Source organism: Hemitrygon akajei, chromosome 9, assembly GCF_048418815.1.
Source record: "Hemitrygon akajei chromosome 9, sHemAka1.3, whole genome shotgun sequence".
In the NCBI taxonomy this organism is placed as follows: Eukaryota; Metazoa; Chordata; class Chondrichthyes; order Myliobatiformes; family Dasyatidae; genus Hemitrygon; species Hemitrygon akajei.
Window position 1 is genome coordinate 50,821,875 of NC_133132.1, and position 144,179 is coordinate 50,966,053.

Sequence of the window (144,179 nt, forward strand, 5' to 3'; positions counted from 1 at the left end):
GGTGTTGAGGGACCAGATGAGATTCTCCACCAGGTGAACACCAAGAAATCAGGTGCTCTTAACAATCTCTACTGAGGAGCCATCGATGTTCAGCAGAAAGTGGTCACTCCATGCCCTCCTGAAGTCAACAGCTGCTGGAAGTCTCACATCTTGGACGCCTGAGCAGAAACGTTGCTGAGGGTACTGTCATTATGGCTCTAATTGGCCACTGAAGTAGGGAAATTGCAACAGAAGGAAAATATATTACCCCCAGTGTAGAATTTGCTCCCATAGAGTCTACAGAGGTTCCACCTGCCCCTCCTGGTGAACAGTGCATTCATTGACACATACTTTCCAAGGCTGGCATTGCTGTGATATGAAATATTTTTCAGGAAGAACTTTGCCATTACACTTGAAAATTTCTACAGATGTACCGCAGAGAGCATTCTAACTGGCTGCATCACCATCCGGTATGATGGGCGGGTGGGATAGCTACAGCTCAGGGTCGAAGTAAGCTGCAGAAAGGAAGTTATAAACTCAGTCAGCCCCATCATGAGCCCCTCCAGAGTATCCAGGACATCTTCAAGGAGCGATGCCTCAAACAGGTGGCGTCCATCATTAAGGAACCCCATCACCCAGATCCTGCCTTGTTCTCATTGCTACCATCGGGAGGTACAGAAGCCTGAAAGCACTCACTCAACAATTCTGACACAGCTTCTTCCCCTCGGCCATCCATTTTCTGAATGGACAGTTAACCCGTGAACACTACAGTCAGTTTTTTTTCCATAGTTATCATGTACTGCCACAAAATCAACAAATTTCCCAACATATGGCAGTGATATTAAACCCGATTCTCATTCTGATTCAGTGTGCTCTCCAGTAACTCCAGCTGAGGACACATACAAGACCCATCTGAATGCAAACATACAAATCCGAGCAGGAATAGACCGCTCATCAGCCTCTGCTGCCCTGCTACTCAATGAGATCCTGGCTGATCTGACTGCCATTTCAGCTCTGCGTTCCCATCCCTCTCCAAAGTCTTTCACCACTTCAGTATCTAGAATCTGACCACCTCCGCCTTCAGTTCCGAGACTCTCACTGAGCACTGGAAAATGCCAAGGTTTCCATTTCCCTCCTTTATCAGCATTGTCTGCTTTTATCTTGGATTTCCAGCATCTGCTGATTTTTGTTCTTGACTTTCATGCACTGGCCAAAACATTAACCCTGCCTCTCCGGCCACAGGTGTTCCTGGCCTTTTGAGTGTTACAGTTTTATGTTGGTGATGGCTATTACTTGCATGAGCTTCTCAGTCCTATCCTCAACGTGCCCAGCTGTTATGACCTGCAGACACAGCCACTTCATTATCTGTCCAGTGCCACACCAGCACTCCATTGTCCAGCCTTTGGGACAGCCACTGCTCCTCTGTGCAAAGGATTACCACCAAATCACTGATGTGGATTTTTTTTTGCCTTGTTCCTACTCCCCAGATACATGACTAGTATTTGACCAGAAACTGCTGGAATAATCTTCAGACTACAGCTGCTCTTGGGACTTCAAACATCTCTAAGTCTGCTATTCGTCTGAGTCATCACCAGCTGGTTTGTGAGTGATATTGGTGAAGGAAGTTACTTACAATGGGAGTTAACACCCTTCTTGCCCATAACACATGGCTTCATCCATGTGGCCCTTCTGGTCAAGATGGCTCCCGCGTACAACACCTCTGGATAGATCATGAAACCATATACTTCACTTCTTTTATCCCTTTTGCATTTGTTTTCTGTCTCGGATGTGATTCTGGGACTGTTGGAGTCTGTGATTTGCAGTTTGGAGATTGTTTGGGTACTTTAGCGCTCCGCAGTCTCTGAGGGGATTCCGGGAGGCAGAGGCAGCGTGTGGGAACCTCATGGCGAGAAGGCCGTGGGACGGGTCATGAGCCGGCATTTGACTCCATTAGAAACCGAATTGGTGTATGTCGTTTCCAGCACCTTTGTCCTGTGCAAAACATACTCCACATTTTACTCCCAGCAGACCAGCAGGTTTCAACGCAACGCACCAGAGGTTCAATTTGGCCAAGTGGTGGTCATCTTCCAAGAGCTTTGAATTCTTTCACAATCATGACATGGCAGTAAAGAAGCACGCATGGACTTACGTCTGATATTTAGGGAAAGAAGGACAATTAGCCCCCCCCCCCCCACCCGCTATACTGAATGCTGCTCTAAAGCTGTTTGAGGGCAATTCCAGAAGGACTAACAAATTAAAGTTATGATAATACACTGTGTTAGTTTTCTTATGTGCTTTTAAATTGCTCAGTGTCCTCAGGTGATCGTCTACTCCGTTAATGAATCACTACACAGTGACGGAGACAAAAATCTAGTAAATGTATGCCTACATACCTGGTCCGTGCCTCACCCATTCTACAGCTCAGTCAAGATTTGTAATAAAACCAGTAATGTAAAGAGGATGGAATTCATAATATGATTAAATTCATACTGAAACTTGAGAGGGAGAAGCATAAGTCCCATGTGTCAGTATCGCATTGGAATAAAGGCATGGGAGAAGAGCTTGCCCGGGTGGATTGGAGGAGGCTTCTGGTAGGGATGACGGCAGAGCAGAGATGGCTGAAGTTTCTGGGAATAGTTCTCAAGGCAGAGGATAGATATATCCTTCAGAAGTTCTCAAATAGCAGGGGTAGGCAACCATGGCTGACAAGGGAAGTTAAGGACTTCATAAAAGCCAAGGAAAGGGTATATAAGATAGCAAGAGTGAGTGGGAAGTCGGATGATTGGGACGGTTTTAAAATCCAACAAAAGGTAACTGAAAAACCTATAAGAAGGGAAAAGATGAAATATGAGGGCAAACTACCCAATAATATAAAACAGGATACTAAAATCTTTTTCAGCTATATAAAGAGTAAAAGGGAGGTGAGAGTTGATATAGAACCACTGGAAAATAATGTTGGTGAGGTAGTAATGGGGGACAAAGAAATGGTAGATGAACTTAATGAGTATTTTGCATCTGTCTTGACTGTGGAAGATACGAGCAGTGTGTACTTGGAGACTAATGGTAAAACAAGTAATTTCAGCATGGTTTCTGTAAAGGAAAATCTTGCCTGACAAACCTGTTAGAGTTCTTCAAGGAAGTAGCAAGCAGGATGGACAAAGGAGAGGCAGTGGGTGTCATTTTCAGAAAGCATTTCATAAGGTGCCACACATGAAGCTGCTTAATAAGAGAAGATCCTATGGCATTACAGGAAGGATACTGGCATGGATAGAGGAATGGCTGACAGCCCAGAGGCGGTGAATGGAAATAAAGGGGGCCTTTTCTTGTAGCCTGCCAGTGACTAGTGGTGTTCCTCAGGGGTCAGTATTGGGACCGCTACTTTTCACATTGTTTGTCAGTGATTTGGATAGTGGAGTTGATGGCTTTGTGGCAAAGGTTGTGATGATACAAAAATAGGTGCAGGGTTGGAGGTGTCGAGGAAGCAATGCGATTGCAGCAGGACTTAGACAAATTGGAAGAATGGGCAAAAAAGTGGCAGGTGGAATACTGTGTTGGTAGTGCGTTTTGGTAAAAGGAACATTAGATCAGACTAGTATCTAAATGGGGAGAAGGTTTAAACATCAGAGATCCAGACAGACTTAAGAGTCCTTGTGTAAGACTCCCAGAAGATTAATTTACAGGTTGAGTTTGTGGTAAAGAAGACAAATGCAATGCTGGCATTTATTTCGAGGGGAATAAAATATAAAAACAAGGAGATAATGCTGAGTCTCTAATAAGGCATAATCAGGCGGCACTTGGAATATTGTCAACAGTTCTGGGCCCCATATCTCAGAAAGGATGTGTTGTCATTGGAAAAGGTCCAGAGGAGGTTCAAGAGGATTATTCTGGAAATGAAGAGGTTAACATCTGAGGAGCGTTTGGCAGCTTTGGGCCTGTACTTACTGGAATTTAGATGAATGCATAAGGATCTAATTGAAACCTACTGAATGTTGAAAGGACTAGATTGGGAGGATGTGGAGAGTATGTTTCCTGTGGTGGGGGTATCCAGAACGAGGGCAAGCCTCAAAATTGAGGGGTGACCTTTTAAAACAGAGGTGAGGATGAATTTTTGTTTTAGTCAGAGTAGAGAAATTCTCTGTGAATCTTACATGTGTTTAAGAATGTTGTTTGAATATAAACATGTATCACTGAAAATCAATTAACTGTGTTTAAACTACTTTGCTAGGTGGAAGTATCTTCTCATTGGTAGGGAGAGGGGCCCCACTGCTCAAATAGTGGGTATTGGCAACTGGCCATGAAGGATAAACAGGGAAATGAACTAACCTTTGAAGATTGGGTAGTTATAGAATAACCTCACTTCAGTGAAGGTACTGGAGCTATTTAAGTCGGATAGGGCTTAAAGTCTTCGTTTGAGTTTAGAACTTCATGGTCATAATGCCATACCATCACACTCTCATCCTTTTTTGCTCCAAAGAGAAAAGCTATAGCTCATTCAACCTTTCCTCATAAGACATGCTCTCCAATACAGCCAGCATTGAGGCAAATCTCTACACCCTCTCTGAACCTTCCCCATCCTTTCATGAAGCAACCAGAATTAACTCAATAGTTCAAGTGTGGTCTAACCAGACTTTTATAGAGCTGCAAAGTAGCCTACAGCTCATTAACTTAATTTCCCCAATCAATGAACAACAACACACCATATGCCTTCCTAACCACCCGATCACCTTCTACAGCAGTTTTGAGTGATGTATGGACTTGAACCCTAGGTTCTTATACTGTACTTTCACAATGCTAAGAATCCTACCATTATCCCTGTACTGTATTCTGCTTTCAAACTCGACCTAAAGTGAATCACTTCAAACTTTTTTGGGTTGAACTCCATTTGCCACTCCTCAACCCAGCTCTGGACCCTATGAATGTCCCGTTGTAATTGATGACAACATTCTACACTATCTACAACACCACCAACCCTTTTGTGATCTGCAAAATACAAACACACTCATCCACTTTCTCACGTAAGCCATTTACAACATCACAAAAACAGGGGTCCCAGATGAGATCCCTGTGAAACACCACTAGTCACAGACTCCAGGCAGAATACATTCCATTTATTACCACCCTCTGCCTTCTGTGGGCAAGCCAATTCTAAATCCAAGCAGTCCAGTTTCCCTGGATCCTATGCCTCCTGATTTTGTGGATGAACCTTGTCAAATGCCTTACAAAAATAGATACACACCTATACATCACATCCACTGCTCTACTTTCAGCAATTTGTTTTGGCATTTCCTCAAAGAAGTCTATGAGGCTCATGAGGTACGAGCTACCCACATAAGGCCATGCTGATTATCCCTAATCAAACTATTCTTCTGCGAATGTTCATAAATCCTGACTCTAAGAAATCCCTCCACTTGTTTACCCACCACTGATGTAAGACTGACTGATCTATTATTTCCCAAGATTAACCGTTACCTTTCTTGAACAAAGCAATCACATGTACTACCCTCCAATCTTCTGACACCACTCCTGTGGCCAATGAAGACACACAGATAATTGCCAAAAGCACAGAAATCTCCTCCCTCGCTTTCCATAGTAATTTGGGCCATATTCCATCTGGACTTGGAGATGTAACTATCCCAATGTTTTTCAAAAGTTCCAGCACACTCTTCTTTTTAACCTTGACGTGTTCCAGTGTATTAGTTTGTTCAACACTGACCTCTGTTACGAACCCCGTAAATGGGTTACTTACCAGCAAAGATAGAGACGTCCGTTGAAGTCTGATGATACTATCTTTAACAGTATTTATTAGCAAAAATACACAAAAATAATATCAATGCAAATATACAGATAATATACGTCATCAATACTAAACCTAAAAGTGCGGATATAATAATAATAATCAGTAAGAAATAAGCTCTATCGTTGTCTAGGGGATAATGAATTGTCCGAGGGAAATATAAAGTTCGCTGCAGTTCACACAAGCTGCCGTCATTTGGTTGTCGCTGTGTTGCAATAGTTGGGGAGAGAGAGAAAGAGAAAAATTTGCCGACTTTCCTTTATGATTTCAATCCGTCAGGTGTCTCGTTGTCGTGGCCGTCCAAGTGTGTCCTCTCCTTTAGCTAAACCGTTCTTCCGTGATGAGCCTGCGTTTCTCCTGGTGCGTCTAAAGGGGTGTTCCCCAGACCCGTCTTTTATCCTCACTCACGGGGTCTCAGATGTCAATTCCGTTGGGATGATGCAATCCCTCAACCAGACCACTCTGGTTGTCCCCTGAGGGGTTTCAATGAATAGTACAGTACTCAATACACAATTCCATCTCCAAGAGACAATAGCAGTACTCAGTGGTTCCGTTCTGCTTTTGTTAGGAGGCATTCCCCCTACCTTGTGTATTCTGCATTGTCTATGGCAACTGCCTTTGCTGTGATCCTGCGTCTCGCTCTCTCTCATTTCCTGGGTCTCAGACCCAAAATGATAGCGATCTTGCGATTCTCAAAAAAGAGGGGGCGACTTTGTACCCTTTGGCCCCTCAAAGTTGCTCCACATTCGTAACATCTCAGATTTGTCAAGTTCTCTCTCACCGGTGAATACCAAAGAAAAGTATTCATTAAGGACCTCCCCTACCTCCTCTGATTTTCTCTTTTATGCTTGCACAGTCCTACCTTCACACTACTCATTCTCCTGTTCTTCACATACATTTAGAGTATTTTGGGTTTTCCTTAATCATACTTGTCAAGATCTTCTTGTGTCCCTTTCTAACCTTCTTTAACTCATTCCTGGCTACCTTATAACTATCAAAACCGTAACCCTGTTTGACCTTTGCTTCCTAAACACTGACTATGCTTTCTTCTATCTCTTCTCTTGTCCACCATGGTCCCTTCACCCTACCATCCTTTCCCTGCCTCAGTAGGAAAAATCTATCCAGAACCCCATGCAAGTGCTCCCTAAACAACCTCCACATCTCTGTCGTACATTTTCCTGAGAACATCAGTTCCCAATTTACTCTCCCAAGTTCCTAATAGCCCTCCCCCAATTAGATACTTTCCCATATAGTCTGCTCCTATCCCTGTCCAAGTCTGTGGTAAAGGTCAGGGAATCGTTAGTGGCTCTGAAATGCTCACTCACTGAGAGATCTGACACCTGACAAAGTTCATTACCTAGTACTAGATCCAACAAGGCCCTTCCTCTAGTCAGTCTGTCCCCATATTGTGTCAGGAATCCTTCCTGGATTTACGTAACAAATTCTTTCCCACCTAACCCTCTCGCACTAAGGAAGTGCCAATTAATATCAGAGAATTTGAAGTCACCCATAGCAACAACCCTGCTATTTTTGCAGCTTTCCAAAATCTGTCTACTGATCTGCTCCTCCATGTCCCTATAACTGGGGGGGGGGGGGGGCTATAGAATGCTCCCAAAAGAGTGAGTGATTGTTCCCTTTCTGTTTCTGACTACTGTTATGTTTTGTAACTCCAGAATTAATCGAAAGAAAAACACGGGGACCTGGGATAATTTGCCTACTTCATTTTATCTTTGCGAGGCGCTCACATATGATAACATACGTCATTCACATACTTCTTACATATAACCCATAATGAATTATGCAAACAACAAAGAATGCTTAATCAAACAATATTACTCAAATATTACTGAAATTGTTAAATACATTACGCACCTTCCTGCTTGGCTATAAACTCCAGCTCAATATAGAATGCATCTCAATTCAAATATAGAACATACTGCTCTCTAGTCATCTTGCAAACACAGTATAATATATTGTACAACATCCACAGCATAGTAGATTTTTAATTGTCCCATTCAGGCCTTCAGGTTTAATTGCTGTGGAGAATTTTTTACTCTTGTGGGATAACATCTTTCCTGAGAAGGGTGGGGTGGGTAACAGGATCTCTCTGCTTGGCAGGTGAGATTTGTGGCTGTGAAACAATCTCAAGTTCTGGAGCCGCTGTTGTAGTGGTTATAGTTGAATCTGGAAATGCAGGAAGTGGTTCTGACTGTTCTGGACACCGTTCTTCTCTAACAATTGACTCTGCTCTCCTCAACTGACTGATGTGGTGTCTCCAGATGACATGAGACGCAGTCTTCACTGTGTAGGAGAGTGTTCCAGTTCTGTCCTAAACTTTCTATGTACTCACTCCTTGCCAGGACTGCTTGCCCAGGAGTGAAACGTCAAACCTCTTTATTTGTCTCAGCTGTTTGTCCTGCATTCTCCTCCTGCAATTGAGTTTGAGGAGGTCCAAGTGTAAGGGCAAGGAACAATCCAGGAACAGTATAACTGGTGAGTTGTCAATTGTGGAGTGCGCTGCACTGCGATTATCAAGGAGGAAATTGGTGAGCTTCTGATTCAGTGTTTGGGTAGTGTGTTCTGCTGACATTGCTTGCCGTGCATTCTTTAGCCTACAGACAAAACCTATCCAGCAAGTTATTGTAGCTGGGTGACACGGTGCTGATGTAGTGCCAGGGGTGATTGATAAGTTTGTGGCCTAAGGTAGAAGGAGTCAATTTTAGAAAACCTAGCACATTTATTTTTCAACATAGTCCCCTCCTACATTTACAGTTAGTCCAGCGGTCGTGGAGCATACGGATCTTGGACCTCCAGAAAGTGTCCACAGATGGGTGATTGATAAGTTTGTAGCCTAAGGTAAAAGGAGATAAGTTATTAACTTCAAACTTTCTGCATAATTACTCAAAGAGTTGAACTGCATGTGCATGTAATGAGAGCTGTATAATTCATCTCCTTCTACCTCAGGCCATGAAGATTAATCCCAACAAGTACAAGATGAGACAATTTGTGTAGCAAAAACCAATACAAGTCACAAGAAGCAGGAGATTTGTAAAAAGCAGAGCTTCTTGGGATTTTTTGCTCAGTTTCAAATGGATCAGGTAATTAGACAATTGACAAGGGCCAATAAAAAGAATTTAGGATTAAGCAGAGTGGCCAATTGCCAGAATGGACAGGGTTAGCGTGGGAAACTGAGGCTTTGGCTCAAGAGGCTTCAGCAAGAAGAGGGGGAGGCTAGGCTGAGGTTTCCATTAATTTTTAAAATTTTTTATTGCATAGGTAGAGCAACAAGAATGGATCCCAGGACAGATTAGTGCGCTCTTCTTCCATGATGTGGGAAGTTTCGGAGTCAATATTTAACCATTTGATTAAAACATTGATATGTTTTAAAAAGTATGATTGAAAAGTATGATTGACACTAACATCAATGTAAAAACCATCTGTAAACACACAACTTTCCATAACATATCAGGAAAACAAACCAAGATCTGTGATCCTTTTATAAATGAATCATGCTTTTTAAGCTCACAAGCTCAGGTAACATCAGATCTGAGATGCTGGTTAGTAATATTGTCCCTGAATAAATAATTGAACCTGGTGGAGGCTCAACATTACTAGTCTCTGGTGATGACATGGTACTTGATGCTATAACAGCTCCCCCACCACCAACCCCCCCCCCCCACCTCACCCTCAAAAACTTGTAATAGATAGATAGGTAGATAGATAGATACTTTATTCATCCCCATGGGGAAATTCAACATTTTTTCCAATGTCCCATACACTTATTGTAGCAAAACTAATTACATACAATACTTAACTCAGTAAAAATATGATATGCATCTAAAATCACTCTCTCAAAAAGCATTAATAATAGCTTTTAAAAAGTTCTTAAGTAGTTTACTTAAATACATTGAGTCCTAACCCCGGCACTTTAACATATCTTACTCCTGGCGGTTGAATTGTAAAGCCGAATGGCATTGGGGAGTATTGATCTCTTCATCCTGTCTGAGGAGCATTGCATCGATAGCAACCTGTCGCTGAAACTGCTTCTCTGTCTCTGGATGGTGCTATGTAGAGGATGTTCAGAGTTTTCCATAATTGACCGTAGCCTACTCAGCGCCCTTCGCTCTGCTACCGATGTTATACTCTCCAGTACTTTGCCCACGACAGAGCCCGCCTTCCTTACCAGCTTATTAAGACGTGAGGCGTCCCTCTTCTTAATGCTGCCTCCCCAACACGCCACCACAAAGAAGAGGGCGCTCTCCACAACTGACCTATAGAACATCTTCAGCATCTCACTACAAACCTTCTAAGGAAGTACAGTCGACTCTGTGCCTTCCTGCTTTGCTTTGCTATCACCAACAAGGCAGCAACCATGGCCCTGAAGAACAAGCGCAGACCTGCACATGGAACTTGCTGGAGTAGTATCAGTGGGAGGAAAGGAACTGTCAATGTATCAGATCTAAATCCCAAAGTACTGATGTGGGCTTTCAACACAAAATGGCAACAATTCTTTCCTCCCATAGAAGCTGCTCAACCCACTGAGTCCCTCAAACAGATTGCTTGTTGCTCCTCCTTCCAGCAGCTGTAGTTCCCTTGAGTTTTCATTTAACCGGGACACTCCTCATCTGACTTTTTCACTTGAAAAACTGGTTTTGCTGTTTAATACCTCGCGCTTCCAAAAATGTCACTACTTTGCATTCATTTACTTGTTCCCTCAGTGACTAAATGTAAAATTAAACTTTAAAAACAAGTCCTTTAAAGCTGAATAGCAAAAAGCCAACTCTAACTGCAGGATCGTAAGAACTATCCACTGGTGCACATGGAAAAACCCAGCTGCACTTAGGCAACTGGTCTGGGCTAATATTGTAGTAGTGCACCACCCTATGCATGGCTACAGTGCTAATGGTTTTTAATAAATGTAACAGAATACTCAAGTGGCAACATGGAGATACGTTTCTACCAAAGGAGGTATAAGGCACTCCTTCCCTCTGCTAGCCCGCAGATCACCCTTGGACAAGGTGTAGGACCTGCTTACCCACACGTCCTCCCCCCACCGCCCCCACCGAATCAGGGTCAAGTGAAGCCATGGGAGTCGGTGGTGAACGGTCGTATGACCAGCTGGTGCCTATCATAAGTCCTGGTTATGTGACCACTGATGCCAGGCAGACAAACTCTGAAGAGTATTGATAATGGCTGGGGTCACTTGTCTTGTAAAGACACTGGCCAGAAGAAGGCAATAGCAAACCACTTCTGTAGAGAAATTTTCTAAAAACAATCCTGCTCTAAAGATCATGATCGCCCAGGGGTCACACAGCACAGGGCATAATGATGATGACAATGATGAATAGAATACTACTTAATATTTTGACTATGAATGTAAGACTGAAAAGACATTGCATAGTTTATTCATGTAAATATTTTTATTATGAGTACAGTTTATTTTAACACAAGGAAGCCAGTCTATATTCCTGTGGTTCTGTCCTTATCCTGCATCTGCGTGTTAATTGCAATGTGAAGTCTTAGACTGACTTGTTCCCAACCTGTTCACACCCAAATATTTACACCACCATAAGCATGCTTGGCAGCCAGGGACCAGTTTGACAGAAACAAGCAAATGATGCTTAACATTCTGGTATGCGATTTCTACATGTACGTGACACTGCACTCTCATTCTGAAGCTTCAAACTGATACCAGATATAACGCTGAGTTAAATTAATCCCTTCTGCCTGTACATGATCCAAGTCCCTCCATTCCTTGTATGTGCATGTGCCTCCTAAACCTACTTCCACCACTCCCTCTGGCAGTCCATTCCAGGCATCTACAATTATCTGTGTTAAAAAAAACTTGCTCTGCATATCTCCTTTAAATTTCTCCTCTCTCACCTTAAATTCAGATCCTTTATACTTGACACTTCTATACTGAGGAAATATGTTCTGACTGTCTAGCCCATCCTGCTAAACCTCTTCTGTGCTCTCCCAAGCCTTCATATCCTTCCTGTAATGGAGCAACCAGAACTGCAGAAAACACTCTAAGTGCATTCTAACCAGTTTCAGGTTGCTGCAACAAGACTTCCTTCCTCTTATACTCAATGAAGACAAGCATGCCATATGCCGTCTTTATCACACTACCTACTTGTGTGGCCACTTTCAGTGAACGATGTACTTGGACCCTGAGAAATCTCTGACCGTCAATGGGCGGCCATTAACTGTACACTTTCCCCTTACATTGGAACTTGCTCACACTTGTTCAGATTAATCTCCATATAGAGGCAGGCTTTAATTAATCGATGTGCCTCCTTCTAAGAATGTACAGTTGGTCATTAAAAGTGCTAGAAGTATAGATGCAGCATCAGTGGAAGTCTCATGTTGACAGGTTTTTTGTGTAACTGGAAAAGCTTGGAGACAAGGATGTGCCAGGAAGAGTTGAAAAAGAAAAGAGAACAAAAGGTTAGGTCTGTGTGAGGGATGGAAGGCAGAGGATTGAATGATAAAAAGGAAGAGTGCAAGGAAAAAGGAAATGTAATGGGATAAGCAAAAAGACTAGAGAAAATACCAATGTCTCTGGCAGCACCAGCTACTCATAAAAAATAGAGCATTTGTTACGATCTGTATGTTGAGTTTAATGGTTAGCCCCAAAGGATATAAACTATCTAATTGGTTAGAGATCTGAAATAAACACAATTGCTGGAAGTAAGCAATGCATTAGGTAGTATCTGGAATAAATTAAACTGTGTGCAGCCTTCTGGCAAATTGTTATTAGTCTGCAGAATGCTGTAGTCAAACCTCACCATGCCTACTGTTCTCTGAGATACAAAAGAAGCAATTGAACAAGGACCAGGGGCTTTAGCACTAGGGGCCTAAGCTATGAGTCAAAAATGAACAGTATATCTCAGACTAGTAAAAGGATGTTATCTGAGAGGCAAAAGTAATAAGATGGAAAAGGCAAAACTAGAATATTAATTAAACTGTGGGTTAGGATAAAAACATATTTAAACTAATGAAAAGTACACGTTTGAGGACTCTTTTTTTACATAATGTGGCTCTACAGATTGAAGAAACTCTCATATAGAGCTATTGAGATGACAAACACTAACAAACTTAGAAAAGAGTTGGAATGAAAAAAGCGAAAACAGAAAAAAGCTGGAAAGCGAGTTGGACAGTATTTGTGAGAAGAAAATCAGAATTACAAATCTAGGTCAAAGAATATCAGACCATGGAAAGAGAGATTAGTTAAGTTTGGCCAGACTTTCTTCAAGATGAGCAGCAGGGAGTTTAGAGTCACAGAGTTGTATGGCATAGAATTAGACCTCTCGATCTATCAAGTCTATAGCAACCACCATGCTTACTGATACTAATCCCATTTACCCACATTAATTCCATACCCTTCATACCTTGGTCATTCAAGTACCTTCTAAGTGGTTATCTATCTATTTATGACACTTATAAGTTTATATACCTATCATGAAACCTCTTCATTCCAGGGAAAACAGGCATGGTCTTATTCAATATCTCTTAATAATTCATGCCTTCCATTTGAGTCTTTACTGCACCCTTTCTAGCTTAATCACATCATTCCTGTAGTGAGGTGACCAAAATGGAACACAATGCTCCAAGTGTTACCTAACCAACATTTTGTACAATACTCCAAATACAGCTTAGTCAATGTTTTGACCCAAGAATTGATATGAAGAATCAAAAATTTGAAAGCAAAAGACATTAAAAATAATTTAAGAATTGGTATGCAAAAAGGAATGGATTGGAAAACCTGGGCCCTTTACAAGCAGTGAAAACTGAAATAATTATGGAGAGTAATGAAAAGATAGATCGAGCTGATGGCAAGTCAGTGGATTCACAGAGAACATATCAACTAGCTGCAGTGTAGAAGTCAATGTGTTCTAGATTTCCATAGTTGCACCTGTCAGGATAGAAGTATGGAAAGTGCTGGAGCCCAGTAGAACACATCCACTGTCCTATTCTGCTCTTCAAGGTATGTTCTGGGATTGGCAGTGATGCTTTACTCCCAGATGAGCTCAATTCCTTTTATGAATATTTTGAAAGGGGGAATAAAACAACACCTGTGCAAATCTTGGCAGCATCTGACAACCTTGGAGGACAACTACAGAACATCCATCAAGAAGATTAACCCTTGCAAGGCTTCAGGCCCTGTAGAGCACTGAAAACCTATGTTGACAAACTGGCTGGAGTGTTCAAGGACATCTTCAACCACCCAAAGCTGCAGTTGAAGATTCTCACCTAATTTAAAAGGGTACCAATAATACAGGTGCCCAAAAAGAGCAGGATGAGCTGCCACAACAACTATCACCTCGTAGCATTCACATCTACGATGATGAAGTGCATTAAGAGTTTGGTCATGGCTACAATTAACTCCTGCCTGGACAAGGACCTAGACTCACTGCAATTTTCCTATCACCACAACATGTCTGCTGAAGATACATCTCACTGGCTTTCCACTCAGCTTTGGGGTACCTAGATAACAGCAAAATATATGTCATACAGCCATTTACCAATTACTGCTCAGTGTTCAACATCATCACCCCCTGACTACTAATCAACAATCTTCAAAATCTGGACATCTGTACCTCCCTTTGCAATTGGGTACTGCAGTCAATGCTAATCAGTAATAAAACTCCCTTTTTGCTGACAACAAACACATTTGCACCTCAAGGATGGGTGCTTAGCCCACTGTACTACTTCTATACTCATGATTTGTGTACCAGACAAAAGAGATAACTGTGGACTTCAGGAAAGCACAGGTAGAGCATTCTTCATTGCATATCAAAGGTTCTGCTGTGTGTGTTATTATGTGTGCATAATAAAGAACTTCACTTCTCAGTGGGCAACGGGGGTGGTTCACCCGGAATTGGAACCGGAACCTTTGAAGGTGAGCTTGTCGCACGTGCCTTGTTGAACAGTGTTCTGTAATAAATGTTCTTAGCGTAAACCCACGCCGTTTGTCTTCACTAGGAACAAACATAACAATGTGTCAGAAGTCGATGTGAGGCCTAAACACAGAGAGTAAATGAATACCATGTTCGACTGAGAAAGAAACACTAGGCTCTGATGGAGAGAAGCTGCCAGCCAGAGGACATATGGTATCCAGAAGTTCACTGGATTCACCAAGAAATTCAGGTGAGAGGCCAAGAATCTCCACCATGGATAAACTCAGTCCTCCCACTCCTATCCAGTTTAGCAGCAATCTAACTGTTAATCGGAAACACTTCAAACAGCAATTCAATACATATTTAGCAGCAGGCAGAGCAGGAGGGACTGATGAAAAATTGAAACCATCTATTTTTCTGTATGTAATTAATGAAGATGCTTTGGACATCTATAACGACTTTCAAATTGATGGAACAGCTAGTAATTTTTATGTCATGCACCGCACTGCTGCTTCGAAATAATGAATTTTGCTGCATATGTCAGTGATAATAAACCTGATTTTGATTCTGTTCTAAGGTCTGCATCTGAAACTTCAGGTTCATGATAGTCATGGCTGATACATTTTGTTTGGCCAATTGGGGAAGGAGAAAAACAGGGTTAATTAGGGGAAGAGAAATAAAATTGTAAATTCAGCTATGGTTTTGTTTACAATAATAGAAAATGAAAGAAACACTCAGCAGGTCAGAGAGCATTTGTGAAAATTTAAACTACTAACATTTTAAGTCTGGGACATAAGCCTTCAAACAAGAGTTATTTTGTTTTCATCCATGTGTACACAGGAGTGGATTGCACCAATATGTGTACAATAAATGGCATTGTATCATTCAGCTTGATGCACACTTCCTACGAGTGCTGTTCCAACAAACACTTGAAGCATAGCTTTCTGTGAGCAATTATCACCACATGAGGCAATACACAAATAACATGATTTTAAAAAATAACCCTATCATCGCAGGGATATTTTGCAAACAAGACACAATAAATCCTCCATGAATTATGGGAAGACTATCATGAGAACTCAATCAGCTATGAACCAAGGTCATTGTGTAGATCTATTTGTGGAGACCATTGTTAGCAAGAAGTAAAGAGTATTATACTAATTCCAGTCACTTGATAAATCGTAAGTCTTCAAAAAAGAGATATGTTTTCATCCAAGTGTGTAGTAATCCCATTGAAACAGAAAATTCTTCCTAAGGAAGATAATTTTCCTGACTGGGAGAGAAGAGATTCAGAGGTTTGTAAATCTTTGGTATTCTCTACTCTTAGATGATCAGAGAGAGAAAATATATATATATATATATATATTTCCAAGGTACTTTAGCGGTCACAAAATATTCCAAGCCATGGTTTTCCTACCACTTCCTCTTGGAAGAGATTGGAAAAGAGTGCATGTTTCCCCAGTCTAGTGTTAGGCTTGTGAATGATGTGGCCTGCCCAGTGTAGTGAATTGAGCACAACTAGTGCCCTAGTGCTGGAAATGTTAGTCTGAGAGAAGATACTGACATTGGTTTGCTTATCCTACACACGCCTCTGCAGAATGTTTGTTGAGATAGCATTAGTGGTATTTTTCCACTGCAAGCCACCTGACTGGGAAATTAGCAACCTGAACTTATCACCAAACCATATAGCAAAATATCAGGGCAGATGATTTAAAGGCATGTCTTGTAACTAGTTGAGGTGGAGAAGCAAGGATGTTAGGACATAGAATTCCAAATGCTAGGGCTTTGAACTGTTGAAACCACTGATGGTGGAGTCATCAAATCCACTAAAGACATGTATACCTGGGAATATCTAGAAAGGTGATGTGGCTTCCAGTTTAAGATGGTGCTGGTGAAGCTGAATACTTACTTGTCAGTACCAATCAAAACAAACAAGTAACTAAATACTTTATTTATCACACTTTTTCAGGTAAACAGTCACTGCAATCAATAGCCTGTAACTTCCCCTTTCAGAGTTGAACTTTTGAAATGCCTATACAACCTGGCATTTTTGCCGTGTGAACTGAAGTCTCGAAGGTGCAGGATGATGGCAGCATGGTGTGTACAGGCTGAATCAAGGCACTGGGGCCTGGATCCGGGAGTGGGGAATGAGTTCATGTTTGGCCGTTGCTAGAGCGAACTTGGAGGTGATTTGATGCAGCAGATTCAAGGAGAGGCAGATTCGAAGCAGTGGGGCCCAGGCACAGGCCTCCAAGCAAGAAATGATCTGAACAATTTAAGTGCTGGGCCAAGTTGAAAATGTCAGGGTTTCAGAGCCAAAGGCAAGTGACAGGCCAGCTCAGCTCGATGCTTTATGAGGTTTACTCATCTCTGCGCTGAACTGAGGGTACAGCCTTGTGGTGAACTAGATATACCTGTCTGACTGCTCCTGTGGCTCCTCCCAAGACCCTGCTGACTGCCCCTGTGGCTCCTCCCACAGACCCCTGTATAAAGGCGACTGTGGCCTGCTGCTCTCCCTCATTTCCCAGGATGTAGTGTTGTTCTTCAGTCAATAAAAGCCGATATCTCACTTCCTAAGTCTCGGCGTGAGTTATTGATGGTGCATCAAGCCTGCAAATAATGAGCTACTGGATCAGCTGCAGTGACGACGGGCTTTGTGGCTGTGGACACATTTTCGTGAATTCCAGTTGTCAGCTCAATTTTATTTTCTGCACATCAGGTGTCTGATGATCTTCTTATATTTAAATGGATTCTATTGGGTTTCTTTGTTTTGTGGTTGCCTGTAAGGAAATGAATCTCAAGGTTGTACAGTGGCATGCAAAAATTTGGGCACCCCTGGTCAAAATTTCTGTTACTGTTAATAGTTAAGTGTGTAGAAGATGAACTGATCTCCGAAAGTCATAAAGTTAAAGATGAAACATTCTTTTCAACATTTTAAGCAAGATTAGTGTATTATTTTTGCTTTGTACAATTTTAGAGTGAAAAAAAGGAAAGGAGCACCATGCAAAAGTTTGGGCACCGCAAGAGATTTGAACTCTCAGATAACTTATACCAAGGTCCCAGACCTTTAATAGCTTGTTAGGGCTATGGCTTGTTCACAATTATCGTTAGTAAAGGCCAGGTGATGCAAATTTCAAAGCTTTATAAATACCCTGACTCCTCAAATCTTGTCATAGCAATCAGCAGCCATGGGCTCCTCTAAGCAGCTGCCAAGCACTCTGAAAACTAAAATAAATGATGCCCACAAAGCAGGAGAAGGCTATAAGATAGCAAAGCGTTTTCAGGTAGCTGTTTCCTCAGTTTGAAATGTAATTTTAAAAAGGCAGTTAACAGGAACGGTGGAGGTCAAGTTGAGGTCTGGAAGACCAAGAAAACTTTTTGAGAGAACTGCTCTTGGATTGCTGGAAAGGCAAATCAAAACCCCCTTTTGACTGCAAAAGCCATTCAGGAAGATTTAGCAGACTCTGGAGTGGTGGTGCACTGTTCTACTGTGCAGTGACACCTGCACAAATATGACCTTTATGGAAGAGTCATCAGAAGAAAACCTTCCCTGCATCCTCACCACAAAACTCAGCGTCAGAAGTTTGCAAAGGAACATATAAACAAGCCTGATGCATTTTGGAAACAAGTCCTGTGGACTGATGAAGTTAAAATAGAATATTTTGGCTGCAATAAGCAAAGGTATGTTTGGAGAAAAAAGGTGCAGAATTTCATGAGAAGTACACCTCTCCAACTGTTAAGCACGGGGGTGGATTGATCATGCTTTGGGCTTGTGTTGCAGCCAGTGGCACGGGGAACATTTCACTGGTAGAGGGAAGAATGAATTCAATTAAATACCAGCAAATTCTGGAAGCAAACATCACACCATCTGTAAAAAAAAAAGCTGAAGATGAAAAGAGGCTGGCTTCTACAACAGGATAATGATCTTAAACACACCTCAAAATCCACAATGGACTACCTCAAGAGGTGCAAGCTGAAGGTTTTGCCATGGCCCTCACAGTCCCCCGACCTAAACATAATTGAAAATCTGTGGATAGACCTCAAAAGAGCAGTGCATGCAAGACGGCCCAAGAATCTCACAGAACTAGAAGCCTTTTGCAAGGAAGAATGGGCAAAAATCCCCCAAACAAGAATTGAAAGACTCTGAGCTGGCTACTGAAAGTGTTTACAAGCTGTCAAACTTGCCAAAGGGGGTGTTACTAAGTACTGACTATGCAGGGTGCCCAAAATTTTGTTTTGGGCCCTTTTCCTTTTTTGTTATTTTGAAACTGTAAAAGATGGAAATAAAAAAGTAATCTTGCTTAAAATATTAAAGAAATGCATCATCTTTAACTTTATGCCTTTTGGGAATCAGGTCATCTTTTACTCGCTTAGCTATTCACAGTAACAGAAATTTTGACCAGGGGTGCCCAAACTTTTGCATGCCACTGTATATAGTATACGTAGTTAATAAATGTACATTGAAATCTTGAACAAGATTACAGATCTAGGAAAGAAATTTCCAAAATAGATTATTTAGATTTCAAGTTGCAGGAACAATTTGAAAGATGGAAGTAAGGTAGAAGACATACAATTTATTTACAAGTCAAGTTACTTGTATCAAATTTAGCTTCAATTTTAGGTAAAATATTGTTTGCAGATGGAATAAGGAAGTCTAGTCAGTAACTCAAATTGTGGTCCATCAAATGAGTGTTACAATTTCCTGTTTTTACTTTTTCTAAAAATGTTGATGAATGGGTGTGTGAAAATCCTTTCATTAAATTTGAACACAACCCTTAAAAAATAACAATAGCTTGCATTTAAGTAGCAATTTTAGCTTTAAAAGAGAACTTAAGGGGAACTTTGTCAACAAACTGGATCTCATAAATTGTAAATTTGATCTTCTGAGAGTTTAGCAGCCAGTGTAGATCAGAAACCTATGCAAACACAACACACTGGCAAAAAACAGAATTTTGGCAGTCTGTGGAAGACAAAAGTAGATCAACCCTAGGGTACACAGGGATCTTGTTCCTCAGCTAGTTCAGATTCTTGTACTTCTAGCTTGGGAAAACATTTTTTAATGTCCTAGTTGACAAAGTATTCAATTAAAAAAATATTCAGTAATGTTATGTTTCATAAGCCCATCACCCCTGCTGGGGCATAGGCAACAAACAGCAGCTCACCAGAGTCCTCTGAGATTGATCGGTCCATTGGTTTCCGCTTTCACCACTCAACTTCATGCATCTTCTAGGCAAAGATCCTTCCTCTCCCAGGAATTAGGTCTTTGGAGCTTCTGTTGGTGTTTCTGTAGCAGTGATTTTATGGGATGGGGCTGCTAGCCCCATGCCAACACCCTCTCCTTTTGCAGCTGGGCTTGGGACTGCCCCTGGTGGAATCAAAGTTACGTTTGCTTGCTGATAATATACAGTATATGGCAAACAAATCAGTCAGCTTAGTTATTGGAGCAAAAATATACCATTCTGTATATTAACCACAGGTGAGTGATTTAATCTCATTTCAGCTTGGAATTCCTTTTGAATGGAATGGTTATTTCTTTTGTGAGAGAATACAGAACTAGGGATTAATTTTAAAATAAGGGATTCCCCATTTGAGACAAGGATGAGGCATTTGGTTTCCCCAGAGGTTATGAGTATTTGGAACTTTCTCAAAGAGTCAACATCAACCATCAAACACACATTTACACTAATCCTCCACTATTTCCACTTTATTTCCAATACATCACCTCCCCTCAGATTTTACCATTCACCTGCACATTTAGAGCTAATTTACAGTGTCCAATAAACCTATAACCTCCAAGTTTTTGGATTGCGAGAGGAAACCAGAGCATCCAGAAGAAATCCCCACAATCATGGAGAATATGTTCAACATCACAGAGGTGGCTTTAGGGATGAGGACTGAACCCAAGTATAAAGCAACAACTCCACGATTTGCACCACCGTGCCACTCAGAATTGATAGGGAGTACCTGGTCCCTCCATAGAAGGGTCAATAAACAAAGAGCATGGATTTCAGAAGACTAGGGTTAGAATTTCTTGAAGAATATGTTTATGAGCTGAAATGAACTTGAGAGGGCGATGGAAGCAGATTCAACAATAATTTTCTTAAGGGATTTGAATTCATAATGGCAGACAAATAAAAACTACAGGCCTGTGGGGAAGATGAAGAAAAATTGAACCACGAGTAGGTCAAGTGCTCTCTCCAGCCTGATTCACCATTCAGTAAGCTCCCATGACTGATCTGCTTGGTGGCCAAGACATTACTGATCCCACAACCACTCAAAATATCATATTAATATATCCTTACAACAGTAAAGGAGGCATTTTAGCCCATCAAGTCTATGCCAGATCTCAGAATGGTCCCATCAATCTAGTTCCCTAAATTATTTCCCAATAATCTATTCTCTCTCACTTGCCCATCAACTCCCTCCTATTTCTTTTACCACCCACCTACACTAAGGGTAATTTACAATGGATAATTAACTGACTAGTGAGCATCTCTTTGAGATATAGGAGGAAATCACAGTACTGGGTGATGGGAGGGATTAGGACAGTGGATGAATTGTGTGCAATCTTTACGCAAGGAACACCAGAGGTCAGGATCAAACCAGGATGATGGGGCTAAAATAGCAGTACTACATGCTACCTGTAATTCTTATATCTATTTATCTCAGCTTTGAACAAGATAGTGAGATTAATTGGGATTAATTTCTGTATGAGAAATTTATTTAGCTGAAAACTCTATATGAAGGAACCAGCACAAGACTTGTAGCTAAAAAAGTATTCCTATGCTAAAAGATTCTACATCAAAATCCTCATTTGATATTATAAATCTGGGGAGTAAATATTCAAAAGTATAAATGAATTAACATTACACTCAAATGAGCAAGAATCTAGAGCACCCTTATTGTGTCTGTGATTGTGAGTTAAATTTAGTTTAAGCAACAAATCTGAGTTTGTTTCAAGATCTAAGAAACCTCCAGCAACAAATGTCTCTGTTTAATCCAGCTGTATAGAGGAACAACATTTAGATTCACTAAGGCTTCTATTACTAGGAAGATCTATATGTGGTAAAAGCACAGAAGATCCCATTCAGTTTGTATCAGCTTTCTGAGAGAGCAATGTAGCAACCCCAGTCTCTGGAAAGCCTGAAGATGTTATTTTCTTTCTGTCACTTCCTCGTGACAGAATCTGCTACCTGTGTTCTGGATGCTAAGCAGTTGCTTCATATTTCAAGAGGGGCAAAACAAGGTCAAGTCAATAAAAGATTGCAATAAAATGTTCCATCATGATCTAAGAAAACAAAAAAAATCATCTGAATAATGACTCAGAATGGAATTATAAATACACAAGTTCCTTCCTTCTTGACATTGCCTCCTTGCTGTAGCACTTTCACACTTTTGATATCTCATCTAAGCTAGGGCAATAAATGTGGCTCCAGTGTGTGTGGGACACAAAGTATTTTCAAGTGTTGGGGTTACAATGGTGCTAATAACTGAATAGATCAGCTGAACAAGTATAACAGAACAGAAAACTGAAGATAAAACATTGTGTCCCAGAGAATGGATGGGATAATCTCAGCATTTTTATGCTTAAATTAGGCAGAGAAATGTTAAATAAAATTGATTCTTTAAAGTTTCTGAGCCAATATAAATGCTGCTTTTTCTTGGGGATGCAAAGAATAGTCTTCAGTGTGTGAAAATTCTTTCCTAACTTTTTCAAAATGTGTCCCCGCCTATATCACCAGAAGAAATATCTTTTGCAATTTCTGCACTGTCCTCAGGGAAATCTCCTGGACCTGATGGGTTCCCTGTGGAATTTTATAAATCATTCTCCTCACTTCTTTCTCCTCAGTTACTTTCAGTATTATCTGACTCGTTTAATTACGACAAATTGCCATCCTCTTTCAATGAGGCATTTATTATTCTTCTTTTAAAAAAGGGCAAAGACCCAACAGAGTGTTCCTCGTACAGGCCGATCTCTCTGCTCAATGTTGATGTAAAGATCTTAGCTAAAGTGTTGGCTCATAGATTAGAAACCGTTATTCCCTCCATTACCTCTGATGACCAAACAGGCTTTATTAAAAACCGTCTCCCTTTTTTTAACATTTGGCGTCTATTTAATATTTTATACTCAGTTCCAACTGGGACTCCTGAATGTGTTATTTCCCTCGATGCGGAGAAAGCATTTGATCGTATAGAGTGGAACTACCTTTTTGCAGTCTTAGAAAAATTTGACCTCGGCCAAAGTTTCATCTCTTGGATCCAATTGCTGTACCTGTGTCCTACTGCTTCTGTTCTAACTAATTTTCAGAAATCCCAAGTATTTAATCTCAAACGTGGCACCCGTCAGGGATGCCCCTTAAGTCCCTTTCTCTTTGATTTGGCTATAGAACCTCTGGCGATAGCACTTCGAAATTGTCCTGAATTGACCGGGATTTGGAGAGGGGGTGTTGAGCATAAAGTTTCTCTCTATGCTGATGACTTATTACTCTTTCTCTCAAATCCGTCTACATCCTTACCTCTAATGTTTTCACTTCTTGAACAGTTTAGCCAGATCTCTGGCTATAAACTCAACTTACATAAGAGTGAACTTTTCCCAATTAATAAAGAAGCACAAGAACTAATATTTCGTGATCTCCCTTTTAAAGTAGTCCATAATCAATTTACTTATCTTGGAATTACAGTCACAAGGAAGTTTAAAGATCTCTTTCGTGAAAACTTTGTCAATCTTTCATATGCTATAAAACAGAGTCTGGTACAGTGGTCACCTCTATCTATGTCCTTGGTAGGTCGTATTAATGTTGTTAAAATGTATGTTCTCCCCAAATTTTTATACTTATTTCAATCTATCCCAATTTTTATTCCTAAATCTTTTTTTGATTCCTTAGACTCTATTATTTTGTCATATCTGTGGCAGAATAAGCACTCTAGAATTAATAAAATCCACCTCCAAAAATCTAAAAAAGAGGGTGGCATGGCTTTACCTAACTTTCGCTTATATTACTGGGCAGCTAATATACATTGTGCTGCCTTCTGGTCTTTCTTCCACGGTCAACCCGAGTGCCCTAACTGGGTGGCAATGGAGTTGAGCTCCACTAAAGAATTATCTATATCTGCACTTCTTGGCTCTGCACTCCCTAGCAGTCTGCCCAGATCAATAGCTAACCCTCTGGTTAGACACACTTTGCATATATGGGCTCAGTTCAGGAAATGCTATGGTTTCCAGGGGTTTTCCATTTCTAGCCCTGTCACACACAATCACCTTTTTTTACCTACTACGTACAATTCAGCATTCCATGTTTGGTACAGGAAGGGCATTAGACATTTTGAAGATCGCTTCATTGATAATCGCTTCACTTCTTTTCAGCAGCTCTCTGTTAAGTTCAACCTGCCTAACGCTCACTTTTTCAGATATCTCCAAATCCGACACTTTACTGCTCCTTTAATTCCTATCTTTCCTGAAATGCCTGCGAAAAATGCTATGGACCTATTTTTTTCCATTAATCCACTAGGTAAAGGTTTAATTTCAATTATCCAAGATAAACTAGCAGCCTTATGACGGGCCCCTGTGGATAAAATTAAAATGGCCTGGGAGCAGGATTTAAATATCTCCTTATCCGAGGAGAGCTGGGACTCAGTTCTCAAATCGGTTAACTCAACCTCCCTTTGTGCTCGCCATTGCCTCTTACAGTTTAAGATTGTTCATAGAGCCCATATGTCTAAATCTAAACTATCTCAATTCTACCCTGGCATTAGTCCGCTCTGTGATAAATGCAAGAGGGGCGTGGCCTCTCTCATCCATATGTACTGGTTCTGTCCTAGCTTGGAGAAATTCTGGAAAGATGTCTTCACTACATTATCGGGTATTCTGAATCAGCAACTAGAACCTAACCCCTTAATTGCTCTGTTCGGTTTTTGGGTCGAGACAGATTTATGTCTGGGTCCGACCAAATGCCGAATACTATCCTTTGCCTCTCTCCTGGCAAGACGCTTGATCCTCCTTAGATGGAGAGATGTTGCCCCGCCCACTCATGCGCAATGGCTTAACGACATTATGGCCTGCTTGGACCTCAAAAAAATTCATTATTCAGTTCTTAATTCGGATCTAAAGTTCCATAAGGTCTGGGGACCTTTTATCGAGTACTTTCATAACCTTCCTCTTGACTAGGGTTTTTTTTTTCTTTTTTTTTCTCTTCTTTTCAGTCCCTTGCTTTCAGCTCCCTTTTTTTTCTGTTAGTAGGCATTATTGTCCTCTGTTGCTAAGTGTATTCACAGTCTGGGAGTTTGACTGTCCGGACTTATACTCTTTATACTGTGTGGTGGTTGGTCTGGAGTTGTTGTTGTTTTTTTTCTTGTGTTGTGGGGATTGGGGAGGACACTAAGCTCACTTGTCTTTAATTTAGGTGCTTTTTTGTTAAATTCTCTTCCTTTGTAGCATATTGTTATTGTATGCTTAATCTTGCACTGTATTAATGCTCCTCATTGGGATTTGGGGTTTTTAATTTTGTAGAATGTTTTGAAAAACTACGGTAATAAAAAAATTTTAAAAATAAAAATAAAAAAAATGTGTCCCGCAAACAGTTCCATGTCATATAAATAGTCTCAATTTTTTCTATATATAGTTATTACTTGACAACAGCCCCTAAGGCATCAGTGGTGCCTGCACTAGCTAGTTTCTTTCAATAGCTCTTTCATAAAGATCAGCAGCAATAAAATAACACAGGTGGCTTGTTTTTCTTGTATCACTGAGTTTGAGTTCAACAACCAAATTTAAACCTGTTGAGATTACTTTAACTATGCAAGACATTCCAAACAGCTCACTATAGCTTGACACTCCCACACGTAAACATCATCTCACCTGCCCACTGTACTGCATCTTCAACATTCATCTGTTGTGGAGGAGTAGAGAGAGAGAGAAAAAAGGAGGGAGACAGAGACAAACATGTGGAATGTGCTGAATTCATTTAAAATATTTCCCTACCATATGTGCTTTCTCACTTGCACAATTCTCATCATTGATCATTCTGATAGTCCTGACATAAATTTTCATTTTCTTTCCCATGCCCTACTAGAAGTAACTTATCTTAATGCATCTTAATGTACTTATCATGCCCTTTGATGTTCTACAGATATTGCTAAACCAATAGGAAATTTTGAGTTTGCTTTCGAGAAAATTTGACATGGTGTTAACTGTGAACCAGCAGTTAGCACTCAAGCTTCTGAATAGCAAATCTCTGGACTCAAGCCTTTCAGCTTGTGCTCAAAATCTAGGCTGACACTTCAGTATAGTACTGAAGCTCAATCTCACCAGTATGGCCATTGCCTCGAGCATATCATTGCCATCACATTGCCTATAACTTTCCCCTCAGAACACTTGCTCTCTGAAGCAGAATTTCTTAATGTAATAGGCTTAGAAGGCTGCTGGGTATGCGGATGCAAGGCTGGGGGTGAGTAATCCTGCCTAACAACATGCATGAAATGTCTAGAAGTATTAAGAAGATCAGCACTAACATTGTGCTTGGATTTGTGGAAAGCCTGAAACAGATCTCTTGCAGCATAGAAACAGCAGCAAATTTTGTTTCAGCATTTGCAGACCCAACCATGATGCAATAATTAATCATGGTGAGCTTCCAATGAAGTAATATCAGTTAATATGGGTCTGCTTTCTGGAAAGCAAATCCACCTTTCTTCAATCTAAGCCCAGTGTTGAAAGAGGCATTGAGGAATCAGGGCATTTCAGCAATCCATCCTCCAAGGTTGCAGAGGTGCCACTCTCCAGACCAGTGACAGTGGCTCCACAGGGCCAAGTCCATCTAAGGATGACAGCATGCCTGATCTCAGCACTACCATTACACTGGTGCATTATTCAACCAGCTCAAGATGGAGGAGCAACACTTTATATTCTACCTGGGTAGCGTCCAACCTGATGACATGAACATCAATATCTCCAATTTTGCCCTCCCCACTTCACCATTCCCCCATTCCCGTTTCTCCCTCTCACCTTATCTCCTTACTTGCCCATCAACTACCTCTGGTGCTCCTCCCTTTCCCTTTCTTCCTTGGTCTTTTACCCTCTCCTGTCAGATTCCTCCTTCTCCACCCCTTTATCTCTTTCAGCAATCAATTTCCAGTTCTTTACTTCACCCCTCCCCCTCTCCCAGACCTACCTAACACTACTACCACCTTGTACTTCTTCCTCCCCTATACCCACCTTCTTACTCGACTTTTCCTCTTTCCTTCCAGTCCTGATGAAGGGCCTCAGCATGAAACATCTCTTTTCCATAGATGCTGCCTTGTCTGCTGTTCTTCCAGCATTTCATGGTTGTAACACAGACTTCTATTATTTGTGGTGATATGAAGATGGCTTAAAGTCATTCCGTCTGGATATAGGCCTCCTTAAGGCTGCCCTTCTGAATCATTTGCAATCTTTTCCATGGCAAGCATGCAGCTGGTGCTCTCCTACCCAATTCTCCTTCAGTTTGCCTGGAGTCACTGCTGGGAAGCTGAGAGGCAGCAGATCTGGTAAATATGAGCAGCAGACCGATAAAAGAGTGATACACAAGAATGTATTTTCAATTATTTGGTTTCATAGTTTGATTAGATGTATTATGTAATTTGGAATCATAACATTCAGATTTGGCATTTAAATGGACACTGTAATGTCGAGGAAAGATTCTGTAATGAAGAATATTTGCATTTTATTCACTCACAGAACACAGACATAATTGGTAAAGCCCAATTCCAAATTCTCCTTGAGAAGGTAATAACAAGCCATCTGCTTTTAGGAAATGAGGTTGCAAGAGGTTTTATTCCACTGCACTGTTCTTCCAAGTGGTGAATGCCAAAAACCTGGCAGGTGCTACTGGAAAAGTTTCACTGAGTCTCTGCACTGCATTTTAAAGATGGCGCATGCAGCAGGTTGAGATTGTATGGTGGTGGGAGGAAAGGTTCAGGGTGCTAGTTGAGCTGCCAATGGATTGTGCTTCTTTATCCTGAATGATGTTGAACTTCTTGAGCATTGTTAGTGGTGAGCTTATTCAGGCAAGTGGAGAATATTCTATCACACTATAGATAAGATCAAGATGATGAAAAAGCTCTGTGGAGTCAGAATTTGTCCCTCACTATAAACAATACCTCTAAAGTGTTTCAGCACAAAACATCAACTCTTTGTTTTCCTCTGATGCCGCTGCTTGACCTCTAACCTTTTGTGTGTGTTGCTCAAATTTTCCAGCATCTGCAGAATCTCTTGTTTATGATTTGGTACTCTGCTTCTTTATCTGACCAATGCTAGGGGTCAGATAAAACAAGGACAAAGTTTGCTCCAACATGTCAACTGTAATATCCTGGGTTGAGCTGCTGCAAATTTGAGGAGATTACCGTAGATTCCGGACTACAGAGCGCACCTGATTAAAAGCCGCTGGCTCTAATTTTAGAAATAAAATCAATTTTTTACTTGTACAGGCTGCACCGGATTTTAGGCCGCACCGGATTTTCGGCCGCAGGTGTCCCACGTTGTAATATGAGATATTTACACAGAAAGATATTACACGTGAGGATTTTTTAACTTTTAATTAAATCCATATGGTAACATAAACAAATACATATTGCAAATGCTTTTTTTCGAACCGTGCCTGTAACGCGGCTACTTTTAAATATACGTTGCGTATACTTCTTTACTGAACAACATTCCAATATCTCCTAACGACTGGTAAAAAATATATATACTGCAGCCTACCAGGAAAAGTTATTGATCGCCTTTAACTTAAAAGCAGCGTTTTCGCTCCGCCGCTCGACCCCCTCCTTCCCGTTTATCGCAAACCGGTATCCCACAAGACGCGGCGAAACCGGGTGTGACGTCATAGCATCCCACGATGTAGTACAGAAAACAAATATAGTTAAAACAGTTCTAACTTTAACTAACAAATGAATTACTAAGCGAAAATATTATAAACTAAATAACTGCCATAAAGGCAGCACAATGCTTTTCTTCGAGTGTTTTCCATGTTGATGAGGGTGAGTACAAATGACTGATTTACAATAATTTAATTGTGAAAGTGCGCTTGATTTATCGTACAATTTCATTGGACCTCTGTGAACTACTCATCAATTTTATTGGTCTACTGTTACGAGGCAAAATGTTTTCGGCGGCATGAAAAAAAATAATACATTAGCCACTCCGTATTAAAGGCCGCAGAGTTCAAAGCTGTTCAAAATGTGGGAAAAAAGTAGCGGCTTAAAATCCGGAATCTACGGTATATGCAAATTCTGAATCCCTGTGTTGACCAAGTTCTTCCAGTCGGTGACTTGTTTGCACATGATGAGCACAGAATGATCAAAACTTCTTGATGCTCTGGTATTGGTCCATGGTGTTTGTGGAGACCTTTGTGAGGTGGGTGCTATACATCAGCAATGCCCTGTATACTACTTGCTCCCTTCAACCAAGGAGATGAATTTCGCTTATTTAGATGAACATTGCAGGGTGGAAGGCTTCATTTTTTATTTTATTTTCATCTCTTTCACATGTTGCCCTAGATACCCATCCCTTATCTCCTTGTCTTACTTGATGCCTGGTAAATTACTCCAAATCCTGCAGCAAAAATAACTGTCGAGCTCCAAGGGCAGCACACGTATTTGCTTTCACCTGCAGCTTGATATCTACTCAAATCAGTTAGGGATGTCAATAAATGCTGACTACTCTATGCATGAATGAACAAAGCTCATATATTGTATATGCCACACCCTATACACATGCCCCACACTCCAGGTTAAATGCCTCTAAGTAGGCATTTCCTTCAGAATGCCACAGTTTAAGTTAGAGGATTGGTGCATCCAGACAGACTCATGTTTACTTTGTTAAAACTGACTCGCATAGGTTTAAAATCTTTAATTTCTGGATAGAGTAAAGCAAAAGAAAGCATCCAGTATATAATAGGGAACTCCTTTTAAAAAATGGAACAAAATATATCCCATTATCTTGCTCATATATCCAATGTGTAGTTTGAGTGTCTTACATATCTTGGGCTGAAGTCTGCTATCTTATTTTAATTATCATGGTAATGAGAAAACTGAGGACACGAAAAGCTGGTTTCAGATAGAATGTGTCCAGCAGAAATTGCATGGTGGAACATGTGACAGCTTTGCTGTAATTGAATTGCCTTTGTGTGTCATTATCCCAACACAATTAAGCAAATAAGGCACACTACAGAAGATTTCACTGGTTCACTCATTGGGTTAATTTCGCTCAATGAATCTAAATTTCTTTAGTTTTGGTGTTTCCAAAACTGAGCGCCTTTTTCATCGAGCTCAAAAATTAAATCACAGATATTAATAAGGTACAGAAATTGGAATACTGCACATAATGCTCCACAAAAAATAAAATAAAGTTTGAACAAAATGATGAAAAGATTAGACATCAGACTGTATTATTTTGCTGAGAGACTGGAGTGAAAAACTGGAAAAGGATTAGTTAATTGCACTGATAAAATACAACTTGCAGATTCATAGACAAATAATAGTCCACTTTCCACTTCGGGTTTCCAAGCTAAAAAATGTTCTTCCTAGCTATGCAGTACTATGTCACTATACACTATATTAACTCACGTCATTACACAGTTCCTTTGTTTTAAGGATACAAATCATATTTTCTGCCAAATAAGTTAACTTTAATTATAATAATTTTATAACAATCCTTAAAAGACCAGCCCTCACTGATCTAAGTATAGAAAATATCTTCATAATATGGTTAAAAAAGTCAACTGTACAAATATACACTTTTAAGATGAAGTGACTGAAATAATAACTACCATAATTTTTGCACACTCAGTCAATGTAAACTATGGCAGCAAAATTATCTTTTGTGTAAATATAAACACAAGAGTTCTAAAGGAAAGGCCTCTCTAAACCAAGAAGTATTATCTGATTTTTGTAATATGATTTCTCCATAAGATACTGCTCAGTCATACAACATACCTGTATTATTGTGTGCGGCTACAAACCTAAGTCCACGTACAGCAGTAGACTGGCTCCAGTTTTACACAAGCAATCCAATGGCAGTGTAGTTAAATATGCAAAAAAAACTGCTGTTTTGCCTACATCTACTACAATAGAACTTCACTGCCCACTTCACCCCGATCAAAACAGTGGCATCTCATTGACTATGTCACTGTCTGATCTAGAGACCGCCATGACGTGAATACACGGACCACAATTGGCACACAGATGACTGCTGGATGGATCATTGCCTGAGGAGGGTTCATAAGAAACAGACCAAGCCAAGGCTAAAACACAAGACACTGCTTGATACAGCCACCCAACAGCACCTTCAGGCCTTGTTTGGTGAAATCCTCCAACAAGAATATCCAGAGGATATCAAAGAATATCAGGGTGAGCTTAAATCCACAACCCTCGATAGTTGCAAAAACATTATTGGGTCCAGAAAGTATCAGGATTGGTTTAATCATAACATGGAAACAGAACAACTTATCTCCAAGAAAAGCCTTTTGTGCCCGCCAGAATGACATCAGCAGCAAGGCCAAAAGAAAAGCTTACTCCAGAGCCAAGGCAAATGTCCAGCTGAAGGTGAGGGAGCTAACGATTTCTTGGTGGACTGAAAAAGCCCTGGAAATCCAGTGACTGGCAAACTCTGGTAACCCCGGAGACTTCTTCAGTACCACCAAACTGTCTATGGTCTAAGTTACTTCGGATTAAGCCCACTGTGCTCAGAAGATGGGAAGAACTGCTAAAAGATCAGAAGGATATCAATAATCAATGGAAAAAGCTTCAAGACCTTCTTAACAGCAACAGCACTGCTAACCAGGGGTTACTAACCAAATCCCCTAGAGGCCTGTGAGAGAAGACCTGGGGGGGGGGGGGGGGCGGGGGGAACCTCCCTGTATGAATTATGTCCATGATTCCATTAGCAGCCTGAAAAGCCACAAAGCCACTGGTCCTGATGAGATCCCAGCAGAGATCCTTATGAAAGGTGGACCACCGCTCCTGCACCACCTACATGCTTTGCTCCTGAAGATCTGGGAAAATGAACAACTGTCCTCAGAGCTCAGGGATTCTATAACAGTGACCATATCCAATCATGGTATTTACAGAGGCATCTCCTTCCTTCAATAACAGGCAAAATGCTTGCATGTATCCTTGTCAACCAACTCCTTCAGCTATTTGGTTTCTGAATCACAATTAGTTTCTCCCCATCTAGAGATACCACAGGTATGATCTTCATAACACACCAATTAGAGGGAAAATGCTGAGCACAAAGGCAACCCTTGTACTTGACTTTCATATATATGGCAAAGCCATAGACTGCCAAGTGCTCTGGTGTATACTAACAAGACATGGCTGACCTGACAAGTACTTACAAATACTGAGGCTACAGCAGGATGACATGTCAGCCACAACTCTCAGCAAATGTGGTGCTGAATCGAAACCCTTCACTGTCAAAACAGTAGTCAGTCAGGGCTGTATCACTGCATCCACCTTACTTGGCATCATTATTGCTGACATCCCTCACCTCAATGGCCAAGACCTACCACAGTGAAAAGTTTTGGGAAGGTTTATGGCCAAATATCCTGCTAACAATGAACACTGAGCAGCAATGGAAGGTCAGAGAGATCATTCAAAACATAAATCAATAGAATTCTGGATATTACAGAAATCAATGAATATCGGAACAGTGCAGAAAATGGTATTGAAGTAGATCAGGTATGATTTTGATGAATAGCAAAATAGGTTTTAAGAGCAAATTGTCTAATCCTGCCCATTTCTTATATGAAATGTTCCACTAATAGCTATTGCAGCAGAAGCTTCAAGATAATTTAAAATGAAATGAATCAGGATTTGAAAGAGTACAAAAGGATACAGGAAAAATGACCATCATACAGTACCTGCTGAAATACCAACACAGATCTGAGAGGGGGAAAAACTCTACAAAACCTTGACAACTTACAATCATGCATTAAGGCACTATCAGTAAGCTTACAAGAATAATCTAACAGAACAATCTTTGGTTATTTTCAGTCCCTTTCTCCCAAACAATTATTGAATGTTTTTATGACCACCTTTAAATAATACTATTCTCATTTTATAGTTGGCCTCATGGCTCTGTCGATGAAGTAGATTTTTGAGTCACTCCCAAGAAATCATAGCTTACTTCTGAAATATCAAAAACATGATAGGTATGCTCTGGAGAAAGTAGACTGTAGAGTGAGCCATTTTTCTCTTGGGTTTGCTGTAAAAAGTTAGCAATGTCCTTCCACCGGCTAACTTCAACTTCCTCATCAGCCCATTTGTTTGCTGGGAGAGTTGAAGAACGAAGAAGAGGGTATACACTGTCATGATACACTTGGACAAATAAATTCCTCATAAATTCTTCATCTCTCTGTAAAGAACAGAAATAAAGAGTGAGCTACTTTGGCTATGATAAGGAATTTTTAACATTCATTTAAACAACAATTTTTTCTGCAACTTAGTTGTCAAAATATGTAAAGTATTAAAAGCATTTTAAAATCCTATCCCAATTTTACCACATCCTGTAGCAAGTGTGACTTTGTTCAAAACAAACCTTTAACTGCTTTATCTTGTTAATACAAAATAAACAAATTGTTAGCATCTAATACTGATGAGTTTGGGGAAAATATGAAAACAATCTAAGTAAACAGTAAGATTATCCTTTCCTGTCTGCACACTTTTCTAGTTCTTAGCACCACATTGGCGGCAGTGCTACACTAGTGATACGTCAACGGAGTTTATATCTTTTCTTTAAAGCTAAAAAATGTACTTGTGGGGGAAATAGATTCACAGCAGCAGACAAGTTTAAACAGGATAGCATATTTTAATACTAAAATGGATTTTGTGCACTTAAACATCTATGGAATGTACTGTAGCACCGATGTTATCATATCAAAAAATGAGAAACAATAGTTAGATAAGTGATTTAGAGGTTGCCTCCCTGTTAACAATTTGCACATTGTGGAGCCAAACCAGTTTTAGAAACGTATTGTAATTGTAAACAGCATATCCTTTTATGATAAATGTCTCTTAATTCTTACCAAAGAAGTAAATTACAAAACATACAAAAAGTCGTCAGAACGATGTGCTCAAAGCTTCTTTATTGAAGTACAACAACCTCACTGTCTGCTTGAGATCTCTGACCAGTGACCACTCAAAATGGGGAAGCAATATTCAGGCTGTTATTGAGAACTTTGGGGACATGCATTCTGAATATTATGAAGCTCTACTTAAGTGAGAGAAGGAACATGCCATCTTACAAACTACACATCCACTTGTCCATTGGCCACTGCCCACATGATAGTGAAAGATTCTGCAGATCCTACAATGGCCTTATCAGCCACTTCAGAACCCCCTAAAGTGGAGCAAAAGGAAATTATCCTTTACTCAAGGGAGTGTCTAGGAAGAACCTATGTAGTACTATTTTAGTATAGCATAGAGTTGAGGTGACTGAACCAAAGAGAGCTGAGAAAAATATTTATTTCAAGTCTGGTTGACAAAAAAAGTGTAATTGTATTTAGAATTAGTATTTACTATGTTGGTGGGCTTTCCTATAAGGCTGTGGTCAGTGTCCTGCACAGTGGAAGTTGTCACTATGCCTTCAATCCGGAGCAATTTGGTTTGTATTGTATAATTGTTTAATCAATAATAAATACGGTTTGCGAAGAACATGGCTTATGGCATAATCTAGGCACACAAACCCAAAATGTAATAATCACTATTTTGTCACTGGAAATGCATTGGGAGATTATTGGCAGGCTTTGCTCCAACTAACAGAAAAATCATAATAAAACTCCAGTTGCTGGAACACTGAAATAAGATCAATCAGCAGATCAAATAGCATCTGTAGAGAGACACAGAGTTAACATTTCAGGTCAATGTCTCTTCAACAATTCTGCAGTGATTACATCTTGAGAAATTCTACATGCAGCATTCTATCCAGTATGGACCAACCCTGATATCCTATTTGAATCAATCAATAGAAGTGCCGCATTGTAGTACGGCAAAATGACTTCTAGCACCCATAGACCAAATGCCAGTTTTTCAGACACCTCTTCAAATCTCTCTCTCTGGATTCCGATCCCTTGGTAAAATGTCTTTAGCCACATTCCTAAGTTGAGCTTGCAGCCTAATTGGCTATTGTATATTAAGTTTGAAGATTGAGAAAGATGTGGAAAGATACTGAGCATCGACTTAGAAGTTACTAGGAAAAAGGACTCATCTAATTGCTGAGCAAGCTGACATAGAATCAATAGGCTGAATGACCTACCTCTCAGTTGTAAGGAAAATATGTAAAAAATGAAAATACGGTCCCACCACTGAATGTCATGCCGTTGTACCCCAGTCATTGATTTCATAGCCTTTCAGTCACTGATCCTCCATCCACAGCCTTCTGCTTCATAGCCCCTTAACCATGTAACACCAGCTTCCACTTCCTCAGCAAAACCCACAGTTGGAACTGTCCAGGTATACCCACTGCTTCAACTTGCTCTTCCCCCACTGACTCCAATTCTTGTTGCACGTCACCATTATTTTGCTCCTGGGACAGCCTTTTGTACTTAATTCCAAACATCTCTGTTGGACTTCTTGGGCCTCAACCAGCTCACCTTCACCTCTGGCATGCAATTTCTCAACAGGTCCACTTCACAGATGGATAGTCAGAGAGTCCCAACTATTTCCACTCCATCAACTATCAGGCTGAAACTGTTCTTACATGGAGTATCAACTCTACTCAACTTGTTCCAGATCAAAGGAATGGAAACTTGGATGAGTATACGTTGAATCTGTAGCTTCATTGGATATATGGAGCTTTCTTGGTTTTCAGTCCAACTCAGCCCTTCTCCCTCAACTCCTTTTCTTATATATTTATGATTGTATTGGGGCTGCTTCCTCTGCTCATAAACAACTGAAAAATTATTACCTTCACTGCAAATTTTTAGACTGCTCTTACTTTCAAAGGGTCCCTTTTTTCTGTATTTTTCTGTCTCCATCTCAGAGGACAAGTTCATGACCATTATCCATTAGAAGCACAAAGATTCCCACTATTAACTTGATTATAATTCTTCTCACCCTACATCCTACAGGGATTCCTTCCCATTCTGCCTCTTCTGGATATTTACACATTCTCACTTTGGTTGAAGGTTTCAGTCACTGCTCCGACTTAAATTTCACAGCTTGCATATCCCCTTTTGTTTGTTTTCCCTGCTTTATTAACCTACTAACCAGCAAATATTGAGATTAGCTGGGAAATATAGGCTTCACTCTACAGATGTTCCATTTATCCTATTGATTGTCTTTACAACAGTGAAAACTAATTTGATTTCCTCAGCAGGGAACTGATTTTGGACCAGCAGATCCAAAACAATGGTTAGAGAAAAATAACCATTTTGTGTTTTCAAAAGTACCGTTCTTTCAGAATCTACAGACAAATTTGTTTTATTGTCTTTTCAGTTATTTTGGTACGTCTTCCTTTTGAATGCTATTATTGAATAATTTAATACAAAACAATCCAACAGGAACTAGCAATCTTTCAAAAGCCTGTTATTCTCTTTAAATTAACAGTACCTTTCAATATCATTAACTTACAAGCAAATCAGACTAAAATAAATAAAACTAAACATAAAACTTACCTTCTCAGATCGTTTCACAGTTAATTCCTTCTCAGACCACACACTCTGTCAAATGGAAAACATCAGTATCAGTGAGAGAGATTTCTATTCCCAGTTACACAGATAATACCTCAATTTAAAATACAAGTTAGAGTCAAGATGTTTGAGGCAGCGTGATAGAGTAGAAGTTTGCACAACCAGTGACCCGGGTTCAATTCCCACCACTGCCTGCAAGGAGTTTGTACATTCTCCTTGTGATCATGTGTGTTTCCTCAGAGTGCTGTAGTTTCCTCCCACAGTCCAAAGGCGTACTGGTTGGAAGATTAATTGGTCATTATAATTTTTCCCATGATCAGGTTAGGCCTGGGGAATGCAGGGCAGTGCAGCTCGAAGGAGTGAAAGGGCCTATTCCGCACTGCACGTCAATCAATCAATAAATGATGTTCAAATTTTGAAACATAGCTTGGAATATATATAATTATTTTGACTCATCTCTTAATCTGCATAGTTCCACTGAGTTACTTCAGGTGTTTCTCAAGCTGAGCTTCTAGCTAAAATGAATCAGAATCTACAGTGCACATAGCTTGATAAAGACAAGCAATCAGTGCTGGCAACATGACTCACAGGTCAAAGTTACAACAAAGGATGCCAAGGCAGTTTAGAAGACAGCAAACAAATAGATAGGTTCTAAGCCAATGACATCTTAGACTCTTCATATTTGAACAATGCCCAAATAAAATCCAAACAAAACTGAGCCTTTGATCTGAAGGCACTCACACCATTAATACATCACAACACTGACACAACCCTATATAAGTCAAATACACCTGCATTTCTGTAATATCTTTCACCTCCTTTGCAGGATGTCCCAAACTAGTTTTCAGTCAATGAAGTAGTTCGAAGGAGAATCACTAGTGCAATTTAGCAAGCAAGGCAAATTTTTTAAAAATACAGTTTCTTTAATCCTTGATGTACAGCATACATGTTCAGGTCTGAATAGTTCCTTTGGCCTCAACACAGTCTGCTACTGTTTTACCTGGTTGCTCACTAAAATGCCCCGGCCGTAAGTTTGCCAACAATTCCAGGATACACCAGATCAGTCCCAACTCTTAAAAGCATACCAAAAGTGCTACCTGGCACAGGCAAGTGGTAGGCAGCGCATCATCTCATTCAATCATCTCACCCCAAAGGCTGTGATACGAATGAGCAAGTGTGTTACTATACTGTAAGCTCTTAACTTTCATGGGGCACACATTCAAGAATAGAATATGAATCCCGTACAGTCAAGTTAATATGGTTTACATTATCTACATGTATAAAGTTAAATGACAATAATGTAAATAGAAACTGAGACAACGTTTCTTCGAACCAGGATGTAAAGCACATTAGTACACGTAATACACGATAACTTATGAAGATAAGGGTAAAATTTACAGATGAATCACACATATATAACAAAGTAAAGTGCATAAACATTAAATATCACAGGTTACAGAACAGAGTAACCAGTGACATTTCAAATACAATGGGGCCAGGAGTTCAGAAGCCTAATGGCCTGGGAGAAGAAACTGCTTTCTCATTCAAACTGTTCTTGTTTTTAATGTATCGTAGTCTCCTGCCTGACTGTATAAAGTCAAAGAGGATGTTGGATGGATGGGTGGGATCCTTAATAATACTAAGGGCCCCACATATGCATCACTTCTGATGAATGTTCCCAATGGATGGTAGGGAGACCCCTATGATCCTCTCAGCTGCTCTCACAGTCCTTGTAAGAACTTCTGGTCCGATGCTTGGCTGCTCCCGTACCAGATGGAGATGCAACTTGTCAGGACACTCTCAACGGTGCTCCTGTAAAGCACAGTTAAGATTGGGGGGGGGGGGGGGTGGTGGGACAGCCTTGCATGCCTCATTCTTCTTAGGAATTGGAGGCATTGCTGTGCCTTCTTGTTCAGGGAAGTGATCTTAAGGGACTAGGTGTGGTCATCTGTGATATAAACTCCCAGGAACTTGGTGCACTTAACTCTCTCTATGGAGCCATGTATTTACAGATGGGGATGGTTCATCTGCACCTTCCTGAAGTCCATAATGATCTCCTTTGTCTTCTCCACATTCAGGTTTAGGTTGTTCTTCTCACACCAATCCACCAGCCGCTCCACTTCCTCTCTATACTCTGTCTCATCATCGTTCCTGATAAGGCCAATCACTATTCTGTCATCCACAAACTTTATGACACAGTCTGAGCTGGATCCTGCGACACAGTCATACGTCATTAGTGTAAAAAGCATCAGGCTGAGCACACAGCCTTAGGGAACACCAGTGCTCAGCATAATTGGACGAGAAACATTGCTGCTCACACGGACTGACTGTGGCCTTACTGTTAAGACCAGTATCCAATTGCAGAGGGAGTTATTGAGACCCAGCAAGGACAGTTTCCCCCATCAGTTTCTGAGATAAGATGGGGTTGAATGGCGAACAAGTCTATTAACAACAGTCTGGCATCTAAGACACCATTTTCCAGGTGGGACAGAAGAGAGTGGTGGGCAGAGGCTACTGCATTGTCAGTGATCGACTTAAGTAGTAAGCGAACTGGGAAATGTCCAATGTAGCCGGAAGAAAGGCTTTAATGTGCTCCATGACCAGCCACTCAAGGTATTTCATGATGGTTAATGTTAATGCCACCAGACAATAGTCATTTAGGCAGCTTACTGTTGCCTTCTTTGGATCCATAAGGACTCCTTGAAACATTATGTTGGTAATCTAACCAGGAAAAGGGCCACATTAGACCTTGTATTGTGAAATGAGCCTGGCTAGGTGATCAGAGATTCAATAGGAAAGCATTTGGAGAACAGTAACGGTAACTCCTTAATTTTTCAAATGGTTATGGATAAGGATAAGCCTGGAGCTTGGGGGAGAGTGCTAAATTGCAGAAAGGCTAATCACAGCAGTATTAGGCAGGAGCTGGGGTGAATAGGTTGGGAGCAGCTATTACTAGATAAGACCATATCTGACTGGTCGGAGTGTTTTAAAGGCCACTTTGGTCAGAAATTAAGACTAACGTGTTCCCATGAGGAAATCAGACAAGGATGGCAAGGTTCAGGATGATGACAGATTTTGTAAATTTAATCAACAAGTAAACTGAAGCATATGCAAGGTCTAGGAAGCCCTTGAGGATTATAAAGGAATCAGGGGGAAAAAACTTAAATAGAGAATTAGGGGACTAAAATAGGCCATGAAATAAATGCTCTTGCCAAGTAGCATTATGACGAATCCCAAAGAATTTCATACATACATTAAAAACAAGAGGGTAACTAAAGAGAGAGTAACTAGGGGAGCATAAAATCAATTTTAAAGCGAAATAGGGAATTTATGCCTGGAGCCAGAGGAAGCAGACAGGTTACTAAATGAAAAAATCAATATTCACCAAGGAGAAGAACATGAGGGATAGTGAGATCAGAGAGGGGTATGTTGGTGTCCTAGGGATGTTGATATCAAGGAGGAGATAATTCTACTATCATAAAGAACATTAAAGGTGGTTAAGCTCTTAGTGCTTGATGAAGTCTATTCTAGGTTCTTAAAGGGGCAAGAGAGGAGATTTCTGGGGTCTTGACAAAGATTCTTGTATCCCTCTTTGGATACAGTCAAACTCCCAGAGGACTGAAGATTAGCCAATGATGTTCCTATGATAAAAGAGATAAAATAGGTCAGAGAATTATATCAGTAGTGGGTAAATCATTAGAGAAAATTCTTAGGGATCGACTTCACACACATCTGGAAAAGCATGGATTTGTACAGAGCAGGTATCTTTTGAATTTTTTTTATGGAGGTGATGAAGAAGTTTGTGGAAGGTAGGTCAGTTGAAATTGTCCATATGAACTTTAATAAAGCATTTTACAAGGCCCCTCATGGTAGGCTGAACTAGAAGATTAAGGCACACAGAATTCATGGAGCCTTAATAGATTAGCTTGGCCATTGAAGGCAGGGGCTAGCAATGGAAGACTGTTACTCTGACTGAAGGTCTGTGTAGAATTATGAATAATGAGGAAAGTTGTCAAAGGATATACCAAGATACAGATCCGTTAGAAACATAGACAGAGAATTGGTAGATGAAGTTTAATTCAAACAAGTGTGAAGTATTGCACCTTTGGAGTTCAAACATAAGTGAAAAGTTTACAGTAAATGGCAAGAGCCTTCAGAACATTGATATACAATGGGATTTTGTGGTTCAAGTTTATAGCTCCCTGAAAGTTGTTACCAATGTAGACAACATGTTAAAGCAGTCATATAGTATTCTTGCCTTTAATGGTTGGGCCATTAAGTATAAATGTTGGGAAGTCATATTACAGCTGTGTAAAACCTTGGTTGGGCCACATGTGGAACATTAAATGCAGTTTGGGTCACCACATTACAGGAAGGATGTGAAGACTTTGGAAAATGTGCAGAAGAGATTCATCAGGGTGTTGTTTGGGATAGAGATTATTAATTATACGGAAAGATTGGACCACCTTGGTCTGTTTTCTCCAGAGTTTCAGAGGCTGAGGGGTGACCGGATAGAAGTATACAATTTATGAGAGGCACAGACAGGGTAGAGTCAGGGAAATTTTCCCAGGATGGATATGTCAATTACTATATTTTTAAGGGAGGGGGAGGAAGAGTTTAAATGAGATTTACGAGACAAGTTTTTTTTTCCCATGAGTGCAGAAGGTGCCAGGAAAGTTGATGGAAAGATACAATAGCAACCTGTAAGAGACACGTAGACAGGTATGTAATTAAGATGAACAGGCAGAGAATGGACGGAGGTGGACTATTTGCAGGCAAATAGAATTGGTTTAAATTGGCATGATCAGCACAGATGTTGCTGGAGAGTGTGTTCTTGTGCTGTATTATTCTAGTAGTCTAATAATTACTATGTCAGTTTGCCTCAGTTCGATGTGAATTTCCAAGTATTAGTGGGTAGGGTCACATTTGTAGTACCGTGTGCTCTTCTGGTCACCACATGACAAAAAAGACGTGGAGGCTTTGGAGAGGATGCAAAAAGATTCACATAGTTTTCTCTGAAACTTTGGAGGCTGAGGGGTAACCTGATAGAAATAATATTAAGTTATGAGAAACATAGATTGGGTAGATAAGCAGAGAACATCCTTGGACTGTGTTGGTAGTTGATGCAAATAACACATTTCACTGGATACTTCAATGTACGTATAAAATAAATTGAATTTTATCTCTTACTGTATCTCATGCGCAGGCAGATGGGATTAGTTTAAGTTGGCATCATGATCAGCACAAATGAAGAGCCTGTTCCATTTGTATTCTAGTATGTCCAATGTTTGTGTTGCATTTGCTTCCTAAATGTTGTTTGCTGCTTCAGTGGTAGTCACTTAGCTATCAGCTGTCAAATGCCATTTATAGATTTGCTGATGACACAGCATTGTTGACAGAATTTGAGATGGTGACGAGAAGGTGTATAAGAGCGAGATAGATCAGCAGATTGAGTGATGTCATAGCAACAACCTTGCACTCAACATCAGCAAGACCAAAGAACAGATTGTGGATTTCAGAAAGGGTAAGGCGAGGGAACGTACATCAGTCCTCATAAAGAAATAAGAAGTGGAAAGAGTGAGCAATTACAAGTTCTTGGGTGTCAACATCTCTGAGGATCTATCCAGGGCCCAACATATTGACAGAATTACAAAGAAGGCATGACCACGGCTATATTTCATTTGGAGTCTGAGGAGATTTGGTATGTCACCAAAGACAATTGCACATTTCTACAGGTATACTGTGGAGAGCATTCTAACTGGCTGCATCACCATATTGTACGGGCAGGCTACCGCGCAGGATTGAAAGAACCTGCAGAAAACTGTGAATTCAGTCAGCTTCAGCATGGGCACTAGCATCCATAGCATCCACGACATCTTCAAGAAGCGATGCCTCAAATGGGAAGCATCCATTATTAAGGACCCCCATCAAGCAGGATATGCCCTTTTTTCATTGCTACCATCAGAAAGGAGGCACAGGAATCCTATCTAAATGTACATTGTGCAATTTATATATTTGAGATTAGACGCCCGAAGACACACACTCAATGATTTAGGAACAGCTTCTTCTTCTCTGCCATCAGATATTTGAATGGCGATTGAACCCATGCACACTACCTCACTACTTTTCTAATTTAACTAAATATATATTTACTGTAATTCACAGTTGTGATTATGTATTGCATTGTACTGCTGCCACAAAAACAACACATTTCATAACATATGCTAGTGATATTAAACCTGACTTGGATTCTTCTGATTCTGGTAAGAAACAGCAGAAACCAGTCAAACTCTTCCCTGTTAGGATGCAGTAAATCAAAAGCATACTCTGTTTGCTTTGATATAGTGAACTTTACAAGTCATTCATTGAACTGCCATTATTGATAGAAATGCCAGGTGAAAGATCATTTAGGGTGGAGTAACTACATAACATTCCAGAAAATGACGGATCATTAATTAATCTGAGATTAATTTAAGAGATTGCTCTAAATGAAATTTTCTGATTACATGCATTTGTCTCTCAAAGGCATCTGGCCGATTTATTTTGCCTAATTGCAAGAGTACGCTGTAGATATCCCTTTTTAAAATAGCCTGTTTATTTAATCTTAAGAAGAAAGAGAACCACAGGTAAACAACATAGATTAGTTAAAGTGCATGGCTTTCATTTTCTGCATCAGGCCCTTCAGCTCATCTAGTCCATGCTCAAACCATTTAAACTGCTACTCCAATTGACCTCAACTGGAACCATAGCTCTCCATATCCCTACTATCCATGTACCTATCCAAACTCCTCTTAAAAGTTTGAAATGAGCTCGCATGGACCACTTGTGCTGGCAGCTCATTCCACAATCTCACGAGCCTCTGAGTGAAGAAGTTTTCCCTCATATTCCCTTGAAACTTCTCAGCCTTCATCCTTAACCCATGACTCTTTGGTTGTAGTCCCACCCAACCTCAGTGGAAAAAGCCTGCCTGCATTTATCCTATCTATAACCCTCATCATTTTGTATACATCTATCAACTCTCCTCTCAGTCTTCTACATTCTAAAGAATTACAGTCCTAACCTATTCTATCTTCCCTTATAGCTCAGCTCCTCCAGACCCAGCAAGATCCTTGTAAACACTCTCTGCACTCTTTCAACCTTGTTTACATCTTTCTTGTAGATAGGTGATCAAAACTGCACACAATTAAACCTCACCAACATCTTACACAACTTCAACATAACATTCCACCTCCTGTACACAATACATTGATTTATGAAGAACAACGTGCTAAGTTTTCTTTATGACCCGATCTACCTGTGATGCCACTTACAACAAATTATGGACCTGTATACCCAGATCCCTCTGTTCTACTACACCCCTCAGTGCCCTACCACTTACTGTATAAGTGATGATAAAGGTGTCAAGTTAAGAGGAACAGGCAGGAAATTCTGTGGATGCGAAAGAGACACAAAAAGGCTAAGTTGCCTCCCAGGTGTCAGGGTCAGGGACACCTCGGATCAGGTCCAAAGCATTCTAAAAGGGGAGGTGAGCAGCCAGAAATTGTGGTACATATTGATACCAACAACATAGGGAGGTAAACGGCTGAAGTCCTGAAAGAATACAGTGAGCTAGGTAGAAAGCTAAAAAGCAGAAATCTCAGGAAAATGCACACAGAAAAGTGAAGGTTGTTCAGGGAGCACTTCCTGGGGTTTCTGGATAGGGTTGTTCCATTGAGGCAAGGAAAAGATGGAGAGTGAAGAAACCATGGTTTACTAGAGATGTGGTACACCTAGTCAAGAGGAAGGAAGAAACTTATTTAGGGTTTGGGAAGCAAGGATCAGACAGGGTTCTAGAGGTACAGAGTAGCCAGGAAGCAGTGCTAGAAGGGAGCAATGGAAGACTATGGCGAGTAGAATTAAGGAAAACCCCAAGCTGTTCTACACATATTTGAAGGGCAGGAGGATGGCCAGAGTGAGGGTAGGACCTACCAGGGTTAGTAGCCATATCCCTAGAGTCAGTGCAGGTAGGGGAAATCCTTCATGAATACTTCACTTCAGTATTACCAGTGAGAAGACCTTGATGATTGTGAGGGCAGTGTAAAATAAGCTGCTGTGCTGAAACATTGTTGTTAGGAACGTTTGAAAAATATTAAGATAGATAAGTCCCTGGGGCTGGACAGGATGTACCCAGGTTCCTATGAGAAGTGAAGGATGAGAGTACTTAGCCCTAGGTGATGATCTTTGCATCCTCACTGGCCATAGGGAGTAATACCAGATGATTACAGGGTGGCAAATTACATTCCTTTTTTAAGAAAAGGGAATAGCAATAACCCAAGGAATTCTAAACCAACAAGTGTTACATCAGCAGTGGGCAAATTATTGGAGAGGATTCTCAGAGGCAGGATTTGTGAGTATTTGGTTAAATATAGTCTGATTAGTGATAGTCAGCATGGCTTTGTGACAGGCAGGTCATGCCTCACGAACCTGACTGAATTCTTTGAGGATGTGACAAAGCACATTGATAAAGGTAAAGAACTGGATGTAGCGTAAATAGATTTAGTAATAGATTTGATAAGGCTCACTATGGTAGGCTTATTCAGAAAGTCAAGAAGCGTAGGATCCAAGGAAACCTGGATACAGAATTGATTCCTCTACAGAAGGCAGAGGGTGGTAGTAGATGAAGTATATTCTGCCTGGAGGTCAGTGTACCAATGGTGCTCCGCATGGATCTGTATTGGCCCATATGGTCCTGACGAAGGGTCTCGGCCCAAAACGTCGACAGCGCTTCTCCCTATAGATGCTGCCTAGCCTGCTGTGTTCTACCAGCATTTTGTGTGTGTTGGTGCTACCCCTGTTCTTTGTGATTATTATGAATGGCTTGCATAAGGAAGTGGAAGAGTGGGTTAGTAGGTTTACAGATGACACAAAGCTTGATGGATTTGTGGATAGTGTGGAGGGTTGTTGTAGTTGCAATGGGAATTGACAGGGTGCAGAGCCAGCCTGGGAAGTGGCAAATGGAGTTCAACCTGGAAAAGAGTGAGGTGATTCATTGTAGAAGGTCAAATTTGAAGGCATGATACAGGGTTAATGCAAAGATTGTCAGCATTGTGGAGTAATAGAGGGATCTTGAGGCCCAAATTCATAGATCTCTCAAAGATGCCGCACAAGTTGATAGGTGTGTTGGCCTTTATTAGTTGGGGACTGAGTTTAAGAGCCTCAAGATAACTTTACAGTTCTATAAAGCCTTGGACACACTTGGAATATGGTGTTCAATTCTGATTGCCTTATTATAGGAAGGATTTGGAAGCTTTGGAGAGGGTGTAGTGGAGATTTACCAGGATGCTGCTGAACGAGAAAGCAGAAAGGTATGAGACGTGAATTAGCTAAGATAGACTGGCAAATGATACTTAAAGGGTTGACGGTGGATATGCAATGGCAAGCATTTAAAGATCGCATGGATGAACTACAACAATTGTTCATCCCAGCTTGGCAAAAGAATAAACCAGGGAAGGTAGTGCAACCGTGGCTGACAAGAGAAATTAGGGATAGTATCAAGTCCAAAGAAGAAACATATAAATTAGCCAGAAAAAGCGGCACACCTGAGGTCTGGGAGAAATTCAGAGTCCAGCAGAGGAGGACAAAGGGCTTAATTAGGAAAGGGAAAAAAGATTATGAGAGAAAGCTGGCAGGAAACATAAAAACTAACTGTAAAAGCTTTTATAGATATGTGAAAAGAAAAAGATTGGTCAAGACAAATGTAGGTCCCTTACAGTCAGAAACAGGTGAATTGATCATAGGGAACAAGACATGGCAGACCAATTGAATAACTACTTTGGTTCTGTCTTCACTAAGGAGGACATAAATAATCTTTCAGAAATAGTAGGGGACCGAGGGTCTAGTGAGATGGAGGAACTGAGGGAAATACATGTTAGTAGGGAAGTGGTGTTAGGTAAAGTGAAGGGATTAAAGGCAGATAAATCTCCAGGGCCAGATGGTCTGCATCCCAGAGTGCTTAAGGAAGTAGCCCAAGAAATAGTGGATGCATTAGTGATAATTTTTCAAAACTCCTTAGATTCTGGATTAGTTCCTGAGGATTGGAGGGTGGCTAACGTAATCCCACTTTTTAAAAAAGGAGGGAGAGAAAAACTGGGGAATTATAGACCGGTTAGTCTGACATCAGTGGTGGGGAAAATGCTAGAGTCGGTTATCAAAGGTGTGATAACAGCACATTTGGAAAGCGGTGAAATCATCGGACAAAGTCAGCATGGATTTGTGAAAGGAAAATCATGTCTGACGAATCTTATAGAATTATAGAATCTTATAGAATTTTTTGAACTAGTAGAGTGGATAGGGGAGAGCCAGTGGATGTGGTATATTTAGATTTTCAAAAGGCTTTTGACAAGGTCCCACACAGGAGATTAGTGTGCAAACTTAAAGCACACGGTATTGGGGGTATGGTATTGATGTGGATAGAGAATTGGTTGGCAGACAGGAAGCAAAGAGTGGGAGTAAACAGGACCTTTTCAGAATGGCAGGTAGTGACAAGTGGGGTACCGCAAGGCTCAGTGTTGGGACCCCAGTTGTTTACAATATATATTAATGAATTAGATGAGGGAATTAAATGCAGCATCTCCAAGTTTGCGGATGACACGAAGCTGGGCGGCAGTGTTAACTGTGAGGAGGATGCTAAGAGGATGCAGGGTGACTTGGATAGGTTAGGTGAGTGGGCAAATTCATGGCAGATGCAATTTAATGTGGATAAATGTGAGGTTATCCACTTTGGTTGCAAGAACAGGAAAACAGATTATTATCTGAATGGTGGCCGATTAGGAAAAGGGGAGGTGCAATGAGACCTGGGTGTCATTGTACACCAGTCATTGAAGGTGGGCATGCAGGTACAGCAGGCGGTGAAAAAGGCAAATGGTATGTTGGCATTTTTAGCAAAAGGATTTGAGTACAGGAGTAGGGAGGTTCTACTGCAGTTGTACAAGGCCTTGGTGAGACCGCACCTAGAGTATTGTGTGCAGTTTTGGTCCCCTAATCTGAGGAAAGACATTCTTGCCATAGAGGGAGTACAAAGAAGGTTCACCAGATTGATTCCTGGGATGGCAGGACTTTCATATGAAGAAAAACTGGATCGACTAGGCTTATACTCACTGGAATTTAGAAGATTGAGGGGGGATCTTATTGAAACGTATAAAATTCTAAAGGGATTGGGCAGGCTAGATGCAGGAAGATTGTTTCCGATGTTGGGGAAGTCCAGAATGAGGGGTCACAGTTTAAGGATAAAGGGGAAGCCTTTTAGGACCGAGATGAGGAAGAACTTCTTCACACAGAGAGTGGTGAATCTGTGGAATTCTGTGCCACAGGAAACAGTTGAGGCCGGTGCATTAGCTATATTTAAGAGGAAGCTAGATATGGCCCTTGTGGCTAAAGGGATCAGGGGGTATGGAGAGAAAGCAGGTACAGGGTTCTGAGTTGGATGATCAGCCATGATTATACTGAATGGTGGTGAAGGCTCAAAGGGCCGAATGGCCTACTCCTGCACCTGTTTTCTATGTTTCTATCTTACAAAGATAGGATGAGCGGGGGGGGACATCACGTGATGACGTAGGATCGAGACGCAGGGACCCAGCTCTCCCGTAAAAAGTTAATAAATTAATGTTTAAATGAAGAAAAGTTAGTCAATACTTTCAAAAAGTTACTTATAAACGACTCCCGACTGTGTCAAGCTATGCCTCAAGGAAGGAAGATGAAGAAAACTAATACCGGGAAGACTACTTAAGTTGGAACAAGAACAAGGCCCACGTCTACCGAGGAACCGCGGTCTCAGGTACATTATATCACCGGCGATACGGAACAGAAGACTGTGGCAACACTGGCCACTTCCAAAGGAAAAAACCATCGTGAACTGCGCAAACGTGAAGGATGGAGCATGCGCAAACGGGAGCAACCAGAACTACAAAGCCCAGCTACCACTGCAACTGAAAGTGATAGCGAATCGGAGGGAGAGTCAAATCTCTCGGAAGGATCAGATGAAGAAAGAGGTAAGAGTCCTTCTAGAAATATAGAAAAGACTTTGAGGCAAATAATGCGTAAATTAGACACATTAAAAGTAATTAAAAATAATCAAAAAATACTCGAAAAAAAAATGACCAAAATGGAGATTATGCTTGATAAAATGACAAAGAGACAGGAAAAAATGGAAAAAAGAATTACGGACTTGGAAACTACAACGGAAGACATGGTTGAAAGAATGGACAAAATGGAAAAGGAAAATACTGCTTGGACATCAGAAAGAAAACAATTTATGGAAAAAATTGATAAGCTTGAAAATCTCAGTAGACGAAATAATATTAAAATTGTTGGACTTAAAGAAGATATAGAAGGAGAAGATCCAATAAATTTTTTTCAAAAATGGATTCCTGAAAAATTGGAAATGGAAAGAGAAACTCCAATTGAGATTGAAAGGGTGCATAGATCTTTAAGGTCAAGACCTCGAGCTGAACAAAACCCACGATCAATTTTGATAAAATGCTTACGATACCAAGACAAAGAAAAGATCCTGAAGGACGCTGCCCAAAGTGCCAAAAATAGAAACGGGCCACTGATGATAGCAGGGAAACCAATTCTTTTTTATCCTGATATAAGTTACAACCTGTTGAAGAGAAAGAAGGAATTTAACCCAGCGAAAAAAGCCTTATGGGAAAAGGGTTATAAATTTACAATGCGTCATCCAGCAACACTGATAATTTTTTTGGAGGAGGAAAAAATTTTTTTTTCCGATTATCGAAAAGCGGAGGAGTTTGTACAAGAACTTCCATCTATTTGCTAATTACACATAGAGGCTTCCAAACGTAATGGATTAAAGATGAAGATAGACCCAAGTAACAGAAGTGATGGACATTTATGGATATTATAGAAGAGAAAAGCAAAATTTTAGAAATACTAAATGAGAATAGTATTTTTTTTCTCTTATACATATACTTTTTTATGTTGCGGGGGGGCTGGGAGGCTGTGGATCGGTTACTGCGGGATTCACGTGTGTAATCATGGCGGTTGCCATGACCCGTACAGCAGAGGGGGGTAATGTTGTGTCTTTTTTCCACAACATTAGTAGGGGGGTATTTTTTTTTTCCTTTATATTTTAATTTTTTTCAATCTTTTTGCCTGGATGATTGGTGGGGACACACATAGCAACATGGAGATTTTTATAAAGATTTCCCAGGATACCACGAAAGTGGAAAGATTAGGTATTATTATAGATTGGAGTAATATAATAAAAAAAATAATGACTAATCTACTAAATTTTTAAAGTTTTAATGTTAATGGGCTTAATGGGCCAGTAAAAAGAAAAAGAATTTTAACATATATTTAAAAAAATGAGAACTCCGTGGAGCATGTGGGGATCTTCCAACATCCAGGCATTCCCTTTTTTTTCCTTTCTTATTTTTTTAATAGGGATGTTGGGGGGAGGGGTTAAGGGGAGGGGGCTGAGTAACACTTTTTTTTCATGCACATTTATTCTGTATCTATTTGAAAACAATAAAAAAAGTTTAAAAAAAAAGATAGGATGAGCGAGCTAAGGCTTTCTCTTTGGAGAGAAGGAGAATAAAAAGTGACAATAGAAGTGTACAAAATGATGAGGCATAAATCGAATGGCTAGCTAGAGACTTTTTCCCCAGAGTGGAAATGGCTAAAACAAGGGGGATAATTTTAATTTGAATGGAAACATATAAGAGGACATCAGAGGTCATTCTTTACACAGAAAGTGGTGGGTGCTTGAATGCCTTGCCAGGGGCTGTGGTAGAGGTAGATACATTAGGGGCATTTAAGAAATTCTTACATAGACACAGGGTTAATTAAAAAAAAATGGAGGGTTATATAGGACAGAAGGATTACCTATATCTTAGCAAACATGAGGAAATCTGCAGATGCTGGAAATTCAAACAACGCACACAAAATGCTGGTGGAATACAGCAGACCAGGCAGCATCTATAAGTCAACATATGGGCCAAAAGGCCTGAACTGTGCTGTAATATTCTATTATCTATGAAAAGGGTTGTGGGCACTTCCCTTGGGATAGAAGTTCGAATACAAAGAGGAGAAACGCAGTATGATATTGCATCTCTAGAGTCAGCAGCAAACCAGAAACCTATAGATGCAAAATTATTCTGTGCCTGGGAGATATCTGTGGCTAGCATAAAGCAATGGATTACCAGAATAAGCAACATCAATTCATTGGTGATTGGTAGGAACTGGAGAGGGAAATTCTCCAACAGCTGAGTGACCAGATTAGAGTTGTCCAAAAGGACGGGGTTTGCTCTCAGGTAGAGAGGACCACAGGTGTATAATTAACTAATGATTTCTGGGTCTGAAGGAGGAGCCAGTGGAAGCACTGGACCCTGTGTTCAGGATAAGGTGGCAACTTTGTGAGCAAAAGTTGGGTTTCAAATTTCAGAGCAGCCATGCTGGATGTCAGATTATGTGTGTGAATTTTATTGATTGAGATGTACTCAGCATATTTAACAGAAATACAAAGGAGTTTAAATTTCTCAATGTCAATGTGAACAGTCTGTTCTGATCAGACTACTAAATTATGAATCAACTGAGTGGGAGAAAGCAAAGTAAAGAAATGGGCATAATACATACAGCTGTATATTCATTCCTTTTACAAAGCAGCAGCGAGAAAGCATATCTAGTAGAGATTAATGAATTGAGAAAAGGAAGTATTTGCTGAATTCATGGTATGACTTCAGGCACTATGCAAAGTTCACAAGAGATCAATTGACATTGAAGTGAACTCCATCAAATGTTCAAGTAAATAAATACAATGTCTCCATTGAATGTCTCAAAGGGAATGCTTGATAATTCCCCAGTAAAAATGCACTTCCTAAATAAAAAAGAGTACCACTACTATATTTAACACATTCCCAAGCACTAGAGAAATGTATCATCAGGAAAAGATTCACAAAGTATTAGATGGAAACAAGCATCAGGAGTGGCTTCCCACAGTTGTAAATATTCATGACAAAAGCAAACTGAATTCTTAAACAGATGTGAGTAAAAGATAAAATTTTTGTCAAATTCCTTCTATGACAGGAAACCAGTGAAGTAGGGAATGAAGTAGTGCTGATTACTTGAAGTATTTATTCCCTTGAAATAAAAAGCATGTTTTTAATTCCAGCCCCCATCACCCCATTATCAATGGGATTTTTTTTAAATGAGCAATTCAAAGGAGAGAAATAAATATAGCTGGACTTTTGTTTAGACTCAAAGTAAACAGAACTAGAACCTCAGAATCTTAATCAGGTTTATTGTCACTGACATACGTTGTGAATTTTTTTTGTTTTCTGGCATTAGTACGGTGCAAACATAATAAATTACTAAAAGTTAATTTTTAAAATTAACAAATAAATAGTGCAAAAGAGAAATAGAGAAGTAGTGTTCATGAACCTTTCAGAAATCTAATAGCATAGGAGAAGAAACTGATGCTAAAATATTGAACGAGAGTCTTCAGGCTTCTGTACTTTATCCCTGTGGTAGAGGGCATGTCCCAGATGGTGAAGGTTCTCAATGATGAATGCCACCTCCTTTTGAAGATGTCCTCAATGGTGGGGAGGCTGTGACCGTGATGGAGCTGGCTTTCAGTACCCTGGCAGATACATCATCAGAACTTGACACCTTGCCAGGTTCACCCTTGAATGATGTTCTGACATCAGCCTCTGAAACATTGATCAGAGTCATCACATACTGTGGATATTCACACAAAAGTTGTTTTATTCTCCCTTTCAAAGCATGCTTAAAAGGCGTTCAGCAAAGTTGCATTTTTACTCTCACAATAGTCCTCTGTAGATTCTACACAGACTTCTTGTCGGGTTCTGGATCACCAATCTTAAATTTCACAGATCTAGCCCTCACCAGAATGTGAATCTCCTAATTTATCCATGGCTTCTGGTTCGGATACATTCAGTATGTTCTCGAAGGCACACACTCATCCACGCAGATCACAATGAAATCGGTGGCAACAGTGGCATTTTCATTCAGATCTGAAGATGAATCACTGAATATGGTGCAGTCTACCAATTCAAAGTAGTCTTGTAGGCGCTCTTCTGCCTTCTGTGACCATACATATCATCATCAGTGGCGCTGCAATCCTCAATCTTAGCCTATATGCTGGGAGCAGAAGTACAGCCAGGTGACTGGACTCGCCAAAATGTAGGTATGGGATGGCATGGTAAGCATTCTTGATGGTAATGTAAAAGTGATCAAGTAAGGTGGCTCCTCTGGTATCAATGATGTGGTAGTTGAAGTCCTCCACGATGATCAAGAAGGCATTAGGGTGTGCTGTATTTTGACTGCTGATCACGGTACTCAGCTCCTCCAGTACCTCTCTGATATTGGCGAGAGCTGGAATGTACACTATAACCAAGATGATGGTGGAGCACTCCCTTGGCAGATAGAACGGACTACACTTGCCAGATATTCCAGGTTGGGGAAGAAGGACTGAGACAGGACTGCCAAATCTGTGCATCATGATGATTTAATCACGAAGCAAACACTTCCACCACTGCCTTTATCTGACACCGTCGTCCAATCCATGCAGTAGAAGGTGAAACCCTTGGCATGTCCTTAATCTGCAATGATGATCTATTTTGTTTTGGCAACAACTTTAGAAAGGGTCAAGATAACTACTAATGATCAAAAGGGTCTTCGACCTGAAATGTTAGTTGCTTCTCCCCCACTCCCCTCCAACAGATGAAACCTGAGCATTTTACAGCATTTTCATTTGTGCACTAAGTGGAAGTCCCTGGGGTCATCAAAATGCAAAACACCACTGGTCTGTTTCTATCCTAATTCTCAAGAGCCTATATAAAAAGGGATGCACTTGAATTTAAAAATTAGTTCAAATATAACTTAATACCTTGCATTTCCAATGCACTACTAATGTATTTAACACATTCCCAAGCATAGGGAAATGGATCACCAGGCTACAGTAAAGCTATGATAGACCAGTACCATTACAGCCTTGGTATTGCTGGACTGGTAGGATTGCCAGACTATTGGATATTAGTCTGACTAATACACCAACACACTTTTAATTCTCTTTTTGAGGAAACAATTTGTACATGGTTAACTTTGCTCTAAACAATGGAAAGACCTCCTGAACAGAGACACTGCAGGTAGGAATAGTTGAATGCATTGAAACCCTAACAGAAGCCCAGAAGAATTTGCTGACAGAAGAACTATGAACTCTGTAATGGTGAAAATAAACTCCTTGGAAGTCGATGAGGACAAGGATAATGCTAGAACATAGTTTAGGGAACCTACCGTATGTAAACTGGAGCATGCAACAATAGGGAATAAGCTGGACTTGAAGTAACAAAAGAATGAATAAATATTCAACTGGTAGCTTGGTAATTTTTTGGCAATAAAAATAGTGCAAAATCTCAACAGAAGACTTACCCTTAAAGCATCTACAATATCAGTTTGCTCCACAAGTTCTGAAAACGTTGCCAACACTGGGTTACAGATGAGGTCTATAATGCAAATAAACAATAAAAATCAATGTCAATATGTGCATTTTATTCTAACATTTCTTTAAATTACACTTTAATCTTAATTTTTAAAAAAACCATTTAACACCTTTTCATTCCACATTCTTAGGCAAAACATTAAGTAGCCCTAGCTTACATTTTTAAACTGATAGCACCTATGGCATTCGTAACCAGCCTGGGGTGGTATGCTACCACAATAATTGAGGGGTTTTCTCAGCCAACCAGGCTCCTCCCTTTCCAGTTGCAGAAAAACCCTGTACTTTGGTAACATCTCACATCTCCTTGTGCAATGCAAATTTAGACAAAGATTAGACAAACTGTCCAGAAATTAGACAAGCTGTCTCAAAATCAGACTTTTGATCTACTGATGAAAGTCACATCATTGTTGCAGTTACTGAGGTAATCAAAACAAATTTATAAAAAAAGCAGTTGGGAGCTATTATTGTGAAGGGAGTATGCATTACATAAAAACTTACTGGGATAATATTGGGTTACGCTACTACTAACTCTAGTACAGCAGAGAAAGCCTGTACAGTTAATATTATGAACAGCTTCAGTACAGTAAATAAAACATTCCTGTGGTTAGCAATTCATGATGGGAGCTGAATGAAGTGGGTTCATTCATGTAAAATTGTTAGCAAGAGAGTGAGCAATATGGTCAAAAGGGAGCATAGTAGTGTACTGGTTAACACAACATTATTACAGTTCGGGGAATTCCAGAGTTGAGAGTTCAATTCTGGCACCATTCCTTAAGGAGAATCAGTAGGTCCTTCTCATGGAATTACAACAATGTTTAAAACAAACTAATATACTGTCATAGAACTGTAATGGTGTCAATGGATTATTATTATTGTTCTACAAGCTTTTTTTGTAGATCTTTGTAACAGAATCAAGGATCAACTTGTGTGCCATACACACTCAATGGCCACTTTGCTAGGTACACCATGTGGCAGCAACTCAAGGCATAAAACATGCCAGCATGGTTAAGAGATTCAGTTATTGCTCAGCCCAAACATCACAATGGGGAAGGAATGTGTTTGATGGTATTTTATTTAGAGATACAGTGTAGAAAAGGCCCTTCCAGCCCTTTGAGTTGTGCTGCCAGCAACCTACCTATTTTAACCCTAGCATATTAGTTTGTTTTAAACATTGTTGTAACTTTGCCACAGATTCTATCCATTGATAAGCTGTGTTTCACCCTAGCATGTCAAATTTCTGAAATAACAGTATGTGGCAGAACTAGTTCTCCCTCAGTAAATTATACTGCAAACAGTGATAAAATACCAACCTAGTGATCAATAGTGTTAAGAAAACTTCCTGATCATGAACACCAACTACGTCTTCTGTATTATCTCTTACTACCACCCACCCCTTCCTCTCAATTGCTCAGGTGCCAGCTTTCTTCCATTAGTTTACTAAATAACTATGATTTAGAAGTTTACATCAGGGATGAATGAGGGCAAGATTAAGCACAACTATCCTTTGTTTACAGAGACATATTTCAGGTGAAGGAGCACTGGGAAATAACCAACAGCAGGGAATCAGGACAATTCTCCATGACCCTAATGCACAGCCACTTGAGCCCATTGTCACACTCATAGTTCTCTATGGGTGAGATTAGCTAACAGCACCAACCAGTGGTTTATCCTAGCATGATACCATTTCAGCCACTCACTCACTGCATAAATTCAATCAGCATCACTGAATCTAACATAAAGTGCTTTTAGAAATACATTTAAGTCCGAGCAATTCCTAGTCTACTAACACAGTAACTTTCAGAATTGGATATAATGGAGGCCTTTGCCTTAGCATTCTCACCAGCACTTTGCATATTAATTCTGTCTTTAAGAAGTGCTTCTGCAAGTAATTGTCGATAAAAGGCCAATAAATGGACGTAGCACTTGGGACCAACCAGTGTTTCTGGAAGCAAGCTGCAAATAAAGGAAGCAATTATTTAATTGGAGCCAGCCACCAAGAACAGAATTTTAATTGTCATGCCATAGCTGTAGGCTAAAGACCTTTACAGCTGCACAATTCAAACAGAAAATCCTAGGAGAGGTGATAGAAGCAAATACAATAGCAATGTTTAAGTAGCATTCAGACAGGCACATGAAGAGGCAGGGAATTGATGGAAAAGTATCTCATACTAGCAGACATGTAGTTTAAAACTGGTATCTTGGTCAGCACAAACATTATGCTAAAGGCTAGGAGATGTGATGTTATGTTGAAGTTGTATAAGACGTTGGTGAGGTCTAATTTGGAGTATTGTCTGCAGTTTTGGTCACCTACCCTCAGGGAAGATGTAAATAAGGTTGAAAGAGTGCAGAGAAAATTTACAAGGATCTTGCCAGGTCTGATAGATCTGAGTTATAAGAAAAAATGAAATAGGTTAGGACTTTATTTCTTGGAACATAGAAGACTGAGAGGACATTTGATAGAGATATACAAAATTATTTGAGGTATAGATAAGGTAAACGCAAGCAGACTTTTTCCATTGAGGTTGGGTGAGACTACAACCAGAGGTCTTGGGTAAGGGTGTAATGTGAGAAGTTTAAGGAGAACTTGAAAGGAAACTTCTTCACTCAGAGGATCATGAAATTGTGGAATGAACTGCCAGGACAAGTAGTACATGCAAGCTCGATTTCAATGTTTCAAAGAAGCTTGGATAGTAGGGGTATGGTGGGCTATAGTCCCAGTGCAGGTCGATTGGAGTAGGCAGCTTAAATGGTTTGGCACAGACTAGATGGGCCAAAGGGCCTGTTTCTGTGCTGTACTGTTCTATGACTCTATGAGGGCCTGTTCTTGTGCCATTCTGTTCCATGTTCTAAACTGCTAGAAACGCTCAGTAGCTCAGGCATCATCTGTGGAAAGACAAACAAACTTAACATTTCAAGTTGAATTGTTTACATGACATTTCTGTTCCGAAAGGTTTTCAGCCTGAAAATGTTAACCCTGTATATTCTTTTGTCATGTCTGGATCTTCCCAGCTCTGGATTAAATCCTATTTGCCATTTTTGTGACAACTGACTAAAAGAGCTAGATTATCCTAAAATATATAGCTTTCCTCCTCAATATCAATCAGAAAAACAGACAGACATACTTTCTTGATCCCGAGGGAAATTGGGTTTCGTTACAGTCGCACCAACCAAGAATAGTGTAGAAATATAGCAATATAAAACCAGAAATAATTAAATAATAAAAAATAAATTATGCCAAGTGGAATTAAGTCCAGGACCAACCTACTGGCTCAGGGTGTCTGACACTCCAAGGGAGTTGTTGTAAAGTTTGATGGCCACAGGCAGGAATGACTTCCTATGACGCTCAGTATTGCATCTCGGTGGAATGAGTCTCTGGTTGAATGTACTCCTGTGCCTAACCAGTACATTATGGAGTGGATGGGAGACATTGTCCAAGATGGCATGCAACTTGGACAGCATCCTCTTTTCAGACACCACTGTCAGAGAGTCCAGTTCCACCCCCACAACATCACTGGCCTTACGAATGAGTTTGTTGATTCTGTTGGTGACTGCTACCCTCAGCCTGCTGCCCCAGCACACAACAAAATCAAGCAGCTGATTTTTACTTCACCTACATACTTCTTTATTATTGTCTCTAAGTCTCAATCACTTAATATATACAAGAGGCAAGGAACCAATTCTGGGGACTTGGAGAATCATATTGCTGACACCTTTCCTGTCACAAAATACTCTGTGAATGATTACCCTTTGACCCCTACTACTAGATTAATTTTTACCATACCTTTTTTGGGCTCATAATTTTTTGATCAGCTTGGTATGTGGGGCCTAATCAAAACCCATGCTGAAATCTATGCAGACTGCATCAAACATGCTGCTCTCATCAATCCTCCTCGTTACTGATTATTTTTAGGATGCAGCCTTCCCTTAACAAATCCATATGGATTGCCCTGACGAATGAACCTTTAAAAATTAAGATTTTTAGGTCCCTTAGAAGTGATTACAATAACTTTCACACAAACAACATTATGCTAACTTGCCAGTAATTTCATCCTTGTCATTGAATATAGACCCAATCTTCATAATGCAACCATTTCATCCCAGGAATCAACCAAGAGATGCTTCCCTTTAACTGCCTCAAATGCAAATACTGAATATCTTCCTTTTACTAAAGAAACAAACTATATGCAACATTCCACAGATAGTTACATCATGTTGTCAGTTGCAGCAAATCTATTTCCCTCTTGTATTCCATTCCTTGCAACTTTCCATTTGCCTTCTTAATTACTAGCTGTATTTCATTACTCCTGTGAATCACGTATGAGGACATCCAGAACACCCATACCACAGTATTTTCTGTTTTACTACACTTCCTACTAGAATGGATAAAGTCAAGTAATGTTTCATCTACTAAATTTTTGTGTACTCTGTTTATTTACATTCCTACGTAAACTATTTGTGTCCTCCCGCAACACTTCATTTCTTCATGCTTACATTCACGAAGGTTGTAGATAGTTGAGGTCCTAACACTAATCACTGTTGCAGATCTGTTAAGGATCTATTCATCCCAACTCAGTATTTTCTGTTAGAAAACCATTCTTTATCCATTCCAAGATATCACCCACCACCTGATGAGCATTTACCATGTGCCATAACGTTTTATATTTCATTTAATGAAAATCCCTTTTAAATACTCAAATACACTAGATCTACTGATTCCACTTCATTTATCCTGCTGACTATATTTTCAAACAACAGCAAGAGGTTTAAGTGGAAATATAAGAGACTGCAGATGCTGTAATGTAGCCTGGCTGGGACCAAAGACAAGACCACAATACTAAACTAGAAGCCTTGCATTTTTATACAAGTTTGTTAAGCATAAATCCCTGACAGAAAACTATTCTGATTTTGTAAATTACAAAGACAGCAGAGAAACAGGGTCTTTTGCTCACCAAGACAACCTAAACCATCAAGCATTCATTTACTCTAATCCTACATTAATCTCATTTTATTTATTTACCCCACATTCTTATCAACTCCCTAGATTCTACCACTCACCTCCAAACTAGGGTCAATTTACAGTGGCCAGTTAACCAACCAACTTGCAAATCTTTGGGATACGGGAGAAAACTAAAATAGAAATCCATGCAATCACAGGGAGAACATGCAAACTCCACAGACAGCAATGAGGTCAGGAACATGCCGGTGTCGACAGTGGATTCCAACTCCTTCCCCAGTAATGAATGTTGGGCTAAGTAGTTCATAGATTTCCTGTCTTCTTCCTTGAATAGAGCTGATACATTTGTAGGCTTCCAATCTGCATTGGAACTTCCTATAATCTAGGAAGCTTTACAAGATCACAATGTATACAGTATTGTAAAGTACTGGAAGTTTTTGCAGCTACTTCTTTTAGTTACCTAGAATGCAGGGGTTGAAGAACTTGACAGTCTTCATTCTAATTAGACTCGTAACTTAGCAATGTTAATAATTGTTCTAAGCTCCTCTCTTTTGTGCCTTTATTTCCAAATATTATTGGGATACTTTTTAGTATCTTCTACTATGAAGACAGATCAAAGCCTGTATCCTGATCATTAATTCCCCAGTCTCACCTTCTACTGTTGCCTTGGTTCCTCACTTCCTTTTTTTAAAAAACACTTTCAGTACTTCTTAAAATTCTGACCTTTGTACTCAATTAAAATAGAGCTAATTATTCACAGCAAATAGCATTGCTCATTAGTGCGCCTTGCTCTGGCCATGTACATCTGGTGTAGTAAATATACTTACTATGCCTGGCCAGATAAGGATGTCTTATGTAGGGATTACGGGTTACGGGTAAAAGGCAGAAGAATGGGGTTAAAATAAATCAGCCACAATTGAAAGGCAAAACAGACCTGATGGCATAATTATGCTCCCATAGCTTATGGTTTCATGAAACATGAAATGTCAGAGTTTAGAAATACCTACTTCAGGCTATGTCTCATTTGACCAGATGGTGCCTTCAGCTTCACTAGGAGTTTAGGTTGCTTCCTGGATGCAATAATCTGTTCGAAAAAGTTAGCTAAAATATCAAGTAAAACAAGATTAGGACATAGGTGAAGGAATCATAAATATCTGTGTATAAATAGATATACCCTACCTCTTCTAGAGAGCATTGGATCCACTTCCAAGCCTTTTTCATAAGGTGTTCCACCACTTAATACAATTTCATAGGTCCTATATTTCATTTTTTAAAAATGGAACAATACATATATAAATATTTTGGGGACACAAAAAAATACAATTCTAGCTATTAAACTTGTGAAAATATTATTTACCAGAACACAAGATATTCATACACCGTATCTAATAAACCAAGATACTCTGTGGTAAAACAGATAAGAATTGAACAAAAAAAAGCAGAAATGATTAACTTTTTGGCTTTGGTGTTGCTTTTGGTTTATTATTGTCACATGTAGTGAAAAGCATGCCTTACATATTGTTCAAATCATTGAACAATGCAATGAGATAGAACAGATCAATCAACAATGGAAACTAAATCATCAAAGATACAGAGAAAGTGCAAGTAAACAAAGTGCATGATCATAATGAGGTAGATAGTGAGGTCAAAAGTCAATCTTATCATACAACAGATCCATTTGAGAGACTGATAACAGTGGAATAGACGCTGCCCTTGAGCCTGGTGGTGCATGCTTTCAGGCTTTTGTATCTTCTGCCTGATGGAAGTGGGGAGAAAAAGAGAACGTCAGGGTGGATGGAGTCTCAGATGATGATAGCTATTTACTGAGTCACTGAGATTATTGCAGGAGATTATTGAGGGACTAGTAGGAAAGTGAATAACTCACATTCAAGTCTGCTCCATCATTCCATCATGTCTTTGTCACCCTGACTAACCAAGAACCTATCAACCTCTGCTTTAATATATATGTAATGACTTGGCCTCCACAGCCACCTGTGGCAATAAATTCCAGATTCACCACCCTCCGGCTAAAGAAATTCCTTCTCATCTCTGTTCTAAATGGACATCCCTCTATTCTGAGGATGTAGGAAACACCCTCTCAACATCCATTCTGTCTAGGCCTTTCAATATTCATAGGTTTCAATAAGATTCTGCACCCCACCCCCACCATTCTTCTAAACTCTAGCGAGCACAAGCCCAGAGCCATCAACTGTTCCTCATAACCCTTTTCATTCCCAGAATCATTCTCATGAACATCCTCTGGACCCTCTCCAATGCCAGCACATATTTTCTCAGATAAAAGGCCCATTACTGCTCACAATACTCCAAGTGTGGTCTGACCAATGCCTTATAAAGCCTCAGCATCATATCCTTGCTCTTATATTCTAGTCCTCTTGAAATGAACACTAACAATGCATTTGTCTTACCATTGACTCAACCTGCAAGTTAATCTTTAGGGAATCCTGCAGCAGAGGGACTCCCAAGATCCTTTGCATCTCAGTTTTTTGTATTTTCTCCCCATTTAGAAAATAGTCTACTCCTTTATTCCTCCTATCAAATTGCATGACATACACTTCCCTATATTCTATCTGCCACTTCTTTGCACATTCTCCAAATATGTCCAAGTCCTTCTGCAGACCTCTTGCTTTCTCAACACTACCTACCTCTCCACCTTTTTGTATCATCAGCAAATTTGGCCGCAAAGCCACCAATTCTGTCATCCAAATCATTGACATATAATGTAAAATGAAGCGATCTCAGTACCAACCCCTGTGTAACACTACTAGTCACTGGCAGCCAACCAGAATAGACTCCCTTTATTTCGACTCTTTGCCTCCTGCCAATCTTCTATCCATACTAGGATCTTTCCTGTAATTCTATGGGTTCTTAGCTTGTTAAGGAGCCCTATGTGTGGCACCTTGCCAAAAGCCTTCTGAAAATCGAAGTTAGCAAAATCCACTAACTCTCTTTTGTCTATCCTGCCTGTTATTTCCTCAATGCAGTCCAATGGATTTGTCAGGCAAGATTTCTCCTTCAGGAAACCATGTTAACCTTGGCCTACTTTATCATGTGCTTCCAAGTACCCTGAAACCTCATCCTTAATAATGGACTCTATCTTTCCAACCACTGAAGTCAGGCCAACTAGCCTATCATTTTCTTTCTTCTGCCTCACTTCCTTCTTAAAGAGTGGAGTGGCATTTGCAATTTTCCACTCTTCCAGAACCAATCCAGAATCTGGTGATTACAGCTTCCCAAGCAGCTTCTTCTTGGTAATAGCAACTACACTCACTTCTGCTCCCTAATACTCTTGAATTTCTGGCATATTGCTCGTGTCTTCCACAGTGAAGACTGTCGAAAAATACGTATGAAGTTTGTCTGCATTTCTTTGCCCCCTATTACTACCTCTCCAGCAACATTTTCTAGCGGTCCAATATCCAACTCTTTTATTCATTATATATCTGAACAAATTTTTGGTATCTTCTTAGATACTTCTATCTTTTCATCTTTTCTCTCATTATAACTATTTTAAAGATTCCCAATCTTCTAACTTCACACTAATATTTCCTATATTATATGCCCTCTCTTTTGCTCTTACACTGTCTGTTACTTCCCTTGTCACCCACAGTTGCCCTATCCTCCCTTTAGAATATTTTTTCATCCTTGGGATCTATCAATCCTGTTTCTTTTTAAAAATTTTTTTTTTTATTGAATTTTCAAATAGGTTACAGAAAGAAAAAAAAATTATCGACCCTTCCCCCCAACATATCCCTATAGAAAAAAAAGAAAAAAGAAAGAAGGAAAGAATGCCTGGATATCGGAAGATCCCCACAAGCTCCATGGAGTTCATAATAGCTTTAATAGGTATATTTCTTTCTTTCCCCAGATAACCAATAATTTTATCTTCGGAGCACCTATATATTTAATCCTATTTTTTGTAAATAAGGGCGCCAAATTTTCAGAAATATTTCATATTTATCTCTTAAATTGTAAGTAATTTTTTCAAGTGGAATGCAGCTAAAAATTTCATTCTTCCAACAATCTATACTTAAGTATGAATCCGATTTCCAAGTAACTGCAATAGCCTTTTTGGCTACTGCCAATGCAATTTTTATGAATTCTTTCTGATATTTATTCAATTTGGATTTTGATTTTATCCCTTCAATATCGCCTAGTAAAAATAATATTGGATTATGTGGAAGTTGTATTCCAATAATTTGTTCCAGTAAAACTCTTAAATCTGTCCAAAAAGGTTGAATTTTAGAACAAGACTAAGTAGAGTGTAAAAAAAGTACCAATTTCTTGATTACATCGAAAACATTGATCAGATAAATTTGAGTTTAATCTATTTATTTTTTTATGGAGTAATATATATTTGATGTAAAAAGTTATATTGTACTAATCTTAGTCGAACATTTATTGTATTTGTCATACTGTCAAGACATAATCTTGACCAACTTGTTTCATCAATTTTAATATTCAAATCAGTTTCCCATTTTTGTCTTGACTTATGAATTCCTTGTTTAATTGCCTGTTTTGAATCAAATTATACATACCAGAAATAAATTTTTTAATTTTTCCTTTATGAATTAAAGTTTCTATTTCATTAGGTTTCGGCAATAACATTGTTGATCTCTTAAATAAGCCCTTAATTGGAAATAACAGAAAAGAGTGTTATTTGATATTTTATATTTATTCTTTAATTGGTCAAATGACATTAATATACCTCCTTCTAAACAGTCTCCTATATATCTAATCCCTTTGTGAAACCAGTTATATAAAAGTTGATTATCCATTGTAAAAGGGATAAGTTTATTTTGAATTAAAGGTCTCTTTGCTAATAAAGATTTCTTTATCTCATCATCAACATTTATCTTATTCCATAAATCAATCAAATGTTTTAGTATAGGAGATTCTTTCTTTTCCCGTATCCATTTAGATTCCCATTTATATATAAAATCTTCTGGTATATTTTCTCCTATTTTGTCTAATTCTATTCTAATCCATGCCGGTTTATCTTCATCAAAAAAAATGCAATAAATCTAAGTTGATTTGCTTTGTAATAATTCTTAAAATTTGGCAATTGTAACCCTCGTAGGTCAAATTTCCATGTCAATTTTTCCAACGATATTCTTGACATCTTACCTTTCCAAAGGAATTTCCTCACACATTTATTTAACTCTTGAAAAAATTTCTGCGGTAATTGTATTGGTAATGTTTGGAATAAATATTGTAATCTAGGGAATATATTCATTTTTACAGCATTGACTCTACCTATTAATGTTATTGGTAACATTATCCATTTATCAAGATCCTCTTAATTTTTTTTCAATAATGCCAAATAATTTAATTTATATAAATTCTTTATATCATTATCAACTCTTATACCTAAATACTTTATACCATTTATCAGCCATCTAAATTGAGTTATTAATCGACATTGACTATAATCTCCTTTAGTAAGGGGTAGAATTTCACTTTTATCCCAATTTATTTTGTACCCTGATATTTTCCCATATTCTTCCAATCTAGAAGATAATTTACACAATAAATGTAATGGGTTAGTTAGATAAATCAGAACATCATCAGCAAATAAGTTAATCTTATATTCCTCCTGATTAACTCTGAAACCCATAATATCTGAGTCAGTTCTAATTAATTCAGCTAATGGTTCTAGCGCCAACACAAATAAAGCAGGTGATAATGGACAACCTTGTCTAGTTGACCTTGTTAACTGAAATGATGTTGAAATTTGGCCATTTGTCACCACTTTAGCTTTGGGGTTAGTATTTAAGGTTTTAATCCATTTTATAAAAGATACTCCTAATCCATATTTTTTCCATACCTTAAATAAAAAATCCCATTCCAATCTATCAAATGCTTTTTCTGCATCCAAAGCAACTGCCACACTCATTTCTTCCCTCTTTTGTGCCAAATGAATTATGCTAAGTAACCGAGTTACATTATCTGCCGATTGTCTATTTTTAATAAATCCTGTTTGGTCCATGTGTATTAATTTTGGTAAGTATTTAGATAATCTGTTAGATAAAATCTTTGTTATTATTTTATAGTCTGTGTTCAACAAAGAAATAGGTCTATATGATGCTGGCTTTAAAAGATCTCTGTCTTTTTTTGGCAATACTATTAAAATAGCTGTTGAAAAAGATTCTGGAAGTTTATGCGTTCTTTCTGCTTGGTGTATTAGCTCCATAAAAGGAGGAATTAATAAATCTTTAAACTTTTTGTAAAATTCAGGCGGAAAACCATCTTTTCCTGGAGATTTATTACTCTGAAGTGATCCTAGAGCTTCTTCGACTTCTTTTAATGTAAAAGGCACATCTAATCCCTTCTGTTCTTCCGAATTCAATTTTGGGAAAGTTATTTGTGATAAAAACCTTTCTATCTCAACAATATTGTTTTGTGATTCTGATTGATACAATTCAGAATAAAAAATTTTAAAAGCTTCATTGATTTCTAAAGGTTTATAAGTAATTTTATTTACACTTGTTCTAATTGCATTTATCGTTTTGGAAGCCTGGTCTGTTTTTAACTGCCAAGCAAGAATCTTGTGTGATCTTTCACCTAGTTCATAATATCTCTGTTTAGTTCTCATAATTGCTTTTTCTGTTCAGTATGTCTGAAGTGTATTATATTGTAGCTTCTTATTAACAAGTTGTCTTTGTTTTTCTTCTGTCATATATCTTTGAGATTCTTTATCTAATTTTGTAATCTCTTTTTCCAATTGATCTATTTCTACCATATATTCCTTCTTAATTTTAGAAGTATAACTTATTATCTGGCCTCTCAAATATGCCTTCATCGCTTCCCATAATATAAATTTATCATCAACTGAATGTGAGTTTGTATCTAAAAAAAACTGAATCTGTTTTTTCATAAAATCACAAAAATCTTGACATTTTAATAATATTGAATTAAATCTCCATCTGTAAATCGATTCCTCCTTATTCATCATTGTCATTATCAAGGGGGAATGATCTGACAATATTCTTGCTTTATATTCCATATTTTTCACTCTGTCTTGAATATTCGCTGATAGTAAGAAAAAATCTATCCTTGAATAAGTTTTATGTCTATTTGAATAAAATGAATAATCTCTTTCTCTTGGGTTAATTCTTCTACATATATCAATCAAATTTAAATCTTTCATCAATGATAAAGTTAATTTTGCTACTTTTGGTTTTGTAACAACCTTTGTTAATCTATCTAAAACTGGGTCTAGACAAAAGTTAAAGTCTCCACCTATTAATATTTTATCATGTGCGTCAGCCAAATTCAAAAAAGCCTTCTGTATAAATTTTACATCGTTTTCATTTGGTGCATAAATATTCATGAGTCCAAGGTTCTGAAAAGATTTGACAATGTATAATTACATATCTTCCCGCAGAATCGATTAATACATTTTGTATTTTAATTGGTAAAGTTTTGTTGACCAAAATTACAACTCCCCTCGCTTTTGAATTAAATGAAGCTGCTATAACATTTCCGACCCAATCTCTCTTTAATTTCTGATGTTCTATCTCTGTTATATGTGTTTCTTGTATAAAAGCTATATCTATTTTCATTTTCTTAATGTATGTTAAAATTCTTTTTCTTTTCACCGGTCCATTAAGCCCATTAACATTAAAACTTTAAAAATTCAGTAAATTAGTCATTATTTTTAACGGGGTTACTCCAGTCTATAATAACACATAATATTTCAACTCTCGTAGTTCCTTGGGGGATTATTTTAAAATTCTCCATGTTGCTATGTGTTTCCCCTCCGATCATTCAGGCAAAGAAAGAAAGATAAAAGAAAAATAGATTATAAAGAGAAAAAAAAACAAAAAACCCCCCTGCTAATGTTGTGAATGAAAAAAAACACAACATTACCCCTCTCCATTGTGCGGATCAAGGCAAACGCCATGATCACACACGTAAATCCCGTAGCAATCGATCCGAAGTTCCCCCAGCTCCCCCGTAACATGAAAAAAGTATATATATGATAAGAAAAAATAATATCACTACTCTCGATTAATATTTCTCAAATTTTTACTTTTCACCCCTGTATCATATAATTAAAAGTATATTTAAATATTCTTCTGTCCTTAATGTCCATCAACTCACTTCAGTGTCCCCGTCTTCATCTTTAATCTGTTTCACTTTTAAATCTTTACTGTGTCTAGTGAATATTTGGGAGTTCTTGTGCAAACTCCTCTGCATCCCGATGATCAGTAAAAAATCTTCTTTTTCCGTCATCCAAAAAAATTATCAGTGTTGCCGGGTGGTGCAATATAAATTTATAACCCTTTTCCCATTAAACCTTTTTCGCTGGGTTAAATTCCCTCTTGCTCTTCAAAAATTCATAACTTATATCAGGATAGAAAAGAACTGCTTTCCCTTCCATCATCAATGGCTCATTTTACTTTCTGGCACGTTGGGCAGCCACCTTCAGGATCTTTTCTTTATCTTGATATCTTAAGCATTTTATCAAGATTGGTTGTGGGTTTTGATCAGGTTGGGGTTTTGATCTTAAGGCTCTGTGGACCCTTTCGATTTCAATCAACTGGGTTCCCTCTTCCATTTCCAAATTTTCCGGGATCCATTTTTGAAAATTTTTTATTGGATCCTCTCCCTCTATCCCTTCTTTAAGACCAACAATTTTAATATTATTTCATCTACTAAAATTTTCAAGCACGTCTATTTTTTCCAACAGTTGTTTTCTTTCTGATGTCCAGGCAAGAATATTATCTTCCATTTTATTCACTCTCTCAATAGTGTCTCCCGTTATTTCTTCCAACTTTTTAACTTTCTTGTCCATTTTCTCCTGTTTTTTCACCATTTTATCAAACATAGCCTTCATATTTTTAATATCTTTTTGTATTATTTTTAATGTTTTTAATTCTTTTAATTCATGCATTATTTGCGCCAAAGCTTCTCTTATGTCTCCAGAATATCTTCCACCTCCAACCTCTTCCTGGTTTTCTTCTTTTACCTCCTCATCTTCATCTGTATGTTCCAGAGAATCCGAATCCACCTCGGGTTCATTTTCACTTCCACTTCCAATCGTAGCTGGGATTTGTAGTTCAAATTGCTCATGTTTGCGCATGCCCCTTCCTGCGCGCACGCGCAGTTCCTGTTGTTCCTTCTTGGAGACTGTTGATGTTGCCGCCGATTTCTGTTCTGCATCGCCGGAGGTAAGATGCACTTGAGTCCGAGGCTTCTTCATAGTGACCGGCTCAGCTTGTACTATCTTCAAAGTAGAAGTTTTCTTCTTTGTCTGTTTAGGAGGCATATCTAAGGAAAATCCTGAGTAGTTTTGATGTAGTTTTTAGAAAATATTTACTAACTTTTCTTCACTTAAACATTAATTTATTAGTTTTTTTACGGGAGAGCTGGATTTCCACGTCTCGATCCTACGTCATCACGTGACGTCCCCCCATCAATCCTGTTTCTGAATTGCTCCCAGGAAATCCAGCCAATGGCTGTTCTACCATCACCCTGCTAGTGTCCCCTTATCAACTTTTGCCCAACTTTCCAATCAACTCTCATACCCCTGTTGTGTAATTCACTTTACTCCACGGTACTATTGATACATCTGACTTTATCTTCTCTCTCTCAAACTGCAGGGGGAATCATATCATAATTACTGCCTCCCAAGAATGCTAGCATATTATGATCAATGCTTCCCATTGTCAAGACAAATAACCAACAGTGAATGGACAGAAAATGGATAAACAGTGGAAAAAATAAATATATACTGTACAATACAAACAAGAGAATATCTGCAGACACAGGAAACCAACTTTCCAGCTCTTTACTTCATCCCTCTCCCTCCAGGTTTCACCTATCACCTGATGGTTCTCTCTCCCCTCCCTCCACCTTTTAAATCTATTCCTCAGCTTTTTTTCTCCAGTCTGACCAAAGGGTTTCAGTCCAAAACGTCGACTGTACTTTTTTTCCATAGATGCTGCCTGGACTGCTGAGTTTCTCCAGCATTTTGTGTGTTGCTTATATACAGTACAGTTGTGATGGTTGTGTTGTTACATTTGCACACACTACTACAAACTGAGTTAAAATATTTCCATACTTACGATAACTTAAACTAAATATACAAATGAGATTCTGATGGGAAACTAAAAAAAATGTTCTTATGGCATTTTGCTTCATGAGCTCCAAATGCAAATTATTGATTTGCATCAGACAGATTTAATCTATTTTCTATAATATATTGTAAAGAGACGAAAAAGTGAAGTTTCATATTTGATAATTATAAAATAAGGATCAAATTACTCAGAGAAAATAGTGATAGATTTAGCAGATTTATCCACTGAATAGCAAGATAATCTAAATTTCATTTTTAGGTTTATTAATGTTAAATAATTTTTCACATTCTAATTGAAGATAGCAAATTTAAGGAGATTACTCAAAATAAGAATGCATTTCCAAGAACAATTCTGAAAGAGCATTGTTAATTACATCAGTCTGAAGGAAGCTGCTTTAATTTCATCCATTGCAATTTACTGCGCAGTCTTCAGGGATGCAGAACAGGTGCCAGAGAATTCTCTGCATTTGATGAGGCACACTCACTATTCTGGTACAAAATCCAGAATGCAAGCAACACATCCTTCCCATGGAAGGATCCAGAGAGTGGCCAAATGGTTCTTACATTCTTTGTCTTTGAATTCAGGAGCACAATCGCTGCTTCAGTTTTTGTTTGAAAACTAGATAGCAAGTAGCTATTGCACATCACAAGTGTGATGCAGTCAATCTCTTCAAGAGCTTTGATAAGCTAAAACAGTGATTCTCAAAAGTAGCCTTTAAGTTTTAACGTTTGCATTTACAATATTCCAAATATCATAATGTGGTTATTGCTGGCCACAAATGACCATCCCCAATCCACCAACTTCCATAATTTGTTCAATGGTCTCAGCTGGCGTTAATATAACTACTGACTTTCACCTTTGCACCCAGCACAGGCTCCCTATGCATTTGATGATTCTAGACTCAATTACATCACATCCTTAACAAACATGAGCAGATAAAACTCTCCATTAAGTAGCCTAACTCACACCAAGATCGGTTCATTAATTTGATCTACAGTCACTCGCTGGCAATGTCATAAATATGTTCATCCATGATTTACGATCACATATTGACCAAGTTCATCTCCCATTCTATAGCCTCCCCTGAGCATACACTGCCTGGAGATCTTTGCACTTTCCCATTCTGACACTTTGTATAATCCTGATATATTTGGCCCATCACTAGTTGCCATGCCTTCAGCTGCCTAAGCTCTAAATTCTGGAAGTCTCTCCCAAAATCTTTGTCTTCCTTATTCCATCCATAACATTGTTTGAAATCTAAAATCTTGACCAAGTTGTTCTAATACCTCTTAAGGTAATTTGCTATCAGACTTTGTTTCATAATAGTCCCATGATGTTCCTTTGTGTAGTTCACTGCATCACAGACACTAAATATACACAAACTGCTTTAGTTGTTATTTAAGCCTACATATCTTTCTGCCTCCTGGATCAGCACAACCTCTATGCCACATCTCAACTCAAAGAGGATAGAAATCTCTTTATTCCTCCTAAATCCTTACCCTAGCACTCCATGCCAAGATAGTTTAACTCTCCAAAACAGCACTAGTTAACTTGACAGTGAGGTCATTGCTCCCGGTCCTGTTCAAGAACAACCTGCCTGACTTTGATAGGTTCTACCTTCCCGAGAACTGGTCCCATTGCTGCAAGAACCTTTCCAATCACACATCTTCTACCTTCCTATTTTTGTATTCAATAGCAATATACCATTAACAATAATCTGCAATAGTTTTGATGTCCTCCTCCTTCATCTGTTTCCCAATGCCATATATAATCTCTTAGGACCTCAAATCTTTCTCCATCAGTTGGTGTGCAGCTGAGCCAGTATTTCATTGCCCATTCCTAGTTTCCCTTGAGAAGGTGATGATGAGATGCCTCCTTGAATTATTGAAGTCCTTAAGGTGTGGCTATGCTGTCAGAGAAAATTAACACCTCTGCCTGTTCACCACCCTCACCCCCAGAACATCCTGGACCCTTTCACAAGGGACAGAACATAGCATTATGGAATCATGCTTGAGACCACAGACTATCTGCTCACCTAACCACAGAATTCACTAATGCTATCCTCTCTCCTCCTTCCCTAACACTAATTGTTTCATGCCCTCTAGTGTGCTGAAGTCCCCACAGAAATCTTTTTCCACACTCGTATTGAGAACAGAACACTTGATCGAGTAAGATGTCCTTTGGGGTCTCCTGAACTATCTGCAAGCTCTTTTGTGTCTGTCAGATGGTCACTTGGTGCCAGTTTTACCATTTAGTAAAACATTTTATCCATTAAGCCTTCAGTTTGGGAGATGAAAGTAAGTGTTATCAGTAGTTGCTCCAAATCCAAAATCATGAATTTCAGATCCTAGAGTTCTTGCAATCAGACAGAACAGAAACAGGCCCTCATTCCCAAGTCTACTCATTACCAGGCTGAGGGTAGCAGACACCAACAGAATCAACAAACTCATTCGTAAGGCCAGTGATGTTGTGGGGGTGGAACTGGACTCTCTGACGGTGGTGTCTGAAAAGAGGATGCTGCCCATGTTGCATGCCATCTTGGACAATGACTCCCATCCACTCCATAATGTACTGGTTAGGCACAGGAGTACATTCAGCCAGAGACTCATTCCACTGAGATGCAACACTGAGCGTCCTAGGAAGTCATTCCTGCCTGTGACCATCAAACTTTATAACTCCTCCCTCAGAGTGTCAGACACCCTGACCCAATAGGCTGGTCCTGGACTTATTTCCACTAGGCATGATTAACTTATTATTAATTATCTATGGCTTTATATTGCTATATTTCTTCACTATTCTTGGTTGGTGCGGCTGTAACGAAACCCAATTTCCCTCGGGATTAATAAAGCATGTCTGTCTGTCTGTCTATGCCAAGCTTTATGTATTCACTTACACTAATCCAACACCAATTCCACTTGCATTCTTTCCAACACAAGATACTACCACTCACCTACACACTAGAGGAAAGTTCACCAGGGCCAAATGAACAACCAATCCCACAACTTTGGGAGGAATCCAGAGAACCTAAAGAAAGCCCATAAAGTCATAGGGCAAATGTGCAGTCTCCACACTGACACACCAGAGGTCAGTACTGAACTATGATCACTGGATCTGTGAAGCAATGGCTCTACTAACAGTATTACTTCCCCCATTGGTGGTTATTCAACAGCTTCCACGTGCCATAGGTTATGTTTTTCACAGGTTTGTGGTGTCCTACTATTACTACAGCTATTAAGTTATCTCACTTAGCAGAAATAAACTGTTTAAATACAAAAACACTCAGCTGCCACTCAGAGACCAGGCAGGCAACAACTTGCCTTCCAGTTTGATAAATTTTTAGCTTTTTCTTAAATATTGATGTTAATCATGCTCTCTTATTCCAGCTCTTCATTCTTGTGGTTTTCTCTTTTGTCTCAAGCTAATTCTTACTGTTCAAATCCCTTACTGTACTAAATTCCCTGTTCACCAGCCTCCCTAATTTGGTAATCTGCAATTTATGTAGTAACTGTACTTGGAGAATTGGACTTTATTTGACTGTGCAGCTTTGTAACAGTGAAATGTAGTAGCAGTGTTCATTGGCAGTGTGTTGAATTAGGAGGAAATAAGACATCTTTCATTTCTTGGAAGCATGGGGCTCATGTATGTGAAATGTTGTTAAGGAACAGCAGAATATTGTTAAGGAACCAAAACTGTAACAATTACACACAAGATTGCTACTTGCTTTCAGTTTTCTGAGTTGATACTTAACAAAACTTCTTTTACCTGTGGGGAACAGCAGTGCCATCAGCCGTAAAGAGTGGCAAAAAAGCCCAGCCACAGCTTAATTCTCCTTGATGACCAGTTGACTAGAAATGTAAAAAGATTTCATAAGAATGAGAGAAATTTTCATGTTAATTTAGCTTATGTATTCAGGTGTGATCATAGTAAGTAATTGTTACACTGTACTTTATCAACCCAAAGAAATGAAAGGAAGTAGAGGCCCAGTGAATCCAAAAGGGAAACAAGTAACTCCTGTTATTTCAACTGAGAGGAAGGACAGGCATACTGTAAGTATGGATAGACAGTTGGGGACCAGCTGTGCCCAAGGGGGCATGAGCAGAGCTTAGTGAGTAGGATTAAGGAAACCCCAAGGTGAAGAACAGAAGGATGACTAGAGTGAAGGTAAGACTCATCAAGGATCGAAGAGGAAATGTGCTGGAAGTGAGAGGAGGTAGGGAAGGTCCCTTATAAATACTTTGCCTCAGTATTTATCAGAGATACCTTGACATTTGTGGGGACAGCATAAAGCTGGCTGATATGCCAGAACGTATCAATTTTGAGAAAGAGGATGTGCTGGAACTTCTGAAAACATTAAGATAGTTAAGACCCCAGGGCTGGATGGGATACATCTTATGTTACTACCGGAAGTGAGGGAAAATATTGCTGCACCTTTGGAGATGACTCTTGCCTCCTCACTGGATACATATAGTGTGTTGACCTTCATTAGTCTAGAGATTGAGTTCAAGAGCTGTGAAATAATGTTGCAGCTCTATAAATCCCTGATTTAAATATTGTTAAAATATTTAAGCTTTAGAGAGGGCGCAGAGCAAATTTACCAGGATGCTGCCTGGAATAGAGAGCAAGTCTTACAAGGATAGACTGAGCAAGCTGGTGTTTTTCTCTTTGGAGTGAAGGAGGATGAGAAGTGACTTGATAGCGGTATACAAGATTACTTAGTGGACAGCCAGTGACCTTTCCCCATGGCAGAATTTTATGGTGACTGAAGGAAAACACAGGGATGTCAGAAATAAGTTTTTTTTTAATTCAGAGAGAGGTAGATGCAGGGGTGGTGGTAGAGGTGGTACATTAGGAACACTATTAGATAGGTAGGTGGGTGAAAATAAAATGGAGGGCTATATGGGAGGGTAGGGTTAGATTGATCTTAGATAGGGTATAAGGTTGGCACAACAGCTTGGGCCAAAGGGCCTGTACGGTTCCATTTATCTGATGTAATGTTCCATTTATCTAGATCACTTATTTAGCAGATATCTACTGCATTTTATAATACATATTTAAATGATTAAATATTTATTTTTACTTTGTAAAGTAATTGCTTTGGAGTTGCAATTATTTGTAAATTGTAATTAGACAACTTACAATATAAATATAGGAAATGCCCACTTCAAATAGAATACCAATATCAGGAGACTGTGAATTTGACCTCACAAAACATTCACCATCCAACAGGCTGGGAAGTATACCTGTAACCTGTAACATCACAGAAAAAAAATATCCATTAAACTCTTCTGGTGCAATGAGTATGAATCAAAAATACCTGTGGAAGAACAAAAGATACCAAATGTAGCGACCTGCTTTTACAGTCAGCTTTAAACAAGATAGGCTTTATAGTCCAAAGATAAGACTTTATAATCAGAGACAAGCATGGTTGTCTGCTATCACTGCACTTGCTTTGGAAATATAACCAAGTTTTAACTTCATAGTGAATATAGCACAAGAAAAAAATCTGAATATGTTTAATGCATTTCATATTCAAAAGCCTGCAGGGAGAACCACAGGCAAAATGTTAAAAACAGGTGACATAACTCGAAAAGAAGGCTTGAAACACAGACTGTAATTTTATGTGAGATTATTACTTCTTATCATCAATAATACAATGTAATATTCTAATTATTCCCATGAAAAACATCAAAGAACATGGCCCTTGTGAAAATTTTGCATAAGGGAACGTTTACAAATGCTGTATAATTTTTTTCATCCTTCAGGACATGGATATCTACATATTATTCACAAATTATGCAGAATTTGCATTCAAGAATGCAAGTTGCATATTCATCAATTACAATGAACATCCCAACGTCAGTTGTGAATACTTTTATCCCTGTTCTGCAGCACATTCGTGAAGGTGACAGAAAACATACAGTAAACCTAATGGTTTCTATAAACACCACTGAGATCTATACTGAAAGGTATTGCAAATATCAAATATTGACTGAGTTTTCATCTTAGAACAATGACAAAAGAAACAATTTCTGGGTTTTGTTTCTTGATTTGAAGTACTGAGTTGGCTTCAGTGAAAAGCAGCAACTGGTACTTCACATCATCACCATAATTCATTTCCACTATTTGCACTCTATTATTAAAAGTATTTCTTTGTAATATCAAATAACCACATAACACTAAAGCTAAACAAGTGGGATAACCACACATACCAGATCACCAATCTCCATCAGGAAAAATTGTGTCAGAAGTTTTGTTTTTAATTATCAGAAGCTAAATCACTATTTGAGACAACTGGTGTACCTAGGTTTTTGGTGGCGAAGTTAGGTAATGAAATGCAATCACATTCACAAATTCAGTTGGTGATTTGTCTGTGATATTCTACAGGTAACTTGAAAGACATATTTAAGAGACAAATAGAAATTGTGGGAATGGTGAACATGCATGGGATATTGTGAATCAGAACATAGTGGATCATGTGGCTGACTGTACTTGGGGAGGAAAAACAAGCTTCTGATATATGAAAGATTTTAGTAATTTACAGGCAATTTCCTTCCCACATGTTTTTTCACACTTTTCCATAAGACAGTCAAAACATTTCTTTGAACAAGTTTTGGTCACATTTTAAGATCACCTTCCCTGATTCAGGATTCAATTTTTATCTGATCATATTCTAGTGTAATGCCTTGGAACAGCAACCTTAAGATGCTGGCAATACTTTACTTAGAAGCTCTTTTCTAAATTAAGCCAATAAAGAAAAATCAGTAAATAATGAATAACCTTGCATAACTTCTGGGAACATTACCCAATTATACTTATTCTGTTATCCATTGCAATAATTGATTTAAATGATTTACATGATAGCTTTTAGAAATTAGGCTCCATGCTGCAACGCTGTTAACAGTTGAGAAATCAAGCTGAGCGAAAATTTATTCAATACAAAATATCTGTTACTGGATCTGAATATTTGAAAAGTAAGAATTCTCAATTATGCAGCATATCAAAAATTTAAACCATATCACACAATGAAACATTTCAAGAAAGTACTGACAGCTGAAAATGCTGATCTTTTGGCACTACTTAATGCCAACAAACTTTGCCCCCAAATACCTTGAGCATCCACAACATGAGAAATATCAGCCTGAAGATGCACTTCAAAATACACAAACACAAAGCAGATGCTGAACCAAACCCAGAAAACATTGGAAATACTCCATTAAGTAGTTCCTGTGCATATCATTAGAACCTGGAAGATTCACCCTGTTATCCTCTCCACAGTAACTGCCTACGACAGCATCTTCACCACTTCCTCTTTTTATTAACATCATTTAGTATAGCTGTTGTGCAGAACAGCTCCTAATCTTCATTATGCCACAAATGATGGAATTTTCACAAGCTAAACAGCAAAAATTATTTCAGAAAGAAAGTTCAGAAAGTAAATGATTCCTTAGCGAGCTATTTCCTCATATTTGCTGAAACCAATTTTACAGAGAAACAATACATAAATATGTCATTTCATCCACATACTAGTGTTTGTCCTCTACATATTGTAATCCTAACATCTTATGTTTAACTTTATCTGTTTATTATTTATTTATTTGTTTAGAGGTACAGCGTGGAATAGACTCATTCTGCCCTTCGAGCTGCGCTACCAGCAACTCATGATGTGACCCTGGCCCAATCATGGGAAAAGTTACAATGACCAATTAACCTACTAACCAGTACTTCTTTGGACCATGGGAGGAAACCAAAGCATCTGGAGCAAACACACATGTTCACAGTGAGGATGTACTCCTTACAGAGAACACTAGAATTAAACTCCAAACTCTGATGCCCTGAGCTATAACAGCATCACGCTAGCCACTACCATGGTGCCTAGTTGTTTGTCATTCTTTGTTTATTTATAATTCTCATAAATTCTATTGCAATTCCTTATTTTCCTGTAAATGCCTGCACAAAAATGAATCTCAAGATAGTATATGGTGACACAAATGGTTGCAAGAAAAAGTTTGTAAATTCTTTACAATTACCTAGTGTTCTGCATTAATTACTCATAAAATTTGGTCTAATCTTCATCTAACTCACAATAATTGAAAAACTCAATCTGCAAACAAGTAACAAACAATTGTACTTTTTATGTCTTTATTGAATAAATAGTTTAATCATTCACAATCCAGGCTGGAAAAATTATGTGAACTCTTGTATTTAATAACTGGTAGAACCTCCTTTAGCAGCAATAACCTCCACCAAATGGTTCTTGTAGCTGCTGATCAGACTTGCACAACGGCGAGGAGAATTTCAGACCATTCTTCCATACAAAACTGCTTTGGTTCCTCAAATTTCTGGGGTACCTTGCACGAACGGCCCTCTTCAGGTCATGCCACAGCATCTCAAATGGGTTAAGGTCTGGACTCTGACTTGACCACTCCAAAACACAAATTTTCTTCATTTTAAACCATTCTGTTGTTGATTTACTCTTGTCTTTTGGATCATTATCTTGTTGCATTATCCAACATCTATTGAGCATCAGTTGACAGACAGCTACCCTGACATTCTCTTGTAAAATACAATTTTGAACGCATTGTTGCCTCAATGATTGCAAGCTGTCCTGGTCCTGAAGCAGCAAAGCAGCCCCAAATCATGATTCTCCTTCCACCATGCTTCACAGTTGAGATGAGGTTTTGGTGTTGGTGTGCAATAACCTTTCTCCTCCAAACAGCAAAGTGTATTTCTGCCAGAAAGTTCAGTATTTGTCTCTTCTGTCCACAGAGCATTGTCCCAGAAGCATTGTGCAACATCCAGGTGGTCTTTTGCAAACCTGAGTCGTGCAGCAATGCTTTTTTTTTTGGAGAGCAATGGTTTGCTCTGTGGTGTCCATCCATGAACACCATTCTTGTTCAGTGTTTTTCTTATGGTCGATACATGAACAGAGACTCTAGCAAGTTCTAAAGATTTCAGCAGGTCTTTTGCTGTTCCCCTGGAGTTCTTTTTGACCTCCTTCAGCATTGCATGTTGTATTCTTGGTGTGATCTTTGCAGGGCGCACACTCCTAGGGAGAGTAGCAACACTACTGAATTTCCTCCATTTGTAGACAACTTCTCTTACTGTGAACACTCAAGTCCTTAGAAATGCTTTTGTAGCCTTTTCCAACTTCATGCATCTAATTTTTCTCCTAAGGTCCTCTGAAAGTTGTTTCGATTGAGGCATGGCGCACATAAACAGATCTTTCTTAAGAAGAATAGGCCTTGTCAGTAACCTGACTTTGTGTACCTTTTTTATAGGGTACGACACCTCTACAACCCCCACTTCCAATCTCATCTCATTGTTGGAACACCTAATTTCAAATAGCTTTAATAGAAGGCATTATCCCAAAGGTTCACATACTTTTTGAACCTAGACTGATTGTTTAAATGGTGTACTCAATATTGACAAAAAGTACAATTGTTTGTGTGTGTGTTATTAGTTTGAGAAGATTGTGTTTGTCTATTATTGTGACTTAGGTCAGACCACATTTTATGAGTAATTAATTTGAAAATCCAAGTAATTGCAAAGGGTTCACAAACCTTTTCTTGCAACGGTACATACTTTGATAATAATTTGTCCCCATATACTTTTAATCTGCTTTTCTTTTAAAAGTAAATCCAACCCATTCTTTAATTGATTGCCTCTGCTTTATCATTAACTCGTACTGTATTTCACAGCATCACACCCCAGTTAAAAACAAGTCAGGAAAGGTAAACCTACTCTTGGAGAAAAGGTCCATGTTTTGGGACTCTTTGGTTGCCAAGTTGCTCTGATGGTATGTATATTACTGACAACCTGAAATACAGACACAATGTAGTTAAATAAGGACTAATTATGGACCATACACTTAAAAAAAGCTTTACTTTCCTCATTGAGCATGATAAGCTATGCACATGCTTGCCACTAAGTTGTGCAAATCCCCTGCTATTACTATACACAGCTGTAAAGAACTTGTCAATGAAGCCCTTCTGGTCCAGATCACTGAGGCCCTGCATGGCACAACAGACTTGCACAATAAAAGCAAATGAAGTGAATTGGCAACACAATGCTCCATCCACAATTCAGAGGGAGCAACACCATACAGTGGTTTTTGCCAAACTTAGAAGCTTTTTTAAAGCTTTCATTTTCCCCTTTTATTTATAAGCATAGAATAACTGTGACAATGTAACTGTAGAAAACGGATCTCTCAGCATTGGACAACTGAATATTATTCAATTTTGATGTTAATCCAGAATAAACATAATCAAGGTCAGAAAAAGTGTGCCATTTATAAAATTTACATAAGCATGCCTGAGATTTGCTTGGTTTCACACCCGCATCCAATGTCATCACTATTCACATAACCTACATTTTTGATTGTGCCAATATAAATGGAGCTCAAAGCTCAATTGCTTAATGGTATTAGCCCAAGGCATATAAAAGGCTAGGAACCCCTGGTCTAAAACTTTCCTATCTATATACCTATCCAAGTGTCTTTCAAATGTTGTTAATGTACCTACCCTTTTGATTCTAAACTCTAACCAAACTGAAGTACTTGTCAGTACGTGACTTACCTTTAAACCATCAAAGAGACAGCAGCGAACATGTCTGCTTAGCACCTGGACACCCGACACTGGCGATGGAATCATTTTACAGCTCCATAGTGTAAAAAATAGTTCTATGTGTGTCTTCTTTGGGCGAACCTGTCAAGGTTGAATGAAATGAGAATCTTGTACAGACATTTAATGTTAATGCTCATTTATCTACCCAACACTAAAGCAGATGCCAGAAATTTAAAACAAGAACAGTTAGGACTATACTCAGCAGTTCTGGTAGGATTTGTGAAGAGAGGAATATATCCTTTACAGTCTTGACTTGTTCTCATGAAATGCGGATGAAGAATGAAATATTAATACTAGATTACCAAACTTCAACAAAGTATATGATATCCTTGTGACATTGCATCAGAGTTGAGCATAATTCCAGCTGAATGCAGGGTAAAAATATCTTAAGGGCTTCAGCTAATCCCAGTTTATTGAACATCCACAGACACTTTAATAAAAAGAACACCACCAATCAGAGGACACATGAAACAAATCCCTAAGATTTGTCTAATTGCAACTACACCTTCCATTAGTACTCTGTATTGGACAAATAATTCTGCAACGCATGGAGAATTTTTATGAAGAATGATTACATACTGCAACTGTATACTGAATGTATTTAAATAAACAGAACTAAAACTATTGGAGCTCAAAACTAAATTGGATATGTGTTTAAAATTATATGGGAAGAGGGTAGGTACTTGTAAGACTACCATTTATTTGTCAATAACCAAATAATCTTTCCCGGCATTGTAACTTGAATGTCAAGTCAGGTCCTACGAATGAATGATAAATATACTTACACCACCATGTGAATGGTCCCAATGAAGGTCTTTAAAGTACAATTTGGATTGTGTCAATGTAGGCTGCAGGAAGTAACTCATGTGGAATTTGTTTCCTATAGGATAAAATACATAATGAGGCTATTTGTATACTAATACTCCCGCTATTCCCCAAGAAGTTTCTCACAATAATTCTAAACCTTCTCAAAAATACCGTCCATATCTCATTGCAAAGTTGGAGTTACTACTGCACTCTCATCACAAAACCATGAGTTCGCATTAGAATTCATTTAAAAGCAAACATTAAGTAGCTTGAAGTTAATGAATTAGTTAATATTTAAGTAATATGAATAATTAGTTAATTTCAAACAAGATTACCTTCTGTTAGCAGCTGTGAAAGAGTAGATGCTCTGAAACCTTCTGGAATGGCTCCCTTTTCCACTAACATATCAACAGCAGTAATCTGAATAAGTAAAAGTTTTGAAGTTAAATCTAACAATACAAGCTATAATGAACGATTGAATGGGGTGACAGGAGTGACTGGTTTTTTCAAGAGTTATTGTTCCAGTAAGCAGGAACTGAGTTTAATATCTATTCCTAAAGCTGTGTCATATTTAATAATACAAGACCCTAAGTACTACTGCAACATGTAACATTTGTATGGCACCAAAGAAATGGGAAACAATGCCAATTGGTTAGGGTTAGGGTTAGGGTGCGAGTATGCAGGCAGTGGGCAAAATAACCCTCTAGTGTTTGTGGATCTCGTACTGGAGATGCCTATCACTTCACCCTGCCACTTTGTTTTTTGGCCCACATTGTCATCATCTAGGTCCCCAACTTGCCTTTATTGAGATCTTCCTCCTTGTTAACCTCCATTCTGGAGTCTAAGTTAAATTGGTGGAGTTATTATTTATGGATAGTGCTTTGGATTTGGGGGTTTTTTTAGTGACTGGGTGCTGTGATCTGGGGGTTGTGCAGCAGCTCATTGAAGGGTGTTTTATGCGGAAGTTGACCAGCCGGGGTATAGAGTTACGTAATGGGGGTTGAGGATTCCCGGCAAAGGGAGGTGGGGCAGGGTGGCAAATGGCATTGCTGGGGGGGGGGGGGGGGGGGAAGGAGTACTGGACTGGGAGCCTAACTGCTGGTGAACTTGGGTGAATCTGGCTCCTTGGTGGCATGGGTTTATGGGGGTGTGTAGCATGGTTGGAGATGTTAGGTTTAGGGATAGGGTAAAGGACTGTTAAGTAAGCCTTTTTGTATGGTGTGGATTGGGTTATTTGGGGTGCTGTCAGGTTTAGTTAGGGTTAGGGTTAGGTTGAGAGTATGCGGGCAGTGGGCGAATCAGCCCTCTTGTGCTTTTTGATCTCGTCACTTGATATTCAGTTTCACGCAACCCTGCCACTTTGATCTGGCCCACGCCTCCACTGACCAGGTCCAACACTTGCCTTTGTTGAATCTTGCCCCTCCTAACATAGGACATCGGGTTTGTGGGTGTTTAGCAAGGGTTAATCAGGGTGTGCTTAGGGTTTGTGGGGCTGAAGCCAAGGTTAATCGGGAAGTGCCTAGACCTTATTTAACCTGTCTCAGTGCAGTGGACATTATGACCTGGCGGCTGAGCTCTAAATCTGCAGTGTGTCTGTTCACAAAAATAATCACGATCACGATTGAAAATAAAGTGGAAATAATAAAGCGATTGGAAATAGGTGAACTGCCATCGGTCATTGTATAAGCGTTAGGCTACGTTGGTCAACAATCGGAACAATTTTAAAGGATAAATTGAGAAAGACCCTGCCCCTATGAAAGCTACAATTATTACTAAGCAACGCAGTGGTTTAATTATTGGGTTTTGGGGTTTTGAGTTTTTGATCTTCCACATCAACCTGGCCGGATGGAGAGCGCGCTCGAAAGCGGTCTGTCACTGGATCGAACTCGGGAACTTCCGCTCCTGAGCCCGGCGCTGAAACATACGTTCTCAAGTGTTTTAAATGCACAGTAAGGTAAAATATATACTATGCACCAAGACAAACATTTGACTAACTGACACTAAATAATACCGGATATACCTATTCCGACTTACTTAGTAAGAGAACTCCCGATTTCTTTCAATCTCGATCCACGATAACTCACGCACATCCTCCCGTATATTTTAAATCATCTCTAGATTACTTATAATACCTAATACAATGTAAATGCTATATAAAATAGTTGTTACACTGTATTGTTTAGGGAATAATGACAAAAAAAAAGGTCTGTATATGCTCGAACAACAAGTGCTGGAAGAGCACTTCCGGGTTTTCTCGATTCACGGTTGGTTGAATTCGCGCATGCGGAACTCGCGGATGAGGGCCGACTGTATTAGTTTCTCAATAAATTAGTGACTAACATACTGTTAGAAAATTTGTATTATATTTAGACCAAAAAGCACAATTACACAGATCTTTGCACCAAAATCAGGTTGAAATTCTTCTAAATAACAGCATTAAGAAAAAATCGTATTCATATGAGTGCTAACTTCTTTGCCTGTCCCACTAAATCATAATTAATAAACATTTACATGGTAGCAAGTTGCACTATTGTGGTAGGAAATGTCCCAAGTCTAATATTGTCAACTGTGACTCAGCATTCTAGCGTGTGATCAAGTTTGAGTTCCAGCCCAACTTGAGACTTTTGCAGAAACTCTGTGGCAAGGGACTACTGATCAGTTGAAAGCACCTTCTTTCAGCTGAGGCATTAAACTGAGAGCTTCAGCACTTTCATGTGGATGCACAGCATACCCCACAAAACCTTATCAAAACAGAGCAAACACTGCCCAGAATTTGCTTAAGATTGTTTAGCATCATTTCCAGTACACAAGTGAAAAGGAGAATGAAATAACTGTTACTCCGCATCCAATAAAAAACACAAGCTAAAGAACACAATAATACAACAAAAACAAGAAATAGAAATTCATAAGATAGCTTATATACATAGATTTATTGTATGTCCATAAAGTGATGCTAGACACAGGAGTGTATACATAAGGTAACTGACAGGAAATGGTAAATTAATGTGGTGGGGGGTGTAAAGTGGTGGGTTATTAAGTGGAGGTGTTGATCAGCCCTACTGCTTGAGGAAAGTAACTGGTTTTTGAGTCTGGTGGCCCTGGCATGGATGCTATGTGGCCTCCTCCCTGATGGGAGTGGGACAAACAGTCCATGAGCATTGTGGGTGGGATCATTCACATATTACAAAATATATTTATATTAAAAGTATATATTCATATATTTAAAATTATAAATTGCACATTACCAGATTGTTCCTAGTGGCAGCTCACTGTGTGCAAATTGGCGGCAACATTTTCTGCAGTAAACACAGGGGACACAACTGCTATACAAGGATAGGTACATGGAGCTTAGAAAAATACAGAGCTATGGGTAACCCTATTAATTTCTAAGGTAGGGACATGTTCAGCACAACTTTGTGGGTTGAAGGGTCTGTATTGTGCTGAAGATTTTCTATGTTTCTATAAATACAACTCTTTAAAATATATATCTAATATCCAGCCAGAACACAAGATTAGAAATGTAGGAATAAATTTCTAAAAAGTGTCCTTAATTTAACTGTGGTGAATCAACTTAATTTCCTTTCTTATCATGTTATTCTCTCTTGAGTGAGCTACCCATTCAGTTGCTCACTCAAACTGATTAAGGCATTTAAAGTGCATTTCTAGTTCTAGTGCACCATTCGCTCCCCCTGCTGGAAACACTAGCCATAACAGCAATTAAACCAACATATAGCCCATCAAACCCCATTGAGTATCAGAGCTTAAACACAAAGGTCACTTGGAAAAGAAATTGGAAAATTCACCAGGTCACTATAGAGAAAAAGAGTAGGGACAGCAAACAAAATTTGTGGGTGCACCAAGGTCTGGAGGAACATTGCTTCATTTGGTTGTATATATGTTTAGTCAGATGACAATAAACTTGAATTTCACATCTTTCCTGCAGGGAGGTGACCAAAACTGTGCACAATACTCCAAATTAGGCCTCACTAATGTATTATACAACTCAACATAACATCCCAACTTCTGCAGTAAATACTTTGATTTATGAAGGTGAATGTGACAAAAGCTTTCTTTACAACCCTGTCCACCTGTGACACCACTTTCAGGTATTATTAATCTATATTCCTAGATCCCACTGTTCTTCAGCACTCCTCAGTGCCCTACCACTCATCACACAAGACTTAGAACATAGAACAGTACAGCACATTACAGGCCCTTCGGCCCACAATGTTGTGCTGACCCTCAAACCCTGCCTCCCATATAACCACCCCACCTTAAATTCCTCCATATACCTGCCTAGTAGTCTCTTACCCTGGTTTGTCCTCCCAAATTGCAACACCTTACACTTGTCTGCATTAAATTCCATCTGCCATTTTCAGCCATTTTTCTAGATGATCCAGATCCAAATGTAAGTTTTAATAGCCTTCCTCGCTGTCCAGTACACCCTCAATCTTAGGTAACCCACAGATTTGCTGATCCAGTTTACCATATTATCATCCAAATCATTGATACAAAATAACAAGCAACAATCAGCCTAGCACTGATCACTGTAGTACATCAGTAATCACAGGCTTTCAGTCAGAGAAACAACTATATACTACCAACCTCTGGCTTCTCCCAAAAGCCAATATCATACCCAATTTACATCCTCATCCCAAATGCCAAGCGACTGAATCTTCTTGACCAGTCCCTGTGTGGGACATTGTCAAAGCCTTGCTAAAATCCATGTAGACCCATGGTCTTTCCTTCATCAACTTTCCTGGAAACTTCCTCCAAAGCTCTGTAAGATTTCTTAGACATGACTTACCATGCACCAAGCGAGGTTGGTTAACTTTACAACAGCAGTACAATGAAATACATGATAAATTTAAAAAATTTTAAAACACTGAATTACATGAAGTCTATATATGTCTATTAAATAGTTAAGTTAAAATAAGTAGTGAAAAAAAATTCCGCTAAGCAATCCAATATTTCCTTGGGAACTGCGAAGCACTTAAATTACCTTCAGCAAATCTTCTCATGTCAGCTTTGTGAATTAAGCCAAGTACCAACTAGGCAGTGATTATCAGAATGCCTTTGACAAGGAGCTGCACATGAAGCTACTAAACAAGCTAAGAGCGCATGGAATTACAGGAAAGAAACTAGCATAGACAGAAAACTGGCAGGAGGCAAAGAGCAGAAATAAAGAGGCCCTTTTCTGATCGTGACTCGTAGTATTCTGCAGGAGTCGATGTTGGGACCGCTTCTTTTAATGTTATATGTTAATGATCTTGATGGCTTTGATGGCACAAGTTTGTGGATGATACAAAGATTGGTGGGGGGGGGGGACAAGCAGTGTTGAGGAAGCAGGAAGTCTACAGAAGGACTTGGACAGTCTAGGAGAATGGGCAAGGAAGAGCAGATGGAACTACAGTGCAGAAAAGAGCATTTTGGTAAAAGGAATAAAGACAAACTATTTTCCAAATGGGGAGCAAATTCAGAAATCAGAGGTGCAAAGGGACTCGAGAATCCTTGTGCAGGACTCTCTAAAGATTAAGTTGCAGATTGTGCCAGTGCAAGGAAAGCAAAGGCAATGTTAGCATTCATTTCAGGAAGACTAGAATATCAGAGCAAGCAAGAATGCTGAAGCTTTGAAAAGCGTTGGTCAGACCACACTTGGAGTACTGTGAGCACTTTTGGGCCTCTTACCTAAGAAATTTAATGGCTCTGGATCTGTGCTCTTTTTTTAAAAACAGAGATATAGCACAGAATAAGCCTCTCCAGCCTCTCCAGCCGTGCCACGCAGCAATCCCTCAATTTAATCCTAGCCTAGCCTTATTTATAATGTCCAACTAACCAATATATTTTTGGACTGTGAGAGGAAACCCATGCAGTCACAAGGAGAACGTACAAACTCCTTACAGGCAGCGGCGGAAATTAAACACAGCTTACTGGTACTGTAAAGAGTCATACTAACCACTACACTACTGTGCTACCCTATTTTGAAGTTAGAAGAATGAGGGGGAATCTCACTGAAAGGCTTAGACAGAGTGGAGGAGGAGAGGATGTTTCCATTAGTGGAGGAGTATAGGGCCGACAGACAGCCTCAGAAAAGAAGCATGCTCCTGTATAACGCAGGAGTTCCTTTAGCCAGAGAGTGGTGAATCTGTGTAATTCACTGCCACAGAGAGCTTTGAAGGCCAAGTCAGTAAGTATATTTAAAGTGGAGGTTGATAAGTTCTTAATTAGTATCAGCGTCAAAGATTATGAAGAGAAGGTAGGAATATGGGGTTGAGAAGAATAAAAAATCAGCCATGATTAAATGTTGGAGCAAACTTAATGAACCAATTGGCCTAATTCTGCTCCTATGTCTTATGAAGTCCTGCATAGAACCAACATCTTCAAACTATGAATAGCATCACGTAGGGGTACCAGAACAAGTTCCACCCACAGAAATACAACGGGAGATTGATAAGTTCGTGGCCCAAGGTAGGCGTCAATTTTAGAAAACCTAGCACATTTATTTTTCAACATAGTCCCCTCTTACATTTACACACTCAGTCCAGCGGTCGTGGAGCATACGGATCTTGGACCTCCAGAAAGTGGCCTCAAATGAGTGATTGATAAGTTTGTGGCCTAAGGTAGAAGGAGATGAGTTATACAGTTCAACTCTTTGAGTGTTTATGCAGAAAGTTTGAAGTTAACAACTCATCTCCTTCTACCTCCGGCCACGAACTTATCAATCACCCCTGCTGTGGACACTTTCTGGAGGTCCAAGATCCGTATGCTCCACGACCGCTGGACTGAGTGTGTAAATGTAAGAGGGGACTATGTTGAAAAATAAATGTGCTAGGTTTTCTAAAATTGACTCCTTCTACCTTAGGTCACAAACTTATCAATCACCCGTCGTACATACCTAGCCAGTGAAGCAACAGTTCAGGCTTAATCTAGTACCTGGTAAACCTTACACCTGTTCTCTAAATTAAGGGAGTTCATCTGCAAGAAATGAAAGAACCAATGAGAAGAAGAAAAGCCTGATCACTTCACCTTCCTAATCTATCCATTGCTATTGTATCTATTTTACTGACCAATGTACAACCCTTGTGAAGACTCAGGACACTCAGCATTCAAACAAAATTGTATTGTACAGCACCACTACTCGATTAATAGTAAAGATGCACAGAGTTCCACAATTAACAACTTAACCATCAGTTCACTCATTCTCAGTTTAGAATCTGGTGGAATGGCTCAATGACAGATCTGAACACAGCTTTGATCCAGACAAAGACAAAAGACCTGAATCCCAGTGTAGACATCAAGGCAGCATTTTACAACCAGAAGCCCAAAGGAATTTCAGTAAGACAGGTCAACACAAATCACTGGACAAATTGTTCACCGGTAGAATCACACCCAGCACAGTCGCAGTTGTTTATCTGAGCAGCGACTCAAGGGAAATAACTTCAGCTACCTCAATCCAATCTTCCTTCCTTCAGGTTAGAAGCAGTGATAATATCTGACAATTGCAAATATTTAGATTCTTTAGAACTTAGCAGATGCATTGTGATAAATTGCAAGACAAATGCTTGCAACGGACAGGTGACAACTTTCCACTCTCAACTGTTTTGTCTGGTTAAGTGTTTGTCCAAAAGTATAAAGATGTCTGCTATGTAAAACTAAATTTGCTCATGTACAAACCACCAATGCAGAAGTTTGCCTACACACCAGAAAAGGATAAATAATTATAAAATCTGCTTACCTCTGAAACAGCTTTTTTGGCAGCTAACTTGTGTGATCGTGATTCTTCACTATAAAAATAACAATGCTGTTAATATCTTTAGCAACATAATTTATAAATACATGTAAACTTACTTATACATACAGCAAAATATACTGAGGATGATCAAAACATTGTAATTGTTGACTGATTATGGTACTTGAAAATTCCAGTGTTGCACAATCAAGGGAATAATCAAAATCTGTAGCCTGTACAAGCATACACTAAAGTGGCACAACACGTAATACTGTGAATTTATCCCAGGACAAGCAGAGTACAATTTTTGCACTATTCATGATATACTGTCCCGCTTGGTGGCGCAATAATATCAGTGCCGGACTCCGGAGCGAAGGTTCCCGAGTTCGAATCTAAGTTGGGTTGAGTGTCAAGCTAGCAACTCGGCCTCAAAAAAAAAACAAGAATAGCTTGCTACGGAAACACCGTCAAAAGATGGTGCCCCGATAACTCCACTGCCAAGTTAAGGGCTATTCTTCTTCTTCTTCATGATATACAGTATGCACTCAAGAAATCCCTATTTTCCTATTAAGAGGCCTGCACACAAGCTGAAACTAACTTAAACTAATTAATGCCATTTCTTCATCTCTGATGAGAAGCCATTACAGGATCCAGCCACCAATGGAAGTAATATTGGGAAACTGCTTAAAGAAATGACAACATAGACACAGGACAACATAAACTTGCTTTTGGGTTAAGAGATGCTCTGAATGACTGGCAAATTTGCAGTTGAATCTATGAGCATTAGGCTTTAACAGACATATTATTAAGATCAAGTCTTGTGAAGGGAAAGAAAGTTTGACTAGTTCCTACTGTCTATTCCAGTGACCATATTATACCAATGCTGGACTGCAATGCAAGTTTGGTGATTGCAATCTTACATTCCAAATAAAGATTAGCTTTATGTGTCATATGTATATTGAAACATCGAAACGCACACTGAAGTGTGTCATTTGTGTCAACAACCAACATAATCCAAGGCTGTGCTGGAGGTAGTCCCCAAGTGTCGCAATAATTCCAGCCTGGCATACCCACAATTTACCAACCCTGACCCATATGTCTTTTTGGATCATGGAAGGAAACCAGAGCACCCAGAGGAAACCCATGCAGTCACAGGGAGAACGTACAAACTCCTTATAGAAAACAACAAGAATTGAACCACAATCTTACAGCTGGTGCTGTAAAGCATTATGCTTACGACTATGCTACCATGTCACCTTCAACGTCAGCGTCTTTGTAGCTGCATTCATATATTACCCTTTGGAGCTGTAAAAAGCTTCTTTTGAATCAAGACACCTCCCATGTCTGAAGAAACAGCTTTGTGAACTAATATATATCACAGGAGTATGTGCATACAGTGAGATGCCTAGAGATCATTGTTGTTTAATTGTTGGTTCAAGTGTTTTTTTATTTTTTTTAAAACACAGTATGGGTTTTATTGACTGAGCTAGCATTGAGTGTTCAGTCACACCTGCTTGAATTGCTGCAGTTCATCTGGTACAGATCAATAGACACAGAATTCCAGGATTTCCATTCAACTACAATCAAAGAGTTATTACATGCGTTGATAATCCCAGGCACACGTTACCCACGTCTGTCTTAGTGCTAGAGGTCATAGATTTGAGAGATACAGATTATCCAACTGTATCCTGCTGCAATAACAACCCAATACCACAAAATCTGAGCAAGTGGCATCTGGTCCTTAAGTGAGGATTCTGGGATACAAGGCATGTACTGAAAGCAGAGAGTGTTTCCCTTCTTTCTCTTCCTGCTTGATTTTGCTTTATATACCAGACAGTGCAGAATGCAGAAGACTACAAAGTGCATCATCCTGACTGGATAGTAATGTAGGAACCCAATAAGTAGTTTGGACAATAATTTGAATACTGAGGATCCAGAGAGTAAATTCCAGTTCACGTCCTGTGGCCCCAAAAGGTTGTGATTCTACTCTCTTACACAACCACACAATCAGACAGGAATGATGAGCTAAGAATAGAGAACACCACCTTTATTTGGTATGGTGATTGAAATCCATCATTTCAGCAATTAATGAATCACATGACTTTCTAAGCACAGAAAGTCAAAGGACAGACATTACCTACAGGGAGCAATACCCAACATACTTGATGAGTAGTTGACATGTTGAACTTTGATACTTCCGTTGATCGGGGCCGACCATGGATATTTCATACTAGCTGTCGTACACAAGCCAGGGCAGTACAATAGAGAGAGGAAGCTGCTGCCCAACAGGCTGCTCCCCTCCACAGAGCTGATGAATCCAAAGGATCTGCAGAGACTGATACAGATTGGTACCAGCAGCATCGCAGGAGTTGCCAGTCAATGTTAACAAAACGTAGGGACTCTAGCTCCCTATTTTTCCTTGGGGTTCACTACCGAAGCCTTCCCTATGAGTGGGTGTAGCCACAAGGCAGCGGAAGTTTGAGATCAGAGTTTTCCTTCTCCTAGATGTGCTGCCAACCACGGCTGACAAGCCCCATCTGCCTGAAGTGACTGGTTTTAAAGTGCCAGTAACCAGCCTTTGCCCCTTCTCCTGTCAGAAGAACCAGTTCCACTGGACTTAGTAGCTAAGCCACATGTGGAAGCCAGACGTTGAACTTGGTTGTCAGAGGCTATTTGAGATGCACACCATTGGGAGCATTTAATAGGTATGGAGCTTATCCCTACTATTCCCCCCTCCCCCCCCCCAGGGTTCCCAAACTATTTTACACCATAGACACTTACCATTAACCGAGGGGTTTGTGGGCCCCAGGTTAGAAACTTTCCCTTCTCATCTATTTCTCTTCATTTCCCATAGATACCTTTTGGTTTATTATAGCAGTCCAAACCCAAAATATCATACGTTTAAAAGAAGGAAGTGAACAATCTAGCACGGTATTATGTATGATACCTCTGCACTTCATGTACTTTTCTTTTCATGTATTGTCCTTTAGCTTCGTCTTCCTCCTCATCTTCATCTTCTTCCTCCTCATCTTCATCTTCTTCCTCCTCATCATCTTCTTCCTCCTCATCATCTTCACCTTCCTCATCACCTTCAATATTATCCAGTGCTCCCTGACTCTGTTTGCTATATACCTATAATGCAGTTTGTGTATGTACAAATTAAAATAAAACTATATTTGATCAAGTGCAATTTGAATCTGAACATAGCAATTGAAACAATGAAATAATGTAAAAAAATGTCTATGTACTGGTCAGAAATGCACCAAATGAAATTAATAGGTAAAGTGCTGGAAAGATGCCTGCCAAGTTACAAGAATGGATGCTACTCATGAAGCCTGTGCTATTTTTATGGGAGACTACACCAGCTATAGTGGAACTATAACCTTGCACAAAAACTGCAGCATGGAACAGGCCTTGTCCTCTTTATATGAACAAAGAACATTTTTTACTACAGCCATTGCTACAAAGGAAATCAGCTCAATAGCATCTTGAGGTTGGACAAAGGTGGTGTGGAAAAAAGGAGCAATGTGAGGTAGTAAGGATCAGACAGTGAGGCAGTGGTGGGAAGAGAGGAAAACTATTAACAGATTGGGGAAGGAAAATAGGAATTATGGGATGGCGAAAGATGGTCAGGACATGCACTAAATCTTGCTTCTATTACTATGCATACACATGGAAAAACCGGATCAAAAAATCTACGCAGGTACATTATGTGCTCAAAGCAGCTGATGGTATTTAGCAACTAATTATATGTTAGGTGAAATTAATTTATTTTGAATCATAATCTTTGTATCATGTAACACAATATCTAACCCAAATAATGCACTCATTTATCTTTATACGAACAAAGAACATTTTTACTACAGCCATTGCTACAAAGGAAATCGGCTCAATAGCATCTTGAGGTTGGACAAAGGTGGTGTGGAAAAAAGGAGCAATGTGAGGTAGTAAGGATCAGACAGTGAGGCAGTGGTGGGAAGAGAGGAAAACTATTAACAGATTGGGGAAGGAAAATAGGAATTATGGGATGGCGAAAGATGGTCAGGACATGCACTAAATCTTGCTTCTATTACTATGCATAGTAATGGAAAAACCAGATAAACCAGATAAAAAAATCTACGCAGGTACATTATGTGCTCAAAGCAGCTGATGGTATTTAGCAATTAATTATATGTTAGGTGAAATTAATTTATTTTGAATCATAATCTTTGTATCATGTAACACAATATCTAACCCAAATAATGCACTCATTTATCCATTTCCCACATGCTGTGTTATTTGTTTCACAGTTTGTGCATGGTACAAGCTTGATTGCTGATCCTACGCACTATATAGAATCCATTCTGATCCAAAATTTAGAGAAGATATGAATGTGATTTTTCCTGCTCTAATCAGTGCTAAAAATGCTATGACCAAACTCACAGAATAGCACGATAATAATCACCCATCTGTAGATATCAAAGAGTCGCATCTTTTGCATTAATGGCGCAGAATGGCTATCACATTGCTTTAAGTAAGTGTCACTGCATTCTGAAATGTTAATGCTAATATGTGAAACTCTTTGCAGCTTATTGTCAACTGTATTATTACTACAAGAAGTTCTTGTCCATTGGATAGTATAAAAAAGTTTCTTTTGAGTGTTAGAACTCTAGAAATGGTAGCTACTGTACAAAATTAGCTATAAAAAAACCTGACCTGTAAATAAGTTTTGGGAACTACGCCTTCCTTTCCTTGAGCATTAACTCCAAGCCACCATCCATCAGGATTCTGATTAAGGATCCTTATAACATCGCCTTTCTGCAGCATTAGAACAAATCAATAATATAATTAAACCAAACATCAAGCAAATACCTTAAATAGCTTAAGAATAATTTTCAGTCAATATAAGTTTCTTCAGGGATATGCAAAAAAATTATATCTCCTTAGGGACTTGAAAACTGCATTGGCTCTGCAGTAGAAATAAAGTGCATGAGGAAAAGGTGACCCAGTAAAAGGCAATGAAACATGCACCAAAAAGGATCTAGCACTTTCCAGCATATATGACAGATAAGCTCTTCGGAGCATCTAGCTGGGTACAGGTATCAATTTTAACCAACTTTTCAATGACAAACTCTGCCATCTTCATCAGGGATGATGCCTAGACACATCTAGTCCGGAGCTATATATGCCCCCATCATCCATCCATCCTGATTGGTTGAGGTTTAACCAATCAGGTTACCACTGTGCCACTTTGTTTACAATCAAATTCCAGTCCTTACTTAGAGCAAGACCTTCGTCTTTGTTAAAATTCTTTTCCTCTAGTATTACTACAATGGCTTCTTTCACCAGGTGGTCCCAAAAGCCACTGGTATGGCACAGTAGTATTGTGTCCTCGAAGTCAATTGCAAATGCAATGCTCTGATACACCTCCTATGTTCCATGATGCAGGTTTCCACTGTGCGCCTTATCTGGCTGATATACGCTGCTCCACACTTACAGGAAATCCTGTAAACGCCAGCCACCCTGAGTCCCATGGTTTCTGGAAGGATCACCAGGATCCTGAAAAAAATTGCAGATTAACACCATACACAAGCATAAGGAAGCTCAAATCCCAACTTATGCAGGTCAAAGATGACCTGGGACTCAGGTCGGCTAGTGTTTACAGGATTCCCTATGAATGCCAAGAAGCTTTTAATGGCACACCGTGAAAACCCGTATCAAGGAGCATGGGAGGTGCATTTGTTTGGGTAATCCAGAGAAATTGGCAGCAGCAGAACACCCTATGCACAATGGCCATAAGATTGAGTTCAGCAACACCAAACTACTGTGCTGTGCCAATGGCTTTTGGGACCATCTGGTGAAGGAAGCCATTGAAATAAAACTAGAGGAAAAGAATTTTTTTTTAAAAACACAAAGGTCTCGCTTTAAGAAAGAACTGGAATTTGATTGTAAAAATGTGGGACAACAGAAACCTGATTATGTGAGGTCTAACCATTCAGGAGGGACGGACAACAGGGGTAGATATACCACTGGACTAGACATGCCCAGGCATCATCCCTGATGAAGATGTCAGAGTTTGTCATCGAAACATCAGTTAAAATCGATAACTATACCCAGCTGGAATTATTGAGGAAAGTTTATTCAACATGTACCAAGTCCATTTAGCTATCGAGGCATATAGAAGTGTAGTCATCTTTTGAGATTCACAATCATAGTAAGCTCATGAAACAGAAGACACACATCATGTCCATATCTTTGTCCATAGCACTGTAAGTCATAGCTCTTCAAGCTCACATTCACTTACTTTGCATTCTAACATGCTTTGGGCATACCGGCAGTGTTGAACTGTGAAGTATATTTGATACATATTTTACTCAAAATATTGGAATATTTTCCTCTTTTGTTATAATCAATACACAAAAAAATACCTTAAAAGACAGATCATGTTCTTCCTGAGCTTGAAAGTCACTGATGGTAATAAATAGATCACCGGCATATTGATTATCATCAGATTCCACGTGTTCATCATTATCACTTTCATCTTCTTCTGCATCTTCATCCTCTTCATCACTCTTATTTCTCTGCTTTGCTGCAGTGGCCCTACCCTTTGTGTTCCTACCAAAAGTGAATTAGTTATGTTATTTCCACAGGATCAGAACTGCAAATTAAGCTCCAGATACCATGTTGCCTTCACTTTATTAAGGCTGGAAAAAAAAAAGCAAATCAAAAATGGGCAAAAAATTCACATTTGATTTATGGTCTCTAGAAAACTTCCCCTTACAAATATTTCTTGGTTGACCCAAAGAGCTTTTTAAATACTTGCATCATAATTCACTTCTTATCTTGAACTCTGCTATAATCAGAATTGATCTCCAGCAAACAGCACAGGATCCAACAATGCAATATTACACATCCATTTTAAGCTAAAGAATTAACCTACTTCACATCATCTATGCCTCAATAATTTCAATTCCCAGGATGAAAACTCCAAGTCTTTACAGATTTTCCTTATAGTTTAAACTTCTGACTCCACTGGCTCCATCAGTCTTCACTTAAAACATTCTGACACAAAATATCTAGACTGTTCGATATCAACTTCTGACACTATCTGGCACAAAAACTGGCAAAATAAAGCATAATACAGTACAGGTGAGTGAATATGGAACTGAATTTTATAGCTTTCATTCTAAAATTTATCCATTTTCAATCATTTTAGGTTTTTGAACAGCTTGCTCCTTATAAAATACAGCCCAGGGATTTATATCCCATTTTCAATTTATCTTCCAAGGAAACATTTGTCATCTGCCACAGCGAGCCATCAAAATAAGTCTATCATTAACTTCTTAAACATTATTCATGCCCATTGAGGTTCAGTTATCTCATCAGGTAAAAACCCTTGCTTTTCTGGTGGTAAATATGCAAGTCAAAATGGAATAACAAAATAACATCACAATCACTAAAGAAAAACAACATCAGTTTTGGAACAAACACGAGGAAATCTGCAGATGCTGGAAATTCAAACAACAACACACACAAAATGCTGGTGGAACACAGCAGGCCAGGCAACATCTATAAGGAGAAGCACTGTCAACGTTTTGGGCCGAGACCCTTCGTCAGGGCTAACCGACAGGAAAGGTAGTAAGAGATTTGAAAGTAGTGGGGGGAGGGTGAAATGCGAAATGATAGGAAAAGACCGGAGGGGGTGGGATGAAGCTAAGAGCTGGAAAGGTGATTGGCGAAAGTGATACAGAGCTGGAGAAGGGAAAGGATCATGGGACGAGAGGCCTCGGGAGAAAGAAAGGGGGGGGAAGCACCAGAGGGAGATGGAGAACAGGCAGGGTGATGGGCAGAGAGAGAGAGAAAAAAAAACAAATAAATATGTCAGGGATGGGGTAAGAAGGGGAGGAGGGGCATTAACGGAAGTTAGAGAAGTCAATGTTCATGCCATCAGGTTGGAGGCTACCCAGCCGGTATATAAGGTGTTGTTCCTCAGTTTTGGAAACCCATCATCCAATTTACATTTCCTCCATCTTGCCTCCCCACTGGTAATTTAATCTATGTATATCAACTTTGTGCTGGGATTGAGAAAGGAAATGTTACCAGGGAGGAAGTGGGAATTTGGTAGGAAGTCACAAATAAAAAACACAGAAGGAGCAAACCATAATAAAATGAGATACGGCCAGACCCTTATGAATTAACATGTATAGATTAAATGGTATGTGTTGATTTAATTGTACATCCTGGTCAACCCAGATCAATTGCTTTGGGTAGGAAAAGATTCAGCTATCCAAAAGTTTACTTCAATACAACCCTACTCTTATAAATCTACTCCTCAGCTTTTTTTCTCCAGTCCTGCCGAAGGGTCTCGGCCCAGAACTTCAACTGTACTCTTTTCCATAGATGCTGTTTGGCCTGGAGAGTTCCTCCAGCATTTTGTGTGTGTTGCTTAGATTTCCAGCATCTGCAGATTTTTTCTTGTTCTCTGTACAACCCACACACTTCTATTAAAATGCATCAGGTAATCTCAATCTTAAGAAAATTACTGAACCCTCAACATTCCTGAGAATATTTATACATCTTCCAGGTATTAATCATCTATTGAATGAAAATTCATTTATGTTGATCCAGAGCCACCTTTTACCATTCAGTCACTTTATACTTCAGTCACAGTTACCTCACCCATTCCAATAAAAATACTACATATAGTAATACGAAGATCTCCCTCATACATTGCCTGCCCAACAGAATTAGAAGTTTTAACATTCATCTGAAGTTAAAAGTCTTTTCAATTCAGTTTAGCAGTCCCTTACTTTGCAGCTTCATCCATTTTCTGCTTAAGACACTCCTTTTCTAGTCTCCGAGCAAGTTCTCGAAGCAATTCTGACATGCCTGCCAGTCGCCTCTCCTCAGCTCGTTTCCGCTGATCATAATTATTTACATGAGTTAGTTCATTTGCCTGAAGAAAAAGACACAGTCCTTGTGAGAACACATCTAGAGAGCACAAGAAGGTTTGTAGTTTTGTATTGAAGTGTGGGAGCTAAGTATGAGTTTTAGCTTAGTAATAGTACTTCAGACTAAATTTACTCCGTTCACCCTCGCAGGTGTGCAACAAAGATAAATGCTCAATTTGAACATAACAAGGAAGTTTACCCCATTTATCCTCAAATATTGCTGCAACAGCTTAGCTCATTATTAATTACTTTATATAAATTGCAAACCAATTACACTTTGAAAGGTTATTTTCATTATATCAAAGATTCAAGATTCTTACATTTAATATGAAAGAATATATAAATTATACAACCTTGAGATTTGTCTGCTTACAGGCAGCCAAAAAGCAAGTAATCTGAAAGGACCAACACCCAATGTGCAAAGAAAGAGGGAAAGAAACACAAATCATGCAGACAAAAAAGTGACTAACAACATTACAAACCAAATTGAGTCCTTAGATCCGAATTCCCGGAGGAACGCCAAAACCTTGGTCATATTGGCGGGACAAATCACTGCAAAGCTCACAGATGTGAAGCGCAGCAGCCAGGAAGTCTCACAGCATCAGTGTGAAATCGACCCAACCCTCACCTCCAGTTTCGACACCCTGCCCTTCCAGTTATCTGGGCTGGCATTTAACTATCCAAACAGCAGATCATGCCTAACATTAGGAACGAGGTCCCACCACAGCGACAAACTCTGGGCCTAGATTATGCCGCCAGTGATTCCTTCTGGGTCTAGACAACACCGCCCACCCCAGAGCCATTCTCGACCTCTCCGAATTAGCTGGGCGCTTAGTGATTCAACCTTGCACTTGGTTTAGCTGGACAAGCAACGAAACTCCTCTGTTTCGACTCCTCCTCTCACTCCAATTCCATTTGTGTCGATTTTGCAATGCACCAGCACACTCATCCTTCAAAATTGCATTGTCTTCGCTTGCCTCTTCATTGCTTGCAGAGATAGTTTACCACAATTTACTTCAGAAAATATGCTATTACTAATGTTTTAGTTGAATCTCTTGCCTTTCGAACTATCAGTAAGCTGTTGCTTGCCTTTAGTAGCACCATCTTAAACCTAAGAGTCTCTCTACATTTATAAACTATATACATTGAGTTTACACAGTACAGCTCAGCTATTTTTAATCTTTGGAAGTTATTATATAAATCCTTTGCTTCTATAGTATATTTTTTATTCTGCTTTCCTATCCTTCAGGATCAAGAATAGTCATAGAATCACGTGACACAGAAACAGGCACTTCGGCCCACAATGCCTATGCTGACCATCAAGTACCCGTCGGTACTAATCGCATTAACTAGCACTCGATTTGCAGCCTTTTATAGCTTATGATTCAGGTAATGGTCTAGATACTTCATTATTGTGAGAGTACCTGCCACTATCATTAACTCAAGACAGTGCCTCCCAGTTTCCAACCAACTTCATCACATCTCCATCTGGTTGTAACTTACCCTACACCTACACCTCTTTGTTTAGACACCTTAGCTTTGGGGTAAATGTCCCTCCTATCTACGGCTCTTATATTTTCATATACCTCTATCAGCCCCAACCCTTTAGCCTCCTCCACTACAAAGAAAACAAAACCAGTCTTTCCAGTCTAATAACTGAAATGCTTCATCCCAGGAATTGCACCTTCACCTTTTCCAATGCAATCACATCTTTCCTATAGTGTGGCATCCTGAACTGTACGCAGTAACCAGCCACTGTACAGTGTACTCCAACTGTAGTTAAACCATACAAGAAGAATAAACTGATTTTGTTCTCCATTCTCACCATCTTTTGTCTGGCTGCATCACAGCCTAGTGGAAACACCAATGCCCTTTTACAGAAAATTCTACATAATGTAGTGGATATGGCCCATCATGGGTAAGGACCTCCCAACCACTAAGCAAATCTACATGAAACACTATTGCAGGAAAGAATCAACATGGACCACCACCAACCAGAACATGCTCTCCTTTTGCTGCTGCCATCAGAAAGAGGTACAAGAGCCTCAGGACTCACACCACCAGGTTTAGGAACTGTTACTATCCCTTAACCATCAGGCTCTTGAACTAAAGGGGATAACTTCACTTGCTCCAGTGAAATGTTCCCACAGCCCATGGATGCACTTTCAAGGTTTCATCATCTCATGTTCTCAATATTTATTGGTTATTTATTTATAATTATTTCTTCTTTTTGTATTTGCACAGTTTGTTGTCTTCTGCAATCTGGTTGAATGCCCTAGTTAAGCAGTAATTCATTAATTCTGATAAATAGTTATTCTTCTATAGATTTATCTTGAGTATATCTGCAAGAATATAAATCTCAGGGTTGTATATGAGGACATGTATGTATTTTGATAATAAAATTTACTTCAAACTTTTCTATGCTGCTTAAGTTCAGTCTCTAGAACGTGTACCTTTACAAACTTCACTCATAAAAGTAAGTAAAACCAGGGGACGTCACGTGATGACGTAGGATTGAGACGTGGAAATCCAGCTCTCCCGTAAAAACCAGTAAAATAATGTTTAAGTGAAGAAAAGTTAGTAAATATTCTTTTAAAATTACCTATAAACTACTCAGGATTGTCTTAAGATATGTCTCCTAAACAGAAGCAGAAGAAAACTACTACTTTGAAGTCAACACAAGTTGGAAAAGAATCAAGGCCGGCCTCCATCAAAGAGCCTCGGGCTCAAGTGCATTTTACCTCCGGCGATACAGAACAGGAAATTGCAGCAACATCAACCGTCTCCAAAAAAAAGTCTTGTTTTAAAATTCAACCTTTTTGGACAAATTTAAGAGTTTTATTGGAACAAATTATTGGAACACAACTTCCACATAATCCAACATTATTTTTACTAGGCGATATTGAAGGGATAAAACCGAAATCCAAACTGAATAAATATCAGAAAGAATTCATAAAAATTGCATTGGCAGTAGCCAAAAAGGCTATTGCAGTTACTTGGAAATCGGATTCATATTTAAGTATAGATAGTTGGAAGAATGAAATTTTCAGCTGCATTCCACTTGAAAAAATTACTTATAATTTAAGAGATAACTGTGAAATATTTCTGAAAATTTGGCGCCCTTATTTACAAAAGATAGGATTAAATATATAGGTGCTCTGAAGATAAAATTATTGGTTATTTGGGGAAATAAATAAATATATATACTAAAGTTATTACAAACTCCATGGAGCATGTGGGGATCTTCCGATATCCAGGCACTCTTTCTTTCTTTCTTTTTTCTTCTCTCTTTTTTTTCTCTTTCTACAGGGATATGTTAGGGGGGAGGGGTTAAGGGGAGGGGGGAAGGGTTGATAATTTTTTTTTCCTTTTGTAACTATTTGAAAATTCAATAAAAAAATTTATTAAAAAAAAGTAAAACCAAGAGGCTCTACAAAATACTTAAAACCAAGCAGTAAGGTACAACATAACTTAGTTGCTCCAGCAAGTAATAAAGCAATATTAGCTCATCACCACCATGCTCCAATCCCAACTGCATGCTCCTAAGAAACGCCATTTCAAAAAAGAGAAGAAAATTTACTGCGAAAAGAAATGTAATTGTGCGCAATAAGTATCATCTAGAGTTACGCAGAGAAACCTGAGAAACAGAAGGGTGAGAAAATTGTTCTTGAAAAAAAATATTTATATATATATATATATATCAATTGAGACGCTAATTCCACTGTTACTGTGTTTTATATATTGAAAATACATTCCTCTTTCAAGACATTTAATTCAAATTAATTATCCAAATTTGGGAGTGATTTGCCCAGAAATTGTGAAATGTGCTATAAAATTAGTAATATTATATATTAAATTAATTGAGAAAGAAATTAGCTTAATTGAAATGCAGGATTTTCACTGGAAATGTTGTTTTCCTTGGAGTGAAGGAGGCTGGTAGAGGGGAGAGCTAATGGATATTTGCAACAATTATGAGGGATATGGACAAGGCAGATAGCAAAAAAAACTCCTTCCTCATTGCAGAAGTGTCTAAACAAAATCTGAAAACTGGAAAATAAATGACAACAAGTGAAAGAAATGATTGTCAACAACTTAAATTTAAATTTACCTTCTTTAACTTGTGCAGAGTGTCCAAAGTTTCATCAACAGATTGCTTTAATTGAAGACAACTATGTAAAAGTCAAAATGTCTGTTAAAATCAATTAATATGTACAAAAACATGAAAACTCATTAAGATGACAACGTTAAGCACACATAAACATATTTGTATGATGTTTATCACAGTTTCACCAAAAAGTTGAACCTGGCATGCTTTGTAATAACCTTACAATGTACATCACCAAAATGAATGAATAGAGGGGAGCTGGAGTGCAACAAGAGATCACTAAGAATAAATGGTTTTACTTTATAGAAATAAACAGTTATTGAATTAAACTGTCTTTAAATTCTGGCTTTTTTCTCTCAATGGTGCTGGAAAATAAATTAAAGTGTATATTACTAAATAAAAACCCAAGATGGATAGACAAATTAGAAATAAATGTGCAAACTTTTGTAATAGTGGATTTTCATCTCAACAGGTACGTGTAAAATAGTGCTGCAGCAGTAAAGGGATTGTTATGAAATATAAGCAGTCCCAAAATTACATAAGGATTCTGTTCCTGAGGCAAGCTGATTTCTCCATAAGTCAGATTCATCCATTTCCTCTAGCTACCCATGGTGTATGGCCTTACATACGCTTGCTGTAATTCTTTCATTTCAGTTAGCATTCACCCTAACACCACTCATAATTAAACTAATGGAATATTTACTGTATAACATAAAATATTTTATTATTACTATCTGGTAAAATACTATAACAATGCTGTATATGGGACTTAATTTCCATAAGTCAGATCATCTGCAACCTGGGGAGCACATGCATGCAGTAATTTTAAAAAACAGTAAGCTGTGGCCCAGCAAAGGAATAAAGGAAAATAATAAGATGGTGTGAAAAGACATGAGGCCTGTTATCCCCACTTGACAATTCATTTGACCATCATAGTTTTCCATCCAGTAGCAAGTATTAAGAAATGGAATAAACCCATGCAATGATTTTATTTACAAAGACCATTTGCCTCCTTAATAAACTAGATGGCATGAAGAAACTTGGGAAAGTACTATGAAAGACAGCTTAATGGAATAGTGAAAAACTTTAAATGTACAAGTCTATTTAAAGGTTCTTTGAGGCTGTTTTAGCCAGGGGTGGTAGTGGGGATAAGTGCCCAGTACTTATTAACCAAATCCAGCTCCTGGCTTTCATGTGGGGCTTAACTACTAAGCCCGGCACAACCAGTTCTACTGACAGTCGCTTCAGGCAGATGGGCCTCGTCAGCTGTGGTTGTCAGATCATCAAGGAGAAGGAAAACTCTGATCTCAAACCTCCGCTGCCTTTCAGCTATACATAATCATGGGAAAGGCTATGAGGGTAAACCCCCAGGAAAAATGCTGGAGTCCCTAAGGTAGTCATACATTGAGCTCAACGCTGACTAGCAACGGTTGCAATGCCGCTGGTGCCAAATTGTATCGGCTTCTGCCTTTACTTTGAACTCATCAGCTGCGTGGAGAGAGGGAGACTACCTCATGGGAAACAGTTATGTTCTATGAAATTTAGCACAACTGGAAGGAAAGCTGCAGTCAACAGAACTTAACAGGAGGAAGGGAAACTTGCACAGCAATCACTCAAGGCGTGAGATTACAAGGTGGAGAGGATCAGATTCTGATTGTCATTTACTGAGGCAAACACATTAACTGTTGCTTTTTTCTACTGGAGCTCACTTACTAAGGAAATATGTTGTGCGATATAAAAGTAAATGGCTTAAATTATGCAAAGCAAATTACAAATTAGCAAAACTTACACTATTTTCACAGATCTTCAACAATTCTGACATATATTCAATAGAAAGGGTGCAAGATGGAAGATAGACAGTTGATAGAGAAGGGACATGCTCAGACTGATGGCTTGAGATGTATCTATTTTGATGAAAGGAGAATTACGAACAAAGCGGATGAACTTACAGCAAGGATCAGTACTTGGAGCTATGATGTTGTGGCCATTACAGAGACTTGGATGGCTCAGGAGCTGGAATGGTTGCTTCGAGTGCCAGGCTTTAGATGTTTTAGAAAGGACAGGGAGGGAGGAAAAAGAGGTGGGGACATGGCACATTTCAAGGATAGTATCAAGGAGGAAGACATGGAGGGATTGTCTACGGGGTCTCTGTAGGTGGAAGTTAGGAACAGGATGGGGTCAATAACTCTACTGGGTGTTTTTTATAGACTACCCAATAGTAACATGGACATCGAGGAGCAGATAGGGAGACAGATTCTGAAAAGGTGTGATAATAACAGGGTTGTTGTGGTGGGAGATTTTAATTTCCCAAATATTGATTGGCATGTCCCTAGAGTGAGGAGTTTAGATGGGGTGCAGTTTGTTAGGCGGGTTCAGGAAGGTTTGACACAATAAGTAGATAAGCCTACAAGAGGGGAGGCTGTACTTGATCTGGTATTAGGAAATGAAGCTGGTCAGGTATCAGATCTCTCAGAGGGAGAGCATTTTGAAGAGTGATCACAAAGCTATATCCTTTACCATACCATTGGAGAGGGATAGGAACAGACAAGTTAGGAAAGCATTGGAGTAAGGGGAAACATGAGGCTATCAGGCAGGAACTTGGATACATAAATTTGGAACAGATGTTCTTAGGGAAACATACGGAAGAAATGTGGCAAATGTTCAGGGGAAATTTGCGTGGGGTTCTGCGTAGGTACGTTCCAATGAGACAGGAAAGGATGGTAGGGTACAGGAATCATGGTGTACAAAGGCTGTTGTAAATGTAGTCAAAAAGAAGAGCTTATGAAAGGTTCAAAAAACTAGGTAATGATAGAGATCTAGAAAATTATAAGGCTAGCAGGAAGGAACTTAAGAAAGAAATTAGGAGAGCCAGAAGAGGCCATGAGAAGGCCTTGGAGGACAGAATTAAGGAAAACCCCAAGGCACTCTACAAATATGACCAATCAAGTGTGACAGTGGAAAAGTGTGCATGGAACTGGATGAGATAGCAGAGGTACTTAATGAGTACTTTGCTTCAGTATTCACTACGGAAAAGGATCTTGGCAATTGTACGGATGACTTACAGCAGACTGAAAAGCTTGAGCATGTAGATATTAAGAAAGAGGATATGCTGGAGCTTTTGGAAAGCATCAAGTTGGATAAGTCACCAGAAACGGACAAGATGTACCCCAGGCTACTGTGGGAGGCGAGGGAGGAGATTGCTGAGCCTTTGACGATGACCTTTGCATCATCAATGGGGTCGGGAGAGGTTCTGAAGGATTGAAGGGTTGCGGATGTTGTTCCTTTATTCAAAACAGGGAGTAGGGATAACTCAGGAAATTACTTGAGTCTTACTTCAGTGGTTGGTAAATTGATGAAGATCCTGAGAAGCAGGATTTATGAACATTTGGAGAGGCATAATATGATTAGGAATAGTCAGCATGGCTTTGTGAAAGGCAGGTCGTGCCCTACGAGCCTGACTGAATTTTTTGACGATGTGACTAAACACATTGATAAAGGTAGAGCAGTAGATGTAGTGTATATGGCTATCAGCAAGGTACCCCATGCAAGGCTTAATGAGAAAGTAAGGAGGCATGGGTTCCAAGGGGACATTGCTTTGTGGATCCAGAACTGGCTTGCCCACAGAAGGCAAAGAGTGGTTGTAGACGGGTCATATTCTGCATGGAGGTCTGCCAGTGGTGTGCCTCAGGGATCTGTTCTGGGACCCCTACTCTTCGTGATTTTTATAAATGACCTGGATGAGGAAGTAGAGGGATGGGTTAGTAAATTTGCTGATGACAGAAAGGTTGGGGGTGTTGTGATAATGTGGAGGGCTATCAGAGGTTACAGCAGGACACTGATAGGATGCAAAACTGAGCTAAGAAATGGCAGATGGAGTTCAACCCAGGTAAGTGTGAGGTGGTTTATTTCGGTAGGTCAAATATGATGGCAGAATATAGTACTAATGGTAAGACTCTTGGCAGTGTGGAGGATCAGAGGGACCTTGGGGTCCGAGTCCATAGGACACTCAAAGCTGCTGCGCAGGTTGACTCTGTGGTTAAGAAAGCATATGGTGCATTGGACTTCATCAATCATGGGATTGAGTTAAGGAGCAGAAAGGTAATGTTGCAGCTATATGGGACACTGGTCAGACCCCACTTGGAGTACAAATCAACACGTACAAACAAGCTGGAGGAACTGAGCAGGTCGGGCAGCATCCGTGGAAACGAGCAGTCAACGTTTCAGGCCGAGACCCTTCATCAGGACTCGGTCTCAGCCCGAAACGTTGATTGCTCATTTCCACGGATGCTGCCTGACCTGCTGAGTTCCTCCAGCTTGCTTGTACATGTTGATTTGACCACAGCATCTGCAGTGCACTTTGTGCTCCCACTTGGAGTATTGTGCTCAGTTCTGGTCACCTCACTACAGGAAGGATGTGGAAACCATAGAAAGGGTGCAGAGGAGATTTACAAGGATGTTGCCTGGATTAGGGAGCATGCCTTATCAAAATAGGTTGAGTGAACTCGGCCTTTTTTTCCTTGGAGTGACAGAGGATGAGAGGTGACCTGATAGAGGTGTATAAGATGATGAGTGGCATTGATCATGTGGATAGTCAGAGGCTTTTTCCCAGGGTTGAAATGACTAACACGGGAGGGCACAGTTTTAAGGTGCTTGGAAGTAGGTACAGAGGAGATGTCAGGGGTAAGTTTTTTTACACAGAGAGTGGTGAGTGCGTGAATGGGCTGCTGGCGATGGTGGTGGAGGTGGATACGACAGGGTCTTTTAAGAGATTCCTGGACAGGTACATGGAGCTCAGAAAAATAGAGGGCTATGGGTAACCCTAGGTAATTTCTAAGGCAAGGACATGTTCGGCACAGCTTTGTGGGCCGAAAGGCCTGTATTGTGCTGTAGGTTTTCTATGTTAGAAAGCAGTGAGATTTTAAGATAATTTCTTATTTAATTGCTTATTTACTGAAACTGTTAAGAAAGAAGCAAACAGCAATATCCTGGTTGTGGGAACATGACAATGGAGCAGTAGATAAATAATGAACAAGGGGACAACAAAACTGTGCGGACATACAGATAAATGAAGAAAGTTATCATCAACAGCACAATTAACCACATTTTGTACAGCAAACTTTTATGACAGTAGGTAATTTTGAATGCTTTCTGCCTTGTAATATAAAAATACATCAGGAACTGTACTTCACTACTTCAACGCATATAGAATAATTTTTTTTCCACAATGGCACAGTGCTTAAAGTTGACATTCAAATTTTGTTATAAAAGCAAATACTAAAACAACCAAAGAACTTACCTCTGATAAGCTTCCTCTCTTTGTTCAGGACGTTTAATGTTCTTTAGTAAGGCATCAACCTTAATGGAATATGGAAATATAATTTGTATGTGTACACCTTAGAATGACAGTATTATAGCACAGGTGGAGGCATTTGAGTATGTAGTCTGACTCTTTAAGGACCAATCCATCCCTTTGTTCTTTCCCCATGGTCCAACTGCCACAAGTCAACAGCAGCCTGGCTCATCATTCTGCTCTGGACTACCTATAAGACAGCAACTCTTAGGTCAGACTGCTGTTAATCAAATACAGCTTGATGTTCAACTCAATCATCCCATCCAAACTTATTATCAAGTTTCAAGACCTGGGCCTCCGTAACCCCCTCTGGAACTGGATACTCAGCTTTCTCAAGGGCCAACCTCAATCAGTGAGGACTAATGACATCTCCTCTTCTCTGACGATCAGCATAGGTGCACCTCAAGACTGCATGTTTACCCTCCTTCTCTACTCTCTACACATACCTGTCTAAGCATAGCTTCAATGCCATCATCAAATTCACAGATGATACTACTATTGTTGGATGAATCATTGATGGTAAAGAGTCCACTTAGCAGAGCGAGGTAAGTCACCTGGCTTGCTCAACATTAACAAAACTACAGAGCTGATTGTTGACTTTAGGAAGGGGAGGAGGGCAAACATGTGCCAGTTTACATTGGGGGATTGGCGGTGGAAAGATTCAGCAGCTTTAAATCGTTGGGTGTTATCGTATCAGATGACCTGTCCAACTATTCTAATATATCTTATATTCACTCTCTCGAGGACCTTCATATATTTCCTCTGACTGGTGTTTAGTAAAGATTCAGCAGAATTTCCCTACTTTTGTATTCTTTCCCTCTATTTAGAAAGTCCAGGATGCCATGCTTCAATAGCCATTTCCTTAATAAAGTCCACTGCTCTCAAACACATACTTCCTCCATCATGACAATACTTAACTGCACTATTTTGCTTGCATTGTTCCTCTGAAACCTTTCTTCAAAATTATGAGACTACACACCTTTCTCTGCCACTATTTTTCCACCGAGTAAGCAATATGAATTCTTTTGCAATTTATTACAATCTTCTTCAGTATTTTGAAATACAGTGGATTTCAGTTAATTGGGCCATAGGTTAATCAGAGCAGCCTCTTATTTATGACAAGTCTTAAAAAACAAAAACTAATCAAGAAAATAGCTGGGATTCCCTTTGTTTATTTGGGACAGGAGACTGTTGCTGAACAGATTCTAACTAGCGTCAGTCGTGTGTAGTTGTATGACCATTAGATACGACACCATGCTTAGAGCAAACAGTTGCATGTGTTTGTGTTCAAAAAGCAAGTTAGGAACTAAGAAGAAGGTGAAGGTGAAGGGATTTAACAATGAAAATGAAGATTTGGAGGATGCAATCATTGAAAGCATTGTATGAAGGCAGCCCATTATCTACACTTGGTATCTGCGCCAATTTTGTTCATTTACAGTCTTATGCCTTGATGATAATAAGGAATACAGGGGCATCTTCTACATGCTGCCTTAGCTGAGGCTCGAACCAGTGACCTTCAGATCACTAGACCAATGCCTTATCCACTAGGCCATGCACCAACATGGACATGGAGGACTCCATGGATATGTGGAGAAAAGGCCGTGAGTAATGCCTGGCCAGCGTAGACTCCTTTCCCGGATAATACCTTTTCATTTCATTGACTGTTCATGGAGGGTGAGATCCAGTAGAGTGCACACAAGTAGTTAGTTTGTGAACCCACGTGCTTTTTAGTTGAGACAATAACAGTTACTTGTCGGTAAATATAAATTATCTGTGCCTCGCGGATCATTATTACAAGGGGTGATTCTTATAACAATACACTAGGTGAATTCCTCTGCTAATAACTACTAGGAACTAATACAGTTTTATAGTACTGTAGTAGTATTGGTGTTCTAAATTATTCTGTATTTCATTAAATACATAATTGTTACTCAGTTAAATGGTACTTTGTCTTTTTTTTAATATCTTTTAAACTATTCCTCTGAAAATTTGGCTAATAGAGGGAGCCACTTAATTGGGCCAAAATGTACTAGTCCCAATATGTTTGAATTCACCAGAATCCACCGTATTATGCATGTTTTGTGAATGATATGGATAATCATGAAAGGTGACAACAATGGAACTAATTAACACAAAAAGGATAGTGATGAATTTTCTAAAATATTTACACAGGTTTATTTGCTGTTTATTGTTCCTCAGTATGCAGCATCACTAATCATTGGAGAAGGCAGTGCAAACAACTGCTGTTACCAACATTCAGTTGCACATTTAGCTGTTTAGCCATTACTACACTGATAGAAAGGAAAAGCACATTCACATAGAGCTCTTTTATCTGTACCACTAATTCCTGCCTTATGCAACAACAACAAAAATTCCTGGAGGAACACAGTGGGTCAGGTAGCAGCATCTGTATATAGATTTTTATCCTTTATGTATGTTAGATGCTGATCACCAATGCTATTCCTTTTTAAAGAAAATTACCTTCAGACAACTTTTGGGGTGGCACAATAACATAGGGGTTAGCACAACACTTTACAATACCAGTGACCCGGGTTCCTGCCACTGCATGTTGTATGTTCTCCCTGTGACCATGTGGGTTTCCTCCGGGTGCTCTGGTTTCCTTTCACAGTCCAAAGACATACCAGTTGATAGGCTAATTGGTCATTGTCAACTGTCTCATGACGAGTCTAGGATTAAATGGGGGCTGCTGGTAGCGTGGCTCAAAGGGCCAAAAAGGCCTTCTCTGCACCATAGCTCAATAAATAAATAATAAAAGACATTTTCTTAGACTTTTCTAAAGGTCTAGGTAATTCCTTTGTTTGCCCTGTATTTTGTTTTTGCAATAGAAGTGGTGCAAAAATACAAGTTATTGTTGCTATTTGAAACACAGAAATTACTGAAGAGAGAAAAAACACAAGATTACACAACATAATGGAAGGATTGATGCTAGGATCCTTGCTGGTTGTTATATATATTAATAAACTAGATATAAAACACAGGAGATATGATTAGTAAGTTTGCACAAAACACAAAAAGTACCAGAATGAGAGTGGTAGATGAAGAAATAGCAAATAGAATTTAATCCTGAAAAAGGAGTAATGCGTTTCGGGAAGGCTAATAAGAAAAGGATAAACAATTGAATGTTAGGACCCTATTGAGTACTGGAGTTAGGATGTTATGTTGAAGTTGTGAGGACCCTATTGAGTACTGGAGTTAGGATGTTATGTTGAAGTTGTGAGGCCTAATTTGGAGTATTGTGTGCACTTTTGGTCACCCACCTACAGATAAGATATAAATAAGACTGAGAGTCCAGATAAAATTTACAAGAATGCTGCCAGGTCTGGAGGATGTGAGTTATAAGGAAAGATTGAATAGGTTAGAAGTTTATTCCCTTGAAATTAGAAGACTGAGGGGAAATTTAACAGAGGTTTGGAAAATTATGAGGGATATAGCAAGGGTAAATGCAAGCAGGCTTTTTCCACTGAGGTTGAGTGAGGCTACAACTAAAGGTCATGGGTTAAGGGTGAAACTTCTTCACTCAGAGGGAGGCGAGAGGGTGGAATGAGATGCCAGTGCAAGTGATGGATGCAATTTTGATTTCAACTTTCAAAAGAAACTTGGATAGGTACATAGATGGGAGGACTATGGTTTGGGTGTAAGTCAATTGGACTAGGCCGTTTCAATGGTTTGGTGCAGACTGGATGGATGAGCTGAAGGACCTGTTTCTGTGACTATATCAAGTACTGAAGAACATGGGGACATGTCCAAAGATTTCTGACAGCAGCATCATAAATAAAGTGGTTAAATCAGCATAAGGGATACTCACTTCCATTTGCTTTGTTCGAGTAGAAAGATTATCATACAACATTAAGTAACATTAGCAACACAAACAAAATGCTGGAGGAACTCAGCAGGTTAGACAGCATCAATGGAAATGAATAAACAGTCAACTCATCAGACTGAGACTCTTCTTCAGGACAGTGCTTCTCTCTCTCGTATTTTGAATATAAATATTAAGTAGGCCACAGGCAAATATGATTATACTGATAAAGGTGCAGAGGAGATGTCACCTGGGATTGATCATTTCAGCTACAACGAGATAGTACAAAAGTTGGCTTTGTTTTCCATGGAGCAGAGGTGGGGGGGGGGAGGGGGGAACCTGAGTGAAGAATACAATATAAAATATGCTTAGGCAGAACCAGAGACTCTTACAACACTTACTAAGTGTCTGGATGAACACTTGAAACGCCATCCTATAAAAGGGAATGCGTCAATGCTGGAAAATTAGATTGGTGTAAGTGACCAGTGTCAGTGGACAGCACCTTGGAGTAAACCGAAGCCATAGTAGCTCATTTCTGGCACTCTTCAAGACAGCCAGCAAGGAAGGAGTCGAGAACAGGCAACCACCACCATCACCCCTACCTTTTTACTCAGGTCCACTCGCTCATTCAGTTTTAATGAAGTTCTATTTAAGAAGGTCACGAAACAAATTGAAGCGGGTGATGTTTCACAAAGGGGACACATCTGAATCAGGGACAAGATTCGCTGCTGCAGCTTGCCCCTGTCGGACAGACGGTGACCACGGCGCCCAGCCCCTATCATGGTGGGGGCAGCGTTCCCCACCCCACCCCACCCCTTACCCTCCTGCCCAGGCTCACGGAAGCCGGTACCTGGCCCTGCAGGTTGTTGGCGGTCACCTGCACCAGCCGCAACGACCCTTTCCGCAGGGAAGCCATCACACATCAATCCCGATTCCGAGGCCTCCGCCGCCGTGTACCGGGTAAGTCGCCTCACGGCGTCACCATGGCAGCTGCGTCCAGCCAATGACGTAACCACGTACGGGCCAACATGTCGGAGCAAATCTCAGGTGGAGGAGTACTTGGGGCTTATTTAGTAAACTTTTATTGAGGAATAAAATTAAAGACATTTCATTTAAAATTATACATGGATATTACCCAACCAATGTTTATTTGACAAGGTTTAATTCTGAAATTGAAACTAACTGTTCTTTTTGTGGTTTATATCCAGAGGATTTATTTCATCTGTTTCGGGATTGTGAATGCGTTTAAACATTTTGGGTTGATGTTTGTCCATTTATATATCAATAGATTAATGTGGATTTTACTTTTTGTTTTGAAAATATTTTACTTGGGTTTACAAATAATACCAAATCTCATAGGGATCATTTCTTTATTAAAAATCTTTTGTTAATTTACAGCAAATTTCATATCCATTAATTCAAATATAGCAATAAGAAACCTTCATTTATATTTTTACGTCAAACTTCAAACTATATATTAATACTCTGAAAACTTCCCATAGCCAGTAAACTGTAAAGACTACAAATTTGTCAACGTTTCGGGTTATCTCTCTAAATGTTTTTATTTTGTGACTCCTTTTAGATATACAGTAGTTCTTTCTGTCCAATAGTATTTAGAGTGGATTTTCTTTTTTATTTGTATATTTAAAGTTAATAGTTATAGATTTGTTGCTGCTATGTGTGATTCCCTGGCTTTGTTAGCATATGTTCAATGTTTTTGTTTGTGTTCAATAAAAATTTAATTTTTTTTTATAAGTACAAGGCACGCAGTGTACTTGCAGATTTGGGATGATCCACGGTTTAGCTGTTATCTGTCGTTCCCCTTTCCCACTGACTGCAGGCAAATCGTCGTCATCTTTAATTGCAACGCGATAATTTCGTTAAGTGTACTTCTTCAGCCCTTTGGAAGGGTCTCGACTGTCCATTTCCCTCCAGAGATGCTGCCTAAATTCCTCCAGCGTTTTATGTAATGCATCTGAGTTTTCATATTGCTGGCCATTTTAATTCTCCATCCCACTCTTACCGATCTATCTGTGGTCTCCAGCACTGTTATAAACAAGGCCTAAATCAAACTCGAGGAACAGCACCTCATCTTTCATCTTAACACATTGCAGCCTTCTTGACCATGTGCAATTGCCCGACTTCAGTTAACTCACTTTCGATGAGTATCATAACTTTTTTAAGTCATCCATCTGTAATGTTGGCTCAGCTTTTATTGTTCCATTAGTGCAGCGACTTCCCCAGTACAGGGTGGCAGAGGCCTTGGTATTTCAAATTTTACACTCTTTTTGTCTTCATTTTCACTCTCCAAGCACAACTAATGCCCAGCCCACAGCAACCCTGGCATCACCCCCATCACAGACATTATCTTCCACCTATGCATCTTTAGCTACCTTCTCTTCAAATTAAAACAAATTCTATTTCTATTCTTCCTGGTTCTGACCAAGCGTCTTCAGAATCAGATTTAATATAACCGGCATATGTCGTGAAATTTGTTAACTTTAAGGCAGTGGTATAATGAAATACATGATATGTGCGGTTGGGAGACTGTAGGTCTGACACGGTGGTCAGCAGCACAGGAGCGCCGCAGGGAACCGTACTCTCTCCGGTCCTGTTCACCCTGTACACATCAGACTTCCAATATAACTCGGAGTCCTGCCATGTGCAGAAGTTCGCTGATGACACGGCCATAGTGGGGTGTGTCAGGAATGGACAGGAGGAGGAGTATAGGAAACTGATACAGGACTTTGTGATATGGTGCAACTCAAACTACCTGCGTCTCAATATCACCAAGACCAAGGAGATGGTGGTGGACTTTAGGAGATCTAGGCCTCATATGGAGCCAGTGATCATTAATGGAGAATGTGTGGAGCAGGTTAAGACCTACAAGTATCTGGGAGTACAGTTGGACGAGAAGCTAGACTGGACTGCCAACACAGATGCCTTGTGCAGGAAGGCACAGAGTCGACTGTACTTCCTAAGAAGGTTGGCGTCATTCAATGTCTGTAGTGAGATGCTGAAGATGTTCTATAGGTCAGTTGTGGAGAGCGCCCTCTTCTTTGTGGTGGCGTGTTGGGGAGGCAGCATTAAGAAGAGGGACGCCTCACGTCTTAATAAGCTGGTAAGGAAGGCGGGCTCTGTCGTGGGCAAAGTACTGGAGAGTTTAACATCGGTAGCTGAGCGAAGGGCGCTGAGCAGGCTACGGTCAATTATGGAAAACTCTGAACATCCTCTACATAGCACCATCCAGAGACAGAGAAGCAGTTTCAGCGACAGGTTAATATCGATGCAATGCTCCTCAGACAGGATGAAGAGGTCAATACTCCCCAATGCCATTAGGCTTTACAATTCTACCGCCAGGACTTAAGAACTTTTTAAAAGCTATTATTAATGCTTTTTGAGATAGTGATTTAGATGCATATCATATTTTTTTACTGAGTTAAGTATTGTATGTAATTAGTTTTGCTACAACAAGTGTATGGGACATTGGAAAAAAGTTGAATTTCCCCATGGGGATGAATAAAGTATCTATCTATCTATCTATCTATCTATCATATAGAGGAGCTACGTGTCTATTAAAAAGTTAAAATAAGTAGTGCAAAAAAAAACAAATAGTAGTAAGGTGGTGTTCATGGGTTCAATGTCCATTCAGAAATTGGATGGCAGAAGCTGTTCCTGTGTGCCTTCAGGCTTCTGTACCTCCTTCCCAAAAGTAACAGTGTGAAGAGAGCATGTCCTGGGTGGTCCTGAATGATGGAAACCTGGAATCTTAGCTCTACTTTTTCTACAGGTGCTCCCTGACCTGCTGAGTTTTCTCCCTACAATTTCATTCTTGGTTTGCCAAAATCCAAAAGTAGGTCACGAAAGCAAATAGAAACAAAACTTGGCATGATAAAATCTGAGAATAGTAGTAAGACTTCAGGCAGACACAGACAGGTTGAGAGAATGGACATATATGTGGCAGATGAAATTTAGCTGTGAGGGAATGCTAAGTTACATTATTGAAAAAAAGAATGAGAAGACTAAATGAATGGACAGAATTCTAAAAGGAGTATAAAATATCTGGGGTGTTCCTGTGTAGCTTGTTGAAAGTGCCAGGGAAAATTAAGAAAGGGGTTAAGGAGGCATAAATCGTAAAGAGGTCACCAGGATCCATCTAGAAAACTGTGTCCAGTTCCATGTGCCAAACTTAAAGAAGCAAGCGAAAGCATTGAAGACATTTACTGAAATAATGCCTGGGATGAGAGTGGACAGGTGGCAGGGATGGCAACCTAAAATGAAACAGAAAACCTATAGCACAATACAGGCCCTTCAGCCCACAATGCTGTGCCAAACATGTACTTCCCTTAGAAATTACCTAGGGTTACCCATAGCCCTCTATTTTTCTAAACTCGCTGGCAGCCAATTCCACACACTTACCCCTGACATCTCCTCAGTACCTACTTACAAAATGGTGCCGTATAATTACTGTATTTTCCAATTAAAAAATACCTTACCAATGAACATTGGAACTAAGGTTATTACAAGATGTATTCACCAGAAATCATTGAAAATTATTTATTTGGAAGGAATTATAAATATTAGGTTAAGTGAGAACCATATTTAATGGTTTAATTTTTTTTTGGAAGTTCAATCAAGCACTCCTAAATACACACTCCCAGCTGTATACTAAATATGAAATATTAAGTGAGATATCAGGGGCTATAGTTGGTGTTCTTAAGGTACAAGAAACAAGTTAACGAGGTAACCCCAATGAATACCAATCTACGTTAGAAGCATCACTGATACCATTTGCCAGAGCGACAACCAGATCCCATAACACCACCCTCCCCCACGTGAAGACAAGGTCTTCTTTCCACCAGAATCAGCAAATATGCCATCGGAAATATTGTCGAGGTCACTACTGATTAAAGGCCAAAGGAGTTTCATGGAACTCAGAAAGCCATTCTATGTGCCTGTACTTTCCACTCGAATGAGACAAATTAGATTGACAGTCCTTCTACATACTGTATGGGGCACTAGAGATCTGTCATCTGATGAACCTGCTTCTAACCACCCTTTCAGACAAATATTCAAGATTCTAAATGGTAGTTAGTTTCTTTTTTTTTTGGCACCCTCAAAATCCTTCTGACATTTTAAACGGCGCAACATTCAGAAGATTAAGAAAAGCATCTGAGGAGAAATATCACTGCTTTTCTTAGTTTCCACAGGTAATTGAAATTCATGCCTACTATTCACCTCCCCCCCTCCACCGGACTTTGCTTTGAGCAGATTGACAATATCATTGGATGACTATCCCACTCTAACATGCAGCAAGTGTAGTGCAAGTAGGAGTTGCAATAACTACAACCAAATACACAGTCAGACATTATATAGAATAGCAAAAGTTCAGATGCTGATCAAAAAATCACAAGAAGTATTGGAGAAATTAATATAGAAAGAATAGTTAAACTAACGTCAAGTGCAAGTCCTTTCTTAAAAGAAGCTTCGAAGCTGTGTATTCAAAATGCTTTTTCTTTCATGTGCAGATTAATCTGATGCACATAATACAAATACCTGTAGGCAAACAACAAGTGCACAGTCCACGACAACAAAATCCAACGCTTTATTAGCACAGTTCTTGTACTGATGGAACGGTATGCTTGAAGTCAGTTGCTGAAAGGCATTTCCTAGTCATCCACACAGCACGTTTGTGCAATGAAAGTCCTGAGGTTTTGAAACAGAATGCACAGCTGAGAGAAAAAAAATAAATCACTTGGTGCATTTGCAATGATAAATGAAAAACATACTCATCACTGTAACTGAATACGATTCAAATAGTAACAATCAGCAGGAAAAAGACAAAAATATTTTATAGTTCATAATTCCAAGTCTTAACGTGGCTGGAGTTTTGTTCGCAGTACCTCCACAAATAGATTTGTGACATCATACATCACATCTCCCCAGTGCTGCTATTTGCCCCTTGATGGAGCTATCCAGTTCAATCTTATTTTCCATTCTCCCTGCCCCATGTTTTGTATTTTTCATTGGTTAATCTAATTCTCTTAAATACTGTGACGGATTCATCTTTCAGTGAAACTACTCAGCTGGCGCTCTTGACCAACTCCTAATCACACTGTGTTGCCTTTAAGGCATTTGTTTAGTTTATTATATTTTCGCTTTAGTAATTCATTTGTAATTGTTTTCTAGTCAAAGTTAAAGTTGTTGAAAGTAAATTCGTTGTCTGTGATATATCGCGGCTGTGATGACGTCACATCCAGTTTCGCCGCGTCCTGTGGGAAAATACCGGTTTGGAGAAATGGGAAGGAGGGGGCTTATGTGTGTGCAGGATCAGCGCAAGAAAAGTTTTCTTTCTACGCACTAGAAACATCAGAGAAGCAATGCCGTAAGTTCATAAGATAATCGATATGTTGAATTAAAAATGTTAATGCTGATTCTGTTAAAAGTAATGACGGTTGATAAGTTTATGTTTTTTGTTATTTAAAGAGTTGCGGATAGTTTGTGTTGATGTATTTCAAGCCAGTCGCTGGCGTAGGTAGATTCTGACTGTATGTTGCACTTTAATGTAATATAGTTGTTGTAGTTTTACTTTTGCAAGTATTTATGATGTAAATGTGATGTCAAGAAGGAAACAAATACTGTATATATTTTGTATTGTTTTATCAACAGTTTTCGCCATACATTAATGTGGAAGAGTGAACAGTAAACGGTTAATCTTACTGGGACCGCCTCATTGACTGGTTTATGCTTGGTGTTTAGTTCAGAGTTCTTTTACACCTGTGCGAGAACACTACAGTGAAAAGGCAGCATTACCAGGTGTTTCAAGTGCTACGATGGCATCACGATCCAGCATCAAGTCGTTGCCATCCAGTGCCAGGAGCATTAGGGCATCAACAAGTAAGGCTGCCCACACAAGAGCTAAAGCAGAAGCTGCCAAGGTGCAAGCGTTGTACGCCGAACAGGAAGCAAAATTGAAAATGGAAAAGGCTGCCAGAGAAGCCGCAAACCAGTTGGAAAGGGTAAGGATAGAAGCAGAGTTAGAAGTGCTGATGCTACACCGAGAAGCCGAAGCTGCCAGGGTGGAAGCAGAGAGATTAGAAAATGCTGAAGAAAAGCATGTTCTGGATGACATGAAATCTACTTCAGAAAGGACCAGATTGGAACACACTAGCGACTACGTCCGATCTCAAATGGACTTGAAGATTCGTTCTTCCTCTCCATACTTATATGCTAACATCCCTCCTCATAAGGAGTCTCAGAGAGGCCCAATTGCATCACATCCATCCGAGGAAGACAATTTACCCTTGCAACTCTGCGACAAATTTAAGAATGAAAGGGCTGATGACAAATACTTCTCGACACCAAACTTACCAGATTTGGCGAGAGGAGAGGCAAAGTCTGAATTCAGAACAGCAAATTCCATAACAAACATACACCCTCAGTCATATACACGCCGACATATTCCCCCAGCCAGCATGCCACTTGCAGTTGAACCCATGGCACGACGAGATCTTGTCACTTCAGGACTATACCAGTTTGACGATAAACCTGAAAATTACCGTGCATGGTACTCCTCATTCGCCAACGCTATCCACGGAGTCCAGCTCGGAGCAACCCAAGAGTTGGATCTTATGATGAAATGGCTGGGAAAAGAATCATGCGAACAGGTGAGATGCATACGTTCAGTGTACATCAACAACCCCAAGCTAGCCTTACGCAAAGCATGGGAGAGACTTCAGGAGTGCTATGCAGCCCCTGAAGTTATTGAAATGGCACTATTTCAACGTCTGGAAAATTTTCCTAAGGAGTCAGCCAAGGACCACACTAAGTTAAGAGAGCTCAGAGATTTACTCATGGAGATTCAAGGCGCCAAAGAAGACGGCTATTTAACTGGTCTGTCATACCTAGATACTTCATACGGGATTAGACCAATCGTGGACAAACTTCCATTTGGGCTGCAGGAAAGGTGGGTGTATGTTGGCTCAGAGTACAAGGAAGAGAACGATGGTCGATTTCCTCCCTTTGACTATTTCACTAGGTTTGTGTGCAAGGAGGCGAAGAAGCGAAATGACCCTAGCTTCATGAGTCCAGGTAGCAGTACAATTTACACCAAGCCAGTTAAATCCACTTCGAATAATTTCAACATCAATAAACCTGTCTCAGTGCGTAAGACTGAAGTCTTTACAACTAACAATGACCCTAGCAAGAATTGTCCATTGCACAACAAACCCCACACCCTCAAAAAATGCAGAACGTTTAGGAAAAAACCCCTTGAAGAGAGAATGGCCCTTCTCAAGGAGAAAAAAATGTTTTAAATGCTGTTCCTCTACCTCTCACCTTGCTAGAGAGTGTACGATCTCCGTGGAGTGCCTGGAATGTAATAGCACTAATCACGATGGGGCCATGCATCCCGGCCCATTACCGCAAACCGACAAAGCTCCTTCACCCTCACAACAGGACTACAGGGAGGGAGAGGCTCACTCCAGGACAACTGATGTCAGCTCGAGCGCTGCACAGAAGTTTGCGGTCAAGCTCAGTCAAGCCGTTCTTGTTCAAAGATCTGCCTCACTAAGGTGTACCCTAATGGAGCCAAAGACAAGGCCATCAAAGCCTATGTAATTCTGGACGACCAGAGCAATCGCTCACTAGTCAGACCAGAGTTCTTTGACTTGTTCAACATTGAGAGTAATCAGTTCCCATACTACCTTAGAACTTGCTCAGGCAGCGTGGAAACTTATGGAAGGAAGGCAGAAGGCTTCCAGCTTGAGTCTCTGGATGGTAAAGTTGTCATCTGTCTCCCTCCACTCTTAGAGTGCAATGAAATTTTGAATAACCGCACTGAGATCCCGACACTATGTGCAGTGCTACACCAGCCACAACTCCAACACATTGCCAAGCACATCCCAGAACTGGATCCAAAAGCAGAAATACTCCTGCTATTAGGAAGAGATGTTCTCCAGGTGCACAAGGTTAGGCAGCAGGTCAATGGACCACACGACGCCCCCTTTGCCCAACACCTGGATCTGGGCTGGGTGGTGATAGGAGAGGTGTGCCTTGGCAATGTACACAAACCGACAGTTAACACACTCAAGACCAATGTGCTAGAGAGTGGCCGCCATTCAATTTTTCAACCCTGCACAAGTTTCATGTGTATCAAGGAAGCACGACAAGGCTTTAACAAATGTAAGGTAACTGACAAAATGCTGGGACAGTCAGTCTTCGCTCAAACTGAGCATGATAATAAACTTACTCCATCAGCACAAGACGCCATTTTCTTAAAAATAATGGACACCAAGGTCTTCAGAGATGAAGCAAATAATTGGGTCGCCCCACTACCTTTCAGAGAACCACGCCAGCGCTTGCCAAACAACAAAGAGCAGGCAGTCAAGCGGTTCACGTCCTTGCAAAAAACCCTGAAAAGGAAACCTGGGATGCAGCAACAATACGTAGCATTTATGGAGAAGATCTTCGCTAATGGACATGCTGAAGTAGCATCGCCACTGAGAGAAGGCGAGGAGTGCTGGTACCTCCCAATGTTTGGGGTTTACACCCACAAAAGCCCAATCAGATCAGGGTGGTCTTTGACTCCAGTGCTCAGTGCACTGGTATCTCCCTTAATGATGTGCTTCTTACAGGTCCCGACCTTAACAATACCCTTCTCGGGGTCCTGATGCACTTCCGGAAGGAGAAGGTCACAATCTTAGCAGACATCCAGCAGATGTTCCATTGCTTCTTAGTACAGGAGGACCATCGCAATTTCCTCCGTTTCTTATGGCACAAATGTAACTTACCTCGCACTGCGGATGAATTGGCCCAGGCAAAGGACGTCATCTTTAAAGCAACTCAAAGAGCAGCTTTTGCAAGGGAATTTTCGGCTCTCCAAGCTAATAAACCAATACCAAAGGACAGCCTTTTGAGGAAATTCAACCCGATCCTGAAGAACGATATCATTTGCATTGGAGGCCGGTTAATACACTCACACCTTCCAGCTGCAGAAAAGAGCCCAGTAATCCTGCCCAAAGACAGCCATGTGTCCTTACTGCTCACTCGCCATCACCATGAACAGGTAAAGCATCAGGGCCGTCACCTGACGGAAGGAGCAATAAGGGCAGCGGGACTGTGGATCTTGGGAGGTAAAACACTGATCAATTCAGTACTTCACAAATGTGTAACCTGCAGGAAACTGCGAGGCAAGTTGGAAGCTCAACGTATGGCGGACCTCTCACCAGAACACCTTAAAGCCTGCCCTCCTTTTACATATGTGGGGCTCGATGTATTTGGTCCCTGGACTATCACTACAAGACACACCAGAGGAGGACAAGCAGAGAGCAAGCAGTGGGCCATCATGTTTAGCTGCATGAGTTCAAGAGCGGTGCACATTGAGGTCATCGAATCTTTGGATACATCCAGCTGTGTTAACGCTCTCAGGCGCTTCTTTGCGCTAAGAGGCCCTACAAAACAGTTAAGGTCTGATTGCGGCACGAACTTTGTTGGAGCGTCCAAGGAGCTCGGGATGGACAAAACGGTGCAAAGGTACCTCAGTCAGCAGGGATGCAACTGGGAGTTTAACACACCACACGCCTCTCACATGGGAGCGGATGATTGGTATCGCCAGAAGAATTCTTGATTCAATGTTTCTGCAGCAACGCTCCTGACTGACCCACGAGGTACTGTGCACACTAATGGCAGAGGTCCCATCCATTATAAATGCACGACCACTCCTACCTGTGTCTTCTGATCTGGAAAACCCCTTCATACTCTCGCCATCAATGCTCCTTACGCAGAAGGCAGGAGCTCCCCCTCCACCTGGGGACTTCTCTGATAAGGATTTGTACACAAAGCAATGGAGACAGGTTCAGGCTCTTGCAAATCAGTTCTGGTCTCGTTGGAGACATGAATATCTACCTTTGTTGCAACACAGACAAAAGTGGACAGAACCCCGCAGGAATCTTCAATTTGGAGATTTAGTCCTGCTCAGGGACAAGCAAATTGCCCACAACTGCTGGCCAATGGCCAGAATCACTGCCACATTCCCTAGTAGGGATGGACATGTCAGGAAGGTTGAGTTGAAAACTTCTGACCAAGGTGATGTGAAAACTTACCAAAGGCCAGTTGCAGAAGTCATTCTACTTCTACCTAAGGACTGATTTAGAGACTGAAGTTTTGTATTATGTTCATTGTGACCTTACGAAGGTCAGGCGGGGAGTGTGTTGCCTTTAAGGCATTTGTTTAGTTTATTATATTTTCGTTTTAGTAATTCGTTTGTAATCGTTTTCTAGTCAAAGTTAAAGTTGTTTAAAGTAAATTCGTTGTCTGTGATATATCGTGGCATGCGATGACGTCACACCCGGTTTCGCCGCGTCCTGTGGGAAAATACCGGTTTGGAGAAATGGGAAGGAGGGGGCTTATGTGTGTGCAGGATCAGCGCGAGAAAAGTTTTCTTTCTACGCACTAGAGACATCAGAGAAGCAACGCCGTAAAGTTCATAAGATAATCGATATGTTGAATTAAAAATGTTAATGCTGATTCTGTTAAAAGTAATGACGGTTGATAAGTTTATGTTTTTTGTTATTTAAAGAGTTGCGGATAGTTTGTGTTGAAGTGTATTTAAAGCCAGTCGATGGCGTAGGTAGATTCTGACTGTATGTTGCACTTTAATGTAATATAGTTGTTGTAGTTTTACTTTTGCAAGTATTTATGATGTAAATGTGATGTCAAGAAGGAAACAAATACTGTATATATTTTGTATTGTTTTATCAACAGTTCTCACCATACGTTAATGTGGAAGAGTGAACAGTAAACGATTAATCTTACTGGGACCGCCTCATTGACTGGTTTATGCTTGGTGTTTAGTTCAGAGTTCTTTTACACCTGTGCGAGAACACTACACACACACAATACTATGTACGTTATTCCTGTTACAAACACATTAACCTAAGGTTTATTTACTGTCCTAATTGTTTGTTTGCAAAGTACATAACCAAAAAAAAATTAAAGTATCTAGCAGCCCAGCTCAAAACTAGGACCGTTTTCCCCCCCACGAAGACAAAAAAAACTAGTATAAATAAAACTCCAGAAGCAAATTCCCTTTAAACCATTCCATTGTTTGTCCCCAAATCACAAGCATAGGTAAACTTTAAATTCAGTATGTGCAGATGATTTTTAACACAAAGTTTGAGAACATCTATTAGACTTTTTCAGCCAGACAAGTTAGATTTTTTTTGAAACAGGTGATTTGTTCATTTGACAGAAATTCTGTTTAAGAGTGAAAAATATTCTAGGAACTCAGGGTATTTGTCACCCAAAAATACAGACATTAACTTTCTTAAAAAAAAAAATCTTACTTAAAATCTATAAATGATTTAAATCAGTTCATATTTTGCACATAAAAATCAAGGCTTTAGAGCAGCATTTCAGTTCCTGTGTACCACGTAAAGGAGCCGAAGCAATAGCTTTCTATAAATATGAAAATGTACTTTGCATGGTTGTTTTGCAAAGTTGATTATTTCAGTTTCCTCACAGCCATTGTCAACGTTCCAGGAACTTTTCTGTGAATCTGGGTTATTTCCCTAAAGAAAAAATGACAACAGAACAAATTATAATCAAGTAATATATTAGATATAAAAAAACATACCAACTCAATCTTAATATTTTTGAACTCAGAAGCAATAAAGCTCATGTCTGTGGCCTCCTCTTGTGCCACCCTCAGGGTTGGAGAACACATAATATATACTGTTTGATGGCATAAATATCGATTTCTCCCTCTGATAAAAAAAACTCCTGCCCCCCTTCTTCTATTCACCATTCCAGCCTCTTCCCTCTTACCTGTCTATCGCCCTGGTGCCCCTTCTCCTTCCCTTTGTCCTATGGTCCACTCTTCTCTCCTACCATATTCCATCCTCTCCTGCCTTTTACCTTTCCCAACCACCTGACTTCACCCATCCTCCTTCTCCTCCCCCACCTTTTAATTCTGGTGTCTTCCCCCTTCCTTTCCAGTCCTGAAAAAGGGTCTCGGCGCAAAATGTCAACTGTTTTGTTCATTTCCATTGATGCTGCCTGACTTGCTGAGTTTGTCCAGCATTTTGTGTGTGAAGTCTTTGAATTCCTTGCATTGCAGACTTTCTCATGTTTATAAAGCTTCACTGCTGTTTGCAATGTGTTACATGAATACGAAATCTGTCGCATTAATCCATTGCCGAACTGGAAACAGTTCAATATGAAATGCAATAAATGTCAACAGTTACAGCCAACAGCAAAATGAATCCTTACCACAGAAAATGTTTCAAATATACCAAATACTGGAAACTTATCTTCATTAGTTGGTAAATAAATTATAAGAGCAGGGAAGTTACGATACATCTTTATGAAACACTGGAGAGTCATGTGCAGTGCAGTATAATCATTGCACTACAGGAAAGAGGTGATTGCACCAAACAGGATGCAGAGGAGATTCACCTGGATGTTGCCTGGCGTGGAGCATTTCACCTATGAACAGAGAATTGATACGTTTGGTTTGTTTTCCTTGGAATAGAGGAAACCGGGGAGGACTTGATGGAGGTATGCTAAATTTTGAGGTGCACAAGACAGAGGGGGAAATATTTAAAGGGGACCTGGGGAGCAGGTTTTTCCCACAAAGTGCCAGAGGAAGTAGACAAGGTGGGTGCGATTCCAACATTTAAAAGACATTTGGATAAGTATCTGGAAAGGAAAAGTTCAGAGGGATTTGGGTCAAATGCAGGCAAATTGGACAGGCTCAGGGAGGCACATTGGTCAGCATAAATGATTTGGGCCCAAAGGCCTGTTTCCATGCTGTATAACTCTACAGTATGTAGTAGAACAGATCGCCACAGTGCATGTATCTAAAATTAGAGGGCATAGGTTTAAGCTAAGGATAGGAGGTTTAGAGGGTACTTCGCATTTTTTTCCCACGGGGGGAGGGGGATGAGAACCAGAAATGCACTGCCTTAGATTGGTGGTGACAGAGACAGTCTAAACATTCCAAGAGTTTCTAGAAAAACGCATCAACTACCAACATGTGGGCAGCTACTGACCAAGAGATGGTAAGTGGGATTATTAAAGGTGGGTACTCAATGATCAGCATGGAATTGGTTGGTCAAAGGACAAGTTACTGTGCTTTATGACATGAGGAAAAACTTTTTGACTCAGCAAGTGGCAAAGCGTTTAAATTTTCCACCCCGAAGATTTATACTCAGTCACAGAGTTCGCTCGGACCTGGGGTGGATAGAGGGAATTAATGGATTATGAAGATAATATTCGGAAGCCACTGCCGAGATAACATCTGTCATCGTGATCTTGATGAGTGGCACAGCAGGGTCAAGAGACAAAGTGGCCTACCACTAATTCTTACCGACATTGACAAAGTAGCTTCTTTTCAGTAGTTGCAAGCCTGCTTGCCAGACGGTAAATATAACTACGGCAGGGTTTTAATATTAACTGTAGAAATAGAGTCCCTACGATGAATTACAGAACGCCACAGTATAGGGAGAGCCTGTGAACACAAATATAAAACCCAAATGGAACTGCTCACATGAAACAGAAACCCCTGCTGAGCACTGAGTTTCGTTAACCTTCCCCTCAAGCCAAGTCCAGCTTCTTTTGTGTCTCGATCAGCTTCGACTGCAGCCGCTTCTTCCTCCAGTCGAGGAATCGCCTCCTCAAGATGTTAGCCTGCCAGCCAACGATGAACCCCGAGGTAAAGGACAAGACGACCGCCAGCTGTAACGTCCTCTCCGACACTTCAGCCATCTTCCGCCCGGGAACGCTCCAACTGCGCAGGCGCTACCGAGGCCCCCGCACGCCGGCTGCCGAGCAGAAGTTCTCTCCCCTCCCTGAAAGTGCAGCAAAAGCTCTCGTGATCGCGAAAATACAAGCCTGGTTGATCGTTTCCGGACATGGAGCACAATACTTCATCGGCTTGCTTATTTCATGAATCGAATTTGACAAAGAAAAAGTTACACGTAACTTTATTCAAAGTCTATACTCTCAATGGCCACTTTATTAGGTACACCTGTGCACTTGTTCGTTAATGCATATATCCGATCGGCCAATCATGTGGCACCAACTCAATGCATAAAAGCATGAAAACATGGTCAAGAAGTTCAGTTGTTGTTCAGACCAAACAGCAGAATAGGGTGATAACCGTGACTTTGACCATGTTGTTACCGGGGATGGTTTGAGTATGTCAGAAACAGCTGACCTCCTGGGATTTGCAAGCACGACGGTCTCCAGAGTTTGGATGGTGCAAAAAAAACCCACCCAGTGAGTGGGAGTTCTGTGAGCAAAAATGCCTTGTTAATGAGAGAGGTCAGAGGAGAATGGCCAGACTAGTTCAAACTGACGGAAAGGTGACAGTAACTCGAATAATCATGTATTGGAACAGTGGTGTGCAGAAGAGCACCTCTGAACGCACAAAATGTCAAACCTTGACCTGGGTGGACTACGGCAGCAGAACACCACGATCATACAGAAATACACTCAGTGGGCTCTTTACTCGCTACGGGAGGCCCAGATGACGTGGCCACTGAGTGTACTTAGTGGTTGGTACTCTTTCTTACTTCCCAAACCATGAATGTTTCAATTAAATTGCTAATTAAAAAGCAATCAATGGTGAGATGTACAATTCAATTCCATCTTGACATTGAGATTAATATCTTGGCTAGGCATTAGTGTATTTAGCCTTGATTTATCTGCACAGTGTCCATTAGTTCCTCAACTAAAATATTCTCTATTAATTCTGATCAGAGGTTTTCCAGGCAGGACTCTCCTTAGGAGAACCTACCTGGCAAGGTTACCTTAACCCAGGGCATGCCCTTTTCTCACTGTTACCATCAGGTAGGAGGTACAGAAGCCTGCAGGCATAAACTCAGCGATTCAGGAACAGCCTCTTCCCCTCTGCCACCCGATTCCTAAATGGACATTGAACCCGTGAACACTACCTAACTTTTAAAATATATATTATTTCCATTTTTTGCATGATTTTTAATCTATTCAATATACATATACTGTAATTGATTTACTTTATTTTTTTCTTCTTTGTTATGTTTTGCATTGAACTGCTGCTGCTAAGTTAACAAATTTCACGACATGTGATAATAAACCGGATTTTGATTCTGATGTAGGTGGACAAACTTGGAATGCTTTCTTTGGAAAGACAGAGGCTGAGGGGAGATCTGATAGGGTCTATAAGATTATGAGAGGCATCGATAGAGTACACAGGGAGTACACATTTCCCAGGTTGAAATGTTTAATACCAGCTGGCATGCATTGAAGTAGAGAGGCGGTAGGTTCAAAGGTGATGTGAAGGGTAAGTTTTTTTACGTAGAGAGTGGCGGATATTCGGACTGCAGTGCCTGGTATGGTGATAGAGGTAAGTACGTTAGACGCTTTTAAGAGACACTGAGATAGGCTATGAATGTGAGGAAGATGGAGGGACATGGACATTGTGTTGGGAGATGGGATTAGTTTCTTGGTATTTTTTTTATCTACTTTGCAGCTGGTTTGGTTTAACATTGTGGACCAAAGGACCTGTTCCTGGGCTGTACTGTTCTATGTTCTAATCATTTAGTCCACTTACAGTATGTCAATGGTTCTGCGATTGAATGGCTTCTCATTGGAAGAGCATTTGATGGCTCTGGGCCTGTATTCACTGGAATTCAGAAAAATGAGGGTTGACCTCATTGAAACCTCTTGAACATTGAAAGGCCTCAATAGAGTGGATGTGTAGGGGATGTTTCCTAAGATGGGAGAGTCTAATACCAAAGGACACAGCATCAGAATAGAGGGGCATTTTTAAAACAGAGATAAGGAAGAATTTCTTTAGCCAGAGAGTGGTGAATCTGTGGAGTCTGTTGCCACAGACCAATTTTCTATGCACATTTAAGGAAGAGGTTGATAGATTCTTGATTGGTCAGGGAATGGAGGGATATTGTATATCGTCTCTCACTATTGCTCTGCTCTCATCTTTAATTAAGAGTGCTTACCCCACCCCCCTTACCATCCTGCCTATCCTTCCGTATCACCTGATATCCTTGGATATTTAATTCCCAATCCTGTCCAACCTGCAACCACATCTCTGTAATGGCCACTAAATCATACCCCTTTGTACTGATTTGTGCCACAAGTTCACTGACCTTGTACAAATACTATGAGCATTCAGATAACGTGTCCTTACACTCACTGTGCTTTTAAAATCTCCTAATCTTTGTCTCCTGTGAACTTGACTTCTCTGCACTCCACCCTTACATTTCTTTTTCAACTTTTGCTTTTACTTTAACTTTATCCACACTTTTCTCTTTTACTTTATCCAGATTTCTCCAATCTGTTGAACACCCCCTCCCCCCAGCTATTTAGTTTAAAACCTTATCCTCAACCCTAGCTATGCCATTCAGCAGGATCCAAGTCACATCACGGTTCCAGTGGAGCCCGTCCCAGTGGAACGGCTCCTTCCTTGCCCGATACTGGTGCCAGTTCCCCATGAATTCAAACCCACTTCTCCCACACCAATCCTTGAGCCATACGTTTAACTCTCTAATCTTGTTAACCCTGTGCCAATTTGCATGTGGCTCGGGTAGTAATGCAGAGATTACCAGCTTTTTGGTTCTGCTTTTAATTTAGTCCCTAGCTGCTCAAGTTCCCTCAGCAGAACCTCTTTCCTCATTCTACCCATGTCGTTGGTACCCACATGGGCCACAGCAACTGCAAATCCCCTCCTACTGCAAATTCCTCTGAAGGCCAGATAAGATGTCCTGAATCTGGGCACCAGGCAGGCAACACAGCCTTCAGGATGCTCTATCCTTGCAACAGACAATATCCTTGTCTATTCCCCTGACTATACTATCCCCAATTACCACTACATTTCTCTTCTCACCCCCCTCTTGAATGGCTCCCTGAACTACAGTGCCACAGTTAGGTTGCTCATCCTTCCTACAGCCCCCACTCTCGTCCACACAGAGAGCAAGAATCTCAGACCTGTTGGACAGGCTCAAGGGCTGAGGCTCCTCCAGCCCTGTCTCTTGGATCTCACTACCCGCCTCACTCACAGTCACACTCTCTTGTCCCTGACCACAGACTGAATTTAAGGCAGCTAATCTAATGGGTGTGACTCCCCCCTGAAACAGAGAATCCAGGTAACTCTCCCCCTCCCTGACGTGCCACAGTGTTTGAAGCTCAGATTCCAGGTCATCATCTTTGAACCTGAGTTCCTCGAGCAGCTGACACTTGCTGCAGATGTGGTCACCAGGAATCACAATGGGGTTCACCAACTCCCACACCATGTAACTACAGCACATCACCTAATCCTGCATCTTCCTTACTTTATTTAATTAGTTGTCATTTGGTGACTTTTTTATTCAACCCCTACAAAAGCTTTACCTGCTACTCCACCGTGCCTCCTCACCGAAGCATTTTGAGCCAAAGTCGGTAACTCCACTCTTTTCGCCGGTAAACTATACTGCGAAGCGACTTTTAGTCCCGCCTTGCTAAGCCTACATCAACTTCACCACTATTCTAATTATCGTTTTTTTTCTTTGAAAAACCATGCTAAGCGCCTCTGTTACCACTAGCACTAGCGAACTGCTTATGCAAAGGCGAAGAAAAAACGGCTGCCTGAAACAAGGGATAGGCCGGGAAAAAATTCCTTTGCAGCCACTGTAAGGCGATCAAACACAAGTTAGTCCAAAGTGTAAAATGGATTTTAAAAAATGCTAGAGGCCAAACCAACCAAACCTCTTTCTCCCACTCCCACTCTCCCAAACAGCGCGCACTGCTGGGCTGGAGTCTGCTACACTGGCTCAACCTGGAATATTGTGTGAAGTTTTGGTTGCCATTTTGTATTCGGGATGTGAAGGCACTGGAGAGAGTCCAGAGAAGGGTGACTAGACTCATTCCAATCTGCAGGGTATGAGCCATGATGAAAGATTGGAAGAATTAAATCTTTTTAGCCTAAGTAGATGTAGAATGAGAGGAGATATAATAGAAGTGTTCAAAATCATTACAGGTATAAGTAAAATGGATGCCAGCTGCTACTTCATCCATCATCAAGAACACTGGGCCATAGGTGGAGATTGGTTAAGGGAGATTTCAGACTAACATCAGGAAGGATTTCTTTACACAGTGAGTTGTGGAGACATGGAGCAAACTACTGAGTTGTGTAGTTGAGAGTAGTAACTTAGGGACTTTCAAATCTAAACTCGATAGTTATTTCAACACACTATTTGAACAGGAAATTGGCAAGCTTTGTTGAGATGAAGGACCTGTTCTTGTCAAAAGTTTTCTACTGTTCTAATGTCCTCAGTATTCCAGATTATGCAAGGTTTGTAAAGAACAAGTCAAAAGGGAAAAATGAAAGCGAGTGAATCTGGATTTTAGCAAGGCATTCAACAAGTCTCCCATGTTAGGCTTGTTCAGAAAGTCAGAAGGAATTGGATCCAGGGAAAGTTGACTGCAATTAATTTGGAATTAGCTTGCCAACAGAAGGCAGAGGATGGTAGTAGATGGAGGGTATTCTGCCTCAAGTTCGATGACTAGTGGTGTTCCACAGGGATCTACTCTGTTACCCCTGCTCTTTGCAATTTTTTATATTTGACTTAGATGAGGAAGTGGGATGCTGGGTTAGTAAATTTGCAGATGTTGCTGATAGTGTAGGTTGTTGTAAGCTACAACAGGACATTGATAGGATGCAGAGCTGGGCTGACAAGTGGCAGATGGAGTTCAATCCAGAAGAGAGTGAAAGGATAAACTTCGGAAGATTGAACTGGAAGGCAAGGTACAAGGTTAGCAGCAAGATTCTTAGCAGTGTGGAGGAATAGAGGGATCTTGGGGTCCACATCCGTCGATTCCCTCAAAGCTGACGTGGTGTGTTGACCTTCATTAGTCAGGGGATTGAGTTCAAGAGCTGTGCAGTAATGACGCAGTTCTACAAAACTCTGGCTAGACCACACGAGGGTATTATGTTCAATTCTGATGGCCTCTTTATAGGAAGCATGTGGAAGCTTTAGAGAGGGTGTGGACGAGACTTAAGCAGGATGCTGTGTGGATTAAAGAGCATGTCTTATGAAGATAAAGGGCTTTTCCCTTTAGAGTGAAGAAAGATAATTGTGTATAAAATGATAAGAGGCATAATAGAGTGGACAGCTAGATTCTCCTTTCCTTGGTGGCAATGGCTAATTTGAAAGAACATTTTTTTAAGGTGATTGGAGGAAAGTATAGGAAATGTCAGAGGTAGTTAGTTTTTTTCTTTTTACACGGGGAGTGACAAGTGCATGGAACACGCAGCTGGGATGGTGATAGAGGCAGATACATGAGTGACATTTAAGCTACTCTTAGGCAGGCACATGGATGAAAGAAAAATGGAGTGCTATGTGGAAGAGAAGGGTTAGATTAAAATTGGAGGGGGCTAAAGTGGGCTCAGTCTGTGCTGAGCCTGTACTGTTCGATGTCCTATTAGATGGGGTAGTGTTGCTAATCAAAGACAATACCAGACTGGTGTTGACTAGGAGCAGTAGATAGTGTGAAATTATGAGTAGAATGGAATGAAGACAAGTGGGGAGTAGCCTATAGTTGCCCAAAATGTAACCTTGTGATAAGGTGGAGCAGAAATAGTTAAATATCTAGGCTTTGTTTGAAAGGGACTGCAATTGTCATGGAAGATTTTAAGCTACATATTGATTGGATGAACAAAACTGGCGAGGGTATCATAAAAGAAAAAACTCAAGAGTAGCACACTACAGAAATCTCTCAGGAACTGGCCAGTTTATAATCAGCCATGTGTAATGAGGAAAGATTAACAGGAGATCTTCTGGTTAAAGATACTCCAGGAGACGGTGATCACAAAGCGACAGAATTCAAGATGTAGTTCAGGACCAAGACCACTGTCTTCATCTTCATTAAGGACAATGAAGGTGGAATTGGCTAAGATGATCAAGGAAAATAAACTCATTGACAGGTAACACACACAGTGGCGGACTGTACTCTTCTTCATGAATGCTGCTTGGCCTGCTGAGTCCCTCCAACATTTTGTGTTTGATGCTTGGATTTTCAGTATGTGCAGATTTTATCGTGTTTGTAATTGACAGGTAAATAGATGTGCAGTCTCAGGTAATCAAATAGCTGGTCTATTAGGCTCGGTGTGAATTTATCCCAATTAGAAGTAAGGATTCCATGAGAAAGAAGCACAATAAAGGGATTTGGGAGTCCTTTTACAGGATTCCCTTAAGGTTAATTTGCAGGCTGAGTAGGTAGTATGGAAGGTAAATGCAACATTAGCTTTCATTTCCAGAGGACTAGGAAGTACAAGCAAGGATGAAATACTAAGGCTTTATAAGGCACTGGTCATACCACATTTGGGAGTACTGTAAGCAATTTTAGGCCTCTTATCTAAGAAAGGATGTGCTGACATTGAAGATGTTCCATAGGAGGTTTACAAGAATAATCTCGGGACTGAAAAGGTTAATTTGTGAGGAGTGCTGGATGGCTCTGGGCCCATTCTCACTGTGGAGTTTAGAAGAACAGAAGGACATCCTTTTATAACAGAGACGAGGAGGAATTTCCGTAGCCAGAGGAAGGTGAATCTCTGGAATTCATTGCCACTGACAATGAGATTGATTGACTCTTGATTAATAAGGTTGTCAAAGATCACAGGGAGAAGGCAAAGGAATGGGTTTGAGAGGAAAAATAAATCAGGCATGATTGAATGGCAGAGCAAACTCGATAGGCCAAATGGATGGATTCTGTTCCTGTGTCTTATGGTCTTAACAAAGGAGGTCAAGGATAATATTAAAATGAAATGTGAGATATAAAAGGTGGCAAGGGTTGGTGGCAGCCCAGAGGACTAGAATATTTCAGGATCCATCAGTGAAAGACTTAAAAACGTATAGAAATGGGCAAAGTTGATTTTGAGAGAAAATTTGTGTGCAATATCAAAAAAGGCTGTAAGAGGTTCTATGGATATAGAAATGGGAAGAAGGTGGTGATGCTAAGCATGTAACAAGTCTGATTAACTAATAACAGTAAACAAAATAATGGAAGATTTGTTTAATCAATTCCTTACATCAGTCATCACCATCCCCAGGAATTTTTCAGTCATGATTACCAAGTTTTTTCCCCAAATTACAGATTATGAATTAAGTTTCAATCCACACCAGCTATGGTGGGATTTTTACCCAGTTCTCTGGATTGTTAGCACAGTGTTCTGGATTACCTGTCTGATAGTTAACCGCCTTGCCACCACTACTGTCTCCGCATGCTTCCACTGCAGAAACTTGAGGTAGTTGCTGCCTTTCATAATAACCCTTCTCCATTTTGATCCATCAACAGCTAAGAATTGTGATGAGATCAGAGAGTACTTTCCAAATTTTTTAAGGGGACTGTTAGAATTTGAGTGATAAGAGAGATTGGATAGGCTGGAGCAAAGGAGATCGAGCAGTGACATGATAGAGGTAGATAAATTCAAGAGTGGCTCTGGTAAGGCCATGGTAGAGATATCTAAAACTAGAGGGCATGGGTTTAATGTGGGTTTAAGAGGATCTCAGAGCTTTTTCCTTCCATAGAGTAGTTGGTATCTGGAATGAGCTTTCAGAAGAGGTGGAGGCATAAACAGTAACAACATTTAAGAGGCAGCTGAACAGATACTTGAAAGAGCAAGGTATAGAGCAGAGGTTCCCAATCTTTTTTATGTCATGGATCCCTACTATTAACTGAGGGGTCCATGGATCCCAGGTTGGGAACCCCAGGTATATAAAGATACAGAATTAATGTAAGTATGGGATTAACAAAGGCAAGGTGTTTAACATGGGTATAGTGAGCCAAAGGGCCTGTTTCTGTGCTATACAATATAACGTTACAAAATGCAGAGAGTTGTGAACATAGTTCAGCACATCACAGAAACCAGACTCCCCTTCATGGACACTGTCTATACCTCTTGCTGGCTCGGTAAAGTAGCCAACATAATCAAAGATCCCAGACATTCTCTCTTCAGCTCCTCCCATAAGATACAAAAGCCTGAAAGCATGTACCACCGGGCTGAAGGACAGTTTTTATCTTGCCGTTATATGACCATGATCAGTCATATAAGATGGTCTATTGACCACACAATCTACCTCATCACAGCTTTTTACCTTAATGTCTACCTGCACCCGCACTTTCTTTGTAATTCTAACACTTTATTCTGCATTCTGTCAATACTTTCCCTTGATCACTTGGCACCAAAATAGATATTTTTGTACAATTCATGTTCTCACCTGTAAAAATTGTATACAATTTATGTTTTATTCATGTTTTTTACTTGTGAATGCCGCTTAAATGATTTAATGAGGCTGTGATGCTGCTGCCTGTACCTGCAGGTACTTGTGCATGTGACAATAAACCCAACATGACTTATAATGAAATGATCTGTATGGATATCGTGTAAAATAAGTTCTCTCTGTACCTCACTATTTGTGACAATAATAAACCGACTCACCAATTTACTGAAATGTAGTTATTTGTTCTTTTGGAAATCCCTTACCATTCTAGAGACTGAAGTATTTACATATGGAGTATTGTGTCAGGTATTAAAACAACATGGACACTGGTCGAGCTTTTTCAGAGTCTCAAAACTGGGTGGTCGAGGAGTGGATATGGGCAGTGGAGTACTTTGCCGTCAATGAGTTTGAAAGATGTTGTGGATTAATTTTTGTGGTACTTTTCCAGTGCTTTTAGGGACCCACGTAGGTTCATTTCTCTAGAACACTCAGGAGTGTAGAAACAACTGCTGCCTGGCGGTCAACAAGCTTTCTTACCTACAGCACTGGCGAAGGCCGTTCAACCCACTGGGTATACGCTTCGAACTCTGCCACTGACTGTCCCAAGCCTGGCTGCAAAAGGGGGAGGGTTGAGCATGGGGCTAGCCAACTCCATCCTGTAAAAACCCGATGTCACGGAAGTGCCAACAGAAGTTCCAAAGAAGTCCCAAAGAAGTTCCTCATCCCTGGGAGACAAAGGAACCAACAAGGTGGGCTACACCTGGGGACAACTTGAAAGTCTGGCCCAGAACTTCTTTTGAGCTACTGCCAGCAGCCCATGTCGCAGTAGGGGTGATGGGCTTAGGAAAGTAAAGGTGGATGTTTGCTTCCAGCATTCTCATTACCACCTGCACTGCACGCGCGCGCGCACATACACGTACATGTATTCTCTCTCTCTCTCTCTCTCTCTCTCTCTCACACACACACACACACACACACACACACACACACACACACACACACACACACACACACACACACACACACACACACACACACACACACACACACACACACACACACACACACACACACACACACACACACACACAGTCCTGAATTTAAAATTTTGATCTTTTCCTCAGACAGCCTTGGGCTGTGCCTACACACTGGAGGTAGTGATCAATCTTGTCATTGTTGTCTGCCTTTGTTGCCTTCTCTACTGTCCATTACACCACAGGCATTTAGAGCAGAAATGAAGGTCCCTCCATCTCTGGTGATGTTCAACTCTTCGTTTGTTGTGTCAGTAGCTTGGTTTTCGGGAGGAGACTCACAAATACCATCGTACTCAGATGTAGAAGGATTCTTCATTGTTGTTTCTGTAACAATCGTGTTTTGCCAGTCAGGGTTGTTAGCCCCAAACCTGGAGGACCAGTGGACCACTCTGAGTTTGGCCTCCACCTTTAGACATGAGTGACCCTACCAAAAGCCAAAGTATAAAGCCCTGACTCCAGCCTACATAATTCTCCAGGTTATTGGGGCATGTAAGCCTCCAAACCACAGTAAGGTTATGGTCCTCTTTGAGACTTTGCTGCCTTAATGAGAAGTAACGATAGACAGATAGTTACTTTATTGATCCCAAAAAATTACAATGTCACCATCACATTACAAGTGCACAGATATACAAATATTAAAAGAGAAGCAAGAAAGAATAAAAATAAGTTATCTCAAACAGTCTAATAGGAGAGGGGTCATCACTTCTCCGGCTATGATCCACATTCTCATATGTATCATTGTGGACCCTGATTTTCAAGATAATACAGATGTCTCCCCCCCCCCCTTTACAAAGGTAGAGCATTCCTATGAAACCTTTCTTAAGCCGAAATGGTGTGAAGTGAAGAACCATTAATTTATATGGGAAAAAATTTTGTAAAAGCGAAAATCCTCTTTGTAACGCGAAAACAGGTTACTAATGTTGGCCTTTTGTAAAAGTGAAGTGGCGTAAAGCAAACATTCATAAAGCGGGGAACACCTGTATTGATGTGCAGACTGGTGGACCAGCTTTGTCTGAGAATGTTTAATCTAAGTCCATCCTCAGACATATTTCAACAATGACTTGAAGCAGTCTGTGTTTGAGCACGAATTATCTCTGCACTGTAGCTCAGTTGGGATTATCTTGATTCTGGGAATGAAATGATTATGACTGAACAGTCTTCCTTTTCATCCTGTAAGTTAACTCCATTTTATCGGCAGCTTACTTGAATATTGCAGCAAGGAAGACTGAGAACAAGACATTTACCACAGCACTGTTTTGCTTGACTTGAGACCCTGGGAGCTGGTCTATGATGGACCCATTGACTGGGGTCACAGCATCATGTAGCAGATGTAGAGAATCAATTTCCAAGAACACTCATATTTGAAAAAGAGTTCTCCATGATCATTCTTGGATGACAAGTCTAAGATTTGTACAAGATTGAAAAGGGCAACAAACTGTGCTTCACCCTTCAACCTTTTTGGAATTGTTACAGATTGTCAGTCATGTCCATTGTACCTCAAGATGAAGGAAATCTGAACTGCTACCTTGGGAAGAGCTCACAAAGTCTGAAAGAAGCTTTTGAAGAGATAGTTACAGCAATATTTCATGAGACAGCAGGAAAATTACACCTCCTTAATTACACTATTGATTTGGACACTACTTGAAGATGGCTATGTATGTGACATCTCTGAAATTCTCTGATGTACTCTCCTCTTCTCAGAAGAGAGAGATGAGGTCATGGATTTGAGCATAGAGTTCTTAGTGTGATGAGAGTCCTTGACAAGGATGGTTTGGACCCAAATGCTGGGGTATCCAAAGCAGGGTTCGAGACGTGGTATCAAACTGGATCTGAGCACTAAACAAACGCTAGACAATAATACGAATAGGCTTACGATTTGAGCACCAAACTGCAGTTCAGGTGTTCCTTTGATATTTGATTTTTGGCACCAAAAACATAATTAATTAGCGGACTGCCCTCAACTCTTAAAGAGGCAATGCCAGTTTTCCATACTCCAGCGAGTTAGATCCCAAAAGCTGGTGCAGTTGGGAGCATCTCCTAATAGGACCCCCTCCCCTCTGGTCGACTCCTGATGGCCACGGCTGCTCGGAGAGGCGGTGATGGAAATCATGGACGAGAGCCAGATCCGAGATGTCTCTTTCAGGCACCCAGCACTTCTCCTCAGGTGCAAATCCTTCCCAGTCCATGAGGTATTGCCAAACACCCTGAACAGTTTGGGGAGTCCGAAAGGCTTCTCACTGTGAAGACCTGTTCCCCCTTGCTGAAGAGTTCCTCCAAGTCCTTGTAGATGGAAAGGATTTTGACCGGTTTGGGTGTTGCTGTCTCCTCCAGTTCTTCCTTCAAGGATGACTCCTGAGGTTTCTTTGGTGACAAGGGTGATTCGACAGACATCAGACTCCTCCCTAGGTTCACAAAACTCATTTGTAGAAACAGTGGCCAAATTAGAGTCCATATCCTCATCTGTATCTTCAGGCAATGGCAGCAAGGTGTTACAGAGGGTTCTTGCTTCCCCATCCCCGGAATAAGCTTCAAGGATTGGCATAAAGGAGCCTTTTCCTTCCTTGAGACCTGGCAGCTGGATCCCTTAAGCTGAGCAGCATGTTTCCCAGACTCCTCAGGCATCTCCTTGGGCCTCTCCTGACTAGAGATTTCCTCTCTCTAGTTCCTGTGGGATCCCAACCAGATAGTGTCAGGGCTTACACAGTCCCATTGGCTGGAACCAGCCTTTCTGCTCTTGAGGGCAGGACTAGGTCTCCAGAAGGTCTCTGGTTATCTCGCACTGAAGCCCCCTTACTAGTTATTGGTCACAGGAGAGTCTGGGTGTCAGAACACCACACCGTAAACAAACCCTTTTACAATGACTGGACCAAGGAATGAATCTCCCTTCCCTCCAGTCCATGAATGGGTTATGCTGGGACAGCCAAGGGTACCCAAGCATCAGGGCTATGAGTTGAGAGTCAATATTGTAGAAACTAACATCTTCCACTTGATCCCCGATCCTCATCTGCAAGACAGTTGTTGCTGAATCTGCCCGGAATCTAGTGGGTGGCCATCCAAGACAGTTGCCAGCATGGACTGACTCAACTCTCACAGCGGCATGTCAAGCCAACTGGCAGCTTCTAAATCCAGAAAATTACCCTCTCCCCCCAAGTCCACAAAAGCCTTCATCTGACTCTTGTTCTTACCCCCAGGTGAAATCTGCCTTCAGCACAAAACCAGAATCAGTTGGAAAGGGCATAGGGGCTGCTACCACCACAGTCCTCCCAACACTGGATGGTCTTAGCAATTCTCCAGGTGGCTGCATCTTCGGACATTCGGCCCTTCGGCCCACAGATAACCTGCTTCCCTGCAGTACTAGCAGTGACCTTGTCTCCAAGGCTGGGACCTCTCATCCGCGAAGAGTCCAGCGCCACCAACATGCATGGGTTCGAATGGATCTTGTACAGGATATGGGCTGGTTCGAGGCTGGGGAGTGGAACTGCAAAGCATAGGGACGGAGCTTGGACACGCTTTCCTCGACCTCCTGAAGTGGTCCCACTTTCACTCTGCCAGACCATTATCCAGAGGGATGGACTGGTCAATTAGAACTTCTATGTTCTCTGCTGGCTCTCCCAAGGTGAGGGCATCCTTCAGCTTTCTTCTGAGTCCGTGGCAGTGGAGCCTGGCCAAGGCCTCCCTGTTCCAATGACTCTCCTGTGCCAAGGTCCAGAATTCAATAGTCAGCTGCTGACCGTCCCCCCCCCCGTCGAATCTTCATCAGGTAATCAAAGGCTCAACTGGCTCTGGTGGGGGTGACCGTCAACTCACCATCAGGCTGGACGATGGACTAGCTCCACAGAGTGACCGACAGACCCACCTGAGCAACTTTGGCTTCCGCCCTGCAATAGTTGGCAAACAGCTATCGCCAGGCTATGTCTTGAAATGTTCCGGAAATAGTAAGGGACCGAGGGTCTAGTGAGATGGAGGAACTGAGGGAAATACATGTTAGTAGGGAAGTGGTGTTAGGTAAATTGAAGGGATTAAAGCAGTTCCCAACCTTTTTTTGGCCATGCCCCACCTAATCACCTCTAAAATCCTGATGCCCCCTGTGGTGATGTATAATTCTTATTATTCAAAAAGTGAACTCCTATTCACCTGGAGGAAGCCTAAAAGACCATTAACTTGGTTTAAACAAGCTTCCAAAGAACATGGCATTCATGAAAGAGGAAAATAAAAGAACCAAAGGACTGTTAAAGTTCTGAGGAAGAAATTACTAAGAAATTGTAAAAAAAAGAACATTAAGTGATATTAAAATAATAATAATAATAAATAAATAAAACAATGCCGATTCGTTTCTACAGCATACAAAGACAGATACACCGTTTAAAAGAGATGACGCAATGTACACACCTTCACACCACCAAGAACCGAAAGCTACTGCAAAAAGCAGCATTGGCGTGACCTCGTACGAGTTTCTTACGCGTTTGGACTTGTTCATTCATTCCTTCCTGCATCAGTCAATTCATTAATTTAATTATGAAAGCCATTTGATGGTTGTAATTATGGTGATACACTATATATACAGTACATACGCAATTACACATGTACATACACACAAGTATTTTTATGTATGCATACTGTATATACACATATGTATTAACTCGCGCACACACTCATACTCACACAGACTTACTAGAAAAAATTCACTGTTAATAACTCGTTCTCGAATTGCCCCCCTTAAAAATCAATTTACCCCACATTGGGAACCACTGGATTAAAGGCAGATAAATCCCCAGGGCCAGATGGTCTGCATCCCAGAGTGCTTAAGGAAGTAGCCCAAGAAATAGTGGATGCATTAGTGATAATTTTTCCAAGCTCCTTAGATTCTGGATTAGTTCCTGAGGATTGGAGGGTGGCTAATGTAACTCCACTTTTTAAAAAAGGAGGGAGAGAGAAACCGGGGAATTACAGACTGGTTAGTCTGACATCGGTGGTGGGGAAAATGCTAGAGTCGGTTATCAAAGATGTGATAACAGCACATTTGGAAAGAGGTGAAATCATCGGACAAAGTCAGCATGGATTTGTGAAAGGAAAATCACGTCTGACAAATCTTATAAAATTATAGAATCTTATAGAATTTTTTGAACTAGTAGAATGGATAGGGGAGAGCCAGTGGATGTGGTATATTTAGATTTTCAAAAGGCTTTTGACAAGGTCCCACACAGGAGATTAGTGTGCAAACTTAAAGCACATGGTATTGGGGGTATGGTATTGAAGTGGATAGAGAATTGGTTGGCAGACAGGAAGCAAAGAGTGGGAGTAAACAGGACCTTTTCAGAATGGCAGGCAGTGACTCGTGGGGTACCGCAAGGCTCAGTGTTGGGACCCCAGTTGTTTACAATATATATTAATGATTTAGATGAGGGAATTAAATGCAGCATCTCCAAGTTTGCGGATGACACAAAGCTGGGCGGCGGTGTTAGCTGTGAGGAGGATGCTAAGAGGATGCAGGGTGACTTGGGTAGGTTAGTAGGAATTTGAGTGGTCAAATTCATGGCAGATGCAATTTAATGTGGATAAATGTGAGGTTATCCACTTTGGTTGCAAGAACAGGAAAACAGATTATTATCTGAATGGTGGCCGATTAGGAAAAGGGGAGGTGCAACGAGACCTGGGTGTCATTGTACACCAGTCATTGAAGGTGGGCATGCAGGTACAGCAGGCGGTGAAAAAGGCAAATGGTATGTTGGCATTCATAGCAAAAGGATATGAGTACAGGAACAGGGAGGTTCTACTGCAGTTGTACAAGGCCTTGGTGAGACTGCACCTAGAGTATTGTGTGCAGTTTTGGTCCCCTAATCTGAGGAAAGACATTCTTGCCATAGAGGGAGTACAAAGAAGGTTCACCAGATTGATTCCTGGGATGGCAGGACTTTCATATGAAGAAAGATTGGATCGACTAGGCTTATACTCACTGGAATTTGAAGATTGAGGGGGGATCTTATTGAAACATATAAAACTCTAAAGGGATTGGACAGGCTAGATGCAGGAAGATTGTTTCCGATGTTGGGGAAGTCCAGAACGAGGGGTCACAGTTTAAGGATAAAGGGGAAGTCATTTTGGACCGAGATTAGGAGAAATTTCTTCACACAGAGAGTGGTGAATCTGTGGAATTCTCTGCCACAGGAAACAGTTGAGGCCGGTTCATTGGCTATATTTAAGAGGAAGTTAGATATGGCCCTTGTGGCTAAAGGGATCGGGGGTATGGAGAGAAAGCAGGTACAGGGTTTTGAGTTGGATGATCAGCCATGATCATACTGAATGGTGGTGCAGGCTCAAAGGGCTGAATGGCCTACTCCTGCACCTATTTTCTATGTTTCTATGTTCTTGCTGTGGCTGGCCACAGCTGACGAGAGGCTCCGATACCCCACTGGTTCTGTGTTGTCCCTATCGTACTGTGATGAGTGTCATTGATGAGGATGGTTTGGACCCAGATGCTGGGGTATCCAAAAAAAGGCTTGAGACACTGGATCAAACTGGATCTGAGCACAAAACAAATGCTAGACAACATCACATGTAGGCTTATGATTGGACACTGATTCGCAGTTCAGTTGTTCCTTAAATACTCGATTCTTGGCACCCAAGACATTATTACCGATTAGCAGGATTGTCCTGAACCCTTAAAGGGACTGTGCCAGCTATCCGTACTCTGGGTGTTAGAGTGTTTTAAATCCCGGAAGCTGGTGTGATTGGGAGCGTCTCGTAACACTCAGTGCTTCAGAAGGGATGTCAACCATTCCAAAAGACTCCTTGAATCTCGCCTGTGGCTTGGACTTTCCAATTTCTTGCCAGACTGGAATAGTAGCAAAGACAGTCACAGATAGGAGGCACAGACACTCAATTTAAAGAGTGGGGAAAAAAACCCTCCACCATCAGATTTCTAAACTGTCCATGAACCGATGAACACTACATCACTATTCCTCTTTTGTATTATTTATTTATTGTAACTTTTAGTAATTTTTATGTCTTGCACTTCATAGCATTTGTCAGTGATAATAAACCTGATTCTGATTCTGAACTCATGTCAGGCAGCACATGTGGTGGCAGAGAGATAGTTGATGTTTGGTGTCAAGACCCTGTATCAGGACACAAATAACTTGGACTGAAATATGGTTCAAATTAAGTACTCTGTCCATAACAAAGATAGCTAAGAGATCCAATAGAAATATTTAAAATGTTTTGAAAAGATAACTAATTTCAATTTGTTGGTGAATTGATAAATCTCAGACTATCCCTAAAGTAATGAAGAATGCAATTTTATTTATTTTCTTGAATGTTTAGACATTAAACATCCTCCTGTGCATAATTTTGAAAGCAGAATCTAAAAATAGTTTTACAATAGGTTTCAAATATGAAAAGCAAATCCTTGTAGAGGGGAAACAGAATAAGAGAACCAGATTAAATGATGGTTCATTTGGAAAGACAGTCCAAACACAATGGTTCCAGTAGTTCACTCACTGCTCTAAAGTTTTAAGACACTTTTTGCCTGATATAATTATCCAAAGGTTTACTGTATGTAGTCAATATAAGTAAGTGACCTAATCTACTGAAGGATGGAATAATGCCAGCAAAAGGTTTAAAGTGAGCATTAAGAACTTGGGACATTGTTTGAGAACTGCCTACTTTGGTTAAAGAACAGCAAAGGTTAGAGATCGCTAATTACTTTAGTTTAATCTAATCAGCTATTTAAGAAATGTTAGCTCATGAGAGTAAATGACTTCAGGTGTTCAACATCTTTTTGTTCGGTCTCACAATTTCTTACCCATTGCTCTTTTTATTTCAAATACTTCAGCCCTGCTGACAATACGCAGTGTAGGACTTTATCACAAGCCATTGGGGGGTCTATTTAGACCACATCATTTACATTAGTTTCCAGCTTCAGGTATTTCAGGAATATTTAAAAAGCCATATGGTCATAGAGCATAGGCACAGCCCCCTTAGCCCAACTGGATCATGCTGACAAAGATTCCCATCTAAGCTAGCCCCATTTGCCAAAGCCCTTCAATGGCTTTCAAAATGGGTTTCCCAACCTTTAAAATGCCATGGAGTCTGACCACTCACCATGTGGTCCATGGACCCCAGGTTGGGAACCCCTGATTTAAAGAGTTTGGCACTTTCAAAAGTGGATATAAAATGAAAGTCCTTTTTTTTTTATTTCTGTACCTCATTAGAATTATGTTCTAAATTCAAGCTGATTAAAAACTAAATGTCAAATCCTTTGTGCCTCATTCTAAGAGTGAGTGATTGATCTATTGGAAGAGAAGTTAAAGACACAACAGATACAGTTATCTGGAGCAAAGAAAAAAACTGGGGGAACTGCAGGTCAGGCAGCATCTGTAGAAGGTAGTGCAATGTTTCAGGTCAAGGCCCTTCATCTGGACTGAAAGACAAGGATAGACAGCCAGCGTAAAGCTGAGAGGGGAAGGGGGAGAGCAAGACCTCAAAAGTAATGGGTGGAGCTTGGATGAGAAATGACAGGAAGATGGGGGAAGGAAGAGTGGAACTAGTGACAGAATTTTCATTGTTCTTTCTAAGAGGATACTTCTGCAAATTAGGATTTACTGTTGACACCATTAGGTGCTTTTCTATGTTTACGGGGGTGGGGAAGTTTTCCCTCTCATCAATGGGTGCTGACGTTTGTAGATGCCTTCAAAGCTGTGCTTGGTCCTATCCTCTCCTGGTAGCCATCCACATGGAGTTACGTAACCAGCAGCAGGAAAATCTAATTAAACCATGGATCACTCAAGCTATGTGCAGTATCCTGAATGAAATGAAGCAACTCAGCAATGAGCAGAGGTCATATCCATGCCGTAAAGCACAAAGACAATGGATTTGCATTGAAGGTGTTTGCAAGCAAGGAGTTCTGTTAACAAATATTTTTTTTCTCTCTGTAGAGCTTCAGCCTCAATTGCTTTGGGAAGATACAATGATGCTAACATAAATTACTCAGTATCAAGGCAGTTGCCAGCAGAGTGCAACTCTGTGTCGCAAGTGGCTAGTGGAAACAAACAGGCAACATTGAAGAAACTGTTTCCTCTGGTACAGAGTAACCAAAGTGGTTTTGATAGAGAGTAACAGATTTCCTTAAGAAGAATCAATTTCAATTGGCCAATTATATTTAATTCTATCCTAAAATTTCACTGCCTTGCTGTAAGAGTAATAACACAGTGGTTAATTGCTAGAGGGCAGAGTTCTGGTACAATAATGCAGTGATGGTAAACCAATCCCATCATTACATTTGGTGATTTAAATGGCAACTTCTAAAAATTAACTCTAGTGACAAAAGCGATAAGAACAAAGCTCCAGAACTGTAATTAGACTACCACCTGGTTCACCTCTATTTTTTCAAGGAAATAGATCTGCCGGTCTTTCAGTGAATCTGTGATCCTAACAATCTGTTTTGCCCTTAACCACCCTGCAGGTAAAGCACAGGAAGCAATGGGCTCTGGTTGCCAGCAAGCCCCACATTATGTGAATTAATATGTTTTTGTGAGTACATTCCACCATTCTCCACAAAATTAAAAAAAAACCTTGTCTCATTGTTAACAGTTTTGTGAATAGAAAGTGTAATTTTATGTTTGAGA

At 40.0% G+C, this 144,179-nt stretch overlaps 2 protein-coding genes across 5 annotated transcripts; both read right to left on the minus strand.

Annotated features, from left to right (window-relative positions):
* Window positions 1-28,240: 28,240 nt before the first annotated feature.
* Window positions 28,241-111,240, minus strand: nphp1 (nephronophthisis 1). The gene is made up of 20 exons (XM_073055955.1): window positions 111,115-111,240; window positions 106,391-106,449; window positions 101,098-101,158; window positions 96,849-96,994; window positions 94,467-94,653; window positions 92,755-92,856; window positions 91,007-91,191; window positions 88,066-88,114; window positions 80,666-80,750; window positions 80,309-80,403; window positions 79,476-79,604; window positions 78,643-78,717; window positions 74,038-74,148; window positions 72,664-72,746; window positions 59,981-60,057; window positions 59,809-59,902; window positions 55,688-55,800; window positions 53,778-53,851; window positions 36,318-36,362; window positions 28,241-33,058 (listed from the first exon to the last, which is right to left on the minus strand). Exons 1-20 carry the CDS (start codon window positions 111,178-111,180, stop codon window positions 32,774-32,776), a joined length of 2,121 nt encoding a protein of 706 aa, XP_072912056.1. The 5' UTR covers window positions 111,181-111,240; the 3' UTR covers window positions 28,241-32,773.
* A 4,518-nt stretch (window positions 111,241-115,758) lies between these two features.
* Window positions 115,759-125,064, minus strand: LOC140733102 (mitoregulin). 4 transcript variants are annotated; one of them, XR_012100223.1, is made up of 3 exons: window positions 124,813-125,063; window positions 122,741-122,833; window positions 115,759-115,970 (listed from the first exon to the last, which is right to left on the minus strand). XR_012100223.1 is itself a non-coding variant. In XM_073055956.1 (2 exons), exon 1 carries the CDS (start codon window positions 125,028-125,030, stop codon window positions 124,860-124,862), a length of 171 nt encoding a protein of 56 aa, XP_072912057.1. In that variant the 5' UTR covers window positions 125,031-125,063; the 3' UTR covers window positions 122,594-122,833; window positions 124,813-124,859. The 4 variants fall into 4 exon arrangements, 1 of the variants encoding a protein (XP_072912057.1); XR_012100222.1 differs by having other exon boundaries at window positions 115,759-115,996; XR_012100224.1 differs by lacking the exon at window positions 115,759-115,970 and adding an exon at window positions 123,720-123,749 and having other exon boundaries at window positions 122,594-122,833; window positions 124,813-125,064.
* Window positions 125,065-144,179: the final 19,115 nt, after the last annotated feature.

What these genes read in the sequence shown, in the direction of transcription:
- LOC140733102 (XM_073055956.1), bottom strand. Translation starts at nt 125,030, where the DNA reads ATGGCTGAAGTGTCGGAGAGGACGTTACAGCTGGCGGTCGTCTTGTCC.
- nphp1 (XM_073055955.1), bottom strand. Translation starts at nt 111,180, where the DNA reads ATGGCTTCCCTGCGGAAAGGGTCGTTGCGGCTGGTGCAGGTGACCGCC. An exon ending in AAAATGGATGAAGCTGCAAA is followed by an intron (nt 94,654 to 96,848) that starts GTAAGGGACTGC and finishes CACTTTTGGTAG; the next exon opens with GAACACAAAGGGTAGGGCCA. An exon ending in TCCAATGCTCTCTAGAAGAG is followed by an intron (nt 59,903 to 59,980) that starts GTAGGGTATATC and finishes TTGATATTTTAG; the next exon opens with CTAACTTTTTCGAACAGATT.